The sequence below is a fragment of the Ursus americanus genome, chromosome 6, assembly GCF_024610735.1.
Source record: "Ursus americanus isolate L20-20 chromosome 6, mUrsAme1.1.p, whole genome shotgun sequence".
NCBI lineage: Eukaryota > Metazoa > Chordata > Mammalia > Carnivora > Ursidae > Ursus > Ursus americanus.
This window is the reverse complement of record NC_142132.1, coordinates 54,085,421-54,220,576: the sequence shown is the minus strand read 5'-3', so window position 1 is coordinate 54,220,576 and position 135,156 is coordinate 54,085,421. Positions and strand designations below refer to the sequence as shown.

Genomic DNA, 135,156 nt, shown 5'->3' with positions numbered 1-135,156 from the left:
CTATGCTTTCTGATACATGTCATTATATCGAATTCAGCCTTTCTAGGTGTTTTTGCAGCAGGGTAGATTTTTAAGAATAATTATTCTATAATATTTGATCTCACAAATATTATTTAATCAGTAAATATTTCATTCAATAATAGTGAATGAAATAAATGTTTATTGATGGCCTACTATGTGCTAGACTAATCTCTTCTATTCTATTTCATTCCAAATGATTCGAAAGACTGAGAAGTATAGCAACCACCAGTTAACTCACACGCCATTAGATGAAGGGAAAATTTTTTCCTGTTTTAACAAAGAAATCTACACCCATGGTGGATGATGGCTATGACCAGTTTGTGGTGGTTACATACTGACAACATTAAAAAAAAGGATTTATTTATTTATTTGAGAGAGAGAGTGAAAGAGCATGCACGAGCAATCTATTTTCTTTTCTTTTCATAGAGAGGGGGGAAGGGCTGAGGGAGAGAATCCCAAGCAGACTCCCCACTGAGCGTGGACCCATGCTGGGCTCGATCTCACGACCACAAGATCACTACCTGAGCCGAAATCAAGAGTTAGTCATCTAACAGACTGTGCCCTCCAGGCAGCCCTGACAACATTTTTATGTGGAATTGACCCAACTTAAGCGGCACTAAGCGGGCATTGGTCATCCTCTAGGTTTGCAGTTTACCCCCCCCACAGTAATCTCTACTGATTAATAAAACAAGACTCTAGATTGCTAATGTACGTATCCTGGAGATGAGTAGTAGAAGTCGAATCTCTTGCTTTTTAAAAAATCAATGAAAATAGCGAGGTTGCTATAAGAAGATCCTACTGCGGAACTCTCCCAGAATGCTGGTACTTGTAGAACCTGGGAAGACCTCAGGCTCCTCACTCCTTCTGTCTGCTCTGTATTTCTCTTTCAGGCAACATAGCCTTCATTTCCTTTTCTTTCTCTGCTCCAGTCTTCACTTTCGCCAGGCTGCCTTCTTGGCTCACTCATCTGCTTCAATGGTCCCATCATGGCTGTTGAAAAATGGCAGCCCAGCCTTCCCAATTGGCTCTCATGGCTTACGCTCTTGACTTTGTATGGCCCAGACTTTCTAGCTTACAAAGACCTTCACATACATTATTTTGTCTATGCCTAGCAATGTCGTGACATAAGCAGAATGTTGTTATCCCCAATTGTTTTTTAAAAGAAAAAAACAGAGAACCAGCAAGAAGAGGTACTCACCCAACATTACACAGCCAACAAGTGGCAGAGCAGGGACCAAACCCTGGTTTTCTGGCTCAAGGCCAGTGCTTTCTCAGGAGCCCAGCTCACATACAGCTGCCTAGTAAATCCACAACCAAGTGAAATTCCAATGTCTGGAAAAATCGGATTTCTAACTCATCAGCGAGCTTTCAATTTTCTGATATTGCTATTAAAGAACAGTAGGTCTGGGATTTTTCTGTGAGAGTGGTGGCCTCAGATTATAGAGCTCAGAAAGTTGGTGTGGCTTTTGTGAGTGTTCTCAGGGCTGTGCCTGGCCATGTCTGGGAGTTTTGCGATGAGTTATTAATGGCCAAGGGTTTGTGAAAACATAAACATCTCACTGAGCTCAAACCTGAATGGAAAAAAGAAAAAAAGAAATTCTGAGTAAGAGTCTGACTAATGACTCGTTGGAAGAAATTGAGCAGTGTCTGAGACTTTTCCATCTGCCTTTCAGCTAGAAAAGTTTCTTGCTAAAACCCCACAGCCCTGTGCCTTTAAGCAGCACCATGTACTGTGCACATTCATCCACTGCAGCTCAGTGATGACGTCTTTGCTGAGCTCCTACTGTGCGCTGGGCTCTGCTAGGAACTGAGGATTACAGAGAGAGTGACAAAGGCATATAAGCCAGGACTCCATCCTTAATGGAGTCTACAGTCCAGAGAGTTGTAGCACCATGGTCAGGCTTATCGTCTTGGGAGCCTGGTCAAAATACCTGCTTTATCACAACCAACAATCAACCTTGGGATCAGTATCTAATCTCTTTCAACCTCAGTGACCATGTATGTAAAATAAGGCCAATAATTGTATCTACCCAATTATGCTCAAAATCAGGGTTTTGCTGTGGTAATACATGTAAAGGGCTTGGATAGAAAAAAACACTGAATAAGAGGGCGCTGGCATAAAATCTTGGAGGAGGTTTGGGACGTGTGGCTTAGACGTGAGGAGCTACAGCGGTCCATTGTGGTAGTTGGGTCCAGTTAACTCACTCATATAACCAGAAAAGGATGCGCTCGAAGGACTGGCAGGTGACAGAGATTGTGTAGATGTTTTTCAGGGAAAGGAATAGCAGGAGTGGAGGCATGGAGGCAAGAAAGAGAGAGTCACGTCAAGGGAATAGCTTGTGTTCAAGGGTAGGACTAGCATGTATGGTACAAGGCAGTAGGCATTAATAATAATAACTATTATAAATATCCTATGTCTAATACTATCTGCCAGGCACTGTGGGGAGTGCTTTACAATTATGATGTAAATTAATCCTCTCCCCATGAAATGTTGAAACTCATCAGCCAAATATCTCTCTTAGGACAAAGCCCTACACTGAGGGGAAATGGCTGGAAGTAAACAGTTGGACAGTGCAGAACCAAGTAGAGGGAAGATCCAGATAAAGTAGGGGACCCCAGTTTCTGTGAACGCCTGCATGCACAACACACACACACACACACACACACACACACACACACACACAGAGTAGGAGAGGGTAACAGAGGAAACAGTTCTCAAACTCCTCTGAAGCCAGCTTCAAAGACATTTTTCAGTACAACAGAAGATGGAGCCCTAGAGTCATGAATCTTGGCCAAGAAATCCTCTCCCATTCTCCCCACTTAGGAGTACAGGGAAGCCTATCTCGCTTAAACATGGGCAACAGAATAGGATTGCAGAGAAGGAACCCAGCTCCATTCAGGATTCTTATAGGAAAAGAGACTAATGAACATAATATAACAGACCATCAGACCATGAAGGTCCCTAGAAAGACTTGCCCATGAAACAAATGCAAATTTTAATTTTATATTTCAAAATGCGCTAAAAGAATTTTTTTAAAAGTTTTTTAAAAAATTATTTATTTGACAGAGAGAGGGAGAGAGCACAAGCAGAGGGAGCAGCAGGCAGAGGGAGAAGGAGAAGCAGACTCCCCGCTGAGCAAGAAGCCCGATGTGGGGCTCAATCCCAGGACCATGGGATCATGACCTGAGCTGAAGGCAGACCCTTAGCCAACTGAGCCACCCTGGCAGGATCCCCTAAAAGAATTTTTTTAAATGACTGAAGCTATGAAATTAAAGCTTACTTAGAATCATAAAAATTTATAAATGAGATGATTGGACAAAGGGAAGACTTGAAAAGAGCTCACATAGAGTTAAGAAAGACAATTTTTCTTTTCTAAAAAGAAAAACCATTTCAGAAACGAAAAAAAATTGGAGTGAATACAAGAGTGAACAAATAATACAAATAATATTATAAGAGAAATAGATTAAAAAGAGGAAAATTAAAAAAATAAATATAAAATGGGGAGTGAAAAAGAAAAGATATGGGAGAAAGTGATAGATATGGAAGACAGAGAAGATCCAACCTCCGTGTAAAAGAGAACCTAAAGAAGAAAACTCAAGCAGTGGGAAAGAGTAAATACACAATCACAGTGAAAGACTTTACCCTCCCTCTCTCTGTAACTCAGTAAGTAGACAATAAAATCGGTATTAATATAGAAGATTTGAATAGCACGATTGATAAGCTTGGCCCTATTGATGTGTACAGAGCACTTTATCCACGGACTAAAGAAATACATCTTCTTTTCCAGTGCACATTAAATATTTCTCTATATTGGCCATATACTGGACCATAAAATAAGTCTAGAAAATGAATTAAATTTCAAAGACTGAAATTTTACAGAGAGTATTCTATGACTCAGTGGATTACGCTAGAATCAATTCTATGAACAAAAAAAGAAGAAAATCCCCAAATGTTCAGGAATTAAATTCTTTCAAAATTACCCTGAGTCAAGGAATAAATTGAAAAATACTTTCAACTGGATGATAACAAAACTGGACATACCAAAATATGTGGGATGCGCCTAACATCATGCTTAGAGGAAAACTTATAGTCATAAATGCATACATCAAAAAAAGAGAGAAAGATTTACTCTCAGTAATCAAAATAACCATTTCCAGGTGTTAGAAGGGACAACAGATTAAACCCAAACAGTGTGGGAAGGAAATAATGAAGAGAAGAAATTAATGAAACAGAAAACAAATATACAATAAAGAAAACCAATAGCCATAGCTTGGTTTTTTAAATGATAAATAAAATTTATGAGCCCTTAGCAAGCCTCATGCAGACAGAGAGGAAAAAGGCACAAATCAACACTATCAGGAATGAAAAAAGTACTCTCAGTACTCAGACTACATTCATTAAAAAGATCATAAGAAGTCATTATGGATAAATTTATACCAATAAATTCGACAATTTAGATAAAATCAATACATTTCTTTAAGACAATAGCTTACCAAAATTTACATGGAAAGAAATAAAATGTCTGAATAATCCCAAACCTAGAAAAAAAATGTTTTTCCTTTTTTGTTGTTGTTGTATAAAATATTGCCTTTGTATAGAAATCAACAGATTTTTTCAGGGTCATTGTCTCCAGTGTGATGCCTTCCTGAGAGATTTTTAAGAATAATTTGGATTATAAGTCAATTTAATTCTATATGCCAGCAGTAAAACAGTTTTTATTTTTAAAAATTAAATAAAAGTCAGTCTTTTAAAGTGTAAAATTTAGTAGCCTTAAGTACATGCACAATGTTGTGCAACCATCACCACTGTCTAGTGTCAGAACATTTTCATTACCCCAAACAGAAACCTCATATCGATTAGCAGTCCCTCCCCATTCTCTCCTCCCCTCCCTGTGCCAGTCCCTTGCAACCACAAATCCACTTTCCCTCTCTATGGATTTGCCTATTCTGGAAATTTCATGCAAATGGAATCATATGACAAGTATATGTGTTCTTGGGTGTCTGGGTGTGTTCAATTAGCATACGGCTTTCAAAGTTTGTCCATGTTGTAGCAATTACTAGTACTTTATTCTTTTTATGTCTAAATAATATTGCATTATGTAGTTACACCACATTTTGTTTATTGAATTATCAGTTGATGGATTGCTTCCACTTTTTGACTATTATGAACAATGGAGCTATCAGCATCCACGTACAAGTTTTTGTGTGGATTTGCATTTTCATTTCTCTTGGGTGTGGAATTGCTGGGTCATATGGTAACTCTAGGTTTAACTTGAGGAACTGCCAAATCATTTTCCAAAGTAGCTGCACCATTTGACATTCCCACCAATAGCGTATGAAGGTTCCAATTTCTCTACAACCTAGTTAACTTCTGTAATTATTTGTCATTTTGATCATACCATCCTAGTGCATGTGAAATGGCATCTCATTGTGGTTTTGATTTGCATTTTCCTGAGGACTACTGATGTTGAACGTCTTTTCATGTGCTTATTGGTCATTGTGTATAGTTTCTTTGGAGAAATGTCTATTCAAATACTTTGCCCATTTAAAAAGTAAGTTATTTTTCTTGTTGTTGAGCTGTAAAAGTTGTTCATGTATTCTGGATAGTAGACCCTTTTCATGTAGATGAAAAGCACTTGATACAATTTAATACCCATTCATGATAAAAACTCTTAATAATCCAAAAATAGATGAGAACTACAGCTAACATCATACTTAATGGTGGCATAGTAAAAGCTTTTCCTTGGAAAATGGGAACAAGACAAGTGTGCTTCCTTTCACCAATTTTATTCAACATTGTATTAGAGATTGTAGTTAGTACAGTAAGCAAGAAAAGGAAATAAAGGCGTATGATTGGAAAGAAAGAAATTATCACTTTATGAAGATGATGTATTGCATACACTGAAAATTGAAAAGGATCTAATCATAAACTATTGAATTAACAATAAATTAGCAATGTCCCTGGATTCCAAGACAGTGTACCAGCAATGATTATAAAATAAATTTTAAAGAATGATTCAATTTGTCATAACATCATAATACATCAGATTCCTAGGAAAAAGCTGAATGAAGAATATCTGCTATACAAAAATCTTCAAAACAGTACTGAGGTAAATAATGAAATGGGGGGATATACCATGTTCATGAATTAGGAGAGTCATGAGTCGTAGAGGAGTCATTGCTCCCTAGTTTGATCTATAGATATAATGCAATTCTACAAAATCCTGTTTTAATATGGAAATTTATAGCCAATTCTAAAATCTATATGGAAATGCAAAAGGCCAAGGATATAGAGGAAGAGCAAAGCTGGAATGGAGAACTTTTACCACCAAACATAAAGTCTCGTTGTAAAGCTATAGTAATTGAGTCGGTATGGTGTTGGCATACATACAGGAAAACAGACCAATGGACAGAATAGGGTTCAGAAACAGACACACATATATGATCACCAGATTCCTGAGAAATGTGCCACTGAAATGCAATGAAAGAATGTTCTTTTTAATAAATGATATATGAACTTTGAATACCCATATAGGAAAAGCATGCATATTGGAACTTACTATACCTCATGTAAAAATAAATTCTAGATGGTTGTAGAACCAAATGACAAAAATTGTAAAGCTTCTAAAAGATAATGTAAGAGATTACCTTTAAGACCTTGGTGAGGGAAAGATTTATTAAGTAGGATTTAAAAAGGGCTTACTAAAGGAAAAATGGATAAATTAGAGTTTATGAAAATGAAGAACTTCTGTTCATGAAAAGATATGAAGAGAGTAAAGAGGCTGGGCCATAGAGCAGGAGAAATCTTTTTTTTTTTTTTAATTTTAAGTAGGCTCCAAGCCCAGCATGGAGCCCAGTTTGGGGCTTGAATTCACAACCCTGAGATCAAGACCTGAGCTGAAACCAAGAGTCAGACACTTAACTGACTGAACCACCCAGGAGCCCCAGAAGGAATCATTTTTAATAGATGTCCAACAAAGGATTAAAATCCAAAAGATAAATAAGCTTCTGCAAATCCATCAGAAAAAGACAGACAACCCATGGTCTAACCATTTAGACAACTATTTAGTAGTGTCTTTTAAAGATGAACATACATATATCCTATGGTCAGGCAATCTCGATCTTGGGTACATAACCCCCAGAAATGATTGCTATGTCCAACCAAAGCTGCATACAAGAATGGTCATAGCAATGCTATTTATAACAGACCAAATGGGAGCCACTCAAATGTCTACTTATAATAGGGTGGGTGAATGAACGGTAGTATCGGTAGCTTCTTCTCAGAGTCTGCCCTTTCCTGAACCTGCAGCCAGCAGGTCCTGGGCCAGCCCCCCCATCTCTCCCATGGCCTGTCACACAGCCCCTGTCCAACCACCGTCCATGCCTCCCTATCACCTAAGGGTAAGTGTCCAATTTGGGAAGGGCGCCTGTTAGGAGCCATGCATCTAGGGGGTCCAGAATCATGGGGGCAAGGGAGCTGGCAGTGAGGGGAGGGTACGTACTGTAGATATTGGGGGATGAAAGGTCAAATTAAGAACTACTGTTTTGAGCATCCACTGGGGGAGACACTGTATTAAGCACTTAACCTGCTCCCGCCAGCCATCCCGCAGGCCTCACCCCTGTGCCTGACAACCCATAGAAGTGATAACGCCACCAAGTGTGTGTTGAAGTTGTATCAGTCCTGGCACGTCTTTGGGGCCTTGAAGTTGGCTGCCTTGGAGTGGGGCCAGCCACGGCCACAGTCACGTTGATCCCTAGCATCTGGGCCCTGTCCAGGCGACCTGCCAATCATTGTGGATGCTAGCAGCCAAATCCTGGGCCACTTCCTCATGACAGCTGGATGTGGCCCTGGCCAGGTAATGCTGGCAGATGGGGAGGGCCAGGGGCAGGTGCTGAAGGGCACCTTGCCGCAGGGGGATGTGGCAGAGGACGAGGCGCCATCAGGCTGCTAGAAGCGCCTTGCGTCCCCAGGAAGGAGCCCAAGTACTGGTGGCTGGTCACATCCTTGCTCTCTCCCACCAGCCAGGAGCCAGGCAGGAGGGCTGCAGGAGAAGAATGCCTAAGAGAAGCATGGAGCTGCAGAGACGGGGGGCCAGGGGACCCTAGCTCATGGGGAGCGGAGCCTGAGAAGAGAGTGGAAGAGACAGATCGCTACAACTTCTTGCCTCCTTTCTCCTCTCAACCTCCCCATTGCTGACTCAGCCACACCCTGGGCCCTCTTTCTAGCACCTTTGCTCCTGCACGTGGAGGTCTCCTAGGCAAAGGTGGCGCTGGGGGTGGGGTGCAGAGTGGGAGCTGAGAATAGACCCCATCCTGAAGCCAGCGGTTCTTGGTCACAAGAGGGTGACCCCCCCATCCCAGTGTGCCTAGGACAGGGATTGTCAATGCCCAAACCGGAGATGCGGGGCAAGCCAGGACAAGCCGGTGACCCCAGCCATGCTCCCAGCCCAGGTGTAACCCAATCTGTGAGAAGTAGGACAGACGCCCTCCAGTGCTGCAGAGCCAGCTGGCTCTGGCCCCACTGTGGCCCCTGGCTCCGTGGGACCTTGGGCGCGCTGCCAGATGGGTTCCCTCTCCGGACCTGTGGAACTGTGGCCCAAGGCTTTTCCCACATCTGTAAACAGCAGCGTGGCTCACCACCTGCCTGGCAGATTATATGGGGTCATGGTGAGCGTGAGAGAGCCCGGTGGGGACCTCCACCGGACGGCCGCGCACACTCTGGTGTTCTCAGTCCAGCCGGGGGTCGCCATGTCTGTTGCGGCACTGTGTACTTGCTCTGCTTCCAGGCCTTTCTGACGGAAGCACGAGTGTGGGCCACTTACTCGTCGTGGTCAGCACCCCGTCGCCTGTGCAGGCTTGTACAGTGCGCAGAGGGCTTTCATGCCACCCACAAGCTCATCGGATGGCGCTTCTCCGTTTCTTATTTATGGAGCAGAGAATCCACAAAGCCCCCAGATCCGGGTGTCTTCGCGTAGGGTAATACTACCAAATGCTGTCAGAATAGCGGCTGACCCTGCTTGAGTCCTTATCACGTGCCAGGCACCTTGCTAAGTACTTGCATATAGTAATCCTCACCACAGTCCCATAAACCAGCTCTGTGAGTTTCCGATTTTACAGATGGGGAAACTGAGGCTCGAGGGGGTTAAGAAATGTTCTGCAAGTCACAAGCACTACGGACTTTCCTGGAGCCCTTCTGGGGTGTGCATTCAACGGGACAAACGAGGGACAGGGTGCGGGATCCCCTTGGCAAGGCATTGACCACCCAAGTGGAGGATGCCGGGCTGCCGAGGTGGGAGAGAAGGGGTGGAAGGAACGAGGTGGGGTTGGTGGGTCGGGGAACCCCAGAGGGTGTGGGCGTCCTGGGAGGGAGGTTGGGGTTCCTGGGTTGGAATACCACAGCTTATGTTCTCTTGCAGTGTGACCTTGGCCCATCCACCTCTACTTTCTGCCCTTGGTTTTCCCACCAGAACAATCGCTGGGAGACTAGTGTTCATCACTCATGGTGCTGCCGGTTCGTGATAGCTTAGCACTTGCCGTGGGTTGGCGGATTAATCTTTTTAAGATCTCTCGCTACTAGGTAGCTTTACTCTTTTAATTTTACGTCGAAGGAAAGCAAAGCACTTGAGGGGTGAGGTGACTTGCTCCGGGTCTGCGGTAGCCCTGGGCTTGAACCTGGGCTAGTCTGATGCCAGGGACCAAGGCTTTAACCTCTGGGCTACATCCGTGGAGCCCTCAGGTTCCTACCAGCTGGATGAGATCTGGATTCCCCTGGGCCTTCTCTTTTCCTAGGATCTGGGAAGTCAGGCGGATCGAGCAGGGATGGAAGTCCCAAGGGTAGGGGTCCTTTGGGGGTGGACACAAACAGGTCACCCAAGTCAGAAGCAGGGCTCCTGGGGTCCCCCTTATCAGTTCAATGCCCCTTCTGTGGCCTCCTTCCCTCTCTTGGACCCTAGGTACCTGGTTCCCCCACCAGCCTTCCCCTGGGTGCCCCTGCTTCTTGATGCGCTCCTCTGAGGCAGGGCTCAGCCAAGGGAAAAAAGGATGTAGCCCCCTGCTGCCCTTGCACTTCAGGAGACAGGTGGCCTCGTTCTGCTCAGCTCACAGCTGTGTCCCATTTCCACTGTATTGTGGGGACATGATTCTAGGGGGTCTCCTGAATAGCTTTGGTTCCGGACTACATTTTGGAGGACTTTTGCATAGCAGATGGCCCTGGCAGGGAATGATCTTGCCTCTCTCCAGGGCAGGGCCGTTTGCTAGCAGCTCCTTTATAAGATGGGCATTTCCTAAACTCGGGGTTCCTCAGCTGTGGCACAAACCCACTGTGGGCCCAGGAGCCACCAAGAGCCCACCTCCAGCTTGGCCCTGTGGGACTTGGTGTGAGGGAATGAGAAGCTCGCGCTGCCTGCCATGCCACGAACAGCGAAGTCCTCGGCCTCTGACCCAGGCGTTTGGTGTCTTCCTCTGGGAAAGAGGTTTAGCCTACAAGGAGGGTAACATCTCAGACCTTCACAGCTCTTTACAGTTCTGGTGATGAGGGTGGGTGCTACAGAGACATGGCTTTCTGGAAGAGCCCATGGAGGCCATGATGAGGGACGGAACACCTCATGGAGGCTGTCACTCCAGTGGTGGCGGAGGGTTGAGGAGTAAGGGTCCCTCATTGTCCTTCCTGTTACTGAGGCTGTGGAGCTGGAGGTAGGAGGGAAGCAGGCGGCCTGAATGTCACCTTGGCTGTCGCTCACGCTCCTGTAGCGAGGAGGAGGAAGGGCCAAGGACTCCCCGGAGCTGAGAGCTGATGGCTCTGGGCAGATCCAGTCTGAGCCCAGGCTGCCACAGGGCTGCTTGACCCCTGAGCCCACGATGGGCAGCTGCTGACATTTCTGCAGGTGACGGATAAACCCATGTAGCCTTGGAGCTCATCTGTGGCTTGTGTTCGGCTCTCTGGGCCATTTGCCCTTTGATAGGGGTGCCCCTTCCAAAAACCACTCTCCAGGGACTGATGGAGGGCCCAGCCTTCTGCCTCCCCCAGGCACTCCCGGCTCAGTAGTGAGCCCTGAGGTCACTGGGTGTGGCTGCCTCCAGGGAGGGCTCATCTCTCAGCGGCTCCGCTCTCTGGGCCATGGGGCTGAAGACGTATGTGGACCTATTTGGAACACTCGGAGGAGGTCAGTCGCGGCCGGGTGGGAGGAAGCTTCCTCTTGGCCAGCTGGAGTGGACTCGGGAAAGCACACAGATTGTAACATGCAATCTACGGCCCTTTTTTTAGCCCACTACGGATTTGGGTCTTCACCCTGGGCTTTAAAGGCTGTGTGCACTTTGCTCTCTCCGTGACCTGGTCTTCCCACAGCTCTTGGCACCCCTTCTGCCCAAGGCTCAGCTCCACTGGCCCGAAGTAGCTCTATGGTGGCTGGGAGGGATTTCTGACCTGGTTCCCACCCCACAAACCTCCCAACTTCTCAGCACTGACTTGGCTAATTAAGCTGGAGGCCTTGCCAAAAAGCACATCCTGGAGGCCTGTGGAGCATAAATGTGGGGGCAGGTGTAGGGCCCGCTGGCCTCAGCTGCCCGGAGTTATAAAAAGAACAGAAGTGCCTGTGGCGGGTGGGTGACTAATGGTGACCACAAGGATGTCACCACCAGCTGTTGGGCGAGATGATGTGTTTCAAGTCTCCTTTGGTTCCCAAGGCCTGAGTATCCCTGGAGGCCTCTGGCCTTTTCCACCTCGCAGCCTTCATGGCAAGGGGTTCAAACCGTTAGAAGAATGACTCAGCCCTCTGGAGAGCGCTGCTTCCCCAGCGTGGAGGGCTGAGGGAAGGAACCTCCATGCTATTCAATACAGCACACTTTTATTGAGCACCTACTGTGTGCCAAGACTTGATGAGACGGGACCTGAGCCCTGCCCTTAAGAAAATTGATAAGAAATGCTTCGCTGAGAAGTATGTGTCATAATGGGTTCAGAGAGGAGGTGTCTGCTGGCCAAGGATCTGAAGGAGGGTCATAGCTTGCCAGGAAAAGGCGGGGGCGGGGGGAGGGGAATGCACCCCCCGGCTCAGGAAAGAGCCTATGTGCAAAGCCCTGGGGGCTGAGTCATGGGGGGGGGTGTTCAGAGGCCCCCCGCCGAGGTGATCTCACCCATGGCACTGCCCAGAGCTCTCCAGCCCCTTAGCAACAGACTCTTGACCAGAACCCCAGCCTCCCAGCTTCCCAGCTGAGGCTTTCCTCTCGCTGGGCAAATGCTAGACATCATACGAAACACCACCTTCACCACTGGAATCACAAGCAGGCATCATCCGGGTCACCTGAACTGAGTTCAAAGTTCACATACGGAGAGCAGAGCTGGAGGAGCGGACGTTCCCTGGGACCCGGGCAGTGCTTTCCACAGCGCCCAGTATGCAGTCAGCGCTCCATAAAGGCCTCTCCCTGTTTTGGAGGACACAGAGGACAACTATCGACTCGTGACCATTTTGAAGCTCGGGCTTGTGAAAGCTCTGTGCCGAAGGAAGGCAGGAATGCCACAGGCCAAGTGTGGGTGCCTGTGTACCCCCCACCCCGACCCCATTTGAAAGAGGGCGGGTCATCCTGGGCGTGAGCAAATGTAGCTTCACGTCCGGCCTGTCTGCCCCCTGAGTGGCAGACAGTGATGCCTTTCAGTCACTCAGGGCGTTTAGTTTTAAGGGCTAAGAAGGAAGCAAAATGCCAAAAATATTATGCCTCCTGTGCCCCGGCTCTTAAAGGACTTCCAGATACACGGCTGGAGTGGTGTGTCCAGCCTTGACGCGAGATAGATATCTCTATTCTCATTTTCCGGATTCAAAAACCAGCTCCAAGAGGGCCCAGGGCCCAGAGCCACCTATTGGAGCAAAGGTGGCTTTGGGCGAAGAGAGAAAAGGTGCCCCCTCCGTGGTGTCATTCCAAAGTCTGTTTCATCATTAGAATGTCACCCTGCTATGTACCCGTGACGCTGAAAATACAGACATACGAGAGTATTGTGTCTTTCTGAAATACATCAGATATAGATTCGGACAGATATCTTTATATTGCTATATAATTCAATAACTGTATAAAAATATACAAATAAAATTTTATATTAAAGATATAATAAATTATGCACTGTATACATTGTGATATAATTACATATTTTATAGTAGATAACATATAATGCAGAAATTGTACATTATTTTTTAAATTTTTTAAATTTAAATTCGATTAATTAACATACAGTGTATTAATAGTTTCAGAGGTAGAGCTCAGTGATTCATCAGTTGTATAAACAACACCCAGGGCTCAGTACGTCCCGTGCCCTCCTTAATGCCCGTCACCTAGTGACCCCATCCCACCACCCCCTGCCCCTCCAGCAACCCTGTTTGTTCATAAATTGTACATTAAAATAGAGATTATATAATATGAAATATAATATAAAGATATATGTATTAAAATATATATATTTGACATATTTTGGAAAGACAAAATACTATTATAAGCATCCCTCATACTATATCCTAACGCTTTCACCCCCGGGGGTCTAATCACCCCAGTATACAACGATCATTGACTCCTGCCTCAGAGTGAGTGAGGAATCTGATAGCAGGTTTTATATCTCACTAGCTTTCTCAAGCCCAACGCTGCTCCTGGCCCCTCATAGAAGCTTCCAGGGGCTGCTGAGAGCCTTCTGGATGGGCCAGACTCCTTAACAGGGCTTTTTATCCCCTAAGAGGTCCTCCCCACCAGCCCTTGGGCACCTCCTCTGACTGTGCAAATGTGGGTTTGACATCTCTTCTCCGTGCCCTCACAGCGCCTGTGCCTGCTCCCGGGAACACCGTCAGACGATGAGCCCAGAGGGGCGTGCCATTGTCTCCTCTGGCTCCCTGGTGTCAGGCACAGAACAAGGGGGGGGCGGGGTGCCAAGAGTTTGTTAGATGCTGAGCATGATGGAGCAAGGAGAGTCTGTGTCCTGGGGCGCAGGGGCACCCTGGCTGGAAAGCCAGCAGAGGGAGATGCAACCCCCCCCCCCCCACGGGCATTTTGCTGAGTTGGCCCATTTTGGAAGGTTGGGATCACCATCCTTGGTTTCCGACCTAACCCGTTCACTACCCTCCCTCCTTCCTGATAGAAACCCAACTTTGCTCATCTCATGAGCAGCCATGTGCTTCCGAGGAGGGCCTCAGCCCTCGTCAGGGACTGGCTGTGGGGGATTCTGGGTATCGAGACTTGAGGGTACAGTGCTGTAGGAGGGCTTCTGGAAGCTTCTACCTGGCCCTTCAAATGGGACACCAGAAAATGTGGAATTCTGTGGGACAAAGGTCCTCCTTTCTTCAACCCAAAAAATGGAGAGGAAAAAAAAAAGACGGGGGAAATTGTTTAGATTAGGGGTCATCAAACCTTTTCTGAAAAGGCCAAGTAATAAATATTTGAGTCTTGGCGGCTCATCCTGGCTCTGAGGAAGCGACTCGACTCTGCTTTGCGGCATAAAATGAAGCCGAGAAAGTGTAAACAAGTGGAGGTGGTGGGGTGTGTGTACAGACACAGGCTGGGGCTGGGTTTGGCCCCACGCGTTTGCTCACCCATGATGGAGGTTAAAGGAGTCTTCTGAGGCTCATCAGCCAAACACATCGTGTGGACTTTGTTTGGACCCCAGTTCGAACAAACCAAATCTTCAAAACAAAACGAAAGAAAGCAAAAATTTTTGTGACCGAGAAATTTAAACCATGAGCGGATATAAGATGATTTTAAGAAATTGTGATAAATTTTGTTAGATGTGACAAAGAAATGTCTTTTTGCTGTTGATGTTGTTTTATTTTTGTTTTTAAAGAAGAGAGAGTCTTTATCTATTAGCTACTGATACTAAATGGGAGATGATGTCTGAGATTTGTTTTAAAATAACCCAGGATGTATGGAGGGGAGGGAGTAACAATGAAACAAGACCCATCTTGGGCTAACAATGATGGAAGCTGGGTTGTGGGTAAATGCAGGGGGTGTTGGGGAGGGTCTGGGGGGTGGCTTCCTACTCTGTCTTCTTTTGTGTATGTTTGAAAATTTGCATAATACAATTTTTAAAAAGAGGGGACAAGAAAGAACTCCCTTTTCCGTTGCCTCTGGTCCCCATTGCATTTGGTGAGCATATGCATTAGGCTGGAGCTAATGCAGCCATTTTGTGACTAAGAGGGAACAAGCCCGAGGATAAGACTAACCACAAACATGGCAGAGTAGAAAGAGGAAGGAAATGGGGTGCTGGATAATTCTATTGGGCTGCCAAGTTAACTAGGCAGGCACAGGCATGTTTCAGTATTCCATGTTATATGGAGTAATACATTAAGCCATATTTATTTATTTGGTTACGTGTAACCCATCTGATCTAGAGAAAGGACCAGAATGGAGGCCTGGCCATCTTTGCTGCAGGATGCCACCATGACATTGAAGAGGACACCAGGATTCGAAGAAAGGCTTGTGAGCAATGAGTCCTGGCCAGATCTTTCTGACACCTTCTATCACAACCAAAGGGGTTCCCAGAAATAGGAGAGGGTCTCTGCTTTCTGCCTGTCTTTCTTGAGCCCCAAGGGGCCAATATCAGGGGCTGCACTGGACATTGGTTTGCAATTATAAACCTACAGTTTCCGGAAAGGAAATGGCAGAAGCAGAATTCCTGAAGGACAGCTGGTCTTTCTGGCAACCCTCCTTACAAGGACAAGGAGACCTCCTCTCCCTGAACCCCTCAACATGCAGTAACCACAACCATACAGTGTCTACACACAGGGCACAAACAGCATTGTTTCTAACTGATCTCATGGTTCAGCCGGTCTCAGGGGTGTCAGCTGTTCCGTAATGTATGACAAATCACTGTGGTTAACTTAACCCGTCCGGGTCTCCTAGATACAGTCACTAGACACTTGCCAAGAAATGTGCAAAGGGAATGCCGGGGGGACGGGAGGGGGGGCGGAGAAGGGTGATGTGGAGAAGGACCACGAGGCATGGTGTCTGGTTGCTCCGGATGCAGCTGGATCTCTGTGCAGACCCAGACTTCACCTATAGCTCGAGGCCAGGCTTTGGAGACTGACAATGGGAGGTGAGGGTGGCAGCCTTTCATCAGGAGCAGGTCACAGCCCCTCAGTGAGTTTATTCTCATCCTCATCTGGCCCTCGTTTTCAAGGCTTTGCTTAGAGTAGTGATTCTTAGATTTGAGCATGCGATAGAATCCCCTGGAAGGTTTGATAAAGCGTAGGTTGCTGGGCCCCACCCCCGGAGATTCTGGTTGAACAGGTCTGGGGTGGGGCCCGAGAATTCAAATTGGTAACAAACACCTAAGTGATGCTGGGTCTGCTGGTCCACGGGACCCTGATTTGAGAACTACTGACCTGGAACTTCTTAGTGGGACTGTGGCTCTCAGACAGCAGGAGCACGAGCTCCAAGCCTTTCTTCTTCCCTTAGGGATGAGGTTAGAAGCGATGATGAGTAGCCGGGTGGGAGGAACCAACAGGGTGATGCTCTAGAATCATCTGACCAGGAGCCAGGAGTCTTGGGGTGTTATCCTGCCCCTGAACTAGCCCACTGGTTGGCCTCGGGGAAGTCACCTCTGCTTTCTGGGCCTCAGTTTACCCTGTGTAGAAAACGAGCAGATAGCACTCTTCTTTGTGCGTTCTAGTTTTCACAACAGGAAGGTTTTTAAAGAGATAAAAGGAAGACAAACTGACCCACGGGACCTCTCGGGGGATGAGGGTGGGAGAATCTCGTGTGGGCGCCGCGGTGTACTCTGAAGCCTGTGGGCTTTGCCTTGGACCCAGGTCTTCCGTGGAACTTGCTCCGAGCCCCTTTCCTTCTGGAATCCCTGTAGTGCTCACTGGTGACTCTGCTCCTTCATGCAGAGCACGCTTCCCTTTCCCATCTTACCCTGTTTTCAGGCTTTCTCATGCACCTGTCGTGTCTTCCAACTGGCTGCTGACTGTGAGCAGTGCAAACTGTTTGCCCCTTCCCCTCCTCTCCCAGGGCCTTGGACAGAAGGAGCATTGGATAAACATTGGAGGGCCGTCAGCAAGAGAAACACCCGAGCTCTACTCCACTGGGCAAGAATCCCAAGGTAAGAGACCGAGAGCCCAGGATTTGCCTTCCTAGGAGGGTCCCCAGCTGATGCCTGTAGAGTTTTTTGCTTTGGCCCTGTTCACCTCCAGAAATGGGGCCTTCTACCTGGCCATTTCCTCTACCTTCTGCCCAAACTCTGAGTTATGCTCCCCTGTCCCCTCTTCCTAACAAAGACTTCCTCAGTAGAAAAGAGCTTGGACATACAATACTTGCCAACAAAAGCAACCATTGTAGCCCCAGGGAAGGGGGTGGGGGTAGAGAACCGGGGTGAGGTTTTGCTCTCTGCCTGCCAGGACTGGCTCCAGGGAAGGCCCCAGCCCACTGCTCATGAGTCAGGCTGCTGGGGTCCCAGCTGCAATCTGTCCCTCTTGACTTCCCAAGTCTAAGGCAGGAAGAATGGGGTGGGGTTCAGAAAAGGGGCTAGCAAGCTTCTGGGATGGCAAGGGAGAAAATCAGCAATCACATGCCATGACTCTTCGTTTCTGTCTCCACAGGGCCCCCATTCTGCAGCTGGGACAACGGAGACCCCGAGAAGGGAGGTCATTTTATCCTGAGCTCATTTAGTGGGTTTGTGGACGGCCAGATGGAGACAGTTCCAGCCTGGTCATCTCAGAGCCTCTCCTCCAAGTTCCCACAGACTCATGCTCTCTCTCTCTCTCTCTCTCTCTCTCTCACACACACACAGACACGCAGACACACACAGACACACACACACACACACACACCCTCGCGTTCTTGTTCCATCTGCCCTCACACACAAAACCACAGTCTGGCTCTTGGCTTCACAGATCTTAAAGGACCAGATAGAGGAGAAAAAGGAACTCTTTTTCCTGAACTTAATATAGATCATTTTGGTGCTGCCATTTTCAAATAACGGGATGGTCTTGGTGTTGCTTGGAATAGAACACGCTCTGCATTTCCACAGGACCTCAGAATGTGTCTGTAAGTTCTATGAGCCTCATGGTTTCCCCTTTAACAGATGAAGTACTGCAGCCTGAAAAGAAAAATGACTTCCCCTTGGTCACACAGACTGTACTCGGCAAAGTGCAGCTTAGAGCAGTCTGCTGACCCTACTTTCGTCTCTTTTTCCAATGCAGGACTAGACTCTGGATTTGGATCCCAGCTCTGCTGCAAACGAGCCGTGTGACCTGGGACACTGCTTTCATAAATGCACTGCCCCTCCAAGCATCCTCACTCTAGAAGCACTGTCCCTCAGGAGGCCCTAGGCCAGGGCCGGGGGGCCACTGGGATGAGGAATCCCGCTCTCTGCCCACAAGGCAGGAACGCATTCAGAGCCCAGCAGGGTGTAGACTGGGCGGCCTCACCTTGTCATCGGGGAAGAGTGCAGGAAGCCAAGGCCTCTCTCAGGGGATCCAGAGAGTCCCAAGAGAAGTCTGGTTAGGGAATTTCCACCCACAAGTTGGTCTCCTTTTAAGAAGGCCCCGCAACAAAATGTCTGGACTCAAAAGCACAAAGATTAGGGGTCTTTATACACTTTATACAAAGATTCTTTATTCCACAGTTCTTAAAAAAACACACACAAAAAACCTCCTTTCTCCAATTCCCACCTCTGGCTTGCTTGAAATACAGTTCATTTGCAAATTGTTAGGAACACATTTATACAGTTAAGCAGGAGTTGGGCTATTTGCCCTGACTACTGAACTGGTCTCAGCAACATTGCAAAACCAGCAAGCCACTCTCATCTCTGACTCTTGGTTTTTCCCACCTTGGACTGTGGAGGGGTTACTGGTGCCGGGGGTGGAGGATATTTTGTTTATGGAACACCTACTGTGTGCTATAGTTAACACTCCAGGGGAGGCTCAGTGCTGGGATTTCCATCAGGGCGTCTGAGCATAAAGCCAGGGCTCTCTCCTCACCTTGCTCAGCCCCGCTCTTGACTAGGATACGCAGCTCACTGCAAATTGAGGGCACAGAGAACTGTAGTCTGCGACATGGGTACATCCAAGGGGTCAAAGGTTAGTGGACGGCGTCAAGACCATTAGAAGAGAAAGGAGACACCCTCTCTTGACGAGGAGAGGAGCTCACCGTCTCCCCACCCAAACGGGGTTGGACATCCCTTCGGCCCAGTGGCACCGGAGAGGGGGCCCTGCGGTCAGGTACGGGGAGCCGAGGGAACCAGGAAAGCGGCTCCGGCTACGGCCCGGCACTCTGGGGGGAGCCCCGGTGGCTGGCTCCGCGTGGCACTTCCGATCCGGCTGGGCCGCACGCCGCTGCACTCCCCGGCCCCGCGCTCCGCCCCGGCCGCGCGGCGCCCCCTGTCCGACCCGCGCCCGGCCCCGCCCCGCCCCGCCAGCGTGCCCACCCCCCGGCCCGGCCCGCCCCGCCGCCCCCTTGGCCGGCTCCCGCCGCGTCCCGGAGCGTCACGGCGCGGGCGGACCGACCGGCTCGCGGCAGTTGGCACGGGGGGCGCTGGCGCGTCGGCCGCTCCGCTCTCCCGCCGGCAGCCTTGGGCGCGCGGAGCCAGCGGTCCAGGCGGTGGCGCGGGGGGCCCGGAGCGGGCGGGCCGGCGGCGGCGGCGGAGCAGGCGGAGGCCGGCTGGCCGGCGTTCGGCAGTCCGGGTCGCGCTCCAGCCTCGCCGGCAGCCCGGAGCCGGGGGCTCGGGCGCCCTCCGGCCCGCGTCCGCGCGCGGCCACATGGCTCGGCTCCGCGCGCTGCTGTCCTGCCTGCTGCCCTTGCACTGTGCGCTCTGCGCCGCCGCGGGCAGCCGGACCCCAGGTGCGTGCAGGTCGGGCGCGCGGGGGCGCGAGGGGCCCTGGGTGCTCGAGACTCAGGCTGGCCCCAGGGAGCGCGAGGAGCCCTGCAGCATTGGAGCGAGTGGGAGGCGGTGCGCGCCCTGGGCTTGAGCTCGTTTCTTCTCCTGTGTCCCCAGCGCTGACCCGAGAGTGCTCTTCCTTTCTGGCACAAGAGGTGGAGAGAGACCCTGGGAGAGGTTTGGGGCATATGGAGTCTCTTCTGAGGGGGCTGTATATTGGTCTTTGTATCTGTATTTCGTTCTCTCTCCTTTTCATTCTCTCTCTCTCTCTCTTACACACACACCCACCCACCCACCCCGTTGGTTTGTCTCTGTCCTGTTTGCCTTTCACTTTCAGTGTCTTTTCCCTCTCCGACTTGGGTGCCCATGTCTGTCTTATCCTCACAGAATCAGGCTGGCAGGTGGTTGCCCCACACCCCAGGGAGCACCTGGCACTAACACTCGGGCTTGGAAACACAAACACGGCCCTGTCCTCCAGCATTCTCAGGCTCTGTGCAGACACCCTCCCTCTCACACACCCTGCGCCCTCACCTGCTGTGGCTCTGAGCGTGGGGAGGGGGCTCCGGGCCTTTCCAGGCAGGGTGGCTGCTTGTTTGTCTGTGAGCTCTGTTCAGGTACTGAAGTGAGCTCTCTCTAGCAGAAATCTTGGGGGTAATGGGTAAAACCAGAGGAGAGTCAGTACTCCCCCCACCGGAACTGCCTTTGGCATGGGGGGTTTTCAGGGGACCTCGTTTTCTAGGCTTCATCAGTGGCGTGAAAGGGCCCAAGGAGGCAAGAGATAGAGCCATGCGGAAATGAAAATCCCTCCAAACTCCAGTCCCTGAATCACCGAGCCTGGAAGCCAGCGAGCTGTCATTCCTGCTGGGCCTGGCTGGGCTCGGGGAGAGCTGTGCGAGGACCTCGCTGCTGGCATGTGGCCTGGAGCATGGGGCCGTGACCTCACACTTAATTCAGTCCGAGTGGGCAGGTCACCCCGTGCGTCTCCTTTTATTTTTGAAGATCTATATTTACCGGGCTTGGTGCTGGGCCATGTAGAAATCTCAGCAGCCTCTGTTTACTGTAAAAAGTTTTCTTTCTAAACTTGGAAAAATATAGAACCTTATTCCCTCCCTCCCCTCTCCAGCTCCTCCTTTCTCCCTGACACGTGCCCAGGATCCCCTGGGTTTCTAGGTGTGTTTGTTTTGCCAGCTGTGTTCAGGGAGCTTGGCGAGGAGGAGGGCCGTACCCCAGGCCTGGTGGTGACTTCAGCATGCCCGGGGGAGTTGGGGCAGATCCTGCTATATCCCTCTCTTTGCCCTGGGGGCTTTCGGGGAATCTCAGCCCATTCCTCGAGGGTGCCCAAAGTTGGAAGGCTCGTTGCTAGAGTGACAGACAGGACTCTGGCATCATTCTTTTCTTCTGTTAAGTTTAACAGGGCCTTGGGGACTACAGGGAGCAAGTTGTTTCCACAGAGTACTTGAACGCCGTTCATCCAAGTGCGGGGGTCCAGAGACTCAGGAAGCCCTGGATGAGTCTTGGATGAACTTGGGCTAAGGGGTCCCTCCAAGGCAATGCTCAGAGTTGCAGAGCCCCTCTCTGCCCCCGTGAGATTGCCTGTCTCCCCTTACCTTTGCACAGACTATGTTGATATAACTCCTTGTTTATTCCAGCAGAACTGCGTCTCTCTGGAAAGCTCCGTGACTATGGTGTGACAGTGCCATGCAGCACGGATTTTCGGGGACGCTTCCTCTCCCACGTGCTGTCTGGGCCGGCAGCAGCCTCCGCAGGGAGTGCAGTAACGGAGGGACCATCCGCACCACAGTCGCGCTCAGGTCACCTCCGGGTGGCCCGCAGCCTCCTGCGCCCGGACGGGACCACCCTGCAGCCTGGCCGGGTGGGGCGCCCCTCCCTCTACTTCAATGTCACAGTTTTTGGGGAGGAACTACATTTGCGCCTGCGGCCCAACCGACGGCTGGTGGTGCCCGGAGCCTCGGTGGAATGGCAGGAGGATTTTCGGGAGCTATTCCGACAGCCCCTGCGGCGGGAGTGTGTCTACACCGGGGACGTCACGGGCATGCCAGGGGCAGCTGTCGCCATCAGCAACTGCGACGGATTGGTAAGGGACAAGGCCTTCATCGAGCCGCTTTTCCCCCCGCCCCAGGCTACCTGAGCCAGTCCGACATCATTTTCTCCTTGGCTCCCCTGTGTTTGGGATTCCTATGGGCACAGTGTATGGTTTGGGCCAAGTCGTGGGCTTCCCTGCCTCCAGAGAGCTCTGTACGTCCTGCTGGCCACCAGGCTCCCGCTCTAGCGGGTGTGCAGAGCCTGGTGTGGCTGGTGCCTTATTCACTCCCTCACTGTCCGTGGACGCGCTGGGACTCCAGCTTGCCTAGCCCAGACATGCGTGGGGGGGGGGCGGGGGTGAGGGTGGAAGGAAGGCGGGCTCTGCTGGGACTGAATCCTGGCTGTGCCACTCACTGGCCTTGAGGCTTTGGAGAAGTGACTCACCTTCTCTGCACTGCTTTCCCTTATGTGTGAAGCGAGAATTTATTCATAATGCACGTATTTACTGTGTGTGTCCCCTATGCCCGGCACTGTTCAGCTCCAGGGGATACGGGAAGGCCAGGGATGCACATGGTCCTTTGCTCTCACAGAGCCGACGCGGTAGTGATGATGACGGGACCACCTTACTGGACAGCACGGTCGGTGGTGTGCACCTGCCTGGCTCGGGATCAAGGCTCTGGTGGCATTAGCGGCTGTTACGATTTGTTATTGTTATGTCCTTCCTCATCCCCCACTGTCTTTGGTCCTAAAGTCTTCCTGCTCTTCCCCAGTGCCCTGCTTTGGGAGCTCCCTTTCTCAGGACCTGTCCCTCCTCCCAAGCTCAGAACGCCCTGCTATCTGGCTCTCTATGGCCAACCAGAGAGCCACCAGTGGCCCCTGTCTGAGGCTTGACTCGCACTGGGGTTCAGCTCCATCCCCCGTGGGTCAGGCCTTTGTGAGCCTGTGTGGCAGGCCCAGGGCCCTGGTGGGCATTCTTTCTGTGGACTCCACGTTGTCAGGTAGGAGCTGATGTGTCCCAGGAAAGGACCCCCTTGTTCTGCCTTTTCGCTTGAAGTGAGGGTTGAGTCAGATTGGGGGGGGGATGGGAAAGGGGATCTTTCTTCCCTAGAAGGGCTGGGAGCACTCCTCGCTGTCTTCCCATCCATGCGAGGTGTTGTCCTGCTGAATGTCACGTGACCCTTGTCTGGGCCAGTCTTCATCTTTTTTTCATCATCACCCCCTTAAAGAGTCTTTTTAGTCGTTTTTTCCCCTCTAACTGCCCTCCTCCGTGAAGTTTGAACACCGCAGATGTGCTGCACACCTGTTATACATTGTATGTGTACCTGTGCTCGATACAGATGTGAAAAGAACACACTTTTTGCTTTCCAAAGAACCGGCTTTTGTCCATATTGGTTGTGATGGTGCCCCCCTCCCCCCACCTTGAGAGGCAGGGTCTGGGCAGTGGTTGGTTGTCAAGGCTGAGCGGATGCTAGAATTACCTGGCACGCAAGGGTTCTGCAAGGCTGACTTTGAGAAGCCCAGGTTTGAGGACGGCTGCCGAAGGCTGAGGCCTTGTCCTGACGCCAGGGCGAGCCTTGCCTGCCACCTGCCCTGGATCACAGGTTTGCGTAGCAGAAGCCTGCTGGCTGTGCTGTGACCACAGTTTGGCTTGGAAATCCAAAGGGATGCTTGCAGTCGCCCGGGGACGCAGTGTCCGTGCAGAGGGAGTGATGGAAAGTGCTGGAGCAGACTGGCGGCTTGGCGCATCGCGTGGTGAACTCCTACAGCCCTCAGCCGCTGACGCTGCTGGCCATCCCATGACCGGGCCGTGTCTCCCACTTCTTCTGCTATCTCCGTAAAAGTACGGGAGGGGCCTGACAAAGATGTCAGTGCATGGTCAACACCATCGCTAAGTAACCGTCCACGGTCCTGGCTTGCCACCAGGCCACCGCTTCTGCCTTTGGCTGTTTCCTGAGCCAGTCCCCAGCCACAGCCCAGCACAGAGGCCTCCCCAGGGCAGGGATCTCCTTGTTTCCAGGCCATTCCAGAAAGCTAGCCTGTGTCCCCTGAGAGCAAGGGGCTGTTCGCAGTGACCCACCTGAGCCACCTTTGGACCCAAGGCCACAGCGCAGCGTCTCCGATGAGATCCAGCTCTGGATCTATGTGGTCTTTGGATTTTAACCCCCACCTTCCTTGGCATCTTATGTCCTGAAGTCATTCCTTCCAAAAAACTCTGTATTGACGACTGGCCATGGGCAAGTCCTCAGGGACGTATAAGAAAATGAAAGGGACTCAGAATAGTAGCCGCAGGGGGTCTTTCCTGCCGCCCAGGCCCAGCCCACCCTGGGTCTCGCTCATTCCTTAACTTTGCTCATTGTGTAGACAAGGAGACCGAGCGCGGCGGGGAGAGCTGAAGATCGTGCGGACGGCTTCTGTTCCCACAGCACCGAGTAGTAAAGGCCTTCAGTCGTATGTGGTGTGTATGCAGATGTTGTCATTACCCTGCTCTGCAGAGACTCCCGTCCCTGCCCTCAAGGAACTTGGGTGTCAAGCAGCAGAGACCCTTCTAGTGGTTTCAGCATTCACTTGTTGGTTTTCCAGAGCCTGGCGAGGATGGTACTCAGTCGATGGGAGTGATTGTTGTCTTTGGTGCCAGAAAAGGTGACATCTTGAAGGATGAGCAGAAGTTTGCTGGGGCCAGAGGGCAGGGAGGGCAGGGAGGGCATTCTGGGCAGAGGGAAGAGCGAGTGAGAGGGCATCACCATGCTGGATGGAACCGGGGAGGGGATCCCAGGAGACACACTGGGAAGGTGGGCCTTGGCCTGACCTTGAGGGAAGGGCAGGATAGGGGAGGGGGCCCAGAGTGGGGAATGGGGCAGCCTAGTATCTGGGAGTTGGAGGCCCAGGGCTGTGTGACCCTAAGCAAGCTGCCTTCCTTCTCTGGGCTCCCTTGCCTCTTGGGTGCATCTCCGAGGCTGGAATGGATGGGCTCAGAGCCCCTTCCGGCTCTGGCATTGGTGCTTTGTGACACGGGACAGGCCTTGCAGAAGTTTGAAGCCCGACATCTCTAAACCTATAGTTGACGCCTCCCTCGCTGGCCAGTCCTAGGATCTGCTCTGGGCAGGACGGGGCTGCGTTACAGGTACAGGGAGGAAAGACTCCAGCCCTGAGCTTGGCCCTCATGGCCAGGCAAACCTCCCAGTTGTGAGGTCTTGAACAAAGACCCCTTTGTGTGGACAGACTGCAGCCATTTGGATCTTAGCGGCTCTGGTGAAAAGTGTGACGTCTAAACTGACGGCTTGACCCTCATTTCCAACTGGACCCTGCAGTGGGGGGCAGCGGCGATCACTGCCCTCCCATCCGCTGCTGCCATGCCATAGAGTCACTCAGTCCTGGGCCCCTGGGACGGACACTGGGAGGGTTCTGTGCGCTGTGGTTAATTCCTACCAAAACTGAGGAATGGGTACCTCCCCCACTTCCCACCTGCTCTTCCGGAGGGCCTGGTGTGGCATAGCAGTGGGCAGGGGGTCAGGAAGGACCTAGGAATGAGGAAGCCAGGACCTCTTGTCTGGATGAGTTTGTAGGGTAATGAGGACCCAGACATAAAAGCAGACAAATGACAATCTTGTGTGAAGCAGCAGCAGAAGGACCAATTTTTTGGTTAGGGCATCTAGGAAGGCTCCCTGAAGGAGGTGGCATTGGCTCAAGACTGGTCAAACATTATAAACATGAGAGAAAGTGCTGGGCTTCTGGCCAGCAGAGAGAATGACTGACTGACCCAGGCGGGCTTGAGAATTTTGGGGGAAGGGAAGAAGGGATGTGGGGAGGCCATGTTCTACCTGCAGAGTGTTTCCCCTGGCGCCGGGGACAGCTGTCAGACCCCAGGGTCCCTGACTGGGAATGTTCTCAGGCAGCAGTAGCAACCCGGAGCCTTTGTCAGGGAGCCCAGCCAATCAATGCAGTGGTTCTCCCAACACCCCTGTGACCAGCCTCTGGCCAGCCTCTGAGGGCCTGTGGGCTGGGAGGGCCTGGGTCGCCTCAGGACCCCTCCGGCTGGGGGCCAAGTGCAGAACAGAGCCCCCTGTTAGCGATTATGGCTCTGAATTCCTGAGAGGAACATGGAGGCCTGGGGTCAGGGCCAGTGCTTTGTGGGTCCAGGAGGGATTGTGGGGTATAGGAATGGGGTCAGCAGAGTGGGGATCCCACATACCATCTAGAACCCAGACTGAAAGCTCCTCCCCCCCATTGCCGTCTCTGCCTCTCGGGGTCCCGGGCCTCGCTGCCCTTGCACTGAGACACTGGGGACTTGGCTGTGCTGTGCACCCACCCCCCGTTTGCCTTCAGCGACTCTGTGAGTCACAGGCCTGGTGTGGAAGCAAGGCACGTGGAAGCTTTGTCACCATCTGGTTCCGTTTTCCACTCTCTGCAGATCATGCATATTTAACGGGTTACAGAGTAGACCCCTGGCAGGCCGTGTGAGGAGGGGCGGGGGGCTGAGTCCCCTTCTTACCCCTGCCTGATGTACGAATCCTAGCAGCTCTCTGAGCCTCAGTGCTTTGTCTTTAGAAGGGGATTACAGTGGGGGAAGGGGGCAGGTGGGGATGGATGGTGACAAGGGCCGGGGTTTCGTTATGGGTGGTGATGAAATGTTCCAGAATGGATGGTGGTGGTGGTTGCGTGGCTCTGTGCTCTGTGCGTGTACTAAGTACCGTTCAATTCTACACTTTAAATGGGTGAATTGTGTGGTATATGAATTACTTTTCAATAAAGCCGCTACAGAATGCGGCTGGCCCCCAGAAAGGACTGGAGGTTTGTAGTAATTATAAGGACACAGTCTAGCGTGGCGGAAAGTGTGGGGTCTCTTTGCTCTGGTCCAGACTAGAGCAAGGTCGTGACCTCGAGTGAGTTTCTAAATCCCTCTGTGCTTCGATTCCTCATCTTTAAGGAGGGCGGGAGGAGCAACCACCTGTAGGACTGTCCAGAGGATTAAATAAGATAATGTAAAAAAAAATGCAGTCTCTGGTATATGGCGGGGGTCTCAAAAAAGGAGTTATTTCAGTGGTTCTTGATAGTAACATTTATTACTTCTCTACAGTAATTCCTATAGTAATTATAGTTTAATGAATAGTGGAAAACACTGTCACACTGTCAATATGGTTAGAGTCAGTTGTATTGCAACAGTATGTAGATTAGACGTGTTTTCTGGAAGGTTCTGAGGCCATCTCTGGTCCCTGGGCTGGCCAAGCCCTGCCTCCCCTCTGCTTTGGCAGTCTTCTCCGTACGATCGGCCCATTGGCGCTTGCTCGGTGCGTGGAAGTGTGAGCGTCACGGCCCATCTGAGATAACCCCACGTGCCCTCCTGCACAGGGATACTGAGAGGCTCAGGGGAGTACTATGTTAACACTCCGTGGGCCCCTGCCCAGAGCCCCACCCTTGACCAGGTCCTGGGGTGCAGGGATGAAACTCAACCCTGTCTCCCTCGCCAGAAGCCCACAGCTGAAAGAGAAGGCAGATCTGCGCCGTGGACGGAGTGAAACAAGACAGACCGCACCGAGCCTCAGCGTTTTGTGGGAATGCAGGGAAGTAGAATGCCCTCGGTGGGCGGCCTGGAGGTGAACATTGAGAAGGAGAGGCGCTCAGGGAAGGCTTCCTAGGGGAGAGGATATTTGGGCCACGTTTTAAAGCCATAATAGGAGTTCTCAAAGCCAAGAGGTAGAAACTGGAGGCCTTCTGCAGGGAAGGAAATCCTGTGTCTTCCCCGGATTTGGGAAATGGTGAGTCATCCCGGCTCTCCATGGGAGAGGGGGAGCAGTGAAAATGTCGGTTGGAAGATCCCTGCCTCCCCGTGGCGCTTAGACTTGCCCCTATGGCCGTAGGGAGCCACGGGAGGTTTGTAAGCTCGAGGTACGTTCGTACTGGGGTAAGAGGCTATAGCGCGTTGGTGTCACAGACTGGCCTCTGGCTCACCGGTGTTCCTGTCAGCACCTCTTCTTGCCAGCTGGGGGCGGTGGGCTGACCCGGCAGCTCCTTGGGAAGCCCCGGCTCTACCCTGCCATTCACCCCTGCCCTGGGGATGTGGAGTGTGAGGCTCGGAGTTCCAGAGGTGCCCTCCTCCAGCCGCCCAGCTGGCCTGTCTCCATACCTCGTGGCCTGTGGGCCGCCTGCCCTTACCCAGGTGTGCTGACAACCCTGGGAGGGACAGAAGTGGTCTGGCCTCACCTCCTTGCTCCCCCTGCTTCCCCAGCCTGGAAAGTGGCTTCTGTCTGTAGACCCCCACCCCAGCCAAGCTGATGTGTTCATACCTGACTCTGCAGCCCCCCACCTTTGTTCGTGGTGTTCGCACCTCCCACCATGCCGTCCCCTTCCCTCCGCTTGCTACAACCCCCGTCTCGGCCACCTGGTTCCCAGAAGCCAGAGACTGGCTTACATCTTCTCATTGATCTAAGCACGGAGCACAGGCTGGGGCTCGTGTAGCACAGGCGGCCGTGCCTTCAGGGCCCTCCAGGAGCAGGGAGTCCCAGGAGAAAGAGAAAAGGCCAGGTATAGTACGGGAGGTGGGACTGTGCCCCGTTTAAAGGGAGGGCCAGGGGCGCCTGGGTGGCTCAGTCCTTAAGCATCTGCCTTTGGCTCATGGCGTGATCCCGGAGTCCTGGGATCGAGCCCCGCATCGGGCTCCCTGCTCTGCTGGGAGCCTGCTTCTTCCTCTCCCACTCCCCCTGCTTGTGTTCCCTCTCTCGCTGGCTGTCTCTCTCTCTCTGTCAAATAAATAAATAGAATCTTAAAAAAAAAAATTAAAGTGAGGGCCAGCCTGGCTTCACAAGATTTTTGAGTATTTGAAGGAGAAATTAGCAATAACGATTTTGAAGCGAAGTGTTCTATTCGGTAAGACAGTGTGTGGGCCCAGCACAGCAGGGCAATTAGCTAGAGGCCTCGGGTTGCCAGCAGGGCAGTTGGTGAGGGGGTGACAGCATGGCCCCTGCAACCAGATGACCTGGGCTGACATCCCAGCTCCGGCTTTTACATGCTGTGTGGCCTTGGACAATTACTGGGCCTCTCTGGGCCTCGGTTTCCTCGTCCGTGTAGTGGGGATTGTAATAGAGGTCACTCCGTAGAGTTGTCCTGCGTGCAAGGGGCTTATTAGCACAGTACTGGGAGTGCTTTGGCTCTTGCTGTGGGATGGTGGGCGCTTACGGGTTGCGTCTGCTGGGTCTGAGGGGCTGGGTGATGGGAAAGAAGTCAAGAGCATCTCCTTAGTCTGCTTAACCACCCCCCATGCCCCCAAGAGGTCCCTGGGCTTTCAGCTAGGCAGCCAGAGCTCATCCCCGTCCTGACCCCACCAGGCCTGTTAGTTTTTCTCAGGTGCACCCTGCTCCCGGCCCAGTTTGCATTCTCACCGGGAGCGGTCCCACTGGGTTCGCCAAGGGTGGGGTCTGAGCTTAGTCACCTGTGTGTCCTTAGGACCCTGGCACAGGGCCTGCCTCGGGGCGGGCTCCCGGTGGCTGCTGGGTGAGCCGACCCGGTGAGGGAAGGTAGAGGGTTTGCTTCTAGGGTGGCATAAAGCTTACGTTTGCCTCTCCTCACCCCTGGCAGACAGGCCGGTCCACGGCAGCACGCTGTCCCCCGAGTCCGCATCCCCAGCGTGTGGTCCTCGCAGCCGTGCCCCGGGGGACTGAGTGGGTGTGTGAGCTGAGGCCTGACTGCCTCCCTGCTCTCGGCCGCCCTGTCCTTTCCATCTCGGAGCTCCCGACCTGTCCGAGGGCACCACCCGCTTTACCAGGCTCGCTCCCCGGGGAAACCCTGGGTCTGCGCTTTAGAATTCCTGCTTGTAGAATGAAAACAGGAGAGGGTCTCTTTGGGGGGAGAGGGAGCTCCTCACGGCGTGCCTCCCCAGGCCGACCGCGGACCTTCAGCTGGGGAGCGGCCCTTCCTGGGTGCGGGTCGTGGGGGCCTGGGGGCCGCGGGGGCGGAGCAGTGGTCAGCACAGGGTGCCTGGACCTCAGCCACAGCCCAGGAGCCGGGCAGCCCAGCTGTGGCTGGGGAGCGATACCACGGGGGAAACCGAGGGGCCGGACCGCTTACCCACGGCCGGGTGACAGACTGGCCTCAAGCGGACGCACGTACAGTGACCACACGTTCTCTCTCACGCTGTAGGTTGGCCAGGCGGTTCCTCTGCTCTTGTTCCTGGGCTCCCCTGCGGCTGCACGCAGCTGGAGGGGGGGCTGGCCTGGAAGGCCCGAGCGGGCCCCATTCCCACATCCGGCGTCAGCGCTGGCCAGGCAGCCCCGCACTCTCCGTCCGCCGGGCAAGACAGGCCTCTCGCACAGCCGTGTCAGGGGGTGCGCGGTCCGAAGCTGCAGGACCTCTCCAGGCCTGGTCTGGCAGGTTGCCTGATGCTGTTTCGATGCGTTCTGTGGGTCAAAGTGAGCCACCAGGCCAGACTAGATTCTCCCGGAGCAGGGGAATGGAGGCCACCTCTGGAGGCCAGGGGTGGCGGAGTCTCACTGCAAAGAGGCGCGTGGACAGGGCCAGGAGGACTGCAGCCATCTTTGCAGGCGTTCTCCCACACGGACTCTGGGCAAGTCACTTGACCCCTCGGAGCCTCAGTTTCCACACCTGTAAAGTGGGTATCCTACCTGGTGGTTTTCTTCATTAGAAATCAAGCGTGCTGCCCTCGTGCCTAGAGCAATAAATGGTAGCTTTATCACGATCATTGACCTCTTGGAATAAATATGGAGACTGAGGCAGGATCCACAGTAGGTTTGTTTCCAGACCTCCGGTCACCTGTTCAGTGCTCTTCTTGCTTCCCAGAAGGCCCTGTCCCATCAGGGCCTCTCTCTGTCTGAGCGGACGTGCAGGGTCTGGGTCCTGGGTAGTTTTCTGGTCCTCAAGGTGGTCTGGTCTTGCAGAGTTTCACCTCCCCAGTCTCCCCACGGCTGGGCCGTGCTGTCTGCCCTGAATTAATAACTTATTTATGATATGGAATAAAAGCCAGACATCACCTCACTGCTGTTTCTCCTGAGCAGAGCCAGTGAGGGCTGGTCTGGGGGCTGGTGTTATTTTCCTTCCCCGGCATCCTCAGGCTGGCTGGAGGGAGGGCGGCTTCTGGGCCGCTGAGCGTGGTGGGGGCTGTGCTTACCTTTCCTCTGCCTCCTGTGCTCAGTGGGGCAGAGGACTGGGGGGTGGGCTTTTGGAGGGGACCCAGAAGATTTGTGCCGTGGGACGTTTCCAAGACATCTGCTGGCCCTGGCATTCCGTTTTCAGCAGGTAGGCCTTGCCCTGCTTTCAGAGCCTGAGAAACAACAACAATGCCTTGGATGGCAACAATAACAGTAATCTTTGCAGACTGCCTCGGCTCTGGGAGCCGAGTTTCCTGTTAGCACAAATAATCCTTGTGTTATGAAAACCTCCAGTGATGAGTTCAGCTCAGCGTCATTTGCACAGCTCTCCCTGGCTTTGGCCTGCGTGCAGACAGCTGTGTCCAGAGGAGGCTTTTAGGGCCTCTTGGTCCCCTCTTAATTTTCCAGACGAGGAAGCTGAGGCTCGCGGAGGGGAAGACTCACCCAGGGTCACACAGCAACTGTGGGGCCCCCTGACTCCCTGTCCAGTGCTCCCCCACGATCCCACTCAGCCTCTCCCAGGTCAGCAGATGAGGACCAAGTAAATGTTGACAGCGACTCAGGTCGTAAGCCCTTTGTGCAGCAGTCATGGCAACGGCTTCAGAGCCCAAAACCTAAGCGATTGGTCCGGCAGTTGCCCTCTGGGGCGCGTCCTGGCAGTCCTCAGGCCTGGGTCCCGCCGCGAGGGCAGGGTGCTCAGCTTCTGCACGTCCTTGTTTCCTGGAAAACTGGGAAGCCAACTCAGAAAACAGTGTTAGCTGGCCGATTAGCAGGATCTGAAGGTCGAACAGAACCTTCTGGTGTTTCTTGGCCCTAAGTCAGCATTGCCACTGTTTTATCCATTTTCAAGATACGGGAGGGCAGTGGGCTGCTGTTATGCACACATTCCTTGTCAGAGAATATCAGACACCCTGCAGTCTCCTTTTCTCCTACTTCCCCGAACACACGGCTGAGGGCCTGGTAGAACAGGCCCCTTTCAGAGAAATGTTTGAAGGTGGGAGCGTTTGTCGGGGCACAGTTGGTCTGAATGCAAACCCTGTTCCCAACAGGTTGCCTGAAGCCTTTTGTCAGCCTTTGCTTTTAAGCCAACCAAATATTTGTACCTTTGATGTGTCCAGAAAATGCGCATGCCCCCCAGCAGAAGTTCATTTCCGCCCCTGGAGGCTGGCAGGAGCCCACTCTCTGAATGAGCTCCTCCAGCCCAAAGAGGCCTTGTGTTCTGTAGCCCGACAGGCCACTGGCCTGGGTGCGTTGAGTGCTTGGTGCTTTGTCACCTCATAATTCAACGTCCCTAGATGGGGAGACTAGGTGAAACATGCTGTCCCCTCAGCCGTGGCCACACTGTATGGGGACCAGGCCTCTCAGGAAGGGCCATAATGCCCAAGGGAGTTCGTTAAGGAGACTTGGCCCCAAGGATGCTTATTGAAGGGGGTTTTGTTCCAAAGTTGGCCCCCTGGTGTGGCTCAGTGCTCGTCCCCCTGAAGCTCACATTTCGAAGAGGAATAGAAAGGAATATCCCCCGGATGGGGACGGAGCACAGCCATGCGCTGCTGGGGGCACAGAGGAGGGAGCGATGATGGCGTGACATCTGAGCTGGGCTGGAGGGGCATTCCTGGCAGAGCTCACAGCGGCCACAAAGGTGTGGAGGCCCACGTGAAACACGTGTGGTTCCAGGTGTGGAACAGGGCCATGTCGCTGGAGTTGGGGGGATTTTTTTGCTAATAATTCCAAAAGGGAAACAACCAGGGCTGTTGTTGGGGGGGTGGTCTAGACACCACCTCTCTCCTGGGTGACCGTTGTGGCCTCCCTAACTGATCTCCCTGCCTCTCTCCATGCCCCTCTCATCCATCAGCAATGGCAACCAGAGCAGTCTTGTTCAATCCCAGCCCTCCTGTGACACTCCTGTGGAGGCGGGGTTTGGGGCTGTGTCCCCAGCACCTAGAAAGGGGCCTGCTCAGTATGTAGCCCATGAATGAGTGAATGACCACAGCTCAGTACGTAGCCCATGAATGAGTGAATGACCAGAGCTTAGTACGTAGCTCATGAATGAGTGAATGACTAGAGCTCAGTATGTAGCTCGTGAATGAGTGAATGACCAGAGCTCAGTACATAGTCCGTGAATGAGTGAATGACCACAGCTCAGTACATAGCCCATGAATGAGTGAATGACCAGAGCTCAGTACGTAGCCCATGAATGAGTGAATGACTAGGGCTCAGTACGTAGCCCATGAATGAGCGAATGACTAGAGGAACGCAGCAGACAGAGGTTTAGGAGAAGCACAGTGGCAGAGGAGAACGGGACTCGGGGACCCGCCGAGTGGCCCAGGCGGCTGGGAAGTGAGCATTTGCGTTGCTCGTAACTGACAGGGCTTGAGCAAGGACAGGGTTTGGTGACGTGTCAGAGTTCTGAGAAATCTGGAAAACATGCTCATGGTGCGAAGCCCAGGTCAGGAGTAAGGACAGTAACGGGCCCCAGCTAATCGGGGTTCCTCCCCACCGAGGGCAGTGCTGCCTGGAGAGCATGTGTGCGCAGGGGCGGCTTGTGGGCTGGAACTGGGCCCTGCATGGGAATCCCAGTGACTAGGCTCACTCTTCCTTCCACTCCCCCACGCTTATCCTCCTTGCATAGGGACTCTTCCCTGCCACCACCACATCCCTCGTTTATTACTCGCTGCGGACCTGCTGTGTGTCAGGCTCGGTGGCAAACATATTACATGCATGATCTCACTGGGGGAAGCATGGCTTAAAACCAAGTTGGCATCCCTCTGGGCCAGGGTGATGTCGGATGGACCAGAGGGGAGGTCTGGCTGGGACAGGTGACCTGCGGGGGCACTAGCCCTCAGCTCTGGGTGGGACGGGCTCATCTCTTCTTGGAGCTGCCCCATGGTCAGCTGCCTTGCTTCTGGGCTGTGTGGCTTTGAATGCAGGGCCTTGGTGCCGGAAGCCACTCCTCAGCTCAGGGCCTGGCAGCCACACCGCCTTCTGGCATGTGAAAGCTGCTTCCTGTCTCCTTGTCCCAAAGCTGCTGCCACCACCAGGACTCAGGGCCAAGCAGGGAGCCAGGTAGAGCTCCCAGCCCGAGCTTGGTGGTGATAGGGGGGACGCTTCAGAGCCACATGGCTCCTGGGCACAGGGAATGGAAAGTGGGGGTGGCTGCCAGCCTGGCAAGGTCTGCCCTGAACCCTGGCTGGGCTCCAGGGTGGGGGTTTGCTACAGAACGGGAGTCTCTGAGCACCTGCAGGTGTGAGGCCCTGCCCTGCTCCCGGGCCGGGACCTCTGCTGCTGGAAGGGGGGTGTCATAAAAAGTGAGCACCCTTCCTTTACAAATATTTACCAAGCTTTTGAAGACTTAAACAATTGCTCTCCACGGTGCTGGAGGACGGAAGCATTGATCACCGTCATCATCATCATGGAGGCGCTGCGGCTAATTGTTCTCACTCTCTGCACTGTGAACTCCCAGCTTGGGTGGCCGTGACATCATTGACTTGCCACTGGACACCCAGCAGATCACAGCCCCCTCCCCAACTCAGCCAGCTCAGGGCAACTTTGGTGAATTATTCTTCACTCCCAGTGGAGTGATCCCTGGAAGGCAGGAGGTGGTTAGGTTCTCAGACGGTGCCTAAGGCACAAAGAGATGCGGTGTGGACCGTCCTTGGTCAGGCCCAGCCCAGGGACAGGCTCACAACACAAGAGGCATGCAGTAATGCGGCCTGCCCACAGCCCCTGCTCAGCACCGCCCCCCCCCCCCCCCCCCCCCCCGGTTCAGGGCACGTTCTCATTGTCCTCTCCTTCCCTCTCTGTCTTGCCCATTTCCTGCATCACGACAAACGGAATCTGGTCGAACGATCCCAGCTGATACTACTCTGTGAAACTCCGTTGATCCCTTAAACTTCCATTGTTGGGGAGCTTCCGGAGTCTACGTCAGTGGTTCCCAGCCCTGGCGGCACAGGAGAATCACCTGGGCAGCTCGGAGAAAGTCCTGATGCCTGGGCTGCCCTGCCGCGATTTGATCTGTCGGTCTGGGGTGTGGTCCCGGCGCCAGTAATTCTGCACCTGCCCCTGGTGATTCGAATGGGCAGCTAACGGTGACACCCACTGCTGTGGCCTCCTGGAAAAGTCTACTGTGTGTTTGATGGAAAAGTCAGGGTCAGGTCGGGGGTGCCAGGAGAGCCAGGCCAGAGAAGGACAGAACGGAAGGGGCTGCACCCTGCCGTGGGGCGCGCCTCGGGAAGGGCCTTGCGAGTCATGACGTCACACCATCCTGCCAGTAACCCTTTGGTTTCACATGGGGACTCTGACGCTTGGGGAGGGCCTGGCTCCCAGGTGCAGCCTCTACTCCACTTGCAGGGAAGTTGGGGGACAGAAGGGAGGGCTTCATTGGCTTGGTTTCCTTTTTTAAATTTTTTTTAAAACTTTGTTTAAAATGCTTCTTATATAATGATTCCTCGCTCATTGTAGTAGGCGGACATTCTGTGTAGAATTGACTTTCCCTTTCAGATGGGCAATCGCAGAAAAGTCAGAAAACCCCCGAAAGTTTAAAGAGAAGGAAGTTGCCGCCCTTTCGCCACCCAGAGACAGCTCCCGGGCAGCTCCCCCACCAACGTTTGGTGTGTCCCTTGTCATCTTTGAAATTACCCTGAGCTGGTACGGCCTCTTCTTCTTGGGAAGAACGAACCCTTAAGGGATGCTCAGCCCATGGTATCTTTTTCCTCTGAGATTCCTCCCGTGTGCAGTCAGGGATCCGAGCGGGGCAAGGCCAGGTCACGGTGGAACCGGGAGTTAGAGGCTGACCGTCCTGCGGTTCGGGAACGCTGCTCCCAGCACTGAAGCCACGGCTCCCTTCCTGAGCCGCCGGGACTCCCAGGCACACTGTGAGTGAGGGTGATGATAATCCTGGCGCAGATAGGAACACTGGCACTGTCCTCGCGGTGAGCCTGGACCATTCCAGCGGCTCTGTGTACGTTTCTCAGAGCAAGCCCACGGGATCCGTGCTGGTCTAATCCGGAGACACAGGGATGTTGGAGGAACTTGTCCAAGATGACACGGTGCGAGAGGGGCAGCACCCAGGGATGCTGGCCTGAGGCATTTACCCACCACACCTACCACATCGCTTCTCCCCTGGGAAGGAGTTCTGCTGCAGATGCACTGGGAAGCCTTTGGCCCAGCACCTCCTAGGGTGTTAGGGGCCTGCAGAGGTCATGACCTTGGGAAGGGGGGGCCAAGTGGTCATCCCAGATAACTACCTCCAGCTGGTGGAGGCGGTCGGCTTCCTGGTGCTTCTTCTGAGGTTCGGGCCTGTTCGGGGAGTTGTCCTGCCGCCCGTGTGGGGCAGGCAGAGCAGGGCACGCCAGCTGAGGATGAGCCTGGCAGCTCTCGGCTCCAGCCTTTGAGGGCTCCTTCCTCCCGCCTGTCCCCAGAGCGGCAGCTCGCGAAGAATCGGCTTGCAGACTCGCCTTGGCCGGGGCCCAGGCCTTGGCAGGGCAGCCGGCAGCAGAGCTCCCGCGGCCTGGGGCTTCCACATCGGGTTTGAATTACACAGGATCGCAGCGTCCGCGGGCCTCGGGCCCAGCCATGCTGACTCACGCTTCCGTGGTCACGGGCGGCCCGTGCGGCTCGTGCGCGAGCAGCGTCTAAGGGAGTGCGTGTGTTGTGTCCGTGCCTACGTGTCTGCTGTCGGCCTGCACGCATGCGGGTGCCGTCCCTTTATGTGGCCTCGCGGTGCGTGTGTGGCCCTGTTTGCCTGCACATGCATCATCTCTCACTTCCCTGAATGTGTGTTGTGTTTTGTGTTTTTTTAAACCGCTTTATTGAGATGCAGTTCACGGACCGTGCAGTTCACCTAATTTAAACTGTACAATGTGTTGAATTTTTATGATACACATGGAAGTTGGGTGATTATCAGCACATTCAATTTGAGGACATGTTCACTATCTCAGAAAGCAACCCCATGCCCTTTTGTGGTCCCCCTGGTCCCCCAGTCCATTACCCCAGCCCTTGGCAACCACTCATCTTTCTGTGTCTATAGACTTCTCTCTTCTGGATCTTTCCCCTGGATGGAATTGTATACTATGTGGCCTTCTGTGACTGGTTTCTTTCACTTAGCAGGATGTTTTCAAGATTCACCTGTGTTTTAGCATGCATCAGTTCTTTGTTTTGGTTTTTTGGTTCATCCATTCATCTGTTGGTGGCCATTTGGCTTGTTTCTCCTTCTTGGCCACCATGAGTAGAGCTGCAGTCAACATTCATGTGCAAGTTTTTGTGTGGACGTTGGTCGTCCTTTCTCTCGGGCATGTACCAAGGAGTGGAATTGTGGGGTCCTCTGGTCACCGTTTAGTATTCTGTGGAGCTGCCAGACTGTTGTTGTTCAGAGTGACTGCATCGCTTTACCTTCCCACCAGCCTTGTCCAGGGTGGAGGGGAGCAGAGACTCTGGCAGGAGCTGGCCAGGGCTGGGGTGGGTGGGAGGAGGGAGTTTTTCAGATGGGGATCCGAGTGCATGTGTGTGCCAGCAAGAATGACCCAAGAGAGGGTGAGCATGGTGATGTTGGAAGGAGGGCACTAATTGCAGGAGTTAAGTTCTGGAAGGGGGTAGTTCTGGAAGGGGGGGAGAGAGAGGGGAGCAGGAGGTGAGGACAGGCACAGCCAGGGGAGTTCATAGGGTGGTGGCAGGGTAGGGGAGAGCCCGCCTGATGGTGCCTGTTTTCTTGAAAACAGGAGAAGAGGAGGTGGGTCCGGTGGTAGGAGTCTCAGCCGTCGGGAGAGCTGGGCTGCAGACGTAGCAGGCAGATGCAGCAGAACCCCCAGCTAGCGTCGCGCTCACGTATTCATGATTCCAAGTGAGCTCTCCATCGGCGTGCAGACCTGGAGAGGACGGCTGGGACAGTGGGAAGGAGGGAAAGGTTTTCTGGGGCAATGGGAAGGAGGAAAAGGCAGGGAGAGAGCTGTGCGTGTTCACAGAATTATATGCATCTAGACTGAGAAGTCCAAGGGAGTAGGAAGGGAGGGGGGAGGAGGGAGGGAAGGGAGGAGGACTTGGCGGGGGTGGGTAGGGGTAGGGACCGTGATGAAGCTGTGAGGTCATGCACAGGAGGGCTCGATGAAGCTTGGTAACAGTTGGAGCCGGAGTGCAGGGGTGGGGTGAGCAGGACGGTGGTGGGAGGGAAGCGGACACCTGTAGTGGGGGGGGGGGTCTCCGAGTTCCGGCCGGTACGTGGTCTAGGCCGGGGATGGAAGCAGGTTGCTGGATTGGGGGCGGACCCGAGGGAAGGCACGCCCGGTTGCGTGCATCACCCCAGCCTCTACTTGCTAGCCCGTCCTGCATTTCCTACAGTGGAACAGTTTTAAGCTGGATTTGCTGGAAGCCTAGAACCCGAGACAGCACAGCTGGCAGTAAACACTTGGTAATGGAATTTCCAGAACAAGTTTGGGCCCGAGAATGTGCTCTCCTTGGGAGGTGGTGGGATGATTGGTTGGGTTGGAGGCCTGCTCTGCCTCTCTCTTCTCTGGGGAGGCCCCACATAGGCTCTCAATTATGGAAGAAGAAGAAAGAGGGGACCTGGCTTACCCCTCACCTGGCTTCACTGGAGCTATCATCTTGAAATGGGTCCTCCTGGGCATTCTGCAAAGGTTAGTGAATCTGAGGGCCCGGCAAGGGGGCTCTGGATTATACTTTGCTAGAGGGAGGGCATGCAGCTGTCCTCCCAGAGCTCCGCGGCTTATCTGTGCCTGGACCCCAGGCTGGGTCCTTGGTCATTGTCTCTGCGCTTGACCCGGCACAGACGGGGTGCTTTCCTATCTCAGCCCAGACTTTGGCACCTCCACAGACACAAATTTCAGTCTTTGGGGGGTCTCTTCCAGGAGAAGTGTTGGCTTATTCTACCCTTGCCTCATAGTTTCTGTGCAAGTACGTGCAATTTCAGAATCAACACATTTATATGTACACATACGTACTAATTCTAAAATAATGTGGCTTCAGTTACCTGCTAAAATATGTGGGACCTCATCCTGATGGTAGACAGCTACCAGTAACCTGCTAGACTTGGTCAGTTATGACCTGTGGCAGGAGACAAGGATAAGCCTGGGCCTACCTCCTCCATCACCACACGACTCCGTCTCCTTCAGGCGCCCTGGACTTACCCTCTGGACCTGGGGGCTTCCCCTGCAGGGAAGCTGGGCTGAAAAATCTGGGAGAGCATGGCCTGGAGGCCTCTGGATGAAGACACAGCGCTAAGCATTACCTTTGCAACTGACATGATGTCACCGGCCATATTGGTGATGTCAAAGAGGTCCCCCTCAGCCACTCACCTGCCAGGAAAAGGCCCTCGGTAGCAGCCGTGGGAAAGGGGTCCAGAGTCCGGCTGCTGGTGGCCAGGCCTGCGCCTTGGAGAGTTTCCCTTTGGAGAAATGGCCTGAGGGCCTGCACAGTATGTGGCTCAACTGGGTATAACCAGCTATTTGCTGTTGTTGTTGGTGTTGCATGAAGAATCTTTCTCATGTATATTTCCACTGAGTTACCGGTTCCATGCGAAGAAGGTACTGGTGAAAACAGATAGGGCCGACATTAATTTCCCAGCAACTTATGTTCCCCCTTTTCTTGACGTCTTATACAGAAATTTGATTTGATTTGAGTTCTTTAAAATTAGCCACCACTTTTCAGAAATATAAACATCTCATAAATTGAGAGACGGGAGTAATTTGGCAGGGAGGCAGAGAGCCAGAACATTCCCCTTGCCAGTCTGTCTGCCCCAAGTGGTGCCTCGTTTCCTGGCCAGGGCAGAGCTGGAGATAGTCCGCCAAACCTCTCACAGTGCGGACGGGGAAACTGAGGGCTATGGGGGAGGGACCTGCCCAGTCTGCCTCCTGACCTGGTGGCTGAGCCTGCCCACCCATCCCCTCTCCAGGAGGCAGGTCTCCGAGGCTGAGGGGACGCCCCAGCCTGGGCAAGAACTGCCTGTCACGGCGAGACACAATGCTCAAAATGGACCGGGAACAATGCTGGCAAGTTCTGTCCTTGACCCCTGGGGTTTGGTGGGATCCACAGTCACAAAGAGGTTTGAAACTTATTTCCCAGATTGTATATTACAGGGCTTGGGTCTCTGCCCTCACCACTTAACTGGAATAGGGAATAGGGTTCGCTGACTCTTCCCTGGGGAGAGGCCGGTGCTGTCACTTACTTGCTGGGTGACTGGGCAAGTTTCTTAACCATTTGGAGGGAGCCTACTTTCTTATCTGTGAAATGGGTCTAATATTTGCATCTATTTTATAAGGCTGTTGTAAAGATGAAATAACATATGTAAATATAAGTGGCAGATAGTGCTGTTATTATCAGTGATAAGAAGACTGTTTAGAAAGGGTGGAGTGTAAGGAAGTGTGTTTCAGCTCAGTAAAACATGACCAGTATCCCTGCACAGCAATAGGTTAGATCTTGAAGGAGGGAGCTCTCTATTCCTAGAGGCATCCAAGCAAAAGCGAAGAGCTCCCCTGAGTAGGGAGGTGGTTGAAGGACTGAAGCTTCAGACTGGGGCAGGCATGGTGATCTTGAACGGCCCGTGATTGTGGACAGGAGGCGTGAACCGGACGGCTGTGCCTTGCAGCCCAGTCCGATGCCACGCGGATCATTCCAGAGCCTGCATCCTTGGCGTGAGGCCCTGAGATCTGGTGGCCACATGGGGCAAGGAATGCCAGAATTTGAGGAGCTGCAGTAGCTTTGGTGGGAAGAGGATTGGTGGCGGCCGACTCACGTGCTCGTAGGTCTTAGAGGATGTCGTCTCAGAACGGGCTGCAGTGGGGAAATTGGTGGCATTTGGTTACATAAAGTCACTCCTGCTTTCAAAAGAGGAGGCTCCTACTCAAGTGGAGAAGGTCTGAGAGATCGATAAGAATGGTTCCTTCATGCGTTTCCTGGTGTTCACACCTGCATTCCCAGTGTTTGGAGCGGTGCTGGTATACAGTAGGCACTCAATAGATGCTTGTTGAATGAGTAAAGGAATTCGACAAATATATTTTCCTTCAGGACTGCCTACTATTTCCCAGGCACTGTGGTGGGTGGGCTGGTCTGACTGCCTCCTAGAGCTGGCGCCGGGGGGAGGGGGGAGCTTGCGCAGCCCGACACTTCTTCGCACACATCTAGTTACATGTCTCGTTGGCCCCTGTGATTATTGCCTTCATTGGGGGCTCATAACACATTTGCTGGCCTTGGCCAAGGTTACATTTTTAATGTTTTTATTTCCAAGGCCAACACCTGATTATTTTTACAGGCATATTTTGATGCAGGCGAAAATTTAGATTAAAAACAGAGCACACATTCCTGTGCCCTACCCTGGCTCGCTCGCTGTCGGCGAACGAACGTTAGCTGCTGTCCCGGGCGTACACGCACACATGCTTTAAATCTGAAATAATAGCCCTTTGTACTGGAGTGGGGAGCCAGCACCCGTGTGAGGGATAATTAACCTTTACGAGTAGGAATTCCCCCCCTTGTCTGCCCTGTAGGTAAACGCAGATCTTTAAGATGGTGCTTTGCGGCTGGAATTCTGTGCTCTTGGGGGCTGTGTGTGTATTTATGGTAATGCCTTTCCAGCCTCCTCACCCCCCTCGAAGTGCTGGAACCGTTTGTTTAAATGACATGTTATATGGAAGCCCGTGAGTGCATAGCACAGGAAAAGTGGATCTGCTTTGCTTGAAATGGGCATGCCCCCCTTTGCTCGGCGTCCTCCCACCTGCTCCCACCTCCCTGCCCTGGAGGAAGAGTCCACATGCATGTAGTCCCACACATTTGCGTTCACAAATGCTCGGCTGTTCTGTGCTGTGTATTCACACTTCTTCTCTCTCCCCCTTTGCTCCTCCGGCTTGCTGCGGGCCTGGTGCAGGCGGGCCTCATCCGCACGGACAGCAGCGACTACTTCATAGAGCCCCTGGAGTGGGGGCAGCAGGAGCGGGAGGCCGGCGGGAGGACGCACGTGGTGTACCGCCGGGAGGTCGTCCGGCAGGAGTATGCCGAGCCCGGCGGGGACCTTCACAATGAAGGTAGGCACTGGGCAGGTCCCTGAGCTCCACCTCTGCCTGGACCTGTGGTGTTTTTAGGTCACTTCTGAGCTTAACCTCTCGAGTCCTGGCGTCAGTCTTCACATCTGTAAAATGGAACTGGACCATGTATACCAGCAGAGAAACCCCAGTGGGCTTTAGGAGCTCCTACGGCTGGCTGGAGTCGGGGGGCCAGGTGAGCGACTCAAGCCCCCTGGACTGTGGCCCTAGGGACTCCAGAGGTCTCTGTGTGGCTCTGTGTTGCTTCGGAAGGTGATTTTCCTGCCTAGCAGAAGGTGCAATGGCTGTAGTTAGCTCTTCCCCCCTAAAAATCAACTCAGACCTTGGGAGGAAGGAAGGTCTTAGGGCACTCATAGAGGGGACTGCCGGGTATCAGGGCATTGGGGTCAGCTTTGTGTCCAACAGGCCATTTTTAAATCTCTAACCCTGTCAGCTGTGAGACCCTAACTAAGTCACTTAACATCTCTGAACCTCACTTCGTAATCTGTAAAGTGGGGGGCGAATTGTTGGGGCTCTCTCAGGTTGCATGTCTTAGCGATAGTGTACATAAAAGTCCCAGCGTGGAGGTGTTTGATGCATAGCAGGTGTTTGAGACATGATTGCTCTTACTCTAGTATTGTTATTAGGGTCAATGCTGATAGGTTAGGGCGAGAGCCCCTGAGAGCAGGGGCGTCCTTGCAGCCTGGCGATCGGCACAGGAGCCCACACACCAGCAGCGCCCGGGGCCCGTGCTTCCCGGGACCGTGCTTGTGCGAACAAAGTGGTTGATGCAGTGTGTGCTGGTCCCGGGCCCATGGCCAGCTGCATGGTCCAACTTAGCTTTGTCACGAAGCCCCTCCGGCCAAGAGGACATGAGGAGGCCTTGGGTGGAATCTGGCGGGGGACGGACCGCACCCTCCTGCCAGGGCCTGGTGGGGTGGGACAGAGCGTGAGAGAATGTGTGGAAACCAGTTGTCCCCACACGCAGTGCCTCCTTCGAAGCTCCAACTGCCCTCCCAGCGTGGCTCACAGGAGATGCCGAGCTGGGTCGTGGAGGGCTCTGCAGGCCTGGGGTGGGGGTGGGGGGCAGGGACCCGGTAGAGCCTCTGGGGGATCGGGGTGGATTTCAGGGGCAGCCTGGGACAGCACCATGCCCTCCACTGTGGCTGGGAAGAAGGACAGGTCTCACTGGGCTCCATTTTAGCTGGGGCCAGTTCTGAACAAAAGACCATAAATTTCCCCTTTTGGGGAGACCCTGGGGAAGTTCTGCTCCACAGCCGTGGGCCTGGAACCAACCACACTGCCTGTCATCACGGTCAGTGGCTGGGAAGTCTGGACCGCTGAGCTCAACAGGGTTGGCGCTCAGACCTGGGAAGGCTGGTGGGCCCCCTCTCCGCCATCAAGCTTCCCTCTGGAAGTCCTGGGCCTGTGGGTGACGCCATGCCCCGGGCCCACCCGTGTCCCTCCTTAGAAAGACAAGTGGCAGTGGAGGGCTTTTCTTGGAAACCTGTGACACTCACGGTTATTTTAAGACCACTGGTGGGTCTGAACCCAGTGGGTATATTAGCATCTCTGGGTGTGCCTGTCTCCATGTATCATTCTTGACTGAGTCGAAAGGTTTCACCTCACGTCTGTGGGTGTACCTCTTAGCACCCAGAGAAATGCCTCAGAGGCCTGGGCCAGCCGGTCAGAGCCTGCTGTGAGAAATCTGCCTCCACCTGAAAACCTTCCTCTATCTCTGTCCGCCCCCATGCCCCATGCCGCCCACATGTCAGCCCAGCTCAGGTGTCCCCGCTTCTGAATCCCTGAGCCTTCTGGATTTCTCCTGGGACCGTCTTCTTGTCCCAGTTAGGCCGGGGGCTTCCTGAAGGAAGATACCACGTCTTCATGATCTTTGTTCCTTCACATGAGCTCTGCAACCCCACAGGGTATGGCTTTCCTCAGGGAAGGAGAGGAGGCATCAGAAGACCCACCAGAGTGATTTTCTAGCTGAGCTGTGGCCCGTGGAGGGGCTTCAGCCCCCTGGGCTCCACGGTAGAAGTATCTGACATGCACCGATGAACTTGGGGACCGAGGGGACTCTTCTTGGCACTCAGGGTGTGGTCTTGATGGCTGCTTCCTGAAGAGAGCAGGCGTGTACCCGCAGACTCCCCCACTCATACGTAACACACACTCACACATGCACACTCACACACCTCACACACTCATCCATTCACACAAAACACACTACGTCCGGAGTCTGGAGCTAGAACTTGCTCTGGCTAGACCTCCAGGTACGGCTGGCCCCTCCCAGCCCCTCAGGGACTGCTCTGTGGACCCTGCTTGGCTTCAGGGGCTGTGCCCTGGACACTGCCATACTCCTAATGCTGCCCTTTCCCTCCTCACCCCATGGTCCCGCTCTCTATAGCCCCTTCCCACCCTACAGTCCCCACGTGCGGAGAGAACGGGATGCCATGGGGCCACGGGCACCTGTAGCCAGAGTCCCAGCTCTCTGGCTGGCGGCCAGGGCCATTGGACGCGAGGATAGCTCGTCCCACCAGGGGCAGCCAGCCAGGCTGGGCTCTGGGCCCCTGCTGCTGCTGCTGCTTTATTTTAACTTGAGATAAAATCCACCATTTTAATCATTTTAAAGTATACAATTCAATGGGTTTTTACAATGTTTACAATGTTGTGCAACCATCACCACTCTCTGATTCCAGAACATTTCTGTCACTCCCACAAAAAGTCCTGTACCCATGAATTAATGACCACTCCCCTTTCCCCCTTCCCCAACCCCAGGCAGCCACTCATCTCCCTTCTCTCTCTACGGATGGCCCTCTCGTGTAAAGGGAATCACTCAACACGTGGCCTTTTGTGACTGGCTTCTGTCACTCAGCCTGTGAGGCCCACCCGCGCATAGCCTGCATCAGTCCTTCAGGCCTGTGCGTGGCAGGGCGATACTCCAATTGCATGAACAGACCACGTTTTGTTTCTCTCTTCATCTGTTGATGGACTTTTGGGTTGTTTCCATTTTTTGGTTTTGATGATAATGCCGCTATGAACGTTCGTGTACAAGTTTTTGTGTGGACGTATGTTTTCAATTCTTTTGGGTATAGAACTCGGAGTGGAATTGCTGGGCCCTGTGGTAACACTGTGTTTAACTTTTTGGGGGTCTGCCAAACTGTTTTTCAGAGCAGATGCACCATCTCACATTCTCATGGGGCTTCTTGGGTGGGCTCCTGGAAAGCCTCCCAGGGCCCTACTGCTCCCACCCTCCCCGCTTGGAAAGGTTACCTATGTGTGGCTCGAAGGATGAGAGACGGAAGAGGGTGTGGGTGGCACCTCTCCAGGGCCTGTGGTGACGTCAGCAGGCCTTTCCCATGGCCCCTCGCTATTTTTGCTGAGAGGGAAATCTGGGTGGGCCCTGACAGGGCGTGATCATGGGAGAGTGGGAGCCCTGGGTTTGCATTCTGGGCTTTGGCCATTAATGTGCTGTGTGACCTGGGATGAGTCAGGCAACCTCTCTGAGCCTCCCTTTACCAGACCTGGCTGGGAGAGCTGTAAGGGTCAAGCTGTACATTTCACTTACGGTTCATAAACCTACAGGCCCTGCTCACATGCTGTGATGGGAGTGACTGTTATTTAGTCTCCCTGCTCCCTGGAGAGAATGCTTGCCCCCTCCCCTCCCCTCCTGGGGCTTCTCCCTCTTTTCTCCCAGGCATTTGTCTCTGGGCTGCTATACTCACCACTGGGCTCGGGTGCCAGGTTGAGCGAGGTGACAGTGTGAGCCCCGCTCTCCACGCTGTGAGTCACTCAGAGGGCTGGCCGCACGTTTCTGCTGGGCACACGTTTTTCCAACTCTTTAGTCTAGTGCTTTTATTCCCTTTGCACTTGCAGGCTACTAACCGAAGGGAAGATAAAGAGAGACAGTAGCAGAGTCCCATGGTTCCCTGTTGCCCTGTCCTCAGATTTCAGTTCCTGAAGTATTGTGTTGATAGAAGCTGAGAGGCAGAACTTGGGTCTCTGCCGAGGTACCCGTGGAACCCTCCATGCGGGTCACCCACACTGTGGCTGGTGTCACCCCATCCTTGCTCACAGTGGATTTTGCCAGTGTAGTTCCTTCTGCTTGGGACCCTCAGTTCCCCATGCTCCAGCAGGTTGTCTCCTGGTCCCCATCTGGCCCAGCTTAGATGTCTCCTCCTCCAGAAGCTTCTGTCAACTGCCCAGTCCTGGTTTGGGTCTCTGGTGTGGCAGCCTTCCCTAGTCAGCCCTCCTGTAGGCCTTGAAGTTACAGTGCTATTACCTTCTGGTTCCTTCTCTGTCACCTGGGGCAGGCAGTGAGCTCAAGGGCAGGGGACCCTACCTTCATTATCCACCCCATAAGTTTGGGCCCCTCTTGCAGCCACACCCCTTGATATATGCTGGGGATGCATTGGTGGCATTTTTCTTTCTTTTTTTTTTTTTTTAAAGATTTTATTTATTTATTTGACAGAGATAGAGACAGCCAGCGAGAGAGGGAGCACAAGCAGGGGGAGTGGGAGAGGAAGAAGCAGGCTCACAGCAGAGGAGCCTGATGTGGGGCTTGATCCCATAATGCTGGGATCACGCCCTGAGCCGAAGGCAGACGCTTAACCGCTATGCCACCCAGGCGCCCCTGGTGGCATTTTTCTATCCTTAGCCCCTGTCCCACTCTTTGGGAGATTCTCGCATAGCTGGATATTCTTAGAAATCAGTGATACAAGTATCAGAACTTCAGGGTAGGATGGTGGGGAAATCATGACATGTAAAGGCTTTGAGGCCTTCTCAAGAGACCCCAGGCTCCTATCCTGCTTTCTTAGTGCGGGGGAGGAAAAGTAATTTTCCCTTTACCCTTCTAGGTTCTTGGCTGAGGCACCCTGTAATAAAAAAGATTAGCAAGAGTAAAACAAACAGAGGTTTAACTACATGGATACCTCCTGTATGCGTGGGAGAGGAAAATGAGTAACACCCCCAAGTGGTCCAAGCCACCACCTTAACATCTCCAGCTAAAGACAAAAGATGATGTTGGTGGGTGGGGAGGAGGAGTGAGTTATGGGAGGTTACCAAGAAAAGCAAAGTAAACAAGGGGAAGGTTATGTGGATTTAAGTCATTTCCTTCTTTATTGATAAGAGTTTCCCGAGATTTAGAGTCATCCTCCTTTTCCTGGTACAGACAGGGAGACACCCTTACAAATGGAGATTTTCCTTTTACAAAAGGCCTCCTGTTGCACGCTCACTTCTATGGAATTTCCAGAGCTCTATCTGTGTCTGCTGGTTCTTAAAAATGATCAGTCTAAAATAATCCTCGCGTCACAGAGACGTATTTTGGGGTGGCAAGTTTTGTTCCCCTTCATTAGTTTTTCCCACAGCGTGCTCAGGAACCCTTAACCCCCTGCTCCAACAAACGGCCCTCTGGTCTGTTCAGACTAGGGAGAACAGGCCCCATAGCCGCTTTGGGCGCTGCCTTTCTAGGTAGCAGCATCGATGGCCACGTCTCCAAGCCCGCTCTCTTGATCCGGACAGACCTGGACCAGCTACTCTGGACCTCAGTTTGTTGACCTGTTTATTGGGGGCGGTAACCTGAGAGTTCAAAGGATTGGATTGGATTCGATTAGATTGGGGGTCAGCAAACTAAGACCCACCACGTGTTTTGGGAAATGAAGTTTTATTGGCACAGACATACTTGTTTGCTTATATATTGTCTATGGCTACTTGTATGCCAAATTGAATAGCTGAGACAGAGACTGTATGACTCACAAAGCCAAAAATACTTACTATCTGGTCCTCTACAGAGGAAGGTTGACAACGGCTAGATTACATCATACTAGTTCATGAATCCTAGTTAAATAAATATTTTTGCTTTTTGCCAAAAAGGCAAAGTGGTGGTGATGACATTTTGGGTTGCTGGCAGTGATGGGGAGGGATTGGGGGGGCATACTCCAGGGGTTCCTGCGTAGGCTGCAGTAACACCACGATTTTTTCCCTGTATTGAGATGTTTCCACCCACTGCCACCTTTTTGTTTGTTTGTTTGTTTGTTTGATTGTTATAGCCAGCTCCTGGGTAAGAGATCAAGGATGGCTCATCTCCATGTCACAGGAGGGTAGGGGGAGGCTTAGAGGGGTGAACGGGCTGGGCTAGGGTGCATGGGGAGATAGTGCTGAGTGGAAACTGGGACCCAGGCTCGCGACTCCCGGCCAGATGCCCTTCTCTGCTGTTCATCGCCTCAAAGACTCAGCCATGGCGTGGTGCCCAGCAAAGGGCTTGTGCCTCTGAGTTAAGCAGCAGTGTGGGACGAACCCTCCTGCTAAGTTGGCTTCCAGAAGCAGCAAAAGCGCCCACCTGACGGGGCTGAGTGGGCTGGTGGGTGGCATCCGAGCGGCAGCCTCTCCTGCGAATCTGACCTCTGTCTCTCTTCCCATCCTGGTTGGCAGCCTTCGGCCTGGGCGACCTCCCCAACCTGCTGGGCCTGGCAGGGGAGCAGCTGGGCGACGGCGAGCGGAAGCGGCGGCACGCCAAGGCGGGCGGCTACAGCATCGAGGTGCTGCTGGTGGTGGACGCCTCGGTGGTGCGCTTCCATGGCAAGGAGCACGTGCAGAACTACGTCCTCACCCTCATGAACATCGTGAGTGGCCCTGTCCTGGGGCGTCGCCGTGGGGGCGGGGCACCACCAGTCTTGGCCAGAGCGGCCCATTTCTCTCGGGCCTGCTGTTTTCCGGTGGGTGTACGTACAGCTCGCACCGTAGCCCGGCAGCGCGACAGGCCTGGGCTGGCCCTGGCGTCCACTCCAGGCCGAGGCCGTCTCCATCGCACACGCCTGTGCCGAGGTGCCCCCAGGCCATGGGTGCCAGCCCCTAGCCGGCCGGAACCAGGGACAGTGGTGTCAGGGCAGGGACACATTCAGAGCCCGAGGCAGGCGTGGTCGGGGGCCTCACATGCCTTGGAATTGGAGGGACTTTCCTGAGACTCTTCATCTACAGAAAATGCCCGATCCCAGGCGGGAAGACTGGCCAGCTAGTTGTCCATCTGCCAGGGATGGCGGGGATCCCAGGCCCTGAAGGTGGGCTTTGGTGTTCACTGAGAACAGAAATGCTGTTATGCGGATTTAGGTCTTCGCCTCCATTGATGAGAGTTTCCAGAGCTTCTGTCATCCCCGTCTTCTGGTACAGCCAGGGAGGCACCCTACCGTTCCCTTACACCTGCCAATGTCTCCTACAAAAGGATCGCTTCCGCTGAGCTTTTCAGAGCTGCTCGTATGTCTGTAGTTTCTTACAAATAACCAGCTTAAAATAATCAGTATGCCGAAGAGGCATCTCTTGGGGTGACAAAACCTGACCCCCTTCATTGTGTGTGTCTTTGTCTAAGCCCCTGAAAGGGAGGTCCTGAGGTGGGAGCTTTGTCTTATACTTTTTTGAGCCCCGGGTGCACACAGCACAGTGCCCAACCCCTGATAGGTCAGATATGGAAGCGAGCAGCGTCTATGGGAGAGGCGGTAATATGGAAGTGAGCCGTGTCCATGGGAGAGGCAGGGAGCCAGCATCCGCGGAGAGGGAGTGGGAGGGCAGCAGATTTGCGACCAAAATGTCTGTGTATAGAAAAGGCGGGGGGTGGGGGCTAGACATCAGATCCAATTACAAGGAGCCTCAGGGAGGGGAGGGCGCCTGAAAGTCGGCCCCCTCACCACCTCTTTGTTTGGATATTAATTCTTCTGTCCCTTAAGGAACCTGCTGTTCGGGACTTGAGGAGCAAGGGCTACCACTTGGGGCTGTTTGGGAGGGAGGGAGGATGGCTATGAATAGGGACACACCACGTCCCCCGAGCACCTGAGCACCACCCAGACTCTTAGAGACTGCGAGCCTAACCTAAGGCCACACAGCCAAGCACTAATCCCATTAGTGGGAGAGCGGGGGTGGGGGGATGGGGTTGGGGTGGGGTGGGGGTGGGGGGGTTAGCCCCTGGAACCAGCAGGTGGAGAATGGGAGTGGCGGGGCGGGGCAGAGGGCAGGGGAGGCCTTAGAAAGCCCTCAGGTGCTGGGAGCCTGGGTCCTGGGTCCAGAGTGGGGGCTGCAGACCCTATGAGTGTGAGCCCGTGAGCCAGGCCCTATTTAGTCCCGGAGTCCTTCAGTTTGCTAAAGGATAATTTTCAGGAAAAGGTAAAATCATGACTCTGGTACAGAAATAAAAACAGGCAAGTGTTAAAGGTTTTGCTTCACTCACTAATCAATGAGAGAATCAGGCAAATGTGATAACCCTCTCAAAAGAGAACCCCAAGACTGGAAACATTTATATCAGGAATTTTGAAATGAAGGTGCAGACAGAGAACAGAACTGGCTGTCTCACGGGGTGGAGGGCGAGGCAGAATTTGTGCATTTACGGACAAGGATCGTGCGTTGCTATCCTGTGTTGAGCTCTCAGCTGTGAAGGAGCTTCCATGGAATCAGAGTCAGATAAGGCTGAAAGTGCTGTGGACAAGGCAGTTTCCATCGAAGCACACGTTATCGTTATTCTCCGAGTTTGCCGCCTCGCCGGGCTCCCAGGTGCAGAGCCCCTCCCGGGGACAGCAGGGAGTCTGGTGGCCCACCTGACTTACGGGCTGCGTCCCTGTTCCTGGAGCTGGGAGGGTGGCAGCCTCGCTCAGGAGACACCCCTGGGCGCTGGCTGTGTGACTGTTCTAAGTAAGTGGTAGAGGCTTTTTGATGACTCGCGTAAGGAGATATTGTTTTCTGTAGAGCAAAGGATACTTTTGGAACCGTTTTCCAAATGCTTGTCCAGATGGAGATGTGATTCGATCAGAAGGGTCTCGTTAAATCCCTCTGATCTGGAGCTGTGTGGAGGGTGGTGACGAGTGCATGAGAAGTGCCACCAAGTTCTTGAGGGTCCCGATGCGGAGGCTAGTCGCCTAGTATGCCTTCTTCCCTGGCGTCCCTTGCCATGTCCACTGAACTTTACTGAGGACCTTTATTGGAGAAAAGTAAGCCTGTGTCCCATTCAGGCTGTCTCTCTCTCTTTTTTTTTTTTTAAAGATCTTATTTATTTATGTGACAGAGACAGCCAGCGAGAGAGGGAACACAGCAGGGGAGTGGGAGAGGAAGAAGCAGGCTCCCAGCGGAGGAGCCCGATGTGGGACTCGATCCCGGAACACCGGGATCACGCCCTGAGCCGAAGGCAGACGCTTAAGGACTGCGCTACCCAGGCGCCCCCATTCAGGCTCTCTTGACCCCGGACCCACGACTCAGCCTTGGCCAGGGAGCTCCTCCCCGTGGTCCTCACCGAGGGCTGTGCCCTGAGGGCCTGCCTTGGAGACTGCTGTTTCCATAGGCTCGGTTCCACTTTCCTTCTCCTTACAACCTACCAGAAAGTAGGTGGGGAGAGTAAATGTCTTCCAGAGGTTCCTGAGGGCTGCTTGAGGCTGCCGCTTCTGCTCGCTGCCGGCTTGCACTATGGATGTGGGAATAGAACGGGAAGTCGAGGCAGAGCTTCTCCACGCGCCCAGGGCCTGTTCCTCCGGGGGAAGAAGGCTCACCGTGCTGAGGAGCTGGTGTGTGCAGACCCATAGCCATCGCCGGGGGTACGTGAGTGGTGGGCTCCTGACTTCCCAGGTGCAGAGGGCAGAGAACCAGAGTTCTGGCCCTTGGAGGTGAGCGGATGGGTGGCTGACCACCTCTCCTCCCAGAGGACAAGCAGCTCAGCGTGTCCATTGTGTGGGAACTTTCTTTGGCTGGAATGCTTGAAACACTAATTTCCTGAGGGATTTCATGAAGCCAGTAAAAAAGCGTGTCCCTGTGCTGTCCCCTTGGTGTGCCTGCCTGCCTGCGACCATTTCTGATCCTGATTTGTGGGGCCAGGGCTGGCCTGGTCTTATCAGTGAGAGATTCGGTTCCCGGGATGTATGGTCCCATTGTGCTAACCCCGGAGGAGGGGGCGAAGCCATTAGGGAAACACTCCAAACCATCTGATCAGGCCCTGCTCACGGGCAGCTCTCAGGGCCTCCGGCCTCTCACTTCGCCTTTGCATAACCCTGGAGATGTGCTGTACATATTCGCGCAGCTGCAGATGGTGGCCCGACCCCCTCTTCTCTCCTCCTGACATGCTGGTGGGCCCTTCATGGACTTTATTTGCCTGTGCCTCCGTTGACCCATCCGTGCCAGGCCACTTACCTTACAGCTTCTCCAAATCTCAGGACAGGTGAACCATTTTGCGAGCTTTGAAACATAAGGAGCAGTTGTGTTCAGCGTGTAGTGAGTGCCTGGTGTAAGCCTAGTATGACAGACTCTTATTCTAGAAGCTTTGGTCTGGCTGCAAAAACCAGCCTCAGTGTGTGGAATAATTTGGGGGCAGTGCTGAAGGAGCTTCGAGGAGGCAGCCATCCCTGTGGACTGGGGGAGAGGCTTTCTGGAGTGGTCTGGAGCTGAGCCAGCCTGGGTGGGGGGGAGGGTTTGGTGAGGTGGAGCGTGCAGGCGTGGTGATCACGCCATCACGCAGGGCAGGGTTATGGGGGCAGGAATGAGGGGGCAGCCAGGCCGGCCGAGCCCGTTCAGGAGCTATGGCGGGAAGGTCCCTCGGGCAATAGCTGGGCTCTGGCACGGAGAGGAGTGCCGAACAGCGCCTGACAGGGGCACCCGGGTGCATTTGGGGGAGGAGAAGATGGACCCCAGAGCCAGCCGAGGCTGTGATGGGCCAGCGGGAAGACTCCAGAGACAGGGACTGTGAGCTTTCTCGAATATCACAGTATCATTCCAGTACCTACCACATGTCAGGCACGGGGCTGAGAACCTCACAGACAGGCTCCGTGAATCCTCACCGTGGCCTTATGCCAGTGGCATTCCTTTGACCGCCCTGGCTCTAGAAGCCAAATGACTTGGCTCAGAATAGTAAGTGGCCGAGTTAGGATTCAAACCCAGATCTGTCTGAGTCCAAAGTCTGTGCTTTCCCCCCACTGCTGCTGTGGTACAACCTGGGGCGGGCAGCTCTGAGGAGGAAGGAGAAGGAGGGTCACAGGCCCCCGGCCTGGGAGGTAGGGAGGGTGCTGCTGCTTTACAGAAGGAACCTCTCCCCAAAACGGCCTCCATATCCGAGTCAGGATTCTGAGGCTTCACCCCTGGGCTGGCTTCCTGCTCTTGGCTCCTGGCTGTGGCCGGGCTTGCTAGCCAGGGCCATGGAGAGAATCAGGCACCATCAGGGGCCCTCTCCTTGCCTGGGGTGACTCACCGAATCTCTGGGGCGAGGACTCCCTTGCACAGGGGGATCCTCTGAGGGCCCAGAGCCAGAGCAGAGGGAGGGTGAGGAGACAGAGAGGCCCCTTTGTTGGTCCTCACCGAGCCGGTCTATAGCCAGACCCTTCTTGGCAGCCCACTCTTGGGGTGGTAGGCTCGCTGCCCACCTTGCTCTCCACTCCACCCGGCCAGGCTGACACCACAAAGGCACTGAATGTGGGTGCTGGAGAGACATTGCCTGGTGTCTCTGAGAGGGTCCTCCCCGCTCTGACCTGCTCCAGGGCCCCTTCCTGAGGCCTCTCGGATGCCCTGCGGGGAAAGTGCGGTCCAGATGGCTGTCAGACCAGGGCCTTGGTGGCCTCAGCCTGGGAGGGTGGCATTCTCTTGGCACATAACTGTGTTAAATATTCATCATAAAGGCCGGTTTGGAACACCACAAAAAAACTGCTTTCGTGCTGACAGAGTGTTGCTTGGCCAGCTCTTTTCCGTTCGGGGATATGTGAGCCTCCGGGGCAGCTCATCGTCCCCGCTCATTGGAAGGACACAAATCCTCCCCCTCCGTCTCCTGTGAATCCTTCCTCTTCTCTTGTCTCTCTCCAAAAAGCTTTCCACTGCTTTTTAGGGCACTCAGAGTCCCTCAGAACTAAAGCAAAAATCTTACTTCAAGGTAGTGGTTCTTAATGGGGGCAGTTTCGCCTCCCAGGGGATGCTTGGGAAGGTTTGGAGATATTTTTTGGTTATCCCAGCTGGAGGGCATGGGGGACTTCGGACACCCCCGAGGAGCTGGGGTTGCCGCTCACCGTCCTACAGTGTACAGGACACCCCTAGCCTGAGTGGCCCTTGGGGCCAAGGGCCCGGCCCTGAGGATCAGCTCTGCCTCCCACGTGCTGGCGTTTGCTTTTTCAGAGCAGGGCCCCTGGGCAGAGAACGGTGCTTCCCACAAAAGCTCGAATGCTGGGGCTCCTGGCAGGAGAGCCATAATAATAATGAGCATCTGTCATGGCGGTGAGAGCTTTCTGGTGGACAGAGCGCCTGGCATCTCCGTGGCCATATGGGGGGACACACTCCTGAAATCCTATTCCTGGGCTGGCCTCAGGGACCTGCCCTCAGCTCCCAAAGTGGGAAGCCGAAGTTCTGAAGCAACCGAGAGGTACCACGGACCGAGCCCCTCCACGTTCCAGGCCTTGTACCAGATGCTTGCCATTTGCCTCACCTCTGTCCTCGGGCTTCTCTACAAGGTTGGTCTGTCTACACTCAGATGGGAGAGTAGGGCTCAGCGGGTGAGGTCATGGGCCGTTCGGGTCTTTCTAGGTCTCTAGGTTGCCTCTCTTCACTCTCTGACAGGACGACCCGGGACAGAAAGGCTGCTGCGTTTTGGAGACAGGTCGTGGGGGGTACGTCCTGAGCATTGAGGACCGGTGAAAGGGGCTCTGTGGGGCGGGGGGGGGGGGTCCATCCCTGTGTACCCTGGAGCCCTCCTGCACGAGCAGCCAGCCTGTGAGGTGGGCTGACTGGCGGAGGGGTGGGAGAACCGCTCAGGCCAGCCTGCAGGCTCCGGGAGCCTTGAAGGGCCGTGCTGATCCGAGGCAGCCACTTGGAGCCCGCACCAGCCCTTGGAAACACAGGGCCGTGGTTGTGAACTTTTAGGGAGAAGATGGAGCTGCTGAGCTGGCAGCAGCGAGGGAGAAAAGAATCAGAAAATTTGATGCACTCCTCCCACCACTCAGAGAGCGGCCTCAGCCCCCAAGATCTCGCTGGTGACCTCAGAGGCGGGGCCTGCCCACGTGCCGTGGGAGTGAGTGCGGCGCCCCGGCCAGGGCTCAGCGTCCCAGCCCCGGGCTCTGGCTACTCCCTGGGGTCAGGCCTATGCTGGGGGTGGGGGGCGGCAGGGATCGTGGGCTGCAGGCCGCAGAGGATTACTGATACACACCCCACAGTGCACATAGCGCAGAGAGCGCTTGTTTCCACGCACGTGCGTGTGCATGCACACACATCTAGTCACCTGTGTGTTTAACACAGATGTGTGTGTGTGTGTGTGTAGATACGTGTACCAGATCAGGTACGCACATGCAGAGGAGTCCACACATCTTGTGTGGACACAAACTTGCCATATTTCATCAAAATCAAACCCATCGATTGTCAGATGCTCTGTTATTATACGTACTTAAGAAACAGAAAAAGTGGGGCACCTGGGTGGCTTGGTTGGTTCAGCGGCTGACTCTTGGTTTCGGCTCAGATCATGATCTCGGGGTCCTGGGATCGAACCCCATGCTGGGCTCCATGCTCAGCGGGGAGTCTGCTTCAGGATTCTCTCTCTCTGCCCCTCCCCCTGCTCACATGCTCTCTCTCTCTCAAATAAATAAATAAATCTTAAAAAAAAGTAACAAAGTACTACCCGTTAAACTCTGATAATGATGTTTTCTTAGCACTTAGAATTAATATTTGTACTTACTGGAAGAGCTCTTTTAACTTGATTGAGACTTAGATACTTATCATAGATTACTCGTGTGCAGACATAGACACGACAGTGTGGGAAAGTAAGGTATTCCCTTAACTTCTGTTCGGAGCGTTCCTTGTCCAAGTCCCTTTCCGCAGAGAGCCATCCAAGCGTGTGCTCACCCGCACAGCGCTGTCCCCTGTGCCATCTGGAGCATGGGCGATGCTGCAGGCGCGCCTTATCTTTGGGATTTCCTCCAAGCCGGAACCTGTTCTGCAAGCTCTGAAACATGGGTGCCTTCTCGATTTTACCAGAAGCTGGCCGTGGAGGTTTTCAGGCAACCAGGACTCACATTCCTTCCTCAGGGAGCCCCTAAACGGCCCACTGCCGGCAATGGCAAGGGGTTGCGGTGTCCTGGGAAGCCCCCAGGAGTAACATGAGGTTCTTGCTCACACGGGCGGTGACAACACGCTCTAACTGCCGCCTGACCCACTGCGATTGTAAACAGGGAGAGAAGAGCATCTGATGCAGTGCGGTGCTGTCGGAGCGCCTGGTCGGCAGAGCCGCTGCGTCCCCGTCTTGTTGGAAGGGTCGGGACTGGGGGGACGGAGGACTGGCCCCGGGGTCTGGGGCTGAGAAAGGGCAGGACAGGTGATTGTGGCCAGGCCTCTCCTTCCAGCAGGGCTGCCCCCATTCTGTTCGGGTTCCGAGGCGGCGAGTGGCCAGGGAAGGCACGTGAGCAGAGCCGCGCTGAGCTCCGGCCGTGGCCGCTGTGCTGCGGGAGGCTCTGCCGTCGCTGTGCACCTGCCCCTGTCCTGGTTAGAAGAGGCTAACGTGCCATGCTTGTTGGAGCTCCCTCGAGGAATGGCTGAGTCTTAGACCTGGAGCGGAGAATGTCCAAGATGAGCATCCCCTGGTGCCAGAAAGGAAGTGCTCTGCAAACACCACCCAAACACCCCAGAACCAAAGCGAGGCTGTGTTCAAGGGACGCAGGAGCCACCTGAAAGAGCTCCCGGTGGCCAAAGTGGGACAATTTGTGCAACACAATAAATAATGTAGCAGTGAATTATAACCCAGAGTATAGAATCCACGCCCACGGGTTCATACGCATCAATAAAGGACAGAATAAATAAACAGATGGGCGGAGAATTCCAAGTAACTGATACAGAGACTCTGTCCTCAGGGAGCTGGATTTGAGCTCCCTCTCCTGCAGTGAGGGCTGTGCTCCGTGGCTTGGTCCCGAACAGCACGGCCTGGGGGTAGATGTGGTCCCAGCAGGCGATGGAGGTCAGCCTCGCCAGGGACGGGTCCTGCCTGTGCCAGTGCCCTGACTCACGTGGAGACGGTGGCACTTCAGCTCTGTGGCCTTCCTCCCCTAGGCCCGTGCCCCCCATCTAACCGTGAGACAAACATCAGGGGTACCCACGTTGAAGGACAGTCTGCTAAATGCCACTGGAATTCCTCGAAACTGCTGGGGTCATCAAAACCCAGGGAAGTCGGAGGAATGGTCGGAGAGGAGGAATAGTCTGGAGCAGCCCGAGGTGACGCGGTGGCGAAGTGTAACCTGGGGTCCTGGATGTGATCTCGGAGCAGAAACAAAAGACGTTAGGAGAAAACTGGGGAAATCTGAAAGAAATACGGGCTTTCGTTAGTAACGATGTGTCCTATGGGTTCAGCCGTTGTGCCAAATGTACCGCTGTCACCGCAAATGTTATCATAGGGGAAGCAGGGGCGGGGCCCTCGGAAACTCTCTGGACTCGGCTTGCGGCTTTTCTGGAAATCTAAAGCTATTCTAAAATCAAAAGTTATACCAGTTAGAAAGAAGAGAAGGGATAGAACTTCCTTCCGGGCAGGTTGCTGGGAGGGTGCTGGGAGGTGGGCAGGGGCTGTGGCTGTGCCAGCCCTCCAGTGGCCGTTCGTGTCCTCTCCTGTTTGAGCAGGGGTGGGCTTGAGACCTCGGGGTCGCGCTTTCCCAGCACGGCCCCTCCCTGTCCTGACCTGGCTGACCAGGCAAGTGGACATGTTGCCCCTGCTGAGCTCCTCGGGAGCCGTGTTCCCTAGCAGTGTGGGAACTCCTGCTGGCCGGGGACCCTTCTCCACTGGATCCTGTCCCTGCACCGACAAGGAGAAGCCCATCTTGGCCTGGTCCAGAAGGGAAGGCTGCCAGCTGCCCTCTCATGGGCCCTCCAGGGGCCCAGCTCTCCCCTCCAGTCCTAGACAGAGGCCTAGGCATTTCTGCTGTAGCCACCCAGAGTCTGACCCTCCCTTTGGACAGGAAAACAGATGCAGAGCTCCCACCCCAGCAGACCCTCCTTTCCTTCTTCCTGATCCCTGGGCTTGACCACAGAGCTTCCCCCTGTCGCCCCCCTCCCCCCAGGAGGCCCGCCCATGCAGGGTTACAGGAGAACAGGGAAGGGGTTCTTGCAACCACTCCTGCCTGGCCATGTTGCTGTTTACTGGATATGGAAACCCACTTTCTCATCTTCTCTCCCAGGCCAGAGGAAGCCCACTCCAGCCAGCCTGCCACAGGGGCTTGTTCTAGAAAGGAGCTGGGTGTAGTGGCTAAGAGTCACAAAGATCTGAGTTTAAGTTTGAGCCCTCCCGCTTTCTGGCTGGGTGGCCACGGGTGAGTTACTCAACCTCTCTGAGCCCTGGCTTTCTCACCTGTGAAATGGGAACAATGCCTCTCTTCATGAGGTTGATGTGAGGTTGTATGCAAGCCTTCAGCATGGTGCCCGGCACGTGGTCGGTGTTAATGAATAGCAGCTCTTCCCCCAACCCTAGTGGTTTCTAGCTTCTGCTATGTGACCATGAAAACTTCTCCCTTCTTCTCTTTTGTCTCCCGTTCGCCAGAGAGAGTCCTGACCTTTGCTTGTTTTTCTAGTACATACCCAGTGGCCGTCTCATGTCAATACGTGGTGTGGAACCCTAACCTGGGGGTCTTGGCAGATGTCATTGAACTTGGCCGAGGTGGGGAAGCAAGGAGACCAGACACAGTGTTCTTTTGTGCTCTGTGGGTGTGTCTTGCTGCCGTCACGCTGGTGCCCACAACCACGGGAAGCGACTCCTGGTCTCCCCAGAGCTGGCGCCCCGGCCTTCCCTCTGGCATCGGGAGGCAGCCACGGAGGGCAGAGGCTGACAGAGCCAGTTCTGGAGTGCACGGCCAGACCAGAGCCTGTCAGGGAGCCGCCTGTGGGTGTGTTCCAGGGGACCTGGGCCTCTCGGGTAGCTGCGCCTCCTGGCTGGGGTTCCAGCGCCAGCTCACGGCTGTGGCTCAGACCCGTGTGCCAGGGGCCTTCTGCGGTTCTCGGTGCACATGGCAGCCCTGTCCAGCCACCTCCTTGGCCTGTGCGAGTGGTCAGGTCAGCTTCAGCTGAATCCAAGCCCTAAGATCCTACTCAAGGGCTGCGGGTGATCAGGGTGTGTGTAAATGAGCGTGCCAGGGCCCCAGAGACGGACCAGGCCAGGGGATGTGGAATGGCAGGGCCAAGCCCACCTTTTTTTTTTTTTAATGAGGAAATAAAGTTGTAAAATAGAATTACTTCATTTTTATCATCCTTATGTAGCATAAGAAAAGACCAGACTATCGCTCATTGCTGAACCGTGCTCCTTTCACCCGTCAGAGCTATTCATCCACTCTTGCTCCTTAGGCCACCTTTTGGGGATCGCTTTCCATCTTCCTTTGCTTCAGACCCTTGATGGGGTCTGTGTAACTGTCTCGGGCTCTGTTTCCTTGATAATGTCTTCTTTCATCATGGTTCTTAAAAGCTGGTTTGCGGGGCCCAGGATCGTAGGCGGACGGGTTCTTTATCTTGGTGCTTTGAAGGTATTACTTCATTGTCTCCTCTTGTCGCTGTTGAAAACCTACTCCTAACCAGATGGCCCTTCCTTGGCAAGTGGCCCGTCCTCTCTCTTCTTGCCGCCTGGAAGGTTTTCTCCATGACTGACGGGAGCACGGGGAGAAGTCCCGCAGAGACCACAGCCACCATCTCTCCCCAGGAATGGAGCAGCTATGCTCAGTGGGACTTCCAGAGAGAGACTTGAGGCCAGTGGGGGAGGCAGACGGGAAGGCCGAATGGGGCTCATGGCACCCAGAACTTTCCAATGGGCTGGTACGGGCATTGCTGGAAGCGTGCGAGCAGGGATGGGGAGAAATTCCCGATTGTGGGTGGGGCTGGCCTCAGCTGCCATGATTACCACTGGCCTCCGGGTTCTCTCGATGACTCCGCAGGATTCCTGCCTTTCTCTCCCCTGCACCGAACCTCAGCCCATCTCCTCCAAAGGGCATGTGACCTTCTTGGGCGAGGCTCGTTCTGGGTCCTCCAGCAAACCCTCCCTGACCCCTCCAGCCCATATGGACCCCATCTCCTTTTCCCCCAGCTCCTGGGGTCAGGTCCACCAGTCACCTGATGATTTCAGAGTGCTGTGCTGTGCTGAGCAAGGTCTCTCCATCCAGAGGGGGCCTCTGCCCCTTTCCGCTCGCTCAGTATTGCATTTAGGCCAGTTACCTGGGAGTGGGAGGTGACATCAAGAGGCCCCACTCAATCCCCACCAGTGTTGGACCCTCGGGCTCTGATTCTGCCTCCTGTTCGGAGAGGCTGCAGTCTCTTCCCCATTCCCACCGTGAGGACCTCCCAGTGTCCTGGGCTGGAGAGGCCAGTCATTGGAGTGGGAGTCGAAGGCTTTGATGGGTGAGTTTGACCTGCTGAGTGTGGGGACAGCAATGAAGGATGTGGCCAGATTCCGGCAGCAATGTGCCTGGCCCACTTTGGAGAGACACAGAGCAGGAAGACAATGGCCCTGACAATTTCCAAATGCCCAGAGGCCCTGCAGATGTCTCCAGCCAAGCATTCCCGGGACTGCTCTCTTTTCCTGCCCCGGGGCAACCAGTGGGTTTACACGTGTCCGTGTGGGGCCCAGATGCGGCTGCGTAGAGCGCGCCTTGCTTATAACCCCATCTTTGGTCTGCGTGCTTACAGGGCACGTAAGGGGGGTTTGAGACATTGACCGCACCCCATGTGGAAGGGAGGCCACGTTCTGAGTTGGAGGGGCTGAGATACGAAGGTTGTGTAAAAAATATCCTGTGGCAGGTTGATGAGTATTTCAGCAGAACAGCAAAGAATTCTTCGGCTGTTAGGGAGAAAATATGTGTGGCCGATTGGCCCCCGCATGTTGCCCCCCTCCACCGCACAGTTCTCCTAGGAGAAGTCAGGGGCACCTAGGTTGAGAAGGATGTCCTCTCTTTCCGCATTTGGCCACTCTGCCCCCGTGATGTGTGCTGGGGAATGGATGAGGGTGGAAGTGCCACCGCCCATTGGATTTTCCGTTGTTCCCTGTGCTGGGGTGTCGGGGGGCGCTGTTCCACAGCCAGTGCTGGTCTTTGGTCTCAGTTGGGGCCAGACGTGGGTGCCAGGTAGGCCCTGGTGGAAGGAAGCCTGACACAGGCTGCTCTGAAGTCCACGTGCTCCCCAGCAGGGGGGCTCTGTGGCGCACACGGCTTCGGCTGCCGAACTCTGCGGCCACAGCCTGCTCGGTCTTCGGCCGGCCCGGGAGCAGGCCTCCGCTCGCCTCCCGCTTCACCCTCCCTGTGGGACTCTCACATACAGGCTTGGCAGTATGTTCCTCTCCCTCTGGTAGACGGCAGTCGCTTTGTGGGCTGTACGCTGTTACTTTGCTCCTGGGCCCAGGGGCATGGAGAGACGGCAGCGAGGAGAACAGGGCCATGTCTGGAACGCCATCCAGCTCCCGGGAAGGCGTGCGGGCAGGAGTCCGAGGCTGGGATCCGCTTCTGCCTCTCTGTTTGTGTGGCCCACTCATTGCTCCCAGATGTGGCGCTGGCATGAGATGTCCACATGCCAGCCCTCTGACGGCCATCAGGATCCCCATTCTACAGAACAGAAACAGGTCCTAAGGAGGTGCCTGATGGGCCCCAGCCACCCAGCATCCAGGGCAGAGGCAGGATTTGAACCCAGGACTCTGGCTCCTGCAGCCGCATTGCTTTAGCAGTGCTGTGTGCTGACACTGACCCGCTGAGCTGGTCACTCCTCCCTGGGGTGACATCCAACTAGGTGATCAGTTACGTAAGTCATGGCCCATCACGCGTAGACATTGGAGATGATGCTTTTGAATATATGGGATAATGTTTCACGAAACAAGCAACATATAAACAGTATATTTAGTATGATCACTATTTTGTAAAATGAGCCCACTTGTACACACACACACGGCAGGAAGCATAGTAACTGTGGTTATCGTACATCTATCTGGTTGATGGTCGATTTCCTTCTCTTACCTTTTTTGTACTTTTCACAGTTTATAGGGCGAAATGTTTTCTATTAAGAAAAAAAAAGTTAAAAAACCTGGAATTGTTCAAGGGGCATCCTCAGGAAATGGACACTCAGGGGAGAGTGAGCTCCCTGTCCCTGGGGACAGGCTGAGGCTTGCCCATCTGTCGTGGACACCATCCGGGGTGTCCTGATTAGGGGACTGGGGAGGACAGCACTCTTCGGTGGACTGTGCTTGGCACGGCCCCACGGGTCCCTGGGCCTATGGGGGAAGGGAGTTTCCCCGTGCCGTGCTCCGCAAACTTGACCATGGCCGAGAATCCCTGGGGACTGTGGTCACAGTGCCGGCTCTGACTTGGGAGGTGGGCCCGAGAGTCTGCATTTCCAAGACCCTTGTGTACTTTCCCTCGAATTTGCCCTGGAAAAGTTCCCTGGGCACTGCAGAGCAGACAGACGATTCCAGTGGCTGCTGGAGAGCTATACAGAGGGACGTGAGGAGGAGCGACCTGGGCCGGATGGCGTTTGTGGAAGGACTCTTCCCAGCCGTGGAAGGACGCGTCTCCGTCAGACAGCTGCGTTTGAGGCCGGGCCCCCTCACACTTGGCCTCGTGGAGGGAGTGCACAGGTGGAACCAGGCGGGCCAGGATTTGAATCCCAGCTCTGCGGCTCCTTAGCTGCGTGTCCTTGGGAAGGCCATTTTGCCTCTCTCTGCCTCAGTTTCTTCATCGGTACAGTAGGGATAAGAATGCTGCCTGCCAAGGCCATGGCGAGGATGAACTGGGATAACGTGGGTCAGGTACCTAGCTCAGGACCTGCTCCGTGCTGGGCTCCTAACCCACGCGTGCTTCCCCTGCAACTGCGTGCTCGCTTCTCCTGGCAGGTGGATGAGATTTACCACGATGAGTCCCTGGGCGCCCACATCAACATTGCGCTGGTCCGCTTGATCATGGTCGGCTACCGACAGGTAACCCCTCTTCGCCAACAGGCAGCGTTTGGAGGGGGAAGGGGTGTGGGGCCGATGCATAGGACGGGCTGTGGGGTGGGGAGGCCTTGGTCAGCATCTGGGAAGCATTCTGTTCCCAGAATCCGAACCCTGAGGCCATTAGAACCGAGGCTTCAGGGGCAGAGGCATGTGGGGATGTTACCGCAGGGACTGAGGGGTGCCCTCCAACCCCGTAAGTGGACAGTCCTGCAGCCTGGCAGCTGGAGAGCCCTCTCCGTGAGGAACCGATGCGGAGATGGGCTCAGAGCGGGGGCAGTGACCGAGACGAGTCCTGCTCTGGTTGGACACTGGGGCCCTGGGCTCTGCAATCTTACACCTGTCTCTTATTCTCCCCCAAACGGAGGTGGCCACAGAACTTTCCTCCAGGGGCTCTTGTGGGGATAAAATGAGACAGTGAACACAGAGCATAGAAGAAATGCTCAGCACAAGACCTGTCTTGAAGTCAGTTGAGGGATGAGAGAGAACGCGTGTTGAGTTCTCCGCAGACAGGTGTTCCGGCACAGGGCCTGGCACGTGAACGCTCCCTGAAGTGGGAGGGCTGTGCGCCAGCAGCAGCTGGAGTTGGGGCTACTGATGACCCGCAGACCTGCCCTGCAGTCTCATGGGCCTCGGTGTCCTCTGCCGGTGGGAGGGGGTGAGGGTGCCCGCTGCGGTCTGGGGGCTCTGGCTATCGCCCCTCTGTTGACGCGCTTGGCCCCCACAGTCTCTGAGCCTGATCGAGCGTGGGAACCCCTCTCGCAGCCTGGAGCAGGTGTGTCGCTGGGCACACTCCCAGCAGCGCCAGGATCCCAGCCACGCAGAGCACCACGACCACGTGGTCTTCCTCACCCGGCAGGACTTCGGGCCCTCAGGTACGCCAGGTACTGTATTAGCTGTGGCCAGGTGTGTGCAGCTGCAGGGCCGAGGCCCAGGCTCAGGCGGGGCTCTCTGGAGCCACCCCAAGGCAGTTTGAGGGACCATGTTCCCTGTCAACCGAGAGAGTCCTGGGACTCTGGAGATAGGACCTGGCCGGACAGGTGGGCAAGCTTGAAATGGTTTCTTGGGGACCAGGGGGAGTGAGTGGGCCCCCATTCTGGTCCCTACTGTCTCGGCTGAGCCTGCCAGGGGCTGTGAATGCAGTGTGTTTGTTGACTGACCAACTGACTGGCTGACCGGAGGGACACGGCATGGAAGTGGGGTGTGTGCAGGGTTGGGGCCTCTGGAAGTCTCACTGTCTTGATCGGAGGGGTACTGACAGGAGCATGGAAACTGCAGGCTCTCAGAGGGGCTGTAGAGCTTCAGGATGTGGGAGCATTTGGCTCAGGTTGCTCTCCTGTTGGGAGGGAGGTGAACTTTGCAAAGATCCTTCTTCCTCCAGGCACCCTGTGGCAGTGACCACGTCAGCGTGTCCCTACAGTGGCTGGCTGGGCACAAGTCTCATCGAGTCCTGCCTCACCTTCCTGTGACCTCTCTCTGCCCTCTCTCCCTCTCCCCGGCAGGGTATGCACCTGTCACTGGCATGTGTCACCCCCTGAGAAGCTGTACCCTCAACCACGAAGATGGCTTCTCCTCAGCCTTTGTGGTGGCCCACGAGACTGGCCACGTGTAAGTATGCATGAGTGGCCCCAGGAGGGTGGGCTGCGCTGTGAGCCTCGAGGAGTTCTGCGGGTGTGGTGGCTTAATCCCAGATCAGGCTCCAGTCCCAGTGTCCTGGGAGATGCCAGAGGAGCTGCCCATGCCCTGAGGCCCGCCCTGATGGGGAGGGAGCCTCGGGTCCCAGATGGCAATTCTGGGCCTGCCTTGGGTCCAGCCCCCAAATCCCAGGGCCATGGAGAACCAGATGGGGCCCCGCCTTTGGGCAGGTCGACGCCATGTCCCATCATAGGCAGGGGTCTGTTCTCTGGATGGCCTCCGTCCCTCATCCCATGCACACCTTGAGACCCTTCCGAGAGCCGTTGCAGCCCACACCACTGCTCCATGCACACAGCAGCGCTGGCCTGAGCCCATCGCTAACAGGTGCTCAGAGCCTCAGGCCTCGGGCCAGGCTGGCTCCTGGCTTGCTTGATCTTTGGTCCTGGATTTTGCTTAGAGCATATCCATTTATTCATTCAACCAACATCTCTTGAGCACCCACTGTGCGCCAGGCCGTGTGGTAGGAATGGACTGCAGTGGAGAATAGGCCAAGAAGCTGCATTCTGGGAGAAAGCAAATTCGCCACTGTCATCCAGGTTGTCCTTTGGTAACGTGCACATGTTACAGTCATGCCTCCCGGCCCCGTCTGCCCACCGGGCGGAACTGAGGGATGCACTCCCAGGCCCTCCCCAGCACATGTGGAGTGAGGAGTGAGGGCTCCTTCCTGCAGGTGGAAGGACCTGGGACGGAGGGGGGTGGGCCAGCCCGGAGGGGGTCTGCCAACCTGCTGTCTGCCCTGCCCCTCTCCACACCAGCCCCGTCAGCACAGCAGGCCCATGTGGACTCCAAGCCAGCCTGGCCCCTCACTGGGGCCCCAGCTTCGTCCTCTCCGGCAGGGAGGCTGACACGAGGGAAACCTCGGGGGTCCCGTCCTGCCCCGGAAGCCCATGGTCCCACATACTTTAGAGCCGGAGTTTGTCCTTCTGTGTGGGGGGGTGTCCACTCTCATGGAGCAGAGCCTCTCCCTGTGGAGATACCAGGACAGCCTCAAGTAGTCCGTGTGTCTGGTGCACAAGGCCACACGCAGCCCCCTGGGAGTATTAGAGAATTTAGAGCCTTCGGGCTTTGGCATTCGATACTAATGATAAAAAACAGACTCTACAATTTAAACTGTCGCGACGGTAGGTGCGTACCACGCACAAAGTTCTGTGCTCAGTTCTGGGGGCTCTTGGGGAAGCTTGAAAGCTGGCACGCAGACACTCAGGAAATGAGGTTGAACTGAGCCAACTGAGACCTGGTCCTTGCACTTGCAGGCCTTGGGCCTGGTGGGGGGATGCTTATGGCATGTGAGCTGTTAATGATGGGACAGGTGGCCCCTGCTGTGGGACGTCAGCCCTCGGAGGGGAGGTGGCCAGGGAGGGGGTCCTGGGTAGGAGTGGGGCTTGAGCTGGCCTTGGAACATGCGGGGATGTAGGCGGGGTTTGAGGAGGGGGCAGGAGGGCAGAATGAGTCCAGCCCCATTGGGGAGCAGGGTGGGGCCTCAGCTTCCATCCAGAGGGGTGGTCCTCTCCCCTGCATGGTAGGGAAACTGAGGCCAGAAGGAACAGTCTGAAGCCGGGTTAGGGCATGCTGTGCTATTGCTGGCTTACCTGCCTGTCCTCACAGGGACAGGCTCCCTGGCGTGACTTGGTGCTCCCTTCTGCACCCCACCCCTGCCCCTTAGGCTCGGCATGGAGCATGACGGTCAGGGCAACGGCTGTGCCGACGAGACCAGCCTGGGCAGCGTCATGGCGCCCCTGGTGCAGGCTGCCTTCCACCGCTTCCACTGGTCCCGCTGCAGCAAAGTGGAGCTCAGCCGCTATCTGCCGTAGGTCTCCTCCACCTCCAGGCTGGGGATGGGGAGCATGCCGCCTGCTACTCCATCTCCCCCGCCCCCGAGCCATCTCCTTCCTGGGACCACCCTGCCCCTGACACGTGCTCGAATCCCAGCCTTGCTGCTCAGCTCCTGGGCCGCCGGGGACATTGAGGCCGAGGACAAGCTTTAGACCCAGGAGCTCGAGGCCAAGAATGGGTGCCGAGTGGATTCGGGTGGGGCAGGTGAGGGCAGGGATACTGTCACTAACCTCGTGCGGCAGGTGGCCAGGGCCCTGAGTACGTCCTGCGAGGCGGGCTGCCTTTTCTTCCCTCAGTGCAGTGAGCCCTCAATCGTCCAGGAACAGCCCTTCCTCCCGGGAAGACCCAGCGCCTGGCCGAGGGCAGCAGGGGCCGGTTCCTGCAGGCCGTCTTCACTCCTTTGACCCCCACCTGAAGGAAAGGAGGGTGTGGGAATTCCTGCCGCAGCCTGGCTCACCTCCTGTCTCCACCTGCAGCTCCTACGACTGCCTCCTCGATGACCCCTTTGCGCCTGCCTGGCCCCGGCCCCCGGAGCTGCCGGGCATTGGCTACTCCATGGACGAGCAGTGCCGCTTTGACTTCGGCTCTGGATACCACACCTGCTCCGCGGTGAGTTCCCAGCAGCCTCTGCCTGCCAGGGGGCCAGGGCCTTGTCCTCCGTAACCCAGGCCGGGCCTCCGCAGCGCACCTTCCTCCCGGCTGGCCAGGCGGCCTGGTGCTGGGCCCGTGGGCTTGCTGTCCCCTGCCGTGGGGGGATGCAGGGTGTCCAGGGCCCGGCCCTGCCCCACCCAGTCCCACCTTTGGAGGCAGGTGTGTGCAGTGGATGGAGGACGTTTTAGTCCTGGGAAGGGTGGAACAGAGTAGAACAGAGAGGGCAGGGGGCTGATGGGGTCCTGGATGGATGGGTTATTGGGGGGCTTATGTGCCGGGCTGTCCCTCTGTCAGATCAGGTGCTGGGCTCTGATGGATAGTTACCTCCATCTGCCCTTCGGGGATTGGACAGGATGTTTTGGGCTCATTTGTCAGCCTAGTGAGAATGTCCTGTGTCCCCACGTGATCTCTCTCCAGGGGGTCAATTGCATGCTCCCCTCTCCCCACCCATGCCTAGCAGATAGATACAAGGGAGCAGAGCCCTTCTTACCCTGCAGGACAGGGCGGGGGCAAGCCTGGCACTGGGATCAGTTAGAACCCCCCTCCCCCCAGGAGAGAAGCAATCAGCCGCTGGCCAGGGCCTGGGCAGAGGCTCACATCCTGCAGGACCGGGGGTCCCTGTGTAGGGTCACCTTCCTATTGCCCAGGCTACACGGGGACACGTGGTCTCTGAGCTAGGAGGGGAGGAACAGCCTGGGATGTGGGATTTCAGTGCCCAAGGACTATATCTGTAGGACCCTGGTCTGGCTGGCGGGGATCATGGGAGAGAACAACCTGGGCTCTCCTGGACAGCATGAAACAGGAGGTCACCAACATCTGGCACAGCCTGCTGAGACCAGAGAGGGGTGGGAGTCCTGGCCTCGCCTGAGTGCCTTGGGCTCTGGGCTAGACCAGCAGCCCCTTGAAGGCCCTGACGTGCACTGGGCTCAAGGGGTCTCAGCAGGCCCAAGCGTCCCCAGAGCCTCAAACCCTAGTCCCTGTCCTGTGGCACAGTGGCTTCCACAAGGGCGGGGAGGGAGGCCTGGGGAGGCAACAAGGGGAGTGTGGCTGTGTCCTGCCCCTTCTCGGTGCCCCGCTGGAGAGAGGAGGCGTCCCTAGAGGTCACTGGAGTGGGGTCCAGTTTGAGGGCGTGGACCCTCCTGCTTCCCTCACCGTGTTTTGTCCCCAGCGTCCGCCACAGCCCTCCCCTCTCTCCGTCACTGCCCTTTGCCCCCTGGACAACTTGGAGCCCGCGTGCCAGTGCGGCGGGTGACCGCTCTCCCCTTCCCGTGCAGTTCCAGACCTTCGAGCCCTGCAAGCAGCTATGGTGCAGCCACCCCGACAACCCGTACTTCTGCAAGACCAAGAAGGGGCCCCCCCTGGATGGCACCGAGTGTGCGCCGGGCCAGGTACCTGGGGCCCGGGTCTGCGGCAGGACTGTGCGGGTCCCGGGGAGCCCCTGTCCCCCCAGGCGTGAGTGTGCAGATAGCGTGCGTGGAGCCCCCCACGAACTGAGGTTCATACCCTCCCTCCCACACCACAGTCGCCTGCTTCCTCCATGTGCAGAGCTTGGCATTCTCTCGTAGCCCTTCCGGCAGGAAGGCTTACTCCCATTTTACAAATGAGAAGAATGAGGCCCAGGCAGGCAGGCGAAGGAACTTGGGGAGTCAAAGGGGGGTGAGGGAAGACTCCGGGTGTCCTGCCTGCCCTCCCCGGCCCACCATGCTGTTTCTCCCGCACATGCGTTGACCCCCCTGCCGCAGACCCACCCTTTCACGTACATGCTGGCGTGTGTGTGCCCCCTTGAGCGTGTGTGCGTGTCAGGGCTTCCTTTGTCCCGGGGACCTCGTGGTCCTGAGAGCCCTGACCTGCGGCTGAAACCCACCTCTGCACCATTGCTGGCCCTGAGCCTGATCTCTGTGACACCCGTGGGGCATTCACGGCACTTCTCTGGGTCCTGCTGCCCCCTGACCAAGTGGCCTATCCTCTCCTCAGGTGATTCTGACATCACGTCAGAGCAAAGGACAGAAGCAGGGCGTTGAGAGAGGCTCCAGGCTTACTCAGCATCCCCTAGGAGCCCAGCCACAGGACCTGCCCCCCAGCCCGCCCTCTGCCCTCTGCCCTTGCCAGGCTCCACCCACCCAGCACATGTTGGGGGAGACCTGCCCCTTCACAGATGGATGGGGTTTCCCATGGCCTTGCACCGGCCCAGTGGGCTCCCCGCCTGTCGGGCTCTTATCCCCGGAGACTCCAGGTATTTCCAGGGTTCCAGGTCCTTCCGTCACAATTTCACGTGACAGTCCATGGCTCTCAGTTTTGGCTGCATTTTGGAACCATCTGGGGAGCTTTCCAAGTCCCCACCCCCCAGGACAGGGAGTGACTGCAGATAGGCACGAGAGATTTTGAGGTACAGAATCGAGATCGACTCTAGATAGCATGGAAAGATTGTGTCTACTATCGCCAATCAGCTCTTTTTTCTCCAGGAGTGGTAAACTGCCTAACTGCACAGTTATTTTCGTCATTGATAATGCTGCCATTTTTGGAGGGCTGTGTGTGCCAGGCATGACCTCCTCGAAGGCCCCCAAGCAGCCCCGTGGGCAGGTGCTGTAACCAACACTGTCCAGTGGAGGGATAGGCTCAGAAAGGGGAACCCCTTTGCTGAAGGTCCCTTGGCTCATGGTAGGGGTGGGATTCTGTGCCACCCTGAGGCTCGTGCTCTTAATGTCCCTTTCTCTGGGCTCACCTGTGGTGCCCCCCAGCTGTGCCACATGCACCATCGGGCACTCTCCCAGCAGGCTGGGCAGCAGTGGCCCCAGGGTAACCTCATCCCCTCTGCTCCATCCCAGTGGTGTTTCAAAGGTCACTGCATCTGGAAGTCGCTGGAGCAGGCTTATGGCCAGGATGGAGGCTGGAGCTCCTGGACCAAGTTCGGGTCATGTTCACGGTCATGTGGGGGCGGGGTTCGATCCCGCAGCCGGAGCTGTGACAATCCCCCGTGAGTGCTCTTGGCTGAGGTGGGCAGGGCAGGGGACCCCCCACCCCCAGGCCCGAGGGGCTGGGAGAGGAAGGCACGTGGGGCAGGGTGGGGGCAGGACCCTAGAGAGAAGGATCCCTGCAGGTGGTTTGTGTTCTATTGGTGGGGACCCAAAATTGTGGGGGGGGTGAGGCTGGATCCCTTCTACCTGGGCCTGCCATCTCCCATCAGGCGTGGCATTGGAGAATCGGTCTGAACCAGTGATTCTCTCGCGTGCGGAAGATTCTGAGTGGGCCCAGGACTCTGATCCTCTGGCTGAGCTTTGAGAAGACACTGATCTGAACGCTCAGTAGTCATGTTTGTTTTCTCGCCACATGAAGCAAAACCTCCATAGATTTTTCGTAACTTACCTCTTTCTGACATCAAATTCTGCCTTTCGCTGCCCTACCCAAATTCCAGGAGCCCGAGGGAGCAGTCTGTGTCTCTTTTTCTTCCCTCTGTGGGGATTCCTCCCGTGGTTTTGGAACTTCCGAGTGCCAGCTGGCTATGGCCTCCCTGTCCCAGGCCGAGGTGACCTGGTCAGACAGCCTCAGGCTAGACAGGGGACAGCCGGGGGCAGCTGTGTGGGTCAGCAGGCTCCAGGAACCAGGGGTGCCAGCCCCCGCAGAACAGCAGTGCCCTTGGATGCCGTGGCTCGGGAGTGGCTATCCTTCCTCGCATCCTCAGGAGGGGTCCTTCGTATTCCGCTGTTTACCTCCAGGATGGGAGGCTCACTACCTCCTGGCACAGCCTGTTCCCGTGTCCTCTGGCTGTGCTGACCTTTTACAGATATGTGCCCAAATGAACTGCCCTGTAACTGCCACCTGTTGGGGGTGTGAAAGCCCGGGTTGGACAAGGACCCAGTGGGGCCCACTCTGAGTAAACCACTTCCCAGTCGAGACGGATGGTTATCTCCTTGATCAAAGCTGCCATCTAGCAAGCTCCTCTGTAATCATAACTCTTCGTATTGTATGAGGCTTGAGTGAAATAATATGGGTACCCTCAGCCCTATGCCCAGCCCAGGTTAGCGCTAATGGACGGCACCTGCTGTTGTAATTGCTCTAGCATATCGAGCACTGTCTCGGTGTCAGGTGGGATGCCCGTGTGAGGCTCCCGGCTCTGGAAGCACGGTGCCAGGAACGATGCTTGGACACTTTGCATCGATAGTCCTACCCAATCCTCTTCATGTAATGGAGAAGAGCAGACAGAGTGTGTCAAATACCTTTTCTTATTTATTGCTCACAGACACACCAGGAGGTAGGTAAGAGAACGGGTATCCCGGGGCCACCTTTAAAGAGGAAATTCAGGCTCGGCGAGGCTAGGTGACTCAGCCGACTCGGGCTGACATCCAGCACAGCCTTCTCGTTCCCGATCCGTGTCTCTCTTTACCTAAGCTCCTTAGTTTATTATGAGGTGAAGTGGAAGCAGATGCAAATTGGAATTGTGGAGGCATGTTTTAGTGCCTACTGTATGCCAGGGCCTGTGCAATGGTTGAAAGCATATACAAAGACGAGTAAGACTGGTTTCTCTTCCAGCCCAATCGGAGAGGGTTAGTCATCCCTGTCCCTGCCACCCCCACCCCTGTCCCTGTTTCTCAGCTCTCCCCCTCACCCCCCGCAGTGGAACAGGTGTGCCCCAGGGGTGGAACAAGAGGAATCTGAAAGGGCTCTGAGCACAGCAGCCCCTGTCCCCCTCCGTGGGGGTCCCTCTCTAGTTCAGAAGAGCCTCTTCATGTTCCTCTCAAAGGCTGAGCTGCCACCGGTGGCCATGTGGGAAGCCTGGCCCTCCCAGCCTTCCAGCAAGGTCACCCGGCCCCTCTGTGCCTGCTGCAGCCCGGCCTACGGAGGCCGCCTTTGTTCAGGGCCCGAGTTCCAGTACCAGATATGCAACAGCGAGGAGTGCCCGGGGCCCTACGAGGACTTCCGGGCCCAGCAGTGTGCCAAGCGCAACTCTTACTACGTGCACCGGAATGCCAAGCACAGCTGGCTCCCCTACGAGCCTGAAGACGGTGAGCGGGCCCCTCCCCCTCCCAGCCGCCATGTCCTTGGGCGCCCGTTGGGTCCATGTCTTCCTGGGTGGGCTTCCCATGCCTGGGGCCGTCCGTAGAGGTGGAGGGACAGTCAGGGCACCAAAAGGGACAATGCAGTGGGCAGGCTTGCCACATACCTCTGTACAGGCCCTTGTCTTGTGTGCCTTGGGGCCAACTGTCCTCATTAAAGCCATCCCTGATTTGTATATTTATGCCGACTGTATTCTGGCGGGGAAAACATCTCAAACCAGGGGCCCCTCACCCAGAGGCGCCGTTGAGGCTGCCGCAGTGTCGGCTGTTGGGGTTGGTGCCGCTCACACGGGTCCGTACCTGCACGGGAAGGTACCACTATCCAGGGGCATGTGCCCTGGCTTTGCGTAAGCACCGTCCTGCGAGGCTCTGTCCTATTACATACCATATTTTTAGGTTTTACTGATGGTGCTAATGTTTTAGCAGTTAACGAAGAGGATTTGAAAGGCAGGCAGGTGAGAGCCTCTGGGTCCTCATACTGACCCCCTCTAGGCTGCTCTGGGGCAGACACAGGCCTCAGGACTCATGCAGAGCAACTGAATTTGGGGACCAAGTGCCAAAGCCAGGACCTGTCTGCTTTGGAGCCTTTCCATTGATGGTTCGCCTCGTGGCAGAGAGATGCCAGCGCAGGGCTGGGGTTCACGGCGTCTTAGAGCCTTCAGGCTGGAAGGGCCCTTAACGGTCCTCTGTGTCCACTCCCCCTGCCAGCCTCTCCATGGTCGTTTGGTGAACAGACGTCCGACCCCTACCACGCAGGCCTCAGCCTCCGATGGCACCTCTAGAATGGCCTTTTCTCTCCTGAGCGCAGGGCTGCCTCTTTGTAGCTCTGGTTTCAAAGGGTTAATTGCAAGACCCTCGGTTGTCCAGCTCACATTTAGAATGACAGTCTTCAGCTTGGAAGGGACCTCGGAGGCCTCTCCATTGCCCACCAGTGCCCAGCCCTCGCCGGAACATGATGGCAGAGAGTGTTTTCCCTCTGCTTTGAATTCCTCTCACTCTAGGAGTTCGCCGCTCCCTTGCCACTGTCGGCTGGCTTCCGTGGCTGCCCAGAGAGCTGCCTGCCTGGGGCGTACTGGTCAGGGTCCCTAACCCTTTGGGAAGGTTAGAGTCTCCTATCCCTCTCCCACTGGAATCTGGCTCCAGTGCATGAAATCCAAGGTGGTATTGGATGCTGTGGTCCTGGACTTGAGCCCTGAGTACCGGGGCGAGATGTATCCTGGGAGCCCAGGGACCAGGAGCAGAGAGCCAGATGGTTCCTTACAAATTTGGCTGAGGGCATAGCTTGCTTTGAAAGCCTTGCAGATCCATTCAGATCCAAACAAGCCCCTGTAGGGAGGGGCTTCGAGGCCCCTGGGGCAGCTGGACTTCGGGTTTTCCCAGGACTTTTAGACAAATTCCAGAAAGTTAGCTAAGCTCCAACATCCCTTTTTCTAAGGAACACAGCAAATGTTTATGTGTTCTCTGGAACCTTCTTTTTAGGACACCAATGGCCCAGATAGGGAAGAGAACAATTAGTTGTTAGAAGTAGAAAGGACCTCCTTTCCTCTCTCTGCAGCTTCGTTTGGCAAATCCAAACCCAGACTACTGTTCTGCCTTAGTTTCACACAGCCTTCTAATGTTTAGAAACATGTTAAGATACATCATCGTGCATGTGACTGGGGAAGTGTATGGAGAGGTCAGCGTGGAACTCAAGCCATACTACCTGGTTTAGAATCCTGCTCTTCTACTTAAGTGTGTGGCTGTGTGGCCTTGAGCAAATTTCTTACCCTCTCTGGTCCTTGGTCTCCTCTGTAATGCTAGAACTTACTTCCTTGCGGTATTGAAAACTTTAAATAAGTTCATTCACAAAAAACATTTGAAGTTTTACATCAGGAATGTGCAGGGGCGCTTGGCTGGCTCCGTCGGTAGAGCATGTGACTCTTGATCGCAGGGTCGTGAGTTCAAGCCCCACGTTGGGCGTGGAGCCTACTTAAAAAAAAAAAAGCATGTAAAGGTTTTGGAAGTATCTGGCACATTGTAAACATTCAGTAAGTGTTGGCTTATTATTGTTATTCCTATTATTTTACTACTTGATTTTCTTTAACATCCTATGTGGCGTTTTACTGATCAGGGATAAGGAACTGAGGCTCAGAGAGATCTGATAATTTGCCCAGGGTCACTAGGCTAATAAGTGACACAGCAGGGATTTTAAGCCCCAGCTCCACCCCCAAGGCTTTCCTTAGCACCCAGAGCTGGCCCAGGAGCTTCCTGCTTGGGACAGGTGCTGCTGTCCTCCCGGGCCAGCCCACTTTCTCTGAGCGCCCCTGGGAATTCGGCATGGTCTGTTTGTCCACAGATGCCCAGAAGTGTGAGCTGATCTGCCAGTCAGAGGACACAGGGGACGTGGTCTTCATGAACCAGGTGGTCCACGATGGGACACGCTGCAGCTACCGGGACCTGTACAGCGTCTGTGCCCGCGGCGAGTGTGTGGTAGGTTCCCTGCTTTGGGCCCCCCACCTTCTGTGTTCCCTGGGAGACTGGAGGGCTGCATTGCCTGCCTCGGGGAGACGGGTGTCTCCTCCCATGCCCCACCCATGACACCCTTGGTCCTCAGCATAATCTCTGGACGCTAGAAAGGGGTTATCACCCAGCCCCATTCAAGGGAAGAGGAGTGGCCAGGTTTAAGACCTGTCCGTGTCACATGGCCAGTTTGTGGCAGAGACCTGTCCAGGAATGCCTCTTGGTCCATGGTCAACTTGTGGGGCCTGGGGACCGGGGAGGGAGTCAGGGGCTGCCAGCCTGGAGATGGTAGCGGGGGACATGGGAGCCTTCTCCTGCTGACCCCAACTCTTGCCTCAGCCCGTCGGCTGTGACAAGGAGGTGGGATCCATGAAGGCAGATGACAAGTGCGGGGTCTGTGGCGGCGACAACTCTCACTGTAGGACTGTGAAGGGGACGCTGGGCAAGGCCTCCAAGCAGGCAGGTGAGCAGGCTGGGGCTGGGGAGATGACCAGGGGTGGCTGGGGTTCTGGCCTGGCCAGGGTCCCTTGAGCCTGAGACCCTCAGGCGAGCCCTCCTTCCTCTGCTGGCCGCAGTTCAAGGTAGGTGCCGATAGGGGGAGGCACCTAGAGCCTGCCTCTAGACCTTCCCAGGCTGCCCCAGGCTACTGAATCAGAAGCTACAGCTGGCAGCCTCCTCTTCCAGTGTGTGCTGCCTGCGTTTGGGCCCAGGAGCTCAGAAGCATTTTTCTGCTGGTCAGTGTGCTGTGATAGGAGCCCAGCCATCTCTTTGGCCCAGGGACTGCTGGGGAGAGTGAGAGCTCAGACACGTCTGAAGAGGTAGCCCAGACCAGACTGGAATGTTTTCTTCTCTTCCCTCTCTCCCTTTTTTGGTAAACTTGTGGTGCCTCCTGCTTTGAACTCCTGGTACCTTGAGTTCCTTGACTTCCCTCCTCACCTTCAGTCTGGCCACACTTGGCTGGTGAAAAGGGCCAGGTATTCGCCCTTTACACTCTAGGGTGAGTTAGATCATTTCCCCTTTGGGAGTATAGTATCTCATTTGACCCTCTCAGCACCTTGTGGACAAGGGCCCATTCCTATTTTACAGATGAGGAAACAGGTTCTTGGGTACGTGCGTGCGAGGGGCGGAGTATGGGGTATGCTGGGCAGATGGGGCCACCTGTTCAAGATGCTCACAGATCCTTCTCTGTGGCAGGAGCTCTCAAACTGGTACAGATCCCCGCGGGTGCCAGGCACATCCAGATTGAGGAGCTGGAGAAGATCCCCCACCACATTGGTGAGTGTCGGGGAGCTGGGGGAGGGGTCACCAGGCCCTGGGGCCTGCCCTCGGCCATGGGGAAGCTAGGAGGGCAGACAGGAGGATTCTAATACAGGGGGGGTTTCACAAATTCGAATAATGGCAGGGAACCCTTAAATTTTTTTTTTTTTATGTTGAATGGACAACCTGTTCCATGGTTTAAATATCAGAAGGTATGAGAGGGGATCCAGTGAAGATTCCCCTCCCACCTCCGCCCTTCAGGAACAGGTTGTGTCCGCGGGGGGCAGCCACTGTTGATTAATCATATGCATATCTCTCAAAGGAAAACCATTTTCATAGAATGTATCAGTCACCTTTTGCTGTGTAACATACCATCCCAAAACTTTATGGTTTCAAACAAATGTTTGTATTAGCTCATGGTTTTGTGGGCCATCAGTTTGGGCTGGGCTCTACTCATGCTGCTTCTACTTCTCTGCCCGGACTCATTTACCCAAAAGTTAGCATCTGGTGGGTCTGTAGGATGCTGGTTGGTACTGGCAGTCAGCCGGGGTGACGGGGGTGACGGGGGTGATAGGGCCGTGTCTCCGGCTAGCTAGCCTGAGGTTATTTACGTGGTGTCTGTCACATGGTCCTCAGTGGGGGCAAGAGCAGGCAAGCCCCAGCGTGCAAGCACTTGCCAGGTCTCTGCTTACGTCATGCTTTGTAATGTCCTTTTGGCCCAAGCAAGTCTCATGGCCAAGCCCAGGGGCAGAAACAGATGATCTCTTGCTGGGAAGTGTGGCAGAGTCATGGCACAAGGAGGTGTGCACACTGGAATAGGAGGAATTTGTAGCCATTTTTGCAGTCTGCTACATGGACCCTTAGATTATTCTTATTATAATGACACGTAAACACAATCATTAAGTCACTCCTTATAATAGTTACACAACCATAAAGCCAAGAGAGATTAAAAATTGAGGCCCCCAAATAAATTGACAAAATTCAAATGGAGAACATCAATGTAATGGGAGAGATTTTTGTATTCACTTGTTTGCTGTGTTCTGTTTGTGCTGAAACTAAGTTGGTGATTAAAAAATGAACGTGCCTAGAGCAGGCAAATCCAGAGGGACAAGAGGGCAGATTCGTGGTGCTCAGGGGTCGGTGGGAGGGGGATGGGAGTGTCTACAAATGGGGGTGGTGAAGTGTCTTCAGGAACCGGATCGTGGTCCAATAGTCACCGAATTACACACTTTAAAAGGCTGAGTGTGTGGTATGTGAATTACAGGTCAATTTAAACCACATAAGCATGGTTTGGAGCAGGGTCCCAACGAGCAAGCAGAGAAGGCTGCCGCCCTGACTTTGGGCAGTGGCTGGGTTCTCCCACACTTGTCTGTGTTCAGACCCTTCACAGAGGGCACGTGTGCCATGATGTCACTGGGCCTGAGCAGATCCCACAGGCCCCTCTTACCTGTTATGCCCACCGGGTCACACTCCTTGTCATTAGCTCTTCCTAAACACAAACACAAAACATCTTTGGGCAAGCCCATATATTACCACAATGCTGATATTCATATTTTTAGGTTATCATCAAAGTAATAGAAAATGTTTTCATGTGTTCTGGAGAAATTGTACCCCCTGGGGACTGCATCTCCATTGACGCGGCTGTAACAGAGCCCTAACCTGCTCTGGAAGGCACCTGAGAGGGTGTAGTGCAAACAGGCAAGAGGCACAAGGGGAAACTGAGGGCCACTGTGGATCGTGGCCCCTCTGTGTTCCCCGATTCACCCACGCAGTGAACCAGCCTGGCCCGGGGTCTCCTGTCTGCCAGCCCCATGCCCTTGCCCACCAGACCACTCTGCACAGGGAGGGTGAGTTTGGAGGGCTTGGTTTGGCCAACTCCCCGCCCACTTGCCTGTCTGGCTCTGGGGTATTTTGCCAGAACAGGGGCCAGGAGAGAGAAAGGGGGCAAGGAGAGAAGGGTCATTTACTCCAAGAGGACAGACACTCCTCCTGCCTCACCTCTCCAGATGATTCCATCATACTAGCAGCCCCTTGGGCCTCCTTGGCCTGCCCCTTCTGCCCCTTTCCGGCCCCCATGCTCTGCCTGCAGAAGTCTAGCTCCTCCATCCGCTGGAGGTGAGGAGGGCTCCATGGAGGCTGCACGTGCGCTTGACGTCGACACGCATTGTGTGATTACGCATGTGTGAGGTCCAAGCCGCGCCCTCAGTGGAAATGTGCAAGGTGTGTATATGTGAGTGTGTGTGTGCGCCTGCCTGTCAGAGTACGTCTTCTCTGGAGAAGTCCAGGACAGGTGGCAGTGTGGGCAGTGAAAGCCAAGGCCCTGCCCAAACTCGTTAGACTCTCCTGGAATCTGGGGACGTGGATTCTTTGAAAAGAAATGGAGGGAAGGGAATGCTGCTGTTACTCTCTCCCCCGTGCTGGGCCTCGGGCTGGTACTTTTCATTTATTACCTCCCGTCAGCCTCGTGATGATCTGTGGAGGCTCCTTTCTAGCCATGAAGGGCCTAGATGGCATCTTGCAGGAGGAGACGGTCTCACCTGCCTTGGAAATCTGTTGTCTAGCATAGCCGCCTTCATGAACGATCTCAGCTGGGTCTTCTGGATAATTTGCTGCAGCTTCTGCATCAGCACCTGCTGCCCTACCTTGTGCTTCTTTGTTATGGAGGTGGCTTCTTAAACCTCAAGAACCAACCTCTCCTGGCTTCCAACTTTTCTTCTGCAGCTTCCTCCCCTCTCTCAGCTTTGGCTTAGGGGAATGTGGTGGCCGGTTTGATCTCTCCCTCAGACCGCTTTCCCCCTATCAGCAATAAGGCTGCTTCGCTTTCTTATCATTCATGTGTTTACTGGAGAAGCACCTTCCGTTTCCTTCAAGAACTTTGCCTTTGCAACTGGGCTGACTGTCGGGACACGTGCCTGGCTTTTGGCCATCTCGGCTTTTGACGTGCCTTCTGCACTAAAGTGAGAGACAATGACTCTTCCTTCACTGGAACACTTAGTGACCATCGAAGGGTTATTTCTTGACCTGATTTCAATATTGCGGTGTGTCAGGGGATAAGCAGGCCCGAGTCGAGGACAGGACAGAGACAGGGGACTGGCCTGTCCGTGGAGCAGTCAGGACATACATGACATTGATCCATCAAGTTCACTGTGCTGTGTGGGCACAGTTCATGGTGCCCGGAAACAATTCCAGTAGTAACATCAGATATCACTGACCACGGATCACCAGAACAAGTATCATAATGAACAGGTCTGAAATATTGCAAGAATTACCAGAATGGGACACCAATGTGAAGTGAGCAAATGGTTGGAAAAATGTGGGCACCAATAGGCTTGCTTGACGCACGGTTGCCACAGATGTTGTTTGTAAAAAATGCAGTGTCTGTAAGGCCCAGTGAAGTGAAAATCAAACGAGGGATGCCTGTAGTCGCTCAGGGCACAGAGCAGGTCAGCGGTCAGGCCAGGACTCACAAGCGTTCCCCGCGGAGCCCAGCCCACCACCCCTGGAATGAGGGGTGTACAGCCAGGAGGGGGGCGGCGGCTGCCGAGAGGTGTGGGAGCAGACAGGGTGGGGGGAGATTTGAGGCTGGGTTGGCCCGAGGAGCTGCCCGGCTCGGGCTCCAGGTCGGGTGATTCTGGGGGCTGAGAGAGATGAGGCAACGAGAGATGGGGGGCATCTCTCCTCCTCCCACTTGGCAGACAGAGCTGGACCACCAGCCCTCTGTGTGTCCAGGACAAGCCCTTGCCCCTCCTCTGTCTCTCCTTCTGGACTAACGGTAGCACCAGCCTCGGGATGTGTGTCAGGGTTCCACTGAGGCAGGTAGCAGAGTGACCGGGGCATGGTTAGTGCTCTGATCATTGGCTCTCATGGGATCATAGTTACGCGGAACCGTTTTCGTCCTCATTGGGTGGGGACACCCCTGGGCTCCGGAGCCTTTGCTCTCCAACCCGGTGAAGGGGCTTGTGTCCCAGGCTGCAGCCCTTCCCCCCCTGCTCCTTCCAGGGTGGCCAAGGCTGTGACACGGCGGCCTTTGCTAGGGTGTCTGTACCTGCATACCTCCCACCCACCTGCCAGGCACCCGCAATAACCAGGTGCGGGTTCCTCACTGACTGGGACGTGAAGGGGTAGAAATGTACAGATGTTTTTAAAACTCTCGCTCTGCACCAGGCCCCAAGGACACCAAGATGGAGGAGACACCCTGACAGGCTGTGGGGGAGACGGGTCATGTGTCGTGGCAACAGTGCTGAATCTCAGGCGCTAGCCATGCTGGTGGCTGTCATCAAGGTCCAGTTCCTCTGGATGACAGTTCTGATGACAGTAGCAGTGCCTGCCATTTGTTGAATGCCAACTGCATGCCACGCATGCTGCCCAGTTCTTTACATGTACGAACTCCTTAGTTGTCCCAGGAGCCCCACGGTGGCTGGGTGGGGGTGGGATACTGTGCTTATCCTCATGGGGCAGCAGCCCTGCGAGCGAGGTGTAATTAGGATTCCCATGTTACGGGGGGTGACACTGAGGCAGCCCAGGAAGCTAAGTAATTTCCCCAGGTCAGTCTGACTCCTGAGCCTATACTCTTAGCCTTAGGGCTCTGCTATAGAAGTTTTAGGGAGGGCAAATCCCTGAGGACTGGGCAATCAAAGACGGCTTCCTGGAGGAGGGGAGGATTGCGCTGAGCCTTACATATGAGTAAAGATAAGTCAGGCAGGAAGAAGGGAGGACAGGGTGGGAGGAATGGGGTGCACCAGGGTCCAGGTGGGGAGGCTGTGTGCAGCCCGTGTGGTGACCCATCTGACTGGGGAAGGCTCTGGTGGAAAGGAGGGACAGGTCACAGGGAACCCCAAGGGGTTCACTAGGAAAGTCTTGATGCCCCCAGAGGAGGTCTGGCTAGTGCTCCTGTGAAGGGGAATAGAAATCTGTGTGACCCTCTCCCCATGGCCAGCGGTGAAGAACCAGGTCACAGGCAGCTTCATCCTCAACCCCAAGGGCAAGGAAGCAGTGAGCCGGACCTTTACTGCAATGGGCCTGGAGTGGGAGTACATGGTGGAGGATGCCAAGGAAAGTCTCAAGACCAGTGGGCCCCTGCCTGAAGCCATTGCTGTCCTGGTGAGCCCCCACCCTGCATGGTGGCCCCTGTCCACTCCCTTGCTGCCCCAGCCCAGCCCCCCCAGCTCACTGTCTTTGCTGTTAAGCCAGCACAGGCCTGGCAGAAGTCCTCCTGTTGCAGTGTCTTCAGCGGCTTGGGCAAGGCCAAGGCAAAGGTGCCCTCTGTGCTTAAAGGCAGACGGGATGGCAAATGAGGAAGGAGAAATAAACGGTTGTTTTACTGTCAGAGGGAGTCTCCTTAATGCAGCGTCAGAAATAAGGCCTAGGAATGAGCAGGAGACACCTGGGTTGGTTTCCCCGTTGTCCTGGCATCATCCAGTGTCTGCTGGAATTACGGCATTGCCAACAAGTGACCTGGGGGTGCCATCTCCTGCTCACTAGTCAGGGAGGTCCTAGAGGGCAAGGTCTGGAACCTATTGGTGTCATCGTATAATTCAACCTATATTTTTTCCTTCACCCTATATTTACTGACCACCCCTACACCTATAGCCAATGATTTTCAGCAAGGGTACCAAGGCCATTCAATGGGCAAAGTATAATCTCTTCAATTAAAACAACTGGATTATCCACATATAAAAGAATGAAGTTGAACCCCTACCTCACACCATATACATAAATGCGTTCTAACTAGATCAAATACCCAAGTACAAGAACTAAAACCATAGAACTCTTAGAGAAAATAGAGGGATCGATCTCATGACCTTGGATCTTAGTTGTGATACCAAAAGCATGAGCAACAAAAGAAAAATAGGTAAATTGGTCTTTGTGGAAACTGAGAACTTTTGGACATCAGAAGACATGATGATGACAGTGAGAAGAGAAGCCGAACAGGATGGGAGAAACTATTTTCCACCACATATCTGATGAGAGCCTACCTTATAGACCATCTTCTGGAGTCAGGGAGTGTGGCTGCCCTGGTGAGGAGGACAGACTGACCGACATGGTTCCTGCTCTCATTAGAACTTAGGTCTGTGGGAGGGAAAATTAGCCACGAGCACACAGGCTATGCTTGGGCTGGCGCCCAGCGTGTGTAGCCTGAGTCTGCTGCACGGCTGCTGGTGTGAATGGTCTCCCAGGCCACGCTCAGTGCTGTCCCCACATCCTTCCCTTTGATTCCTCCTCCCTGGCCCCTCCCCCATACTTGGCCTTGCCTCTCTGCTCTCCAGTCCTGTGCCACCTCCTCCGTCTCCCCTCAGGTGCTCCCCCCAGCTGAGGGTGGCCCCCGCAGCAGCCTGGCCTACAAGTACATCATCCATGAGGACCTACTGCCCCTCATCGGGAGCAACAACGTGCTCCTGGAGGAGACAGACACCTACGAGTGGGCGCTCAAGAGCTGGGCCCCCTGCACCAAGGCCTGCGGGGGAGGTACTGGCCCGTCCAGCCATCTCACAGCCTCGTGGGGGCAGCCCAGGGCTTTTCGGGGAGGAGCAGGAGTGGCTGGGGGCCAACATGGTCTCCCCTTGATGTGTCCCTAGCTTGTGCCCCACTTTCTCCCGAAAGATGTCTCGGGTGTCACAGCCTGTCTGGGCAGGGCCTTGGGGATGGGGCTGGGAGTGCTGGAGCAGAAGTCCAGCCGGTCCTGTGTCCCCTGAGGGCTCCCCAGCTAAGCAGAGAGGCAGCGCTCCTGCTAGGTCCCCTCCTCCCCCACCTGCACTAAGCCAGCGATGCATGAGATGGGCAGATCAAGGCTGCTTCAGAAAGTGACCAGGGCAGGAGGGGTGCAGAGGCACAGGGGGAGGTAGGATTGGCCCTCCAGGCTCTCCAGAGTTCGCCATCCCAAGGCTCCGGCAGAGCAGCGGGGGCCTGGCGGGACCAGGCCCAAGTCAGCCTGCCCCTCCCACAGGGATCCAGTTTACCAAATACGGCTGCCGGCGCCAGCGCGACCACCACATGGTCCAGCGGCACCTGTGTGACCACAGGAAGAGGCCCAAGCCCATCCGCCGGCGCTGCAACCAGCACCCGTGTGCCCAGCCTGCGTGAGTGTCCTAGGGGAGGGACTAAGAGCCTGATTCCATTGCCAGGGGTGTCGCTGACCCTCTCTCGGCCGGGAGGAGGAGCTGCTGGGCCTGCTTCCTCTGGCCAAGAGCCTAGAGGCACACACCCCTGCGCCTAGGACTCCCTGAGCAGAGCAGCCCACACAGCACTCTGCCCATGGCCAGCACTGCCCTCCTGGCCCATCTGTGCCCCGTGGGGCTTCTGGGTTAACTTCCACTCCCAGAAGGACGATGCTTCCTTTGTTCTGCCCCTTCTAGCATTCTTCAACAGATGGGGAAACCGAGGCCCACATTGGGGACATAGCTCTCCCCTCAGTGATCCGAAGGGACCATGAGGTGAAGTGGATTTCAGTGCTTCTAGGCTCCGGGCCACAGGCCAGGATCTGACGCCAGCCCCCAGCCATAGTCTAGCCCCTGATGGGGTTCCCTGGCCTAAGGAGACAGGCGCATTTGAGCACAAGGTCATATTCTTGGGGTTATTTGGAGGGGGCTTTGTAGAGAGGAAGAGCTATGACTTGTCTGAGATTTGATGTCTGACCTTGAGCCTGTCACAGAGATGACCCCAGCACCTCCTCGGCCCCCAGCAGAGAGCCGAGTCCTTTCTCCAACCTCCTCAGGAATCCTCGGGGGTCCGAGCGGTCCAACTTGGCTTTGCCAACTCACAGCAGCTCTGCTCCCTCAGGCCGGAGGAGCCTCAGGGCCGGGGCGGGAGGCGGTGACCAGCGTGGTGCCCACCATGGCCTCCCTGTGCCTGGCCAAGCAGGGGTACTCCGGCCCTCAGCCCTCTGCACTTCCCTTCATGCTGTATGCAGGCCGCTTTCCCGCTAACGTCTGTGGTCACAGAGCACGGGCTAACTCTCTGGGGTCCTGGGCAGGTCACCCCACCGGGCTTCTCATCTGTAAAATGCCCAGTGAAGTTGGGGCCTTTTTGTTTTTATCTTTTAAAGGATGGGGTTGGCCGAAAGAGCCCTCATTCACTAAAAGATGACTCAGGAAACAGGGGAATTGGGGTTGGGGTTAGACTGTCCCTCCCCCTTCCGTTAGGTCTTTGTCTAACTCAGCCAGCAGCGGTTGCTTCTCGGCTCTTGGGAGCTGCTCTGTGGCTAGAAGACATTGGAGACCACCAGCTTAGTGCTGGTGGTGGTAATAATAGTACCTGCATTTATTACATGCCTACTGTGTGCATGCACTCTGCCAAGTACTTTACGTGTACAAGTCCTGTAATTGTCCCAGGAGGCCCAGGGGAGGGGCTTCAACTCTACAAGCTATGACTGTCCTCTGTTTTGCTTACTCCTGTAGCTCAGCACCTGGGACAGCACCTGCCCACGGGAAACACTCCGATATTTATGAGGTGTTGAAAGGGTCCTGATATAAAGATGGGGTAACTGAGTTTAGGGGCGTTAATAGCTTGCCTGTGAACATGCAGGGTGCCAGATTTAAGGATGCATTATACCCATTTTTCAGATGAGGAAACAGAGGAGAGAGTAAGTGACCTCCCTAAGGCCACACAGCCTGTCAGCCGCAGAGCCCGGCAGGTGGTTGTCCTGGCTTCCAAGCACTCTGAAGCTCAAACCCACTCCCCAGCTCCTGCCCGCAGTGATTCAGGGGGTGGGAGGGACCCCGAGAGGAAGTGTCCTCCTAGTCCCACCTCCCTTCCACCTTTTGCCTTCTCTGTCTCCAGGTGGGTGACGGAGGAGTGGGGTGCCTGCAGCCGGAGTTGTGGGAAGCTGGGAGTGCAGATCCGGGGGGTGCAGTGCCTGCTGCCCCTCTCCAATGGTACCCACAAGGCCATGCCGGCCAAGGCCTGCCCTGGGGACCGGCCCGAGGCCCGGCGGCCCTGCTTCCGCGTGCCCTGTCCAGCCCTGTGGCGCATGGGAGCCTGGTCCCAGGTGAGTTGTTTTCAGAGGGCGGGAGGGGCTGGGCCAGGGGGCACCTTCTCTGGGGAATCTGGGAAAAGGTGGGTCTGGGTGAGGAACTGCGTGCTCCCTGCAGGAAGAGAGTCTCTGACTAAATTTCTCTCCCCCTATCTTATCTGATCCCATCTGCTTTTCTCAAAACTAAGTCCAACAGCTCCTACATCTGCGGGGCCATGTTTCTGGGCTCGGCCTTCCTATTCATTCACTATCTGCTTTGACCTAGAACTGGGTCAGAGCTAGGAGGCATGGGCTCAAATCGTCGTGACACAGGTGAGCGAACTGAAGCGGTTTCTTGCGGTCAGGAAATATTTACTGAGTGCCAGCTATGTGCCAGGCACACTGTACTAGGAATGCCTGGAATCCGTCATCGACTGGACATGTTTCTTGGCCTTGTGTAGCTTCCAGTCCAGTAAGAGAGACAGAAGAGAAAAGTAAGCCAATGACAAAAGTGTATTTACAGCTTGCAGTTGGAGCTGTGCAGGAGTAAATGGGGGTTATGTATCTGGGAGGGCCTCCCTGAGGAGGTGACATTTGAGCTGAGACCCAATGGATGAGCCACAGAAAGGCAGGAACAACCTTGCCATGTTCCAGATACCAAAAGGACAGTGAGACCGGAGCTGAATGGAAGGGACAGGGGCTACAGGATGACAGAGAGGCAGGCGGGGGTCAATGCTATAGGGCTATGTGAGGAATTAGAATGTATTCTAAAAGTAGTGAGAAATCGTTCTTTTTGATAGCTGAGTAATATTCCATTGTATATATGGACCACATCTTCTTAATCCAGTCATCTGTTGAAGGGCATCTCGGCTCCTTCCACGATTTAGCTATTGTGAACAATGCTGCTATGAACATTGGGGTGCATATGGCCCTTCTCTTCACTAGAACGAGTTCTCAACATTTGCTGCAACATGGATGGCACTGGAGGAGATAATGCTAAGAGAAATAAGTCAAGCAGAAAAAGACAATTATCATATGGTTTCTCTCATCTATGGAACATAAGAACTAGGAAGATCGGTAGGAGAAGAAAGGGATAAAGAAAGGGGGGGTAATCAGAAGGGGGAATGAAACATGAGAGACTATGGACTATGAGAAACAAACTGAGGGCCTCAGGGGAGGGGGTGGGGGAATGGGATAGACCGGTGATGGGTAGTAAGGAGGGCACGTATTGCATGGTGCACTGGGTGTTATACGCAATTAATGAATCATCGAGCCTTACATCAGAAACCGGGGATGTACTGTATGGTGACTAACATAATATAATAAAAAAATATGATTATAAAAGCAGTGAGAAACTATTAAAGGGCTCTGATTCCAGGTGTAAAAGATCACTTAGCAGCTCTGTAGAAAGTTCGCTGTTGGGAGGCCAGGGTAGGGGAGGGAAGACCGACCGTAAGACGGAATGGTCAGTCCAAGTGCTCCTGGCTAAACCCTCAGAGTGGCCACAGGGAAATTTTCTGCCTTGAGTTTTCTCTTAAAAATTCATTCGATGCAAACCTTGAAGTGTTATGCTAGGGGAAACCGGCCAGATGCAAAACGTCGAATGCTGTGTGATTCCCTTACCTACAGCAGTCACATTCATAGAGACGCAGAGTAGGAGGGTGGGTGCCTGGGGCTGGGGGAGGGGCCGGGGGAGTTCTTGTTTAATGCGAAAGGGTCTCAGTCTAGGAGGAAGGAAAAAGTTCTGGATGAGGAGGTAGAGATGGTCGTACCACAGTGAGAATGTGCTTAATGCCAATGGTTAAAATAGTACGTCTTAGGACATCTATGTTTTACCATAATTTTTTAAAATCTCATTTGGTCGCAAAGATAAGCACCACCATACTTACTGTAAAAGCAGAATTTCAGGAAATCCTCTAAATGCCCATCTGCAGGAGACTGGACCCCCAAAATCATGGTCTGTTCATGCAAATAAAATAACACAGATGGAGAAAAATAAATAAGCTTGAACTATATACTTACCAAGATAGAGAACCCTCAGAAAAACAGGCGTGAGAAAAAGCGCCAAGTATGAAGAAAAATCACTTCCAATGGGATACGGTCACTTAAGGTTTAAAACGGCACGACACAGCATTTGAAGCTGTGCCCGAGTGCTGATTTATGAAAGCTGGTGGTGGTATTTGAACAGGCTGTCATGACCAACTTCCTCATACTTTTCCGTATGCTGGAAATATTACATAATAAAGGGTATTTTTAAATAACCCCAAATCCCCACACAACTTACGCAGACTTTAGTTTCTTCTCCCTAACATATATGGAGACTTATTTGTTTTCACATAAAACAGAAAGACGGCTGGTCCGCAGAGGACCGCTTTGAGAAAACTGACAGCAGGGGGACGGAGGGTGGAAGGTAGTTGCTGCCATGAGACTGAGGGAGCACTCAAGGGTCATTGTCATTCTTCATCCTGGGGGGATGAGCCATCTCGTCCCATGTCTGTGTGGCCCTTTGTGCTCCTGTCTCCCTCGGGCCCTGGCAGACAAGCGCCCGTCTGTGGGTTCTTCCCCATCCCACTAGGAGAGGCTGGAGACAATGCCGACCAAGCCCTGTGACCCGGTCACACTGGGCAGCCTTGCTTTTTGGGAGCCCCCGCCACCAGCCCGCGTCTCTCAGAGGAGGTGAGGCCCGGGGCTGAGGTGTGCAGCGGCCCTCACACCCTGTGCCCCATGCCTTGCCCTCTCGGGGAAGAAGACACTTAGGAGCCTGCCTCTGCCAGCTGAGTTTCAGTACATGGAGTCACAGAGCCTTTGAATGTCTGAGCTAGAGGGGTCCATGGAGACCCTGTCACCCAGCTCGCTCAGCTTAGTGGGTGTCACAATCCGGGTCCCTCCATCCCATTACTAAGATAGCATCGAGTGAGTGGGCCTGCCCCGGGTCCCTCCGGCTGGTGCATTGCAACAAGGGGGTTTGCCAGAACAATACCCAAAATATTTCAGGCCCTGGGGCACAGACCAGGCGTGGTGGGCCCAGGCGGAAGGGCTGGAATGGGGTCTCCGCGGTCCCCTCCTGAGCCAGGGTGGACTGTTAGGTGACAAATGCATCAGGGGGTTCTGAGCCGAGGCGGTGCTGTTCAGCAGCCAGTGAGCAGCAGTGACATTGGCGTTCTGTCCTGGCGAGGCTATTCAGAGCCGTCTCGGCATGTCCCTCGGGTCAAGTAGAAACTCAGCGCCCTCCTCTGCACCTTTCTGGCCTGGGCATTGGCGGGACTCTGGAGCTCACCACCCCCTTCCTCTTGTCTCTCCACCCATCCCCCCTGCACCCCTCCCCCGGCTGCTGGGACCTGGCCTGGCCTTCCCACCACAGTGCTCTGCCACCTGCGGAGAGGGCATCCAGCAGCGACAGGTGGTGTGCCGGACCAACGCCAACAGTCTCGGGCAGTGTGAGGGGGACAAGCCAGACACTGTTCAGATCTGCAGGCTGCCCGCCTGTGCAGGTGAGCTGGGTAGGGTGGGGGGCAGGCCCGGCTCCTCTGGCCGAGGTCTGAAACCCAGCCCGGCTTGCATCCTTGCCCTCCCTAGAGATCCCAAACCCTAGAGCTGCTTGTTCCCGCTCACAGGAAATCTCCAGAACTCTACGGTGAGCGCTGACATTCGGGAACTTGTGACCCCAGAAGGACAATGGGTGCCACAGTCTGGGCCCCTCCATCCCATTAACAAGATATCATCAAGTAAGTGTATCTTGGGACTCCACCCCCGCCCCAGACCTTCCTGTGGTCGCGATGTCACAAGCATGCGCCGTGCGGTGGGGCAGCCCCGCTTCCAGTCCATGTGACCTTAGCCTCCTGAAGCCTTCGATTCCTTAGCTGTGAGCTGGGGGTGCTGCCCATACTGGTCCACAGGCCCTTATCTGCACTTCCAAATGTTGAAAGCTGCCAGTGTTTCCCTAAATTTGGTGCAAACTCATATGGCAGCAGAACCTGGCCTGACCCAAGAGATCAGTATTCTTTTGCTATGGAAACATTGCCATAGTTACAAGGGGACATCCCATTCCCTACTCGGGATGTTCTATAATCTGAATGTTACCTCTCTAACTTCAGAGGTTCTGAATTATGAATCATATCTGGTTTCAAGGTTTGGGGATAAGCGATTAGAGATCCGAACTGCCTTCATAGGACTGTTGAAAGAATGAAAGGAGATAATGCGTGCATTCCTGTCTAGTTGTCAGCTAACAACAAAAATAGTAGTAGTGCCTTCTGTCTGCCTCAAGATCGGGAGCTCATTAGTCCATCCGCCCATCTTTCCATCCATCCACCCGCCCATCCATCCACCTGTCCATCCGTCCACCCACCTGCCCATCTACCCATCCACCCACCATCCCTCTACCCATCGACTCATCTGTTAATACTGACACAGCACCTGCTATGAACCAGGCCCTGTGTTCTGTGCTTCCTTCCAAGATTTTTTCTCTCTTTTTGTTCTTGACCTTCTCAAGGACCGGGGTCTGACAAGACAAGTAGAAAAATCATAGACCCTAATTTCTAGTGGTGGACCAACTGGCTGTGTGACGCTGTGCAAACCCCTAAACCTCTCTGAGCTCAGTGACTTCATCTGTAAAAACGGGGTCTCACTAGATGTCCTCAGAGTATCTTCTGGCTCCGGCCTTGCCTCTGCTCCACCCCCATGCCAGGCTGCACAAGTGCCGCCCTAAGCAAAGGGCGGCCTCGGGATCCTGGTCCTGGAATTCTGGCGCCATCTAGGGGCCACTGCCTTTCCATTTTTTCCCCCTATCTCTTTCCTGTTTCCCCCAAACAGCCCCCAAGCCCCGCCCCTATCCCACCCCCGCAGCCTCCCCCCCCCCCCCGCCCCCGGCAAAAATTAGTAGAAAGCAAAGCTCTTTCCTTCACGTTGTCTGGAGAGACCTACCTGGAATTATCACAGAAACACAAAAACATTTTTAGATGATATTTGAACCAAAGCAAATGAAACCAATATAGAGGACATCCCTGTGTGCCAGGAACTTTATAAATGGTATTTATCATCATAAAGTTATTATTCAGTGGCAGATGTCTAGCATTATCCCCATTTTATAGGGGAAAAAACTGAGGGTTGGAGAGTTTAAATGCCTGGCCCAAGGGCTCACACGTTTTAAGTCGTAGCGTCTCAGTCGGAGCCCAGATCTGCTTGCTTCCAGATTTACTGGCGCAGGTGTTCCAAACGTGTGTCGACGGGTAGCAGGATGTGTTGTGTGCTCGTCACACGTGTGGGTTCCCCGGGCGTCTGCCTGGCCCTGGCCCGAGGAATCAGATCCTTTGGGTTGATTGGGAGGGGGTGACGGTTCCCGCTTCCTCGAGAGCAGGGTCTCCAAGCTTTGCTGCGGGTCAGAAGCACCTGGTGCCCAGACCCCCCTGACCATCCGGTCTCCCCGGGCGTGGGAGCAGGGCAGCGGCTCTTTGTGATTCCTCTCTGCAGCCAAGTCTGACGACGGGTGACGTAGGGCTGTGCTTCTCAACTTTCTCCATGCCGTGGAATCACCGTGAAGGTTTTGTTAAAACCCGGAGCTGGGCCCCACCCCCAGAATTTCTGATTCGGTAGGTCTGGATGGGGCCTGAGAATCAGCATTTCCGACAAGCTTCCAGGTGATTTGGATGCTTCGTGAGTGGGTACCCCACTTTGAGAACCACTGCTCTAGGGAAGGGTTAGTTCCTCTCCCATAAAATAAGGTTCTCACGCTGGCCAGTCTCCCTCAGGCAGCCCCGTGGCGCCCTCTGGAAAGAGCTTTAGGGCGAATCCAGCTAGGGCAGGAGCTGGGGTGAGTAGGAGGGGAGCACCCTCCTGCATCGGTCCTTGTGCTGTGTGTGCAGCGGAGCCCTGCGTGGGGGACCGGTCCATCTTCTGCCAGATGGAAGCGCTCGATCGCTACTGCTCCATCCCCGGCTACCACCGGCTGTGTTGTGAGTCCTGTACCAAGAAGACCTTGGGCCCCAACACCTGCCCGGACGCGGGCCTGGCCTCACCACCACCCTTCTCCACTCCCGGGAGCCCTCTGCCGGGATCTGAGGCCCCTTCGGATGCCGTGGAGGCCACTGTGGGGCCAACAGGATCAGAGGACAGTCGGCATGGCCAGCCCACACAGCTCCCGAGACCTCTGGGCACCAGCTCCCCGGTGACCCAGCACCACTCCGCTCCCCAGAATCTGAGCCCTCGAGCATCCTGGGGCACTTCCCCCAGCACCCCCCGGGGACTGCCTTGGGGCTGGACCGGGGCACCTGTGCCCATCTCCCAGGATAAAGGGCAGCTCAGGGAAGACCCGAAGCCCCCAGGCACCGGCCTCCCCACCACCTCCCTGGTCACCTGAGCCCCGGCTGGCCTCTCCCGCTGGTCAAGTTTACACTGTGTGCCGCCTCAGAGACCCCCAGCTCCGAGGACGCACAGCGGGGCAGGGCGAACACAGACTTCCTTTTAAATTATTTGCCTTCTTGTTGTTCTGGTTTGGGGCTGTGACACTTCACCCCTGCAAGCGGGTGCATGAGGAAGGAGATCAGGGACGCCCCGCACCGGAGATACCTCAGCCGGGAGCCGGGGTGACGCCCTCGAAGCTCTTGGGGGCTCCTGTCTGCCTCCTGGCGGGACCGAGGGCCGGCCAGCCCCTCCTCCTCACAGCCACGCCCTGGGGCCCCACACCGGATCCTTCCAGCCGCCCGCCTTTGCCAGACTTGTGGGGACCACTGTGGAGGCCCTGCGTGTCTGGCCCGTCTACCCAGAGATGCGAAGTGGGACAGGGAAGGCGGGGAGGACTCTCAGGGGCTGAAGGGGGCATGGGGGGGCATGCGGTCACGAGCTCTGGCTGCAGGGCTCGGAGGGGTAGGTGGGGAGGCACGCTCGGCTCAGGCCGGGTCTTCCCAGCAGGAGCCCGCACACTCCAGCCAAGGCCGAGAGGCAGAGTCCAGCTCGCCTTTGCCGGCTGGAAGGCAGTGTCGGTGGCCGCATCTGCCCTTGCCCATGGTATTTCCTGTTACTTCTGGTGCTTCCCAACCTCACCCAGCCCACCCCAGAGAAGTGGGCTTCGGACACTCTGGAATGGGAGTCCTCCTCATGCAGGGGGTTCGCAACTGGTGCTAGACCGCTGGCTGAACCGGGAATGTCAACTTTGGTCCTCGCGCTGGGGCATGAAGGGAGGCTGACCTGGAGGGTGACTCTGTGGGACACAGAAACAGTTCTCAGGTTGTGCCCCATCAATCCTTGGTCTCCTGCTGGGGTCAGGGGTCTTTTCCAGCCTGGCTCGGGCTGGGCCAGAGATTTGTGGTGCTCCGGCGAGGGGGTGTGCTCAGGTCCCCAGGCTGAGCTCCGGAGTCCCCCCCCCCCCCCCGCCCCCGCCCCGCCCAGTGCCCCAGGGCAGGATACAGGCCTCTGCCCCTGCTGGGGTGGGGAGGAGACAGGACCCACAGGGCTGTGGGGCCTCGCCTGGCCTCTGTGTTACCTCCAAAGGCAGGTAACTTCTGTGTTACCTCCAAAGGCAGGTAACTTCTCTAGACCCTCTGGCTCTCAGGAAGCTGCCGGGTCCCCGCAGTTCTCCCCAGGGGCCTTACTCCCAGTGGTGCAGAGGGTCCCCCGGACTCCGCAGCAGGTGCCAGAGGGGCTTACCAGTCCTCCTTCCCTGGGGCGGCCGGGGGGTGGGGGGCTGTTCTGAGCCAGGCTAGAGGACTAGGAACAGTGAGTGGGTCCCTGTCTGCAACCCCTGGAGAATAGAGGCCCTGCAGGGGCTCCCCACGTGTCCTCTCCACCCGCTGCCGCCCCTCCCTGGGACGCTGGGGCACACACTGACTCATTCCTGTGAGACCCAGCCTGCCTGTGTCAGGGATATACGTTCTTGTGCCTCTGAGATCCAGATCTTTACATTTTTATGTATTTATTAACATTGTCCTTGGTGTTGTGTTTTGGACCCAAAAATGTTGTGTTGTGTTTTTCTTGTTCTCTCTGTTTTAGAGAAAAAGGCCAGTGAAGCAACTTTCTTATGTGCTCTGCTGGGCAAGATGATTAGGGGTAGGGGATGGATGGGGGGTGGGGGCAGGGCCATAGACCCTCGGGCTCCCTGTCTTGGCCTCACTCATTCTGGGGTTCCTCTGAGCACCAGCTCAGGGTGGAGAGGCAAGAACAGTGCCACGGGCCTGGGGATTCCACCATCGAGGAGCTCTGTGACCTTGGGCGGGTCGCCATCGGAATCTGATCCAAAGGGTAGACGTGCCTGGGAGGTGGTTTTGGGGTGTGCTTGGGGAAGAATGTTCTAATTAGCAGAACTGTTCAAACATGCAAAGGGTGGCTTCTGTAGCGGGGGGTGAGCGCTCTTTCCCCAGAAAAGTCCAGGCAGAACGAGAGTGCCAGACAGGACGGGGTTGGAACGTGACACTTCTGGGTGAGCGGGGAAGGCTGACACAGAGCACGTAGAACTTGAAACCACACATCCGTGCCTCATACCTTGTGTCACACGTCGCTAATCCACCACCACAATTTTTTTTAAGAGCGAGAGAGGTGGGGGAGGGGCGGAAGGAGAGAGAGAATCTTAAGCTGGCTCCACGGGCAGCGTGGAACTCAAAGTGGGGCTCGATCTCATGACCCTGAGATTGTGACCTGAGCCAAAATCAAGAGTCGGACACTTAACCGACTAAGCCACCCAGGCGCCCGCACCACCATGGTCTTTTAATGAATATACCCCAGGTGCTTCCCTGCCAGTTGTGGGGTTCAGGACAGGCACAGAGACCCCCTCCAGGCCCTCACATGCCTGTGTGTGGACAGTCTAGCCCGCAAGTCCAAACTCCATTTCCATCCGTCTGCAAACAGCCTCCCCCAGGGAACCGCCTGTTCTAAACTACCGCCAGAGCCTAGGGGTTCACACACAGTGACCTGTCACTCCTTAGGGGGGCCAGCCTCGGGAGAGGACAGCACAGGCCCGACAGGTGCTCTCATGACTGTTCAGGCAGGGAATTCTCTGGGCCGAGGCACCCAGAGCGTGGCCTGCAAAGAGCGGGATCCTGGAGCCTGGGTGGGCATGTGCCCTTGGCCTGGGGGGCAGAGTGGGGCCCTCTGAGAGCCCCAGCACCCCGGCTCTGACAGTGGGCAGGGATCACACCTGGGCATGCATGCCGAGGCGCCCCCATCGTGTGCCATGGTGGGCATTGCGCGCCGGTGGCCGCACAGAGCCTGGACTGCGGTGGGAATCCTTCCTCTAGTCGCCATCACCAGGACAAGGAGTGGCGCCATGGGGCTGAATCGGTGATTTGAACACCATTGGGAACCCGTGTTCAGCCATCTCAGGCAGAAGTACCATCTCCAAGCAGGCCTGCGGTGCTCAAGTCCGGGAAGAGGGACCCGGAAACCAGCCCTGAGGAACCTCCATTGACCTTTAGGGCCCCGCAGAGTCTAGTGTGGGGTGAAAGCCTTCGGATCCTAAGATTCTGGGGGACATGACCCCTTTGCTCCTCTGGAAAACGGCAGTGAAAGCATTAGCCCTGCCTCCCTGCGAAGACACCAGAAGCAATCTGACCAGGAAATGCAAGGGACGATGGGGAGGGTGTCTCCCAGCGGTGGCATCATCCCTGGCGAATCCCTGCAATGGAGCTTAGGGGACCCACTCTGCATGGGGGACCCATGAGCTGTTGGCTGTGCCACAGGAGTGGGCCAGAGTCAGAGTCCGGGTTCCTGAAAAAGCCCCCAGACTGCCACCTGAGGAGTCCTGCCCCTTCTCCAGTCTCCCTATGGCCCTTCCACCCATGTAGGGGCTGTTGGCTGGGGCCTGGGCAGCCCAAGCCACACACTTCAAACCACACATTTTTAAAAAAGATTTTATTTATTTTAGAGGGGGGAGGAGCATAGGGAGAGGGACAGAGAAACTCTAACAGATTCCATGCTGAGCGCCTGGCTCAACAGGGGGTTAGATCTCATGACCCTGAGATTATGACCTGAGATGACGCTGAGATTATGACTTGAGCCGAAACAAAGAGTAAGATGCTTAACCGACTGAGCCACCCAGGAGCCCCTATGAAGTGGTACTTTTTTAGCTTATCAGAGGGGTGAGGTTGCAAGGCAGGCAGGTGAAGCAAATTCCACAGAATGACAAGCCCCTGTCAGCAGAGAGGGTGTGTATTCTGTTCTACTGAGGCAGAGCATGGAAGGAAGTGGTCAACAGAGGGGCAGGTAAGAAAACAACAAGTGAAATTTTAACAAATTTGTAAAGTTCAGTGCACAAGGGGGTGTCTATACCTCCTTATCAGCTCTTGTCCGCAGGCTTCTGCTGACTGCAGAGGAGAAAGATCTAGGGCTCCAGCCAAGTTGGAGAACGCAAATGAAGGAGGCAATACACATTAAAATAGCTTTTCATGACCCATCTCCAAAGGCAAGAGGAGCAAAAGAAAAAATGAATTTGTGGGACTTCATCAATATAAAAAGCTACTGCACAGCCAAGGAAACAGCCCATGGAATGGGAGAAGATATTTGCAAATGACACTACAGATAAAAGATTAGTTTCCAAGATCTACAAAGAAGTTCTCAAACTCAATACACAGGAAACAAATAATCAAATCAAAAAATGGGCAGAAGATATGAACAGACACTTTTCCAATGAAGACATACAAATGGCTAACAGACACATGAAAAAATGTTCAAAATCATTAGCCATCAGGGAAATTCAAATCAAAACCTCACTAAGATACCACCTTACACCAGTTAGAATGGCAAAAATTGACAAGGCAAGAAACAATTGCTGGAGAGGATGTGGAGAAAGGGGATCCCTCCTACATTGTTGGTGGGAATGCAAGTTGCTACAGCCACTTTGGAAAACAGTGTGGAGGTCCCTTAAAAAGTTAAAAATTGAGCTACTCTATGACCCAGCCATTGCACTACTGGGTATTTACCCCAAAGATACAGACGTAGTGAAGAGAAGGGCCATATGCACCCCAATGTTCATAGTAGCATTGTCCACAATAGCTAAATCGTGGAAGGAGCCGAGATGCCCTTCAACAGATGACTGGATTAAGAAGATGTGGTCCATATATACAATGGAATATTACTCAGCTATCAGAAAGAACGAATTCTCAACATTTGCTGCAACATGGACGGCACTGGAGGAGATAATGCCACAAGTGAAATAAGTGAAGCAGAGAAAGACAATTATCATATGATTTCTCTCATCTATGGAACATAAGAACTAGGATGATCGGTAGGGGAAGAAAGGAATAAAGAAAGGGGGGTAATCAGAAGGGGGAATGAAGCATGAGAGACTATGGACTCTGAGAAACAAACTGAGGGCTTCAGAGGGGAGGGGGTGGGGGATGGGCTAGCCTCGTGATGGGTAGTAAGGAGGGCACGTATTGCATGGAGCACTGGGTGTTATACACAACTAATGAATCATTGAACTTTACATCAGAAACCAGGGATGTACTGTATGGTGATTAACATAACATAATAAAAAATTATTATTAAAAAAATTTTTTAAAAAATAGCTCTCCACAGAAAACCGTGAGAATATCTAACAGTAGACTGTTCATGAAACCCAAGACTCAGTGTTGGGGAGATTTCCTTCCTCCCCATGGTGATCTACAGATTTAATGGTATTTCAATCAAAATTCCAGCCGACTGTTTTTTGCTTGTTTGTTTTAGAATTTGACAAGGTCATTATGAAGCTTTTATGGAAACACAGAGGGTCTAGAATAGCCAACACAATTCTGGAAAAACGCCAAGTGGTCGAACTTACACTACTGATTTCAGGCTTCCGGTGAAGCGGCAGCAATCAGGTCGGTATGGTTTGGTGTAAGAATCGACATACAGAACAGAGGAACAGAACAGGGCTTCCAGAAATACACCCACGCAACCGTGGTGCCGAGATAATTCAATTAGGATAGGAGAGTCTTTTCGAGAAATGATCCGGGAAAATCAGAAGATCCAGATAAGCAAAATAAACCTCAGCTCTCATATCCTCTCCAGAGATGGGCTCAGTCCAAACGGACAATCCACTTAAAGGTAGGAACTGAAACTATAACACTTCTAGAAGGAAACACAAAAAAATACCGTTGTGACTTGGGTCACAAAGATAACAAGGAAGGCACTCGCCACAAAAGAAAGGATGGACATTGGACTAGGTCAGAATGAAGAGCCTGCATTCCTCAAAAGGCAGTAGCAAGAAAGACAAAACACGAGAAAAGTCTTTCCACACGTATATCTGAAGTTGAACCTGCATCCAAAATACGTGAGGAACTCTCTGACAACCCAATAAAAAAGAGACAAAGGACTCGGACACATTGCAAGAGGAGACGTACGATGATGGGTAAGCACATGAAGAGGGTGCCCCACGTCATAAGTCATTAGTGAAATTCAAGTTCAAACCGCAGAGAGATACCACCTCACACCTACTGCGACCGTTACAAAGAGGGATCACATCCAGTGTCGGGACGTCATTGGGCCACCGGAACTCGTACTTGTGGGCGGGAATGCAAAGTGGTACAGCCACTTCGGAAAACAGTTTGACAGATTTTTATAGTGTCAAACACACACTCACCCTCAACCTAGGATGCGTCCCCCATGTATCCACGCGAGGGAAATGAAAACATCTGCCTCCAAAATGACGCGTGTGCAAATGTCCACAGCAACTTTATTTGAAATCACCTCCCACTGGAAACAACCCAGATGTATCATGTATACCAAACAGTGACCAGATAGATAAACTGTGCCATATCCGTACAACAGAATTCTCCCCTACAGCAAGAGCCATTCATATGCACATGCATGCGTCCACTCGGCTGGATCTAGAAAGCACTGTGCTTCGGGAAAAAAGCCAGGCCCCAAAGACTATGCACGCGGCAATTCCACTCCTATGATATTCTGGAACATACGACGTCAGGACAGAAAGTAGATCCCTAGTGGCCAGGGCCGGGGGTGGGAGAGAGGGTTGCCTGGGAGTGGGCACAAGGGAACTTTGTGGAATGATGGAGATGCTCTCTCTTGTTGGGGGTTGCAGACATTTGTCATTCATTTTTAAATGAATTTTCTTGTGTGCAAAACATTATCTCCGTTAAAAAAAGTTAAATCGAGGCACCTGGGTGACTCGGTTGGTTAAGCATCTGACTCTTGGTTTTGGCTTAGGTCGTAGAGTCTGCTTGAGATTCTTTCCCCCTTCCTCTCCCTCCTCCTCTGCTCCTCCCCCTGCTTGCATGCCTCTCTCTCTCTCTTTTTCTGTCTCTCAAAATAAATAAATTCTTTAAAAAATGTTTGAATCACATAACCAAGGCAGTGGGGGACACTCTGTCCACCCCGGATCTCTGAGAACACAGTGCACTGCGTCCCTGGTGGAAAACATCTCCCCTCCCCCAGTTGGACAGGGACTCGTTTGACTCCCTGCATCACCACTTACTACCTGGATGGATGTGGGAAAGTCAATTTACGTCTCTGAGACTTAGACGCTCTCATCTGTAAAATGGGTATGATTCTTACCTATCGGATGGCTGATCACTTGTAAGGTGCCGAGTGTAGCGTCTGGCACAGGAGTGCTTTATAAGTAATAATTATGCCTTATAATTTTTAACATACTTGACTGCCTACCAAGGCTGTCCACTGCCAGAAGTTCTTTTTGTATTTCTAGTTTTCTCTCGCTGCCCCTTGCCCCTGCAAAGGCGGCAGCAGGGTCCCCGGGACGCCCTGCTTCCCCGGCCCTGGCTGCCATGACGCAAGACGGGACCTGTAAGTGCAGCCGGAGGTGCGCAGACTAACCTTCCTGGCCTAGGAGAAGGGCCTGTTCCTGCTGCCAGGCCTCCCTGGGTGGGGGGGGGTTGCGTGACTGCCCAGGGCTGGCCCTGCCTCATCCTCCCCAGAGAGGCCGAGGCAGGAAGGCACCTTCTCATGAGGCTCGGCCGGAGACGTGTGCGAAGAGACGGGAGGTCCCGCTCGGCCCGGCTCTGGGCCCACGCGCAGCCTGCCCGGCCGCTCACCGCCCGCCCGCCGCAGCTCCCTCATTTGTAAGACGGGGGCATGGAGCTGCTCACAAGGTTGATTTGGAGCAAAGGAAACCGCGTCTGTGAATGTGCTTAGCGGCTGAGGGACTATTATTGTTCCTGAAAATAGGACGATGAGGCATAACGCCAAAGAGACCTTGCGGGGGTTGGGGAGTCTGACTTGGGGCTCATTCAGTTCTGCCTCATGCGGGCCGGGGCCAAAGTGATTCGGTGGCTTCCAGCATCTTTGGGGAGAAGACCAAGTCCTTCCTGTGGCTGCCAAGGCCCCGCTGGCTTCCTTTGGCCGCCTTCCTCCAGCCTCCATCAGAGCACTTGGCGCACTTGGGACTTTCTGGTTGCTGAAGGAGGCCTGTCTGCCCCCCAGACCGCGCACCCCTTCTGGTGCTCTTACTCTCAATAAATGCGGTATTTGCAGGATAGACGAACAGCAGTGCACAGAGATGATGGGTCCTCTGCCTCCTTCAAGGCCCCACAGGGCTCACGTCCCCTCACGAGGTTCTCCCTGGGGGCCGGGCCCTGGAAAGGCAGAGGCAGCTGGAAGCCTGGGAGGCGGGATGCCCACTGGGTCTTGGAGCTGGTTTCAGTCCGGGAGGGTAGTGTCTTCCTTGCAGGAGCCTGTCACTGGCTGTATCAGTAAGAGGCCACTTGATGCCTTCAGTTCATACAAGATTAGCAGCAGGAGAATGTGTAGACACGTCTGATCTCCTTGTGCAAATAGGGAAACTGAGGACCAGAGAGAACAAATGATAATTCCCAAGCCAAATCTGGTGGTGGCAAGGTGCAGGCCAGGATCCAGGGTTCCGTCTCCCGGTTCATAGATCTTTCCATGACTCTGGGAACTCGGTGGTGAGGGTCCAACCTGTCAGAAGTCCCGTGGGAGGCAGGACCTCAGTCTGCATGGGGTGGCACGCATCCAGGTTGGCCTGGTGCTGGGGGAAGAGCTGGCGGCCTTGAAGACAGGCCCTGTGCCCTGGACGCATGGGGGAGCACTGCCAGGGCGATGTCGGGGACCAGTGGAGACCTCCCTGTGAAGGAGAGCGAGGGAGAAGGTGGCTGAGCCGGCGGGAGGGCCGGCATCCTGCCCCGGTGGGTAGAGAGAAGCTGAGCTGCAGAAAGTTCCCCCCACCCCGCCCCGTGCTCTCCAAGAGAGGCCCCACTTCCCCAAGACCTCTGCCTCCCTCCCTGTCTTGGTCTACCAGTCCCTCACAATGCCTACCTGATTTCCTAGTCAGTGTCGGCCTCCAGCACGCTCCCTACCCCCCACACCTGATTGTCTCATCAGAAATGATTCTGGTTTGGCCCACCTTTCCTTTGGCTCCTGGTCTGTCCTCTGGCTGTTTCCAGGAGGAGCCCAGGAGAGCCAGCCAGGCTCTGCCCGCCCCAGCCCCACCCTGCACAGTGCCATCCCTTCAGAGGGGCCGTGCTGTTGGCGGGGAGAGCGTGGTCTTAGGAGCCGCCGAGGGGGCCAAATCCCAGCCCACAACGTATTTGCTGGAGCCCCTTCTCTGAGCCTCAGTTCCCCCCCTCACCCTCGCCATAGAGCTGAGGGGCTCTGAATGACCTCAGGCTTTGCAGGACTGGGAACAGTTAGCATTTCCCAGGCTTCTTTCTCCATGAAGCCTTTGAGGCCCTTCCTGAGCGCCCAGGAGGCCAGCCTGGCCTGCGTGCCTTTCCCTCTCTCCCCACCACTGGAGCCCGGGCAGCTACAGGCTGGGACCTGTGCTTTTCTTTCCGAGCCCAGCACCAGCTCCGCAGGGCAACAAGTTCTGTTCAATGTGTTTCCATCCCAGAGCTCCTTGCGAACGAAGGTAGAAGGTACTGTGGGCCAAAGTGATGGCAGAAAGGGTACCCTTGCCTGAAGCCTGGTCTCGTTGCTAACTAGCCAAGCCCCCATCAGTCTGCCCCCATCACAGCTGCGTCAGCCGTCCCTTTTTGTGCTCCCGCCGAGCCCAGGGCCTCGGTCCCGGGTGTGACGTATCGGTCTCCAGCGCTAACGCGACAAGCCCTGAGAGCAGGGGCTGACCGCTCAGAGCCGGGCGCTCAGCAAGCGCACAGCAAACGCTTATGGAATTGTGGGCAGACACGTGGAGCACAGAGTGGACGATTCTGGGAGAGTTTCCATCAGACCCTGGTAGGGACCAAAGGGCCCTAGGGTTCCCCCTCTTCCCTGAAGGGCGTCTCCCCCTCCTGCAGCTGCAGACCCTGGTGCACGGCGCCGGCCGACACTGCCATGGCCACGGCCACGGCCAAGACAGTGGGTGGCCTCCACACCCAGCTGGACTGTCAGCTCAGCACTCCTGTGTAGGGCCTCCACGGAGAACTGGAAATCCATTTCTGAGGCAGCCCTGAAGGGGGGCCTCGCTCATTTTCGGGCTCCTGCTCACTCACGTGGGAACCGTTATCCGGATCATCAGGGCCGCATACCCCGCCTTGGCCAAACACTTGCTGAGAGGAGGCTGATAGAAATCCAGAAACCTCACCCCCCAAGTGGGGACAGGCCTGAGCTCGGGCACTGGGCTTGGAATCCCTCCTTCCGTGGCCTGGGTTTTGTTTTTGTTTCTGTGGCTCACGGCCACCTGAGCAGACACTTCGGGGCCAAGGTGGAGGTATGTTCATCGCTGCCCTGCAGCCCCACCGCAGCGGGGGGCTCGGGTGGTCCCCCTTGCAGGCCTCGACTCATGCAGTTCCTCCGCCTTTTCCTTACTCTTCTTCCGGGACTGGGCCCAGGTGTCGCCTCCCCTGGGAAGCGCAGGTGAGTGCGTGGCGCCCCCCTCCCATGTGCATGCAGAGCTGCTTTAGGGGCCCCGCGTTCACTTCCCTCACTGTCTTGTGAGTTTCGCCTGAGTATCCCCTCTCCTGAGCTGGGGCTCCCCGAGGGCAGGGACCTGGTCTTCATTACTCGGTCATTCAATCAGCGAATATTTACTGAGTACCTACTGTGTGCACCGGGGCCGCACAGAGGTGGGCAAGACAGATGTGGTCCTTTCCCGCATGGAGCTTGTAGTTTGATGGGGAAGGCAGATGACGAGCAGGAATGAAGTCCAGAAGGTCCTTACAGATTGTGGAAGTGCTAGGAGGAAGTACCCAGGGCTACACGGTAGAGAAGAAAGGGGTCAGCTGTCGTTGGGTACGATGGGAGAGGGGGTCTCTTGGAGGGAGCAGTGACCGTGCTGAGAGCTGAGGATAAGAAGGAGCAGCAGGCAAGTGTTGGAAGAGCATCACCGCAAGCATGGGAACAGCATGAACAGGTGCTCTGCGGCTCCCCGACCTGCACGGAGATGCATGTGTCCCTGGGGAGAGAACCAGGGGAGGCCGTCACAAAGAAATGGGTTGATGGCAACAGTTAGGCCCGTGGCTGGGGCAGAGTGTTGGGCAAAAAAGAATGATGGGATATGGTTTACCTTTTAAAGTCTGTTTTGCAGGGAACGGGGAGGAAGACAGGAGCAAGGACGCTGCCATCAGCCCAGAGATGGTGGTGGCCCGGATCAGGTCACCTGTAGCGGAGCTGGAGGGAAGCGAGAGTCAGAAGTTGGAGGTGGACTGGCTGTGGGGTCAAGGGTAACCCCCAGGTTCTGAGCCTTTAGATGAGTGAGGCGATGTGCTGGAAGAGCAGGCAGACACACGAGGTGTGAGCCGCTGGCAGCCCTGGAGCAGAGACAGCAGGAGGCAGGAGCTCAGGGCTAGGACAGGGCTGGGCAGGCAGGTGCGGGGGTTCTCAGCTTACTAGGGTGTCTTATTAGGAGGCTGGAAGGAAGGCCACCAGAGAGAGAGCCGTCAGGGTGGGAGCAGATGGCCCAGGCAGGAGCCCAGCGGCGCTCTGACAGTTAAAATTCAGGCACTAAGCAGTGTGTGTTTGCCCAGCGCGGGACGCTGCTGGCCCTGAATCAACAGCAAGGGCCCGCTGGGCCTGGAAGACAACACACAGGCCTTATGGGTTGAATTGTGCCCACCTCCCCGATCACAGGTTGCATACCTAACCCCAGCAGCCCAGAAGGTGCCCTTATGTGGAAATAGCATTGTTGTAGATGTAATTAGGTAACGTGAGGTCATACCAGAGTAGGGTGGACCCCTAATCCTTGTGACTGGGGTCCTTATAAAAAGAGGAAATTTGGATATAGAGACACATGTAGGGGGAGAGGCCATGTGAACGTGAAGGAGATCAGATAAGCCAAGGAAGGCCAGCGATTGCCATCAAACCGCCAAAAGCTAGGGGAGCGCCTGGAACAGACTCTCACACAGCCCTCAGCAGAAACCTACCCCACCGACACCTTGCTCTCAGACTCTGGTCTCCAGAACGGGGAGACAATAAATTTCTGTGGTTGAAGTCACCCTGCGTGTGGGACTTGGTGATGGCAGCCCTAGAAAGGTAACAAACCGGCCAAGAAATTCGGGGGGGGGGGGAGTCACATGTCAATTATCCAGAAAACTGATATTGAGCCCACTGTGTGACCTTGGGCAAATCACAGGCCCTCTCTGGGCCTTTCCAACCATGACACACTGATGAATGGTTAGAAGGAGTCATGTGCTGAGTGGAGAAAAGCCACCAAGAAAGAAGAGGGGCTGGGTAGATGGGGGACGTCCAGGGAAAGAGGAAGGAGACAGAAGGGAAAAGCAGCAGATGCTGGGAGCCAGGGTGAGACTGGGCCCTACAAGGTCGGTGACATGGCAGGTGTGGAACTACTCCAGGCCGGCTGTGGTCTCAGCTATCCCGCAGCTCTGGCCCTGGCTGAGTTCAGTGCGGTGCGGCAGGAGGGGCATAGCTCCGGGGAGGTGGGTGTCCCTTGGGGCCAGCAGGCACAGCCTCTGCCACTTTGTTGCACCCGCCTGCAGCAGGGACATGGCCTGGCTTTCCTCCCCGGGGTCCGGGGCAGCTGCAGACAGGAGTGACTTCAGCAGGGTGCCCGCTCCTGGCTGTGGATGTCCAGGAACTCCACAGATGACCAGGGAGGCTTCTGGCTGAGTGGAGGCAGCCGTGCCCACCCAGAAGGGGCTGGAGAGGGGGAGCAGGTGAAGCCTGGGACGAGATCACATTGTGGGGACGGAGAAGGTGGAAGGAGGGCACAGGCCAGTAAGAGAGGCTCTCAGCCCTGCAAGGATTCTGAGTGGGCCGCCCTCTGGGGGGTGTCAAGGCTCCAGCCTGTGGATTCGTCATTGCAATTTGTGTAGGAGCCAAATTCTGCATCTGGGTTAGCGTGAGGGCCTGAGCGGGGGGCAGAGGCAGAGGGGCCTGAGATTCTGTCTGCAGGAGCCCCAGAAATTTGTAAACTATGGGAATTGAGAGGGTTCAATGATGTGTGTCCTGGAATGCCATGGCAGGGGGACAGAGGGTCACAGAGCCACATGGGACTGAATGCTGGGTAGGAGCTCCGGACCAGGAGCCTGGGATGCTGTTTTCCACCACGAGTGGTAATACTGCCCTTGGGTCTGACGCTGGTAGTTTGCAAGGTGCTTTCACCAAATAATTTCAGTTTTATTCACCCACTTTATACGTGTGCACACTGATGGACTGATAAGTAAAGGGACCTGCCCAAGGAAAGCATTCAGAGCTGGAATGGGAACCCAGGTGAGGGTCCAGCCCCAGAGTCTCTGGGCCCTGTCCCTCGCAGGCCAAGGAGTGAAAGGACGCGGCTAAGCCCCCGGACCAGAGAGACGCAGGCGATGGGTATTCTGCACCATCTGATCGGAGACTCCCAAGGGCTGTTCTGAGAAGTTCCTGCTCCCTGCCTCGCTCCAGGTGCCTGAGGGCGTGGGGGAGGGCAGAGATGTGGCTGGCCATGAGGGTAGAGGGAAGAGAAGCTGGGGATGATGGCTGGGGCAGTGCCCAGGGACCCAGCTCCTATTGTCTAGGAAATCCCAGGACCTACACCTCAAGTCTTTTTCTTTAAAAAAATTACATAAGAAATGACATGCTTGTTATTGAAAACAAATCCAAAAACCTAATGAGAAAAAAGTATCCATTTTTCTACTTAGCAGTGACCACTGTTAAGCATTTGGTTATCCTTCTAGACATATGCAGGTCTGTGCATGGGTACACACACACACACACACACACACACACACACCTGGGCATCTCCATGCACGCCATCAGAAACTTGCTTTCATTCTAGACTAATCTCTGGAAATGAGTGCTTGAGTGTAGGGAAGAGATTGCTCACATTGTTAGCACGTACTATGCGCCAGGCACGGTGCTGTGCCCTTCCCCTAATAGCTCACTAAATCCTTACAACAACCCTATGAAGTTGGTGCTCTTATCATGCCCGTTTCATAGATCAAGAACTGAGACTCAGAGAGGTTGACTCACTTGCCTAAAGTCACACAGCCAGCGAATGGTAGAGGTAGTCTCCATATAGGCAGCTGAAGAGGCCACGTGGTTGACAAAACACGTACCTGGAATCCCGTATGCAGGACCGCCTCGGTTATCCCAGTAAGTGACAGCGTTGGCCAAAAGGGCTTGAGTCTAGATAACCCACTTACTGCTCAATCTGGTGCTCGCGCCGGGAGCAGCTCTGTGGAAGCAGAAGCCAAGAAAGTGATGCGATAACTGCGGAAGGTCATACGATGAGGGGCTGAGCCCGGCTCAAAAGCCACCGACACTGTCCTTCCACGCCACCGCGTAAGTGCAGACCTGGATCGTGGTCCGGGCACGAGAGTCCCAGCCCCTAGATAAAACTAGGCGGTCAATCAACACCTTTGGCAGTGAATGGAGTTGGATCCCCTGGTGCTCATTTTCTGTAATTCAGAATGCAAGGACATACACTTCACGCAGATCTTCCCTGATCCGTGATCGTGGGTCAAACCTTCCCCTCTCTAGGGCTTGGCATTGAACTAAAAGCTCACCGGGCCATGGAGCCAGGAGCATGCAGACCGTCTCAGGGCCTTGAGGCCTGGCTGTGGAGGCAGAGCAGAAGGGGATGGGGTGCGGAGGCGCCGACGAGCGGAGCCGACGGAAGAAGCAGAACCGCCTGTGATGGACAGCACGTGGCCGGAGCAGGGCTCTCGAACTCAGGATAAATCTTGTGAATGAAGGGAGGGACTATGGCGAGTGGGGACTATGGCGGGCAGAACACGGCTCCGGTGTTCTCATAGCTTCTGATGTTTCAAGAGACACCCCAAACCCTGATTTTTAAATTGTACCAAGAAGTATACTCCAAAGGTCAAAAGCACCTACCGATGGTCAGGGTTCGGTCCTCTGGCCACCTGCCATCTCTGGTCTGCTGAGCTGGCCAAGATGGGCTGCCCTGGACCCTTCCAGAGCCACCAGCACCTTTTCCTGAAGCCCCTCGTGTCCTCCTCCACCACCTGAGAGCAGCACATGCGGCTCTAGGTCAGGTTTCTGTAAAGGGCTAGGGCCCTGCGAGGAGAGCCCTCCCTTTGCCTTGGCTACACCAGTTTGCACGGGCTGCTGCTAGCAGCTCTAGAAAGAGGGGCCTGGGAGCCAGGGGGCCTGAGTTCTGGCTGTGTGACTGAGGGGAGCACATCTCTCTCTGTGCTTCCATTGTTTTTTGGTTTTTTTTTTAAAGATTATTTATTTTAGAGAGAGAGTGGGTGGGGGGAGGGGCAAGGAAGAGGGAGAGATCTCAAGCAGACTCCCCACTGGGTGTGGAGCCAGTGTGGGGCTCCGTCCCTGACCCTGAGGTCACGACCTGAGCCGAAATCAAGAGTCAGATGCTCAACTGACTGAGCCACCCAGGCACCCCTGTCGTCTTTGATCTGTCCATGATTCTTGGGAAACAGCGTGCTTTGCTGATTAAATGTGCAGGCCGTCCCCTACTGGCTAGGCTAACTCACTTAACCCTTCTCTGCTTCAGTTCTCTCACCTAGAAACCGGATAATAATATTTAATCTCATAGTTATAAGGACAAATGGGTTAGTGAGTAAAAAATGCTAAGCATAGTGCCAGGGACATGGAGAGCCTTTACCAAACATCAGTGATTTTTATTGCTGGGAACCCCACTTAATTCTATGGTTTGAACTTAGGATTGTAGACCGTCCAAGTGGGAAGAAGGGGCCTTCATGAGCTGAGGGGTGAATGGAGGCCCAAAGCAAGGAGGCACTTCCCCTGGGATAGCCGGCCAGTTGGGGGCAAGGCCAAGGGCCACCATGGCTGTTCCCTGGCAGGGTGTGGGGAGAGGCCCTGGGATGTGCACACTGATCACCAGCCTTTCACCCAAGCGCTGTCCATGGTTGGGGCTAGATGATTGCCCACCTTCCTGCACGGGCAGCCAGGTTGGGAGGCCCACCCGTATCTTAGCAGAAGTGAACAGATCTGGGAGAGCAGCTAATAGGCTGCCCCCCTTTCTACTAGCGGGAGGAAAGAGCCTAAGCAATCCTGACTCCGGGTTAATGATCTCTGATGCAAACCAGAGCCGAATGGAAAAAAACAGAACTGTGCTACCCGAATTTAATGCCAACTTTTACAGTCTAAGCCACAGACTGCAGAGGACAAGGCTGTGGTTTGATAAAATAAAATTTATTAGGGCAGCGAGGAAGTATGGAATGCCACTGGACAAGAGGCAGGGGAAGTGCCTTTTCAAAGGGTTCCCTCTGAAGGGTTCTGGAAAGCTCCAAGGGAAGTAGGGGTCTGTTCTGGATCGGTGGCTGTTTCTGAGGCAGGATGAGGAGAAACAGGGATTAACCAGGGGGCAATGGGCTCTCATGAGGCGAGGGTGGCTTAGCAACTGGCTATCCCCAGGAATAAATCCAGACTGCAGCACAGCTCTGGGGGGCTCATAAGTGAGAAAGCGATCGTCGCTCAAAGAGAGGGCGATTACTCACAACTGCTGTGTGACCTTGGGCAAACCAGGATTTCTGGTGAAGGGGGCAGCTGGCCGGTCTCTGTCCATCCCCCAGCCTGAAGCACGGCAGGACATCTTTTGTTGTTTTCAGTCTGAGTTGATTTTCACACTTTGAATCCTGGTTGGGTTTTTACTCCACACCCAAGTCTCCAAAACTTAAAGCACAATCAGCATCACAGCATCTCCATTGCTCTTTTTAGTTCCTTTTGCATATTGAGACTGCCCAAAGGAGGTACAGAGAGTAAGGGACGGACACCGGACACGCAGCCAGGGTCTCAACCAAAACCACCTTCATGAAGATGACCCCTGAGATGCAATGATTTGGACCAAACTGGATGAAGATTCCAGGAATAGATATGTGCCTTGTTTTGTGAAAGTGGTTCCATGATAGAAGCTGGGCGAACAGAAGTCTAAAAAACTCAGGTTCCCCCCCAGTTTGGTGGAAAAAGGAATGTGGATTTGCGGGTGTCCAGATGGCACCAAAACACCTGGTATTTGTCTCCCATTAAGGATAAAGAGCGTCTGAGATGGGGAGGGAAGAACTGCTGACATGTGCTTTCCCCTCCCGGGCGTCAGGGAGAAAATACGCATGTGATAAGTACTCTGTGTTCATAATCTCTGACGGCAAACAAAGGCCGAGCAGAGTGGAAGCAAACGAAAACTGGAGACCCTCAGACCTAAGTGACTGGTGGGCTTTAGCAGGGCAACCCCTGTAGAACTAGGAAAGTTCCAGACAGGATGGGGTATCCTTATATGCAAAAGAGGAGCTTCATTGTTTTAAAAACAGAATGACAACTGAACAGACCTTTAATTCAAAGCAGACACATAAAGGAAATACACACATGAAAAGATGCCCACATCCTGAGCCATCAGGGAAATGCTCATTAAAACCACAGTAAGAGGGGCATCTGGTGGCTCAGTTTTCTCCTCAGGTCATGGTCTCTGGGTCGGGGACCAAGCCCCGCATTGGGCTCCATGCTGGCTGTGGAGCCTGCTTGGGATTCTCTCTCTCTTCCTCTCCCTCTGCTCCTCCCCACCCTCACCACCACTCATGCATGCTCTCTCTCTCTCTCGAAAAAAAAAACACAGTAAGATACCACTTCACACTCACTAAGATGGCTACAATTTTTTAAAAGACAGATATCAAGTGTTGACAGGGTGCGGAGAAATTCAAACCCTCATACACGGCTGGCGAGAATGTAAAATGGCGCAGTTGGTCTGGAAAACAGTCTGGCTGTTCCTGAAAGTGTTAAATGTCGAGTTATGCTATGACCGGGACATTCCACTCCCAGGTAGTACCCCAAAGACTTGAAACATCTGTGCACACAAAAATCTGTGCACGAACGTTCCTAGCAGTGTTATTCACAAAAGCCGAAAGGTAGAAACGATCCAAATGTCCCTCAGCTGATGAGTGGGTAAACATAGTGGTATGTCCACGGAACAGAATATTACTCGGCCACAAAAAGAATGCAGTACTGACACACATCACAACATGGATGAACCTTGATAAGATTATGCTAAGTGAAAGAAGTCAGACACAAAAGCGCATATTCTAAGATTCCATTTATATGAAGAAGTCCAGAGTAGGCAAATTCATAGATATGGAAAATAGTTCCGCGGTTGCACAGGGCAGAGGGAGTGCTGAGGATGGAGAGTACTGGAGTTTCTGTTTGGAGTGATGAAAGTGTTCTAGAATTGTCTGTGTTGCACAATTCTGTGAATGAGTACTAAAAATTGTTGAATTATATACTCAGTATGGGTGGATTTTGTAGCTTGTGAATTAAATCTCAATAAGGCGATCATATAAAAATAAGAGCAGGGGAAACTGGGTGTGGGAACTCTCTGTACTATTTTCACAAATTTTCCGTAAACCTAACACAGTTCTAAAATTAAGTTTATTTTGAAAAACTTACAGATGAAGAGAACAAAGACCCAACTGATTTACTGCCTTCCCAGGACCCAGTCTTTTCCAACCCCTCTGTCCCAGGCAACCTGAAGAGGAATTAGGGAAAATAGACACCAGTGACATTCAGCCCTCAAGCTAATGCTCTGAGGGGAGGATGCATACAAGGCCCAGGTAAACAAAAAGGAGAATTGCACCCTTTTTGCAAATGGGAGGCTTGGCTATAAATGTTCCAGATCCAATGTAAGCAAAAGCAAAGCAACGAATATGGCACCTATGCAAGAATTCTACAGGACAAAAAGAAGAAAGGAAGAAACCAAAGAAGAAAGGAACGAGAGAGAGGGAGGATAACATGCAAAAGAAAGACAAAGTATACATTCTGGAAGAAGACCGCCCCAGGAACTGAAGAAAATATTAGGTAAGAAATGTTTTGCATTCTCAAGAAATTAACGATGACTTGAACTCTTTGAAAGAAGAGATTGAAGTTGAGACAAAGCAATAGAATGAGTTGAAGAGGAGGTTGTGGGGACTAAGGAAGGGAACCAAGGACAAAAATAACACTGCGGAGTTCATGATTGTAGTAGAGTCATATCAAGGGTGTAGTTGACATGATAGTGAAATGGAAGACGGATGAGAGAGAAATCACACCGCATGCGGAAGAAATTAACCCAGTGTGCAGTAGAGGTGAACTCTAAGACCGCCCTATCTATGCATGAGGGGGATATACTAGCAAGCTGTTTGACCTTGGATGAATCACTTAACCTCTCTTCTACTTTCTCATCCGTGAAACTGTGCTAATAACAATATCTACTATGTAAAGTGATGGGGTGTATAGGGTCGGGAGGATGGGCTCTGCCCATGCAAGCAGCCAGGTTTAAATGCTGAATCTGATTCTTATTACTTGTATAACTTTGACCAAGTTACTTTTTTTTTAGCCCCTTATCTGTAAAATTGTCGTAACATAGTATCTATCTCATAAGTTTCCAGTGTGGAGTAAACACTGAAGAACTGAAGAATGTTTCTTGACATAACTTTATGAATGTGATTATTTCTGTTGATAGGTACTTCATAGGTAAACATGCTTAAAGATGAAAAATGAGAACATTCCCATTAAATACTATTAAAATGTCCACTGTCATTATTATTATTGTTTAAAGATTTATTTACTTATTTTAGAGAGAGAGTGTGTGCGCGCATGGCTGCGTTAGGGGGAGGGGCAGAGGGAGAGGGAGAGACAGAATCTCAAGCAGACTCCCCACTGAGCGCGGAACCTGACACCAGTCTTGATCTCACAACCCTGAGATCATGACTGGAGCTGAAATCAAGAGTTGGACGCTTAAGCGACTGAACCACCCAGGTGCCCCTGCCATCATTATTACTTAACATTATTCTCTGGAAGTATTAGCTAATGCAATTGGACAAGAAAAAAAGGTATAAATATTGGAAGGAAGGTGTGGTCTGATTGAGACTTATAAAAGAGTTTTGACAAGTGCAAAATTAGGTAGCCAGGGGAAGGAGGAAAGACTTGCTCTTGGTGGCCCTGGGGACAGAACTCAGGCTTGAGAAGCCAGGAAATGTAGTGAGATCTCAGTTACCATAGCTGTCCAAGGTGAAGTTGGATACCATGTTGTGGGTGCTCCAGGGAAGGTTTCCCGTGGGCTGGGAAGGTCGTTACGGAACTTCTGAAGGTTGTCCACCAGTGGGATTCTAAGGTGTTGCTGGCGAGGATACCACTTTTCCCTGCCTTTGTTGCAAATGGATCTCCAGCCTATTCTCATCTATTTAAGGGGAGAGGGGTGGGGGAGGGGTGGTTGTTGAGCCAGAAAACCGGGCAAGGAGAAGCTGATCCCCACATATGTCCTTAAACCAAGAGTCCCAGGGGTGCCTCTCTCATCTTCAAACTATAATATGTTCTAGGCCACGTTTTTCAAGGTGTGGCAAACATACGCTGATGGTACAACAGATGAATGTAGGTGGCACCTGGAGGAACCATGTTGATACACTTATAGTTATCTTCATGTATATGAGGAACTTTTATAAATAACATATCAAAAACATGCTGCCATGGATATTATTGCTTAGATATAAACTATATTCAAGTAAAAACATGAAAAAGGTACATTTAAGAAAACATTAGGAATAGCACAGGTAGTGAATGGCTGTAACAAATTCATGATGGCGGCTGAGAATGGTTCAAGCTTGCGAACCAAGGGCTCTTGTCAGTGATTCTGGAGTCCGACAAACTTGGATTCTAATTCTGGAGACGCTGCCTACAAGTCGTATGACTTTCGATTATCCGGGCTCCCTTTCGTCACGTGACATCAAAATCAATGACTTTTGTACTCTCGTGTTCTTAGCAGTACCATTCACAGCCTGAATGTCCATCGATGGATGAGCGGATAAACGAAATATGATATGGACATTCAACGGAAGTCAGCTTAAAAAGGGAAGGGAATTCTGACACCTGCTACGACATGGACGAACCTTGAGGACACTATGCCCAGTGAAATAAACCAGTCACAAAAAGGCCAAATACCGTGTGACTCCACTTACGTGAGGGACCTGGAATAGTCAAATCTGTAGAGACAGAAGCTAGGACGACGGTTGCCAGGGGCTGAGGGGAGGGGACAGGGAGTTCGTGTTTGATGGGTGTAGCGTTTCAGTTTTGCAAGATGAGGAGAGTTCTGGGGGTGGATGTGGTGATGGTCGCACAATGTGCATGTGTTATCACCGAACTGTACTCTTGACAATGGGTAAGATGGTAAGTTTTATGTTAAAAATGCATAAAAATCAACTATAAGAAGAAATTTTATGGACTCATATAACAGGGAAAGATGGGGGACAGACAGGGACTGCAGGTGTGACTGATTCTTTGTCCACTTGGAATGATGACCAATGATGGCATCCTCACAAAAGCCAATGTTCCCCTCCCCCGCCTCAAGTTCAAGGATTGACCAAGTCCAAGTCTGTGATTGGCCCAGCTTGGGTCGCAGGCTTATCCTACCCGGGAACCAGTCACTGTGCCCAGGGATGGGGTGTTGCGGTTTGGACGGAGCTAGTTTCTGGCCCACCCTGGGAGGAGGGTGGAGGACAACCTCGGCAGCCCCAAACAATGGCTACCACAGTGGCTAAGGACACCGGATCCCAAGAAGGACCCAGAGCCATCAGGGAGAAGATTGTAAAGGAAAAATCTGTCTTCATACGTCAGGCAGAGAGGCAGAGGGTAGGGAGAATTTCAGGGTCTGGAGCCAGGGGAAACTTAGGAGTGACCTAGAAGTGGCTACAGCATCCTGACACCATGATGCCCAAATGGGCTCCCAGCCACTGCAGACAGGGGGCGCTGCGAGGCAAAGCATAAAGACGGCACAGCCCTTAGGAGGAACAGCCCAGGAATCAGTCTGGCCTCCAACCCACGCGTGATCTGAACGCCCAGGTGCAGGTGACAAGGAAGGTGGGCTGGATGCCACTCGCATTTCCAAGAAGGCCAGCGACAACTCTGACCTGTGCTTTGTGATAGGTCTAGAACATTTAAGTTCCCGCAGCTGGCTGGCCCCCTGGGGTTTAGCAATAATTTCCTTAAAACCTAGAGAGAGGATGGAGGCCCTATGAGGGACATTGAAGAGAGTCAGGCATGAGTGAGAGCAAACCCTGACATGCTCCCTATCTGAGAGATGGGGGAAGCGGAACCAGGAGGCAGGGGGTGGTGAGTGGCTGGAAATGAGAGACGAACAGGCTGGGAGAGGGGTAGGAGGGTGGCCTGCAAGGTGGCAATGGAGCAGAAAGGGAAGAGCAACGACTGAGAAGCCCCGCAGCCCTGGGTTTGATCCACTAATTATTGGCTGTGTGAACTCTGACAAGTTACTTCTGCTCTAAGCCTCGGATTTCGTACCTGTAAGGTGTGGATAATGACGCCTGCCTTACGGGTTGTCCTGAGTGTTGAATGAAGTCCACTCATCTGTACAAGCACAGCTCGATCGTCTACATGTCTGCACGATGGCAGTCCCCCAGGTGTGTATCACACTGCTCTTTTCCACACTGTGCTTATTCAGCTCAGTCCCTTTGTCCTTCTTCCTCCCAATAGACCGCAGGGCTGTGGAGAAAGATCTGCGTGCCATCTACCCTCAAAATACATGAGTAAGAAGCCAGGCCCAGAACACCCTGTCCTTTTTTTTTTTTTAAGATTTTTATTTATTTATTTGACAGAGAGGGAGACAGCCAGCGAGAGAGGGAACACAAGCAGGGGTAGTGGGAGAAGAAGAAGCAGGCTCTCAGTGGAGGAGCCTGATGTGGGGCTCGATCCTAGAATGCTGGGATCACGCCCTGAGCCGAAGGCAGATGCTTAACCACTGCGCCACCCAGGCGCCCCAGAACACCCTGTCTTTAAGCGCACTGACAATGGGTGCAAAGGCCAGGCGGTGACACAAGCATTTTGCGGGGAATTGCAAAAGCAAAATCAATCAATCAGCTTGCAGGATGGGCTAAGCAGCACTTTGGAATAAGAAAATGATGAGAATCGGCAGTCGCTAACATTAACTGCTCAGCCATACTTCCTGACCAATTCAAGGGGAGGTAGGAGGGTGACCGAAAGAGCCAAGTTTTTGTTTTTGCGACAAGTATGATTTATTCTGGAAGCAGATATCTAGGATTTTTTACTGTGTAGATTGTTAAAAAATCGTTCCTCATGGAGGAGGGAGAGACGGTCGTACCTACAATGGCCAGGCACAAGGACCCTATTCTATGAACAGACCTCTAGGTCAGCCCCTCGATGGGGCTGGACAGACCGACGTGGGGCTGGAGAGTCTGGGAACGGGGGTTTGTGGGGGAAGCCGAACTGTGGGTCGGAAAAAAAATATTAAATGTGAGAGAAAATTCCTACACGTGCTACAAAATGGATGAGCCTTGAGGACATCCTACTCAGTGAACTAAACCAGTCACAGAAAGACGACCTTGTGGCCCCACTGATGTGGGGCGCCTGGAGCAGTCAGTCCCGTTCATAGGGACGGAGAGTAGAAAGGTGGTTGCGGGGGGGTGGTATGATTTATTCTGGAAGCAGATATCTAGGTGGTGGAGGAGGGGGAATGCCGTTCATGCTTAATGGGCACGGAGTGTCAGTTTTGCAAGATGAAGAGAGTTCTGTGGACAGACGGTGGCGATGTTGGCACAACGTGTGAGTGTACTTACTTCCCACCCAGCTGTACGCTTGAAACATGGTTAAAATGGTACATTTTATGTTATGTGGATTTTACCACACTAAAAAAAATGGGAAAGAAGGAGAAGACAAGGAATGTGGGCTTTCTGGGGCAAACCAGGGGCAGGGGTGAGCGCAGGGGAGGTCAGAGTCAGCGAGGCAACAAGGGGCATGGCTGTTGCAGGCGGGGGGAGGGGGGATTTAAAAACACGACGTGATTTAACATCGCCGTGAAGCTGTTGGCTCGATTCACAGCAAATCCCCACCCTGCCCCTCCCCCTGGCTGCACACACGGGTTTCGTGTGGATGGGGTGTTTGAGAAAACCCAGAGGGACCGAATCCGTCTGAGCTGCTATGAGGTGGACCCATGTTGCCAGCACGGGAAGGAGCCGCGGTCCAGGGCCCTGACTCAGTGGAAGCAGGAGCTCAGAGCCCAGGTGACCAGGACACTGTGGGTCCTCAATGCTTCCCACTTCTCCCCGCCCCGGCTTTCCAGGGCATCTGCCGAAATCTCAAGGAACCCCTGGACTTCCCAGAGCATCAAAGGCCATCTTCTCCAGATGGTGAAGGACAGCGAAACCCCAGCTGGGTCCCATTTATGGAAGGTCTCTTTCCTCCTTGGTCTTGCTAACCAGCCTTTGGCTAAAGCTTACGCATTTCAGATTACAGTTGCCACTTTTGGTGAGGGTTGCTGCTTGGAAGGTAGGAGCGCACAGCGGAGAAGAGCAGGGGTTCCCCAGCCAGACATGCTGGATTTGGGGCCTGGCTCTGCCGCTTACTGTGTGGCTTTGGACAAGTGATTTCACCGTTTGAGCCTCAATTTACTCATCTGTAAAATGGGAGTGGTGATAGTCACAGTCTACCTCACAGAGCTCTTGGGAGAATCGACGATGGTGCTGCTGGGAACTCGACAGTTGGTATCCATGGTTACTTTACGGAGGCCAGTGGGTTCCTGACCTCTGCTCTAGCCTACCCAGCGCCCTGTGTGTCTTGGCTCGGGAGGGACAGAACCTCTTTCTCGGGCTGCCCGTCAGCTCTTAGGAACGCAGAACCACCGGGGAAGCCCTGCGTGGGTGCTCCCCCTTGGGCTTTCTCCAGGGGAGTGGGACCGTTCCGTGCCGCCCATCCCCGCTCCTGGAGTAAACGACCCCCAAGCACAGACCTACAGAGAGTAGAGTGGAATTGTCCTCCTAAAGGGAAGGCAGCCTTTTAATGGGCTCCGTGTGGTAGGAAAGTTGGTGTTGCTGTTGAGCTGGTGAGGCTGAGAACAGCCTCAAAGCTGCGGGCGGCTCCTGAGCGAGGCGGGCGAAGGGACTCTGACTCAGCATTCCGCCTTTGGCTTTGAGGTTCTCTCTTCTGCGTTCTGGCTTGAGTGCATCCGAAGAACTTGTGCTCTCCCGATATACTCTGGGAGAAGGGAAGACCTCAGTCAGGAGAGGGCGGGGAGGGCCAGGCCCCTAGCTGGGAGCTCCTCGGGAGACCTAGGTGGACCTCTTCTCCCCGCAAGGCCCCAGGCACATGTGGGTTAAGCCCAGCTTCTGCTCTGGGCTCTGCTGGTGACCGGGAGGAGCTGACCCCCTTCTCTGAGCTTCACCTCCACCTCTTCTTTCTACATCCAGACAACAAATACCTAGGGAGTGCCTACTCCATGCCAGACACTCACCCCCTTGCTGTTCACGGCGGGGAGCTGTTGTCTTTGCTGCCCCTGCCCTGGCCAAAGACGCCAGGATGCAGCAGCAGCTTCCTCCCTGGTCCCCCCCGCCATCCCCTCTGGCCCCCGACAGTCCATTCTCTATTCTGCAGCCAGAGGGGTCCCACCAGGCCCTGCTCATAAGGTTCTAGTGCACCCCCACACCCTCTGCATGGGACCACAGGCCAGTCCTGCCCACCTATCCCATCTCATTTCTTACCTCTGTCCTGACCCACGAGGCCCCGGCCCCCCTGGCCTGTGTGTGCTTTCACCCACACACCGGGCTGGCGAGAGCCCTCCCTCTGGGTGCTCCCTAGACCCACATCGGGCTGGATCTTGCCTCTCGTTCAGCTCAAGGAGCCCTCTCCCCACCCTGCCAGTCCTTCTTACTGTCCCTCACTTTAACCTGCTCTCTTTTCCTTATGGAACCTAACCCCCTCAGATGTTTTTAGTGGTTGTCTGCCCTCCTCCTCCCGGGGATGAAGTCTCCAGAGCAGCCGGAACATGTCTGGACTCTTCCCCAGAACCTAGCTCACAGCTGCTAAGGAAGTCTCTGTCGACTGAGCGAGTGAATAAATGAATGAGTGGAACGGGCAGCTTCCTCGGACAGGGACTCATCTGCAGCGTCCTTGAGTCCCCCGAGGCATACAGCCAGGGTGGGCCTCGGGGAGCCCCCAGGATGATCTGCTGTCTGGAATCCTACCTGGTTTGTCGCCTTTGGGTAGGGGCGGTGTCTTCGTCTTCTTCGGGGATTGGCTGTAATGGACACAAAGACAAGGCTGGGAAGGTGAGGCCCAAGCCGCTAAGGCAGAGCAGCAGGGGGGTGGGGCGGGGAGGGAAGTGCTCCGGGGAGACACAGGAGCCACCCCTCCTGGAGAGCCCCAAAGCGTCTGTTCCCCTGCCAGGAACCACCCTAGCAGGAGCCCGAGAGACCACTGTGACTCCATTGCCTGCTGTGGCCACAAGGAAGCAAGGCCCTCCGGCCCCAGGAGTGGTAAGGGAGGCCCCCGCTCCAGCCCAGGCAGCCCATCCCTGCCCGCACTTGGCTCCCACTTCCTGGCAGAGAGGAAGCCTTCCCTTTTGAGGGGAGAAACCGGAGCCCCTGCTACCCTAATGGAGGACTTGAGCTTTGCATCGAAGCAAGCCTGTTTACACACTCAATGTACTTGTCCTCCCTACGACTCTGGGAGAGGGGCTTGGAGAGGCGCAACTGAGGCCCCCAGATGGGTAGTGGCTTGCCGAGGTCACAGTCAAGCCTACCTTCTTCCTGTGCCTTCCCTGGCCTCGCAGAACGGAAAAGAGAACCCAGTTCAGGGCCAGAGCGAGAACCTAGGCCCTCGACAAACCTAAATGAGCCCAAGCACCTGCTCCCTTCTCACCAAGCTGCAACCAACCCCAAATTTAACATTCCCTAGAGGGAACACATTCCTGCCTTCTCTTCCTGACTGTCCCCACCCTCTCATTGGCTCCTTCAAATCCTACCTATCCCAGCAGCGTTCCCCAAGCTCTGCTGGAAAATCTCGGGACATTGTCAAAATGACGCATCCCCTGGTTCATCTCCAACCTGCTGCGTTAGAATCTCCAGGAATCTGCATTTTTCACAAGGTCTCTGGCAAATCTGCGTACTGCTGGGCTGGGAAGTTAGACTAGCCCAAGGCTGATTCCCAGCTCTGCTGCTGACCAGCCAGGTGACTTTGGGCCACCATTCAACTGTTGCTGAGCCCGAGTTTTCCAATCTGTTAAATGGGGGTACCGCTCCTTCCGAGGGAGGTTGTGTGGACTGCAGATATGTGCGCCATCTGCTGGTGTCAGGCAGCACCGTGGGCGTGCACTATTGCCAGGTCCATGGCTAACCCCTGGCCCTACTCCCCTGCCTTGCGAGGACTTCCCTAATCTTCCCTTTCCCCGTGTCCTGTGGCCATGCGAGGCACTTAGCACTGCCATTAAGGTACTTCTGCTCGCCTGTTAGCTTTCCTTCTCTACTTGTCTTCCTAAAGACCGAGAGCTGGAGGGCTCGATGTGGCTTCTCCAGCCCTGTCTTGCTACAGCTGACACAGGTCACCCCTTGGACATCCCCCAGAGCCAGCGGCCAAAGTCTGGGCTGGCAGGGGAACCTTCACGCAGCATGGGCTGACCTGGAGGGTCCCCGGGGAGGGGCTGTGCTGCCGCCTCCTCCAGCACAGGCTCAGTGAGCCCAGGCTGTGGCCAGTGCCCGGATCCCTTTTCCAGACCACCCCGGCCTCCCCTGGGAGGACAGGTGGCTGAAGGTGAGGGAACAGCCCTGGGAACAGAGGGGCAGGTGAAGGGTGTGAAGCTTACCTGTAGGGCGGCTGTTGCCTCTCTTGAGATGGGTCTTGGACTTCCTGGAGCTGATCGAGAAGTTTTTCCATCGGTATAGAGTCTAGGGGCTGCGGAAGGAGCTGAGCCACTGCTGTCTGCAGAAGCCCCAGTGCCAGGTCTTTCTCTGTAAGCACAGCCAGGGGCGTGGTCCTCAGGGGCAAGATCCACCCTGTCCTGTCCCCACAAGGGACAGGCTGGAAGCAGGACCTCCAGCTCTCGGTCTTTACCTGGCCCAGGGCAACTCTCTCTAACCATCTGACATTCTGCCTCCAGGTCCCCTTTTGGCGGGGGGCGGGGGGGGGCTCTTTTGTCCCGGCCCGTGTGTGTGCAGAGCGCCCAGCCTTTCCCCACCTTTCTCTCAGCACATGATCACATGCAGGTACCTTGTTCTTGGCCCCCTCAGGCCCACCCAGCAGCTATGCCTCAGAGCTCTCTCTGGAAATCCCCCTCGGGACCTGCCTCCTGCCCTCCCCCTGCCTCCCCTCCCCCACTCTCTCCAGCACACGTCAGTCAGCACTCCTCACCCCCCCACTTAGCTACACCTTCTGTCCACCATCCCGGTGTGTGCGTGTGCGTCCATTCCTGTGTCCCTGTGCACGTGCTGTGTCTGTGTGTGCGTGTTTCCCATAGTGGGGGGTGAGGGGGCGTGTCTGCTGAAGCCGTCTCTGGACTTCTCCCTCCCCGGTGCCAAGGGCGGTGGTCAGGCCGAAGTCCCCTCCAAGAAACAGGGTCGTGGAAATCTTTGCTGAGAGAGAGGGAGGAGGGAGCAAGGGCACAGTCCTGCGGGAAAGGTTAGTTTGGGACTCCAGAAAGGAGCAGCAGCCCAGGGGGAAGGCCCTGGTGGGAGCTGAGTGACGTCCAGAGAACAAGGCCCTCCACAGCTTCCAGTCCGAGAAAGCGCTGGGCATGGCGTCCTCACCCTTCGGGGGAGCATGCAGGAGCCAGAACTGGATGGCGCTCAAGGAGTCTGTCTGCAGGATCTGACAAAGCAGCTCCAGGATCTGCTGGCAGGACAACAGGCCCTGGGTCAGCGTGTCCAGATGGCATGTCCCAGCCAGCAGCACAGTCCCCTCTCCCACAACGTGGGCTCCCAGAGCCACACGCTTGGCTAAACTGGTCCCCACCATGGCCCCTGCCCCGTGACTTCACACTTTACAGAGCACTTTCTCTCCCACCAGTCCTGGAGGAAGAGTCTTACTGGTCTCACTGGACCGAGGAGGGATCGGAGGCCTTGAAAGAGGAAGAAGACCCCCAGTAGGGAGAGTGCAGCAGAATGAAGCTTCTGAGTCACATCTGTGGACCCCTCCCCCCTGAACCCTGCATGGGCTGATGGTATCCCAAAGTCCCTCACTGGGAAGGCAGAGTGAGAGCCGGCCGGTCAGCCGCTCAGAGACGCACCGAGTCCCGGATCCCTGGGTCCTTGGCGTGGGGATTTCAGGAACCCCACACGCCTCCCCACCCTGGAGCTCCCAGGGTCGGGAGACGCTAGCAGAGAGGTGGGGTGACCCCAGTGGGTGGGCTGAGGGTCAGGGCTGGCTGATCCCGCAGACTGCCCAGCCTGGGGCTCCGTCTCGCCGAGCAGTGGGTACACTTGGCTCTCAGCCGCGTCCTCAGCCCCTGGCATCTCGGCCATGTTCGCGCCCTCTTCCCCCTGTGTTCTCCGGGCAAGTGTCATCGGGGGGAGATCCAGCTCTGTGTCAGATGGGCTATGTGGGCTCCCTAGGCGGGGCTGCTGATGGCGGCTGTGGCTACGGTTGGCCGGAGTTGGGGCCTGCAGTAGGAGGCGGAGCCCCTGGAGTCCTAGGAAAGTGGGGTCTGCTCAGTGCTTGGCAGTCGGTCTTCCCAGGACCTGAAGGGACCTGTCAGTTCCCCTTGGCAGAGTGGGAACCGGGCTGAGACTCCTCCCAGGCCTCTGCCTGCTAGGGTGCCCCCTCAGCCCCAGATAACCCCCTGTTGCAGTGACCCCCACCCTGGGTCTGCCCCTGAGCCCGTCTCCGTTCTCCGCGTCCAACTTACCTGCCCTGGGCCCCCTCCCCACAGGACCCGAGAACCTAATTCCAGGCAAGGTGAGGCCGCCCTATGGTGGAGAAAGTACTGTTCTAGTCCCGGCTATGCTGCTCCCTCTCTGGGGACCTGGGCCACAGAATGTCACCTGGCAGGGCCTTAGCCTCCCTATCTGTGGAATGGGGATGCCATGCCCTGTCTGCTTTATCCCCTTCACTGGACTGTTGTAAGTCTCCACAGGGACTGCAGCCTTGAAAGCGCTGGTCACAGGGAGGGTGTCTAACCTCTCCTGGAGAACATGTGTGCACTTTAAAAGGGACCATGAGATAGCCTTAGTCCACCGGCATCGGTCACGGACTCATCTCAGGCCTTGATGGGGCAACTTGCACAGGGAGGAGGTGGGCCTGTGTGTCACCGTGACAGACACCAAACCCCTCTGAGTGTGGGGACACTGGGCTGGGACTGGCCTGGCTGGCGGCAGACTGCAGCATTGCAGGGAGTGGTTCGGGGACCCACTAGGCAGGACCTTCCTCTCCTGTCACTCCGCCAATCCAGCTCCCTTCCTGAACTCGTCACAGCTGAAAGAGCCCTTCGCGACAACACGTTCTTGCTCTCAGCTTGGGTGGGTCATGGAACTAAAGCCCCGAGTGGGGAAGGCCTTCAAAGAGAGGGAAACCCTCTCACAGAAACCTGGAGGCAACAGGGCATTGGACCAGGTGCTTGACTCCCAGACCAGGACTTTTTGAGGCTCCCGGTCTCAGGTACAAGTACCCCCTGGGAGAGGCCACACTGCCTTTCTTTCCTTTTTTTTTTTTTTTTTTAGTAAGAGAGAGAGGCAGGGGGAGGGGCAGAGGGAGAGGAAGAGAGAGAGAATCCCAAGTAGGCTTCTCCCCAGCGTGGAGCCTGAAGTGGGGCTCCATCTCAGGACCCTGAGATCATGACCTGAACTGAAATCAAGAATCGGACGCTTAACCGACGGAGTCCCCCAGGTGCCTCGAGAGGCCACACTTTAAAGCGGTTTGTAAGCACCCTGGTTGGGACTGCTGTGAGCCTGGAAGCAGCAACCGCCGTGTTCTCAGGCCTTAGACCAGGCCTCCGTTGGGCCGGAGCTCCCAGCGTTCCCAGGGCCTCACCAGCAGCTCCTGATCCTGCAGGACGACGGTCTGGACTCCTCCGTCCTTGCCAGAAGGATAAATCCGCAGGCCCTGGCGGGAGTGGCGGCTACCAGTAGCTCGGGTGGAAGTGGGGATGAGCCTCCCGGTCTCGGCCGAGTACTTTGCCCCCTGCTCCCGCTGGGGCTCCTCCTCCTGCTGGGAGCAAAGTGGCCAGAGACTCCAGGCAGTGAGAGAGAGATTGAGAGAGAGAGAGAGAGGCTCAAAGAAGAAGGCAGAGGGAAAGAGAAGGAGGCCCAGTCACACCTCCAGGGCATCCCCTCCCCTCCCGGGATCCCAGCATCACAACATTGCAGAGAACTGGGAGGATAAGGAGGCCAGCTCCACCCTGTTCAAGACTCCTCCGAAGTCCTCATACTTCCTCCTAGGGAGACCCTCCCGCCCTCCCCACCCCCATGCCCATCAGAGATTTGAAAGCAGTATCCTGGGCCAAGGCCCCCATCGCCTACCTCAACTCCCAGCTCAGCTGCCCCCAAGTTTGTCCCCCAGAGCTTGGCATCCTTTCTTTGCCCTGGGAAACCCTCCTGAGCCAGGCCTGCGGGTATGAGGCTTGGGACCTCCTACTGCTACAACCCCAGTTGAGACTGGTAGTATATTTCTTCCTTATTTATTTATTTATTTATTTATTTATTTATTTATTTATTTATCTATCTATATTTTTTTATTTTAGAGAGAGTGAGAGAGTTCATGTGCGTGAGCAAAGAGTGGCAGAGGGAGAGAAGCAGACTCCACAATGAGCGCAGAGCCTGACATGGGGCTCGATCCCAGGACCCTGGGATCAAGAGTTGGACGCTCAACTGACTGAGCCACCCAGGCGCCCCTATACTTCTCCCCATTTTAAAGATAAGAAAACTGAGACCCAGAGAGCTGAGCTGAGTTGCCTTGAGCATTGCCGTGAGTTAGCCCCAAAGCAGGAATGAGAACTCTGTTGCCCAAGACAAGGGCAGAACCAGACTCTGTCCCAAGAGCCAGACCTGTCCTCAGGGCGATTCCAACTACCCCCAAGCTGCCTCCCACTTGTCTTTACTGGATTACCAGCAGATAAGTTCACCCCATCCTGTCGGAAATCCTTCAGCGGTTCTCCACTCCTTACGAGATTCGTTCGACATTACAGTAAGTTCGGAAATTAAGAACAAGCTCCTCTTTTCACCCACATTCAAAGTGGGCCCCTTCTCACCCTCCCACCCCCACCCCACGTGCCGCACGGCTGCCCACTTATCCCTGTCCTTCAGCCGCCGTCTCTAAGGATGTCCTGCATTTCCCAGCTTCTGAGCTTACGCGCTGCCCGCCTCCACTAGGAACACCTCCCCGTCCACTTCTAAACATCCCACCTCTGTTCCGAAACCTTCTTGGATTTCTGCACCTGGCCACCTCTCTCCTCCTTTGTGCCCTTGCTTCGAGCCTCCCCCTTCAGGTCGGTGTGGCGTAGCCCCTCGTTCCTGTGCCAAGAGCCGCACATCTATGGACGCGGGCTCTCCTACCCAGGAGCGGGAACCCGCTCGGGAGGGATTTCGTTACAAACGGATGGACCCTTCGGATCTCTTCCCAGACAGCTCCTTTGCTCTGCACCCACCTCCTTGCTCCTCAGCTCATTCTCCTTGGTGAAGTTGGCTACCCGGGAAGCCAGGTCCTTCAACTCCCTCTTCCAGGCCTCTGGGAAGACATTGCCAGCTGATGCCTGGGGTCCTCCTCCCTGCCCTCCCTGTGGTACCCGGCATTGGAAGGGCTGTGGTGGTGGTGGGGAGAGCCTGCTCTCCTCCCCAGCCTTCTGCCTGGTATCTTACAGGGAAAGGGGGAGGCCTGTCCTCTCTGATTGCTATTACTCCTCCAACACCTCAGATCTGAGTGGGGCCACACTTCTGAGGACCTGGGGGAAGGCTGTGGGGAAGAATGCAGATGCTGCTGTCTGAGGAAATGAGGAAAAATTTAGGGGACCCCACGGGACCCCACCGACCTAAGAGCTCTTTCCTTCCCAGGCACCTGGAGAGGGGCTGCTGCCCAAGTACCCACCAGAAGAAAGCCGGGGCTCCCGATTGGACTGCGGGTCTCCGATGGGGACAGAGATGGTGGGCATCCCCATCAGACAGCGGGATAAAAGTGTGGCTTGAGGCAAGGGGGCCAGAGAGAACTCGTCTCTGACGACACAGACGGGCTTCCCGGTGAGATCTGCGAAGGGTGAGAGGCCATGGGAAGGAGGGCCTGGGTGGACCCCAGTAACCCCGGGAGGCTGGGAGGAGGCTGGTAGGCGGGGAGCGCACTGAGCCCACTTCTTCCAGTAACCACAAGCTCATAGATCACTGGAGCCGGGAGGCCCTGTGGCCACGGAGGCCTTACCCACGGGGACATTGGAATGGACAGTGACAGGCTGTGCTCAGGGTCACCCAGCGAGTTAGGTGGAGGTGAGAGAGGAACCCAGCCTTCCTGGGACCCTAGCCCTGGGGTCCTTCTGATATTCTAGGACAGGGCAAGGAACTGCAGGTGTGAACACAGAGAGGCAGGCAGATTAAAGAGAAGGACATGGGGACAGGGCATTAAGCCAGTCTGTGCCCGAGGGGCCAGGGCTCAAATCACAGGGAGTAAGATTTAGCCAGACCCCCTGGATAAAACTCTTCGCCATCTGTCATCCTTTGCAGGGCAGCCTGGAGGAGGTGGCAAACAGCTTGCACATGAAGACCCTTGTGGCTTACGGTCCGTGTGACTGTGTCTTATTGTCCATCGTGAAGCTTCAAGGACCAGCCTGGTTAGAACCTAGCATGGAGGCTCACTCTGTCCTTCTGGAAACACTTGGCCCCCTCATTCTCCTGGTCCTTCCAACTCGCAGGATGCTCCTCACGTCCTCTGCTCCTTCCTTCTCGCCTCCTCCCCTCTCAGCCTTGGTCCCTGGGCTCAGGACCCAGGCTCTTCTCTCCTGCATCTACACGGGCTCCTGGCTTGCCCGTCGAGGCATGCCACTTCCAGTGCCGTCCCTTCTCGAACGGTGGCCACATCGGCATCTCTTGCCTGGACTCCAGGCCCAGCTGCCTACCTGCACTTCTACCCTCAAAGCCTGAAAGGTATGTGGAGTCTCACATCTCCCAGGTCCCCACCAAATTCCCAACCCCTCTTCCATCCTGCTCTGGGCCTCGCTTTAGGCTTTTATGCCTCAGGGCCTTTGTACTTGCTGTTTCCTCTGCCTGAGACATTCTTTCCCCCAATATCCACATGGTTCATGCCTTCTCTCCTTTAGTTCTTTGCGCAAATCCCATGCTGTTGATGAGGTCTCCTCCCCTCTAGAACCTTGGCACTTCCCACACTCTGACACCTTATCTATTTCCTATCCTTTCCCACCAGAGTCAGCCCCATGAGGCCAGGGTCTGTCTTACTCACTGTCATATCTCTAGTGCCTAAAAACGTGCCTGACCCGTAGTTCACACTCAATAGATATTTAATGGATGGGTGGCGAAGTGGATGAATTGGCCCGAATTCGAGAACAGAGTATAGTTCTGGGGCAGAACATTCATCCCTTTCTCTGATTTGTAAAATGGGAGGATCGGCAATGGGGGACATCGTCTAGGGCTACACAGTCTGCCTCGGAGCCTGATCCCCCAGGTCAAGTCTTTGCTTGACCAAGTGCTTGCAAGTGGCCAAGCAGCTCTCTGACCCTGACCAAACCCCCTCCTCTCTGGGTCTCAGCCTGGAAACAGGGGCTGGGTCCTTCCTTTCCAGTTTTCAAGGTGGCCCCACCACCTCCAGCAGGGCCCCTACCTACCCCGGACCTACCTCGGATGTGGGTCACACGTTGTGGGTGAGGGTGGTGTCGGGAGAAGAAGGAGTGGTGGCTGAGGCGGCCAAAGCGGTAGGTCCCAGGGGTTTGGGGCTTGGGGGTCCTCAGTGCTGTTTGGATCAGCTGGAAATCCACGATCCCTGGGATCATCAGTTCTTTCTGTGGCCCGCCGTCCCCGTGGCTCCTTGGCCTGTGCCCTGACTTCTTTTCAGGCTTCAGCTCAGCCCTTGGACTGAAGGAGAAGGTCAAGGAGAAGCTAATGGAGCCTCCTGGCAGCACTGCCCACCAGGCTCCGAGCTCGCTGCTTTATCTGGAGTCTATTCCCGAGACTCTGAAATCGGTTTCCAGGATTTCACTCCCACCCCCCATGGCACCCAAAGCTGGGCCTCCCCTGGGGTCCTCTCCCAACTGGTACAATCCAGTCCCAGGGAGCCTTCTGCCTTCCTAAGATGCCTTAGCAGAGAGCTAGGATCTATTTGAGAGAACTCCGACAGAATCTCCCAAGACCTCCGTTTTCTCCTAGAAACCCTCTCTTGAGCCAGAAAAAGGAAGCCATAGACCCACCGACTCATCCAAATACCTGGGTTGCAGCAAGGGTACCTTATGTACACAGACAGACACAGCAAGGGCCTCTCCCCAAGCCGACTGTTGGCAGCCCAGGAGAAGCCAGCTGTAGGCGGTCCCCCTGGCCCCCGTGCCCCCCAGGCAGTCTTGGCCCAGACTCAGCGTCCAGAGGCCAAAGCTGGAGCACGGAGGCCAGACGGCGCCAGCATGTCCTTTTCCCGTGGGGGCCCCTCCCGGGAGATGCCGAGCTGATGGGGCAGCATTCAGAGTTGCAACGCTGCAGGGACGCGTCAAGCCCTTGCTCGGCTGCGCTGGAGACAAGCTTCTTGGGTGTTCTGTGCTCCGCCCTGCACCCCTGCCCTCTCCTGAGGATGCCGGGCCCTGCCTCTGGAGGAGGAGCTCGAGGTCAGTCCGGCAAGGATCGAAAGGTGGGGTGATCTCCGCCTGGGGCCTGGGGGGACCACCTGCCTGCGCGCTGTCTGCACTCCCTTCTCCCGCTGGCCCTGGCTGAAGGGAGGCCCCCTGGAGAAGAGGTGCACTCTGGATATGCTAAGCAAGGTGCTCTGCCCCGGGGCCCTCTGAGGATTGCGCTGACCAGGCCCCCGAGTTTTCTGTGCCGTCCTCCATTGGCCTCTAAGGGATCTGGGACTTAAAGAAATAAAGCAAACCTTCTCTGAAAGTTGCAGTTACCTGGCCTCCCCTACCCCAACTGCCAGAGGAAGTCACCCCTTAAAAAGCCCAGGAATGCTAGCCCTAGGGGCTTCTGCCCCTTGCCACCATGTCCTCTTCCTCCAGGGAGGGACCCAGTTTGTGATCTGGGCTCTCAGTCCCGAGAACCCACTGGGGGGCCTGGCTGAGGGCTGTTGGGTTCCCCCAGGCCCACCTTTGTCTCCCACCCTGCTCTGCCCCCCCCCCGGCCAGCAGCGGGGGGCACACGAGGGGTCTTACCTCATGAGTGGGGGTTCAGCCAACTGGCTCTTCACCTCCGTAGCCATTTAGACTTCCTAACAGAATGAAGGCCAGTGCACCTAACACTAGCGTTGAAGATGGATCGCAGGAAATCTCATACACTGGCGATGGGAGTGTAAGCTACAGCAGACACTTGGGGGAGAAAAATTGGCACTGTCTTGTAAAATGGAACATTTGCATGCGATCGCGCTCGTTGGTTCCTCTCCCCGACAGACACCCAAGAGCAGCTCTTGCAGTTGTACCCCTGAGGCTGTTGGTAAGAATATTCAGACTAACATTGTTCAAATTAGCCCACACCTGGCGACATCCCCAGTGTCCAACGGCGGGAAGAATGGGTAAATGAGCTGTGCTACATGTGGCCAACTGAGTGCCATATTGTGATGGAAATGAACCACGGCTACGCAGACCAACACGGACGAATCTCACAGACACAGTGTGAGGTCAAGGAAAGCAAGTCCCAGAAGACCATGTAGCCTGAGATTCCTTTTTAAAAGTAAAGTTCAAAGGCAAGCCAAATTATCATAGATGTGATCAAATAAGGGGGGGAAAGCAAGAAAATGCTAAACACAAAATTCAGCAGTTACTTCTGAGGGAAATCAGGGAGGGGGGATCCGATGGGAGGGGAGCAGGTGAGATGGGTTAGTGGTGGTATTCTAGTTCTTGGTTTGAGAGGTGCATTTGCTGGTGCTCATTACAAAAAGAAATAAACTAATTCAGCGGAGTGAATGAAAGACGACAGGTGTCAAAGTCAAGAATTGTGATTGGTCTAAATCTACAGACCTGAATATAGCTGTAGATATATAGATATACATACATACACACACACACACCTACACACGTGTACATACACATACATACATGTACATATGCACACACGCCCACACACGTGTACATATACACACATGTACATATACACACATGTGTACATATACATACACACACGTACACATGCACACATACATACATATACACCCACATACGTGTACATATACACACATACATATGTACATACACGTACACACATACATATACACACATGTACATATACACACATGCACATATACACATGCACGTATATACACATACACACACGTACACATACACCTACACACATACATATACACATACATGTACACATACAAGTACACATACACGTACATATATAGATCTATGGATCTGTCTATATCTCTCCAAAGTGCAGGAGCTGCAGGTCCCAAGGGTGGGATTGGGACAGGAAGTCAGTGCATTCTGAAAATGAACTCTCAGTCACAAAATCTGCAAAGGACCCCAGAAATCCACAGGGCCAGCCACTCAAGCACCGCTTGAGATCGGGGAAGGGGAGCCTTGAGGTCATGAAGCCAGGACTCAGACATCCTGACTTGAAGTCTCCTGATCTCTTCTCTAAAGAGAAAAACAGTTGGCAGAACTTCCTTTGAAGGAAGCTCTGGACATCCTTGATGCCGGGGGCCGGGTCTAGAGCACTCACATGCCGCAGGCTTGAGGACAGGCCATTTGGAAGCCCAAACCCATCTGCCTACAGGAAAAAGTACTTGTTAGAACAAAGACTTTCAAATGCTTTTGACTGTGATCATACTAAGACACTCCTTCCTAGATCATGATTCACGCACGTGTGTGCACACACTTCTGTGTGTGTGAAACTGAAGCGAGAACATCCTAAAGCAATCCGTACCCTTGCCACATAGGATGCACGGCGCTATTTTCATCCTACTTTTTGTTTTCACTTTGTAAATGTTAGATGTGACCCGTTAAATTGATTTCATAAGCCACAAATGGGTCACAACCCACAGCTGTGGTAGGGGTCAACGGGAACTGAGCCAGACCTGTCTTTTCCAGAGCGGGACAGGCTGGGACCCACTGTGTCTGACTCCGTCCTCACTTCCCTCTCTGCCTGGCCCCCAACCAGATGGACACAAGGGGTCTGAACGCTCACACCAATCCTGAGACAGAACTTCCCTTTCCCCATCTCGGCCTTCAGAGGCCCTCCCCTGGCCCCGTCTGGCTCCAGTGTCCTTTTCCATCCCGGGAGAGGTGCATGGACTCACCGAGGCGAGTGCCTGTTACAGTCTGTGTATGACAAGCCCCTGCTACCTGGGCAGAAAGAAGCAAGAGGACACAGCAACAGGAAGGCTGGCTGGCTCTGTGGGCAAGCCTGTCGGCTTTGTGACCACGTGAGGCAGTGGTTGCTAGGCTACCCCTTCCCCACAACTCCAGAACCACTCCCCAGCACCCCTCTCCTCGCCACCCCCCAGCTCTCTGACCCCTCCAGGTTCCCTGCAAATTCCCTCTCCACTGGCACTTGGCATTTTCAGCGGGAGCCAAAGGAGACAATGAGAGTCTGGGGCCGGTTTTGGCCAGCAAGTGGCAGGCAGAGAGAGAAAAACTGGCAGAGAAGGTTGAGGGAGCTGGGTCCCAGCTTTGTCAGCCCGACTGGGTCTGATGCCCCCATAGAGGACTCTGTCTCTACACATCCTGTTTCTGGGGATGGATTTGCAGACAGCTGTTTCTTAGCTGGAGAGAAGGAGGCTGCCCAAGTGACCCAGAGCCTCCCTCCGGCCCTACTCTGAGCAGACCCTGGTTTTCAGTTGGGCAGGGGTTTCAATCTGATTCGGATACTTCCTAGCTGTGCCATCTTGGGAAGTCGCCTGTGCTGCCAGAGACACGGAAGAGTGGTAAGAAGGCTCAGTTTGAACACCAGTTCTGCTACGTCTGAGCTGTGTGTCCCCAGATTACCTGATGTCTCTGATCTTCAGTTATCGTATCTCGGAAATGGACATGCTACTTACACTTACTCTCACGGGATTGCTGGGAAGACGGAGTGACTTAACGCATGTTGAAATGTTTAGAACAGTGCCAGGCACTAAGTGTGATCTACCATTGTTGCCTCCTCTGAGCCTGTAAGACGGGGCAGCCTCCTGTACGCCTGGCGTCCTTCTGAAGGACAAATGAGCTCAGGGATGGGAGGTACCTAGTCTTTCGCGTGGCACGCACAAGATGCTCAAACATGGTAATAAAAATGTTCATGAATATTGGTGTCCTGATGGAGGTAGGATTGTATACTATATATAGGTATATAGGTGGGATGAGTCCTTAGTCTGAGAATTCCCTTGGGTAATTCACTCGATTGCTCTGAGGCTCAACTTGGACACCCGTGAAATGAAGTGAGGATATCCCTTAGTGCACGGGGTGTGATGAGATCAGGCACTGTGAGGGGTGCAAACTGGTTCTGCAAACTAAGGGAGCAGGCTTGATGCTGCGTCTTCTGCTAGGAAGGAAGAAAAGGAAGAAGGAAAGTTAGAGGCAAACCCAGCTCCTTCAAAAGTTCTGCCCGTCCCAGCTGAGGGTGGGGGTCAAACGATGGTGATGACCCATTGTGGGGTAGTGCTTGATCTTGGCCTTGCCCCCAATGCTTCTCCATCCGAACATGTCAGAATGGTCTCCATGTAAGAGTAGCTTTTCCTGGGCCTGTCTCTGCAGGAATGAGTGCAAGATCCCTCTTCCATGCTTCTGGGAATCCTGGCTGCTATTATGATAAACAATACTGTGTTTGAAAGAAGAGGAAGCTTCCTTCCTGCCCAGTCCCTCCCTGTTGCTTCCAGCACACTTGGGGGGGTTTCCCACCATGGGAGCTGATGCAGCTGAAACTAAAGCCCATCTTCCCCTTCCGACTGTACCTCTTCTCCTTTCCGTTGTAGCCTTCAGAACCCAACATGGGGTCTGCATGCAGATTGCAGCTCTGGGGGTGAAGGGAGTACCTCAGGCTGAATGCCTTCAACACTGGATTGGAAGGTTGATAACATAATCGCTGAGCAAACCCTTCTGACATCTTCTTTAGGGAGTGTCCAAGGTAGGAGGGTCTGCCTGCCTGGAAATGCTTCGAAGTTCTGTCCTCTTGCTTGGATGTCTCAGTTATAAGAGGAGCAGCATAAAATGTGGAGCGCTTGCTATGTGCCAGGCATTGTGCTAATCCTTTTAGATACGTTATGTCACTTCATCCTAGAGTTGGGGAAATTAATGATCAGGGACATCCTGAGTTACAGGTATTGCAATTATTTCTAAAAGCCCTAAAATTTCCATTTTGTTCTTTATAGCTTTCTATTTCTTTGCTAAAACTTTCTATTTTTTCCCTCACTTATTTCAAGTGTGTTTCTAATTGCTCATTGGAACATTGTTTTATCATTGGCTGCTATAAAATCTTCCTCGGATCATTCTAACCTCACCATCATTTTGGTGTTGGCGTCTTTGTGTTTTTTGAGGAATTTCTTTAGAACGTCGACATTTTCAAGCTGATAGCATAGGTCATATCTTTGTATTGTTTCAGGAACTATAGTGATACCCATTGTTTTTATTCCAGATATTGGACTGGATTTGTTCTCGTTCTCTCTCTCTCTCCCTCTCTCTCTCTCTCTCTCTCTCTCTCTCTCCATCAATCCTGCCAAGGGTTGTTGTTGTTGTTGTTGTTGTTATTATTATTATTATCATCATTATTTTGGCCAGTTTTTTTCTCAAAGAACCAATGTTTAGGTTTTTGGTCCTCTTTATTTAATTTCTTCCACTCTCTTTGGGTCTAGTTTGAGTTCTTTTTATAATTTCTTGATAGGGATTCTTAAGTCTTTGACTTTCCGCTTCCTTCTTTTCAAATATATTCTACATTTAAGGCCATCATAGCTGCATCCCCCATGTTCTTCCAGTTTGTAGGAGATCAGTGCTACCGTAATTTGACTTTAATTTGCATTTCTTCAGTCAGTCAGATTGAGCATCTTTCCCCTGTGTAAGAGCTACTTGAGTATATTTCTTGCTATTTCTGTTCATATCTTTTATCCACTTTTTGTTTGTTTGTTAGTCCTTCTTACATGAATATATGCATTTATATATTAGAGACGCTATCTCTTTGTAACACATCCTTTTTCTTTGACTTTGCGTATGCTGTGAACTCAGTTTTAGATCCCTCTCCTGCTCAACTGCTATTTTGCTGAGGGCTTACTCCCTACTTTTGGAGTCCACACGGGAGAGCTCATTTTGACCCATTCTCCTTCGTTGGGTTTTCATTTATCCCCACGTAAGGTCAACACAACAGAGGCCAGAAGCGCAGGCTCTGGAGACCCTTGGGCCCACCATTCCCTAGCTATGTGATCTCAGGTAAGTTTTGACAATTTCTAGGCCTCAGTTTCCCCTTCTGTAAAGTAAGAATAATAATTCTGCCCCTATGGGGCTATTTGATGCTTAAGTAAGATAACACATATATAATCACCCAGCACAGTGCCTGGCCCATAGCAAAGGCTTCAGGCATGGCATTTAAAAAAAATAATTCCTATTGTTTACCCAAATCATGCAAACATTTCATGAATAGCTGCTGTGTTATCCTAGCGCTGTCCCCCACCAGGGCAGGAGAAAGTCCTGTGATCACATGCCTCTTGGCTCGCCTGCTATGTCTTTTCTGCTTTGGACGCGGAGTTCTGGATGGTGGCCAGTGCACTGGGTGCTTTGATGGCTGCTCTGAAAGTGGAGTGTCTGCCAGGCTCTGGGGGTTCACCTGCCATGGTGTTGCTGGTGCCTCTATTGTCCCAAAGTTGGTGTGACTAGCCTTCGGGTGGTCTCTTAGAGAAGAGGCAAGGAAAGAAAGGGCATGACTAAAGACCACACGTGGCTCCCCTGGGATGATCAAAGTTACCTGGTTACCTGTCAGCTGAGCAGAACTCAGAGCTCTGGAATGGACAGGTAGAGACTGGTCTAAGCCAGCATTCAGGAAGGTCACCCAACTGGAAGAGCAGGCATCACGGAAGAGAGAAGAAGCCTGAGCTCTCTAGAAAGATCTAAGGTCATGGAACCACATAAGCTTCCTACATGCATCCTTGCTCAAGTTAAATATCTCTCTGACTCCCACCCCACGTTGTCCCCTCACACTATCTTTGGACACCCCGTAATCCATACGATTGCACGTATCTCTCCGCAAACCTGTAAGCTCCAACAGGTCGGAGGCCAAGTCTGCCTCGTGCGTCAGCCAGCAGAGGCTCTCGCGCTGCGTGGTGATTATGTGGGTGTGTTTGTTCTGTGCTAATTCCTTGAGCTCCTGGTGCAATGACTGGTGCCCAGTAAATATTCGTTAAATGAATGAATGGATGAATCATAGAGTATAAGGTAGTTATCCAGGCCATTCACCCACTACATGCCTGAATCCTTACCTCAAAATTCCTACCAACTATATGTTAGTATTTGTCAACAAAACAGCCCTAGTGGCAGGGAGCTCTCTACTGTTCAAAGCTGCCTGCTGATTTTGTGTCGTCCTGTTGGCTAGAAAGTTCTTAATATTGAGCTGAAATTATCTCCTTGAGGCTTCCAGTTAGTATTGTTGTTCTTCCCTTATGGTCTCATAAGTCAAGTCTAGGTCGCCTTTGTGATCACAACTCTTCAGACAATTGAAGTTAGGCGACACCTACCACTTCTCCAAGCTAATTATAAAATCATTGATTAGACACATGTTGAGTACCTACAACATGGAATAAACTAGAGAACACAAAGATGAAAAGGTACAATACCTGTCCTCAAGAGGTTACAGGTCTTGTGGGAAATGAAGACAGAACGTGGTACATGCTGGGGACAGCGAAGACACAGGGGAATGAGAGCCCAAGCCCACCTAGGAGTCTGGGGGAAGGCTCCACAGGAGAGAGGGTTACAGAATGTGCTCCAAGTAGACCAGAAGAGGAGAGCGTGGTTCTTTGAAAATGTCAACAAAATCGACAAATTTCTAGCTAGACTAGAAAAAAAGAGAATGGATCCAAAAAACTAAAATTATGGCTGAAAGAGGGTACATGGCCACTGAGGACATCACACAAATACAATGGTTGACACACAACTCCTGGGAGCAGCTGCACGCCAGCAAAGTGGACAACCCGGAGAAAATCTGATAAATTCCCAGAGCGTGTGCAGAAGCCCGGGGATTCAAGAGCCCATGGCATGTTACAGGAACTCTAAGTAGTCCCACATGGCTAAGGAGACCAGAAGTCCCAGATTGGGTAAAATGGTCCAGTTGACACCTGTTGTCCCAGAAAACAGAGTATGTTGTCCATCTCAAAGCATCTCATATTGAATGATAAACTATAGTCGACTATAGTCATTCTATGCCTGGGAAATAAGGTCTCAGTGTGAGGTAGAAATGGGGAAGAGGCAGGCAGAGAGAGGCAGAAGCTGAGCCTAAGGGGTCTTGTGGGCCAAGTTTAAGAAAAGCATTCTGTTAACTGAACCTTGTATGGCGTCTTCCCTCAGACGTTATCTTCTCCAGATGAAATCTAATTCCCAGATAGATTGGTACATCTGTTGAAAGATGATTATTGCTGTGGGTTGCCATTTGTGGAAGACTTACCAGCTAAGTGCTTTCCACAGAGCCTGGGGTATGGCCCAGGGAGCCTCTGCTGACCCTTGTTCGTGCATATCCTGTAACTGCCAATAGGCCTCAGTGTTGATTTGTTTTTATGGCTGTAAGGTTGTGTCCTGAGACAACATTGGGCAATCCCCTCAGGGCCTTCTGTTCCCAACTAGGAACTTTGTAAGGCTTCCCTGGAGGGGGATAGCTCGGGTGGGGAGTAGGCTTACTAACTATAAACAACTTGCTTTAAAGGAGGGGTACGATTTGTGTATTGGAGAAACTTGTAAGAATCTTCAAACGAAATGAGTTTAATTGGGTCGACAATGATGCAATAACCAGGGAGCCTTGAGTTAGATGTTTGAACGGGCAGCCGATGGAAAGAGTTTATATATTTGCAATTCTTGAAATACATGAAAAATGGATAGTAGGGGTGGGCATTTGGACTATGTCTGGGCGAATGGTTTCCTTTGCAGTGGTTCCTGCAACATTCCTAGGTGGCAGGTCCAAAACTAAATGTAATGGTCACCTCAAGGATTAG

General features: G+C 54.2%; 2 protein-coding genes and 1 long non-coding RNA gene across 4 annotated transcripts; 1 reads left to right on the top strand and 2 right to left on the bottom strand.

Annotated features, from left to right (window-relative positions):
- Positions 1-19,453: 19,453 nt before the first annotated feature.
- Positions 19,454-92,332, top strand: ADAMTS14 (ADAM metallopeptidase with thrombospondin type 1 motif 14). The gene is made up of 22 exons (XM_045783566.2): positions 19,454-19,824; positions 21,514-21,956; positions 41,864-42,020; positions 48,447-48,637; positions 62,827-62,910; positions 63,653-63,800; positions 64,428-64,533; positions 66,284-66,427; positions 66,930-67,062; positions 68,379-68,492; positions 69,930-70,078; positions 71,929-72,104; positions 74,491-74,624; positions 74,994-75,117; positions 75,849-75,929; positions 80,848-81,011; positions 82,208-82,376; positions 82,855-82,987; positions 84,687-84,894; positions 88,220-88,349; positions 88,473-88,583; positions 90,717-92,332. Exons 1-22 carry the CDS (start codon positions 19,743-19,745, stop codon positions 91,208-91,210), a joined length of 3,675 nt encoding a protein of 1,224 aa, XP_045639522.2. The 5' UTR covers positions 19,454-19,742; the 3' UTR covers positions 91,211-92,332.
- LOC148109807 (uncharacterized) lies at positions 55,338-66,861 on the bottom strand. Of its 2 annotated transcripts, none has more exons than XR_015724832.1 (3): positions 66,684-66,861; positions 57,089-57,245; positions 55,338-56,543 (listed from the first exon to the last, which is right to left on the bottom strand). It is a non-coding gene; the product is annotated as an uncharacterized LOC148109807 (long non-coding RNA). The 2 variants fall into 2 exon arrangements; XR_015724833.1 differs by having other exon boundaries at positions 57,089-57,234.
- A 23,632-nt stretch (positions 92,333-115,964) lies between the features above and the next one.
- Positions 115,965-127,263, bottom strand: TBATA (thymus, brain and testes associated). Its single transcript, XM_045783647.2, has 10 exons — positions 127,217-127,263; positions 125,701-125,936; positions 123,952-124,107; positions 123,515-123,594; positions 122,300-122,305; positions 121,903-122,079; positions 119,685-119,766; positions 118,745-118,889; positions 117,129-117,181; positions 115,965-116,142 (listed from the first exon to the last, which is right to left on the bottom strand). Exons 1-10 carry the CDS (start codon positions 127,261-127,263, stop codon positions 116,057-116,059), a joined length of 1,068 nt encoding a protein of 355 aa, XP_045639603.1. The 3' UTR covers positions 115,965-116,056.
- Between the last annotated feature and the right edge of the window lie 7,893 nt (positions 127,264-135,156).

Excerpts from the sequence above, each read along its gene's own strand:
- ADAMTS14 (XM_045783566.2), top strand. The coding sequence starts at position 19,743 with ATGGCTCGGCTCCGCGCGCTGCTGTCCTGCCTGCTGCCCTTGCACTGT. Across the intron at positions 42,021-48,446 it reads CGGGGACCTTCACAATGAAG|CCTTCGGCCTGGGCGACCTC; the intron begins GTAGGCACTGGG and ends CCTGGTTGGCAG. Across the intron at positions 75,930-80,847 it reads GAAGATCCCCCACCACATTG|CGGTGAAGAACCAGGTCACA; the intron begins GTGAGTGTCGGG and ends CCCCATGGCCAG.
- TBATA (XM_045783647.2), bottom strand. The coding sequence starts at position 127,263 with ATGGCTACGGAGGTGAAGAGCCAGTTGGCTGAACCCCCACTCATGAG. Across the intron at positions 125,937-127,216 it reads GCTGAACCCCCACTCATGAG|TCCAAGGGCTGAGCTGAAGC; the intron begins GTAAGACCCCTC and ends CTTCTCCTTCAG. Across the intron at positions 119,767-121,902 it reads TGCAGGATCAGGAGCTGCTG|ATCCTGGAGCTGCTTTGTCA; the intron begins GTGAGGCCCTGG and ends TCCTGCCAGCAG.